This window comes from Typopeltis vanoorti, chromosome 15 (genome assembly GCF_054136105.1).
Source record: "Typopeltis vanoorti isolate ZY-2024b chromosome 15, IOZ_Tvanoo_1.0, whole genome shotgun sequence".
NCBI lineage: Eukaryota > Metazoa > Arthropoda > Arachnida > Uropygi > Thelyphonidae > Typopeltis > Typopeltis vanoorti.
This window is the reverse complement of record NC_143563.1, coordinates 78,217,802-78,332,687: the sequence shown is the minus strand read 5'-3', so window position 1 is coordinate 78,332,687 and position 114,886 is coordinate 78,217,802. Positions and strand designations below refer to the sequence as shown.

At 35.1% G+C, this 114,886-nt stretch overlaps 1 protein-coding gene across 1 annotated transcript; it reads left to right on the top strand.

The window, feature by feature from the left end:
• Positions 1-1,413: 1,413 nt before the first annotated feature.
• Positions 1,414-114,508, top strand: LOC150098916 (alanyl-tRNA editing protein Aarsd1). Its single transcript, XM_090405029.1, has 11 exons — positions 1,414-1,714; positions 9,930-10,058; positions 17,559-17,718; positions 22,498-22,712; positions 24,887-25,006; positions 25,494-25,624; positions 45,155-45,221; positions 57,763-57,854; positions 82,440-82,494; positions 90,036-90,130; positions 114,308-114,508. Exons 1-11 carry the CDS (start codon positions 1,676-1,678, stop codon positions 114,462-114,464), a joined length of 1,260 nt encoding a protein of 419 aa, XP_090261155.1. The 5' UTR covers positions 1,414-1,675; the 3' UTR covers positions 114,465-114,508.
• Positions 114,509-114,886: the final 378 nt, after the last annotated feature.

Below are 114,886 nucleotides of genomic sequence, written 5' to 3'. Positions count from 1 at the left end.
AGTAAATGGGTAAGAATTAAATTGTAGGAATGCAATGCCTGAGAGGATGGTGAAAGTGTGTGTGCAAATTGTGAATGAGTTTAAGGAGTGATATGATATGAGTCTTGCGACTCCCTGGAGTCAATAAAAAAATAATAAACGCTACTATGAAAAACTTACTTCATACTTTTCTGCATACTGCACAGTTTGCAGCACTATATAATATGCAACTCAACATTTGATGAAGAAAACACTGAGCAATATAAAACAAGCAATGTTTCTTATTGTTTAGTCTTTTAGTCAAGTTCATAAATTACTCTTGGTCACTAAATGTAATAATATTTAGTGAAATTTATAAATGCTCATTATCATCTCAAATATTAATTCAAATCCTCAAAGAGAATATATGAATTAATGAACACCAAAATTTGGATGGTATTAGTAAGTGGGTAAGAAAAGTGCTAAAAACTGACAAATTTATTATGATACTTATATAAGGAAAAGCAAGTAGCAAGACAAACATAAATTTTGTTAGCTTATCAAATGTTGTTTAAAAAAAAAAAAAAAAAGAAAGAAAAAAGAAATGTGCACTGACTTCAAAAAAATTATACATACATATATCTAAAATTATTGCAAGAGGAAAGGCCTGCAATATGTAAGACACACTTGTTAAGACATAAATGATATAAAGGTCTTTGATATATTTAAAAAAATTTACAGAAAAGAGAGACATTCAGAAGGTATATTAGTTCAGCTTCCCCCCCCCACACACACACATCGATTTGTATAATAATAGTAATAATTATCCCCTACTACTTAACTATATACATATATATATATATATATATATATATATATATATACATAAATGACATAAATGATATAAAGGTCTTTGATATATTTAAAAAAAAATTTACAGAAAAGAGACATTCAGAAGGTATATTAGTTCAGCTCCCCTCCCCCCCCACACACACACACGCATCGATTTGTATAATAGTAATAATTATCCCCTACTACTTAACTGCACCCACTTAAGACCAATATCATGGAATCCGGCAACAAGTTAAAACAGAATTATATTTATAATATATATATATATATATAATTTCAATGTATTAGTATTTGTTTGCTCTGAGAAAAAAAAAATCATAATGGTCAAATATCAACTGTAGTCTAACTTGAAATTAATACAGCATTTATTATATACATGCGTAAAATACACATAAAACAATAAAATTCAAAAAAAAAAATCATTTATTGTACAGCTGAACGCAAATTACACTACCTCTCAACGGAAAAGAAAACCATGTGCTTGAAGATACCACGTGTTTCAAGTTAAATAGAAATTACAGGAAAGAGGTTTACTAAAATTTTCGTTAACATTTACTTAGTTTTTAATATTTACTGTACTACATCTCAAACGACCAGTGGCGAAGTACTGCATGTATTAAATCAAGAAAATGCTAGTTAAAAATCTCGCAAAATGTATTATATAGTTAATGAAATATGTTGCGAAATCTTTGTACAAGTGCTACTGTAACATCTTTAAGGACTAACTACAATACATATATTATGATATATAATTGTGTACATTTTCTCTTGGAGAGTGGCGTTATAACTTGCGTCTCAGGAGAAAGCTAGCATCTATTAAAATAGTTCCAAATTATAATTTATTAAACGTCAAATTTGAGAGAAAATGGTATTTGCTTGTCAGAAAAACAGTTATTTGAAAGAAGTAAGTATAATTTAGGTGATTGTTTCAAATATCGACTTCTATGTAAATTTTTTTTTTTTTTTTTAATTGTATAGTAATAGCTGGCGACAGCGTAGGCCTAATAAGAAATCATTTTAAAATCCTATGAGTGAGGCATTTACAAAATAATATAGAGAAATAAATGACTTTGCCGACCTCATGATTTTTAGTTAGTGGTTTTTATTCCCACCAAACAAACAAGACTTTATGGGATCACACTTAATTAAAAAAGAAAAATAAGTTTTTAGGAGGATTTGAAAGAGTTGCTATGTAGAGTAGCATAACTTACGTTAGGCATAATGGGCTTCATTGACAAGTGCTTTTTCTAATAATAATAAGAAGAAAAATCCTAAGATCCTCACCCCTTCCCCATAGAGTAGATTACAGAATTTTCTCCATGATAAAGGGGTAATCAAAAAACATCCCTAACTTGGTGTGATTAATTAGAGAATACAGCTGGATTTTATTTCAGAATCAAGTTTCTTTATTTATTTAAACAAGAAACTTGTTTCTGTGGTGTTGTGAAGATTTTTTTTTTTAGTTTTGCAGCTTAGAGATGACAGTCATTCCTAGTGGTTACTGTCATCTCTCTTTCTCCCATTGCCTGCAAAATAAGAACAGCCACACATTAGCAAGTTGGTGTCCATATTTCACTGTTAATACTCATAGGAACCATATTGAAATTGTACAACAATAATGCCAAAGGCACAAAGCATTGCCTCTAGCCACTGGCATCTATCAGTTTTTAATAATCATGTTGTATTTGCTCTTTGTTTAGTAAAACAACCGCAAATTCCACCTAGAAAATGCTAAAATTTTATAGCAGTACTTCAACTGAAGGTGAGATAATTGATCTCAGATGGAGATGAGATTTTCTTTTGCAAATGAGACCATCCAGGTAGAAAATACACACAATTACAAGCATAATATTCTGGCCTAATGGTATTAATCAACTCTTTCATTATTCCCAGTTCAGTCTTGTGTAGGTGGTACTTAAATATAATATAAGAAGAAAGTACCACCTTCATATGCTGTAAACTAATATTTTCATATTTTTTATAGTATCAAAATGCCAGCAGATGACCAAATAGATAAAACTTCTAGCCATTAAATACCACTGTGGCTTTTGTTCAAGTTCTACTGTAGCAAAAGTGTTTTGAGAAAATCTTTTATTAGTAAAATGGGTGCATTACCATCTATGATTACTGCTATGATGCTAATGCTCCCACCTTACTTACTGAAGATGATGAAGATGAAAAACTTGTTTTTTTTTTAATTTTTGAAGCTTCCTCATCTCCTCAGCTATGGTACACCCACACTTTGTAGAGCCGACCTTGGCTTTGTGCCAAGTCAATTCATGCTGAAGGGAAGAAAGAAATAAAGGATGTATGAATTGGCCACTAACACGCTAAGTCATGTGCTTTATACATAAAATTTTCCAACTGTTGTACAAGCAAAATAGTCCACTTTAAGAACTAGAATTGTCATAACAGAAAGCTAATTTTCCGACTTACAATAATAAACACTCATCCCACAAAATGCATTGATTATCCTAATATCAGAATGGATTCTCCTTCTTTTGACGTGCAGAAATGTCGAAGGGTCTCGCATTTGTGAGCATACAGTATGTGACTCATCTCTGACAATTGCTGATGTGAAACTTATACTGCTACCAGCATATTGGAGGCATAAAGCAACATGAATTTGTATTGTTGTTGTTTTTCTTTGTTTTGGAGCTTGCCACTTCTCAGTGATTGTCAGTATGGACTCTGTCACAGAGAGCCACTCCATAGACAGTCTTCTCTTCTAGCTTATGTGACATCATAAATTTAGTTTAATCCTTTATCCAAGTGTAAGCAAACAAAGTTTGCACCTGAAAATATCTTCAGGACTGAAGTAAGGTAGTGCATCACAAGGAGTGATGAGAGCTTGGTCCACCTTTGCTCAGAGTTGCCTGGTGTTGCACTACCTTACCTGAGTCCTGAAGATATTTTCAGGCGCAAACTTTGTTTGTTTGCACTTGAATAAAGGATTAAACTAAATTTATTATAGTCTAACCAAGTGAAAAATAAACTTCCAACATCTTTCTCTAAATCCAGAGTAATTTCAATAATAAGGTGGTATACCTGTTGGCAACTCCTATAGGTAAATATGACCTCTCCTATTGCTTCTGCCGTAGTATCTCCACGTTTGGGTCTGCCTCCTACTGATGAGACCTCAATAAAGATTGAAACCGGGCTCTGGGTAGTGGCCCTTTCCTTAATGCATAGCAGTATACATGTCCGCAAGGAGATGTGCTTTGCATTATGGGAGATACTGAGACAAAGAGTGATGAGAGCTTGGTCCACCTTTGCTCGGAGTTGCCTGGTGTTGCACTACCTTACCTGAGTCCTGAAGATATTTTCAGGTGCAAACTTTGTTTGCTTATGCTTGGATAAAGGATTAAACTAAATTTATTATAGTCTAACCAAGTGAAAAATAAACTTCCAACATCTTTCTCTAAATCCAGAGTAATTTCAATAATAAGGTGGTATACCTGTTGGCAACTCCTATAGGTAAATATGACCTCTCCTATTGCTTCTGCCTTAGTATCTCCACGTTTGGGTCTGCCTCCCACTGATGAGACCTCAATAAAGGTTGAAACCAGGCTCCGGGCAGTGGCCCTTTCCTTAATGCATAGCAGTATACATGTCCGCAAGGAGATGTGCTTTGCATTATGGGAGATACTGAGACAAAGAGTGATAAGAGCTTGCTCCACCTTTGCTCGGAGTTGCCTAGTGTTGCACTACCTTACCTGAGTCCTGAAGATATTTTCAGGCGCAAACTTTGTTTGTTTATGCTTGGATAAAGGATTAAACTAAATTTATTATAGTCTAACCAAGTGAAAAATAAACTTCCAACAAACTTCCAAAATATGTGACATCACTGACAACTACTGTAGAAAGGATTGTAAAAACCCTCTCTGTTCATGTGCAGTGTGCAAGAAATGGATAGTGCTTTTTATCCTGCAATGTTCCACTGTTATCGTTACAGATGACAGTACTTGGATCTTTCCTTCATTGCCAGAGCCTTGTGACTAACAGATGAAAAGGAAAATGTTTACAGTGAACTCCCTAACTGCTGATCTTAGTACCATTTCCCTCAAATACCTAGATTTCTGACAGTAATTACTGATTTATTCTAGTATAAAAAAAAAAAAATTAGGTATTTTATGGCCTCTTCCTCTCCTTCATGCAACATAAGTGACATTCATGCTTCTAGAACATATACACAACTAGAAGACCAACACCTTCTCTATTCAAAGGTACAAAATAGTAAAACAGTTCAGAGCTTGCTGCTAGATAGTACATGAGGCTGAACCTAATGCCTCATGAGGCTTCCTGACCAGCTAGCAACTCCTCTCCATCTTAGAAGAAGGTCAAGCATCTCCTCTACATCAATATTGCAAAAATTGTAAAAAAACACACTAAGTACATCAGAAGATGGGAAGTTTCCCTGTTTTTATCCCTCCAAAAATAAGCTGAGCAACTCTGATCCTCAAGCAACTATGAAAATGACCAAAGAACTTGAACTAGTAAAACTTACTCTCTCTCATAGGGAATTCCCCAAAGATGTGGCACTGTTCGACACTGTTTAACAAACTGCGATTTCATAGATATGGGTGTTTTATTTTTTTAACAGGCCACCAAAGAAAACACTTCTTTCATTCGAACGTTTTGTTATAAATTTCAAGTTTTTTTTTATTAAAATGTTATGGAAAGTTGTGTTTTGCTTTTTGAGTATTTACATTTTTTAAAATATTTTTGAAGTATTTTTTCTAAATTAAAGTATAATATACAGTTGTGTTTATTTTAACAAACTTGAAAGAGAAAGGTCACAGAAGCATTTTTTTACATATGCTTCATTAGAACGGACTGACAGAGAGAGAGATAAGCTGAAAGAGCAGGTGGAATGTCTGGGGAATGAGATGAGGTGTGAAAGATGAGATTAGGCGAATGGAAGAGACGAATGCAAGGCAAATCATAGGATGAGTGAGAGAGAGTTATGGGAATGAGAGAAGAGGAGAGAATAGGAACAATAGTAGAAGAGAGGGAATGAGAGAGTTATGGGAATGGTAGAAGAAGAGAGAATAGGAACAGTAGAAGAGATGGGATTAGAGAGAGAGAGAGAGAGTTATGGGAATAGTAGAAGAGGAGAGAATGGGATAAGTGGAAGAGAGGAAATGACTGGCAGATATAGGAATGATAGAAGAGAAAAGAATAGAAACAGCAGGAGAGAGGGAATGAGAGGAATGCAAGAGAGCACTGGGACTAGGGATAGAGTGATGTTAGGAAGACAAGTAAGTAGGGAAGAACAGAGAGAAAGTGTGAGAGATGCATGTGAGCAATCGAGGAATAGGGTGGTAAGAGGTGTAATGTATGGGGACTCAATGATCTGTGGTGTTCAAGATAGGATGCGTGAGGAGTGTTTGCCATTGAAGTTGTATGAAAGAAGACACAGAGAGGAAAAATAGTGTGTGTGTTGCCTAGGTATGATAGTGACGAGCTGAGCAGAAGAGCGGTGATATTGAATGGCATGATAGCGAGTATGTGTCGGAAGAGAGGATTGGAATATGTGGATGCTTGGAGTACATTTGAGAACCGAGAGGAATTATATGTGAGAGACCGCTTGTATTTGAATGAGGAAGGACGTAGGCATCTGGAGAGATTGCCGTTCTGACCCAGTCAGTGTGTCCCAGTGTGGATGGTAGCAGGGGTGGCCTCTTGTGGGAATGGGTACTTGGGAGAAGGGAGACAACATGAGGTAACACTGAGCCCAGTGGAGTCTAGAGGGGATAATGCTGGATATAGAAACAGTGGCATTTTTATGCTTTATACTAATGCTGGGAGTGTTCGGAATAAGGGATTGGTAATAAGTATTTAGAATTGGTGGCACTGATAGTATCAGCCTGGCCAAAGGTTATTGGGATCACCGAGACATGGTTGACAGAAGAGGATGTAATAACAGGAATAGAAGTCGCTGGGTACAGCTTTTTCGGCAGGATATGAAGGGAAAGCATGGTGGTGGAGTACTGCTTATGATAAGTGACGACCTATGTCCTCTAAGATTGGAGCTTTGGAAGGCAGTGACACTAATGATTTTAAAAGCACATGGTGTGAGGTGGAGGTGGGCAAGACAGGTTATTTAGTGATGTTGCTACAGACCAAGGAGCACAGAGGGTGGGGACCAGGAGCTGTTGAAAGACAGTTAAGTTTGGCAAGTGCAAGAAGAATGATTATTATGGGAGATTTTAACTACAGCAGTATAAATTGGAGAGAGGAAGTTGCATGTAGCAATAAGGGAATGGAATTTCTAGAATTCTTGAGGGACAAATGTCTTAGGCAACATGTAGAGGGAACAAGAGGTTCAAGAGTTTTGGATTTGGTTATAGCATCAGAAGAGTTGATAATAAGTGAGATGATATCTCTCCCACCAGAGAGTGACCATATGGTTTTGACTTGGAAAATGAATAGACATGCTGGAGTATCAAAGAGATGGAAACGTATGTGGAATTATAAAGCAGGTGATTATAATAGTCTTAGACATCAACTTTGGGAAGTTTCGTGGAGAGAGGAATTGGAAGGCCAGGATATCATTAGTGCTTGGGAAATTGTGAAGAAATATTTGTTAGCAGCAATGGTAAGCTGTATTCCATGAGTGAAGAAGAGGACACAATTTGGAGTAAAGTGGATGACAAACATTATTAAACAGGAACTGCATGCAAAAAAGAGGCTATGGAAGAGATATAAGGAGACAGGTGAAGAGAAGATGCATGAAGAATATAAGACACAGGCCAGGAGAGTGACTAGTATGGTAAAGAAGGTGAAACTGCAATATGAGAAAAGATTGGCCCTTAGATCCAAAGAAAATCCTAGGGAATTTTTTAGTTATGTGGCCAGTAGGAGGAGAAATGACTGTGGAAGAATGACATTGTGAGATAAAAATGGGAATAGAGTGACTGATGCAGAGGACATAGTGGAATTGTTCAATGAACACTTTATTGGAGTATTTCATCCTGGAGGAGTAAATTTTAATACTGGAGGGATAGGGCAGGTTCGAGGTTTAGAGGTGCAGGAGGAGAATGTGTTCCAAATACTGAGTGCTCTGGATGTCAATAAAGCTGTGGGACTGGGTGGTATTTCACCACAAGTTTTGAGAGGATGTGCTAAGGAACTGACAGTGCCTTTGGCCTGGCTTTTCAATGAAAGTCTGGCTGCGGGAAAGGTGCCCAGGGAATGGAAGGAAGGTAAGATAGTGTCATTGCATAAGAGTGGTAGCAGACTGGAAGTGTCTAATTATAGGCCAGTTTGTGTGTCATCAGTAGTTGGTAAGATCTTGGAAAAAGTAGTGAGGGACCATATACAACATTGGGCAGATGAGGGTAATGTTATCTATGAGAGTCAACATGGATTTGTGAAGGGCCGCTCTTGTTTTAGCAATATGCTAGCCTTTTATAATAAAGTTATAAGAGCATTAGATGAGGGAAAGGCATATACTGCCATTTTCCTAGATTTAGCAAAGGCATTTGACATTTTGCCACAAGAAAAGTTGATATTCAAGTTGCAGCACATAGGTCTGGATGTCAGATTGGTCAACTGGATTCAGGATTGGCTGTCCGATAGGTATCAGAGAGTTGTGTATGCTGGGGCAGTTTCAAGTAGGCAGAAGGTTACAAGTGGGGTTCCACAGGGCTCAGTATTGGGACTCATCATGGGAGGTCATTCCTAAGAAACACAAAGTCTATCAAGACTCATCGAGGGAGGTCCCTCCTAGGAAACACAAAGTCTATTATAAATATCTTTTGACTCCATGGAGGCCTGAATAATAATAGAACATCATCTGTATACTATATCAGTATTATTATTATTATTTTCTGGATCCCACAAGGAGCCACAAGACTCATCATGAGAGGTCAGTACCATTTAAACTGAGTCTTGTACCACTCCTTAAACTCATCCACCATTTACACTTTCACCAACCTCTCAGGAATGCATTCCATGTTCCTACTATTCTCCATGCGAAAAACTTCTTACCCTTTTATTTACACCTTCCTTTTCTTCCCAGTGTTAATCCAATAATAACCCTTTAACAGCTTAAATGTTTTAATCATATCCCTCTTTGTCTTTTATCCACCAAACTGCAGTACATGCCCTCAGTCATCCTCCTAATAAACATTGTACAGTCCTGATATTATTTTTGTTATGTCTCTGTACCCTCTCCAAGCTTTATACAATGGGGCCACCACCCCTTTTTACCTCTTGTGGTTAGTGTCCTCCTCAATATTGCAGCATTCTCTGATATATCTTCACAACCTTTGCAATAAATCCTCCGAACTTCAAATTTCTGTCTACAAGATCACTTGTTTCCTTGACTTCTAGCATAACTCTACCAGCTGAAAATGAAGCATCCATCTGTGAATCCCAAATTTTAAAACTTTACATTATTGTATTAAACTGACATCCTCATTCATTTGCCCACCTTTCCAGCTTATTCAAACTCTCAAAAAGTCAAAACATTAGCACCATTACTAATAACCCTCCCAATCTTCACATTATATCTGCAAAAAATATCTCTGTCGTGCACTATCATATCATTGACATAAAGATTGAAAAGTAACAGTCCAGTATTGTATAATTCTCCTGTAACCATCCTACTCCCTGTGCAACTCTGATAGATATCAAAGAGTTGCACAGGGAGTAGGATATCTATCAGAAAGCCAGTTTAACAATCCGATCCACTAACCTGACATCCCACATGTTATTATAGAAGCAACATTTAGATAATGTTATGCAGGGAGAGCATCCTGATCCAGGAATTTGCTCATCACAACATAATTAAGTTCCCTTATTACCATATGTTGTTTCCTCAGTCTAGTCTATATTATTGTAGGTGAAATCTCCAATAATAATTACCAATCATCAAACTCGTCACCCTCTTTATTCTTCAGTCTTTTGCAACATGCTTCTAAATATCCTGTCCTGCTCACCTCTACCTTGCACCATGCACTCTCTCAAAGCTTCAGATGCTTTGAGAGAGTGCATGGTGCATTATTATTCTCATTATTATTCCAAATTTAAAGATACATTAGTCTACATCCATATGTGTTTTCTTTGAACTGTTTTTTTTTTTTTTTTTTTTTTTTTTTTTTTTTCTAAAGTTCACCACAACAGTAGTTTCCTGTACTCCCTCAACACTGCATATTGTTAAAGATGGTCAGTCATATAAGTTGGAGGGTTATGATGTAGTTCTGGCAGATACACTGCTTTTTCCAGAAGGTGGAGGACAGGTAAGTTGATTTAATGGAAATATTGTAGGTAACATTGTTTGCATTAGGTCACTGATTCTCTGAGCTTGATAATAATAGGCAGGGATTTTTTTATTTATTAATTATGATATATTAACAATTCATCTTGCCATGTTTATTTTTCTAAATTAAAGAAAAAAGCAAATCACCAAAAGAAGTTGGAAAAAAACAAATATTATTTTGCCTATAATGTTCATTAATTTTGGAATAATTCTGATATTTTATTTTAAAAGTCTTATTTTAAAAAAAAATTCCTATTTTTAGAAGTTAGTCAAATAGGTATACCAGTACAGTACTTTTTTTAACTCCTGATAATAAACGATCTGTAAAAATTCCACAAAATTAAAACTGTTACTCATTTACATGTTTATTATTATTATTATTTATTTTTAAAACTAAAAGAGATAGAATGTACTTAATAGGCAACACGAAATAACAGATGTGGGGGGGGGATGTTCAGAAGATACAAAAATATTAGAAATTTTTGTTTCCTTTAATTTCATTCTTAATTTTTCCAGAATCTTCAGAAGTGTAAGATTGAGGGATAGAAAATAAAATTGAAAATATGATAAGGAAAGAAAGGCAACAGTATAAAAGAAGAATGACAATCAGGCTGCCTAAGTAAATCAAAGGGAATTCTTTCGAAATGTCACAATCAAAAAGAAGAAGAAGAAGAAGAAGAATGATTATAGAGGGTAATCCTTGTAAACAGTGATGATGGGAAAAGTTAATACTGCTGCAAAGGATATAGTGAAATTATCTATGAGAACGCTGAGACTTTTTTTTTTATTGATGAGAGTGATGTGTAGAACTTGGAGAGACTAGAACTGAGTGAACCAGAGTAGTCTATGAGATGTTGAGTAGTTTTATTGTTAATAAGGTTGTGCAGATGAATGATATACAGCCATACACACACACACACATATATTGCTGCACACAGAAGAAGGTTGGTGTAAAAATTGAGAAAGATGGATGGAAAATGGATAGCAAATTGGTAATATGAGTAGGCAATTGGCTGATATATACCACTAAGTTGGCACCGGGGACAGAGTGTTCCCAAAAATATTATTTTCTTGAGCTACCACTGTTCAACATATTTGCTGATAATACAAAGTTGGAAAGACATCATGTTGGAGGCTTAATGGATTGTATACAGTACTCAGAAAGGATTAAAACAGATTTTAATACTTAGCATATTTCATCTGTCACTGAGACATGTCAGGAATTACAAAAAAACTAATTTAACATATACACAAATGCCACAAACAATACGAAGCTGACCATGTGGGTGACTCTGAAGTCCCATCTAGGTGGTGCACCCTCTATGGTCCTAGGTGGGATTTCTGATGATTAATGGTTCCCAAATCTTCGGAAGTTTAATGCAACCATATTTATTTTGATTTGGTTGATTTCTGAGAGCTGCTGCAGATTCTAAAAATAATCTCTCTTTTTTGAATTTACTGTGATGGAGCATGGTGGTTTTTTTTCCCTATAGATCCTGTGGGTTGTATCCAAAACATGGTCAGCCAGGCCTGACTGACCATAATCGTGGTTGCAGATGTATGGCTTGTGTAAGCGGATGGTTGCTGATCTACCTTTCTGTCCGAAGTACACCAGCTTACAGGGACAGGGTACTTTATAAACTCCAGGCACTGAGAGAGGAGGGAGCTGATCTTTTGTAAGCCTCAACACACAAAGTTAGAAAGAGTTGTTAAGAAGTGTCATTGATATCGATATTACAGTTCTCCCTTCTGAAGATCATGCAGCATACTGTTGTGTGATCTTTACTCAAATCTGCCTTGATTATTATGCACAGATTTGGTCACCTGTGTTGAGGCTTAAGCGCTGTGAAGAATTCATGTTGGAGGTTTAATGGAATATTATCAGCACTGAGAAAGGATTAAAACTCATTTTAATGCTTCAAATATTTCATCTCAGTCACAGAGACATCTTCGGGAATTACAAAAAACGTTTTGTAACAGCACACACAAATACAATACAACAGTGAGTGAAACTAAAGTCCTATCTAGGTAGTGCGCCCTCTATGGCATTTGCAGGTAGCCTAGGATGTAAAGAGGGATCTCTGATAATTAATGTTTCCCAAATTTTGGGAAGTTTTATGCAACTGTATTTGTTTAAATTAGGTTGATTCCTGAGTGCAGATGCAGATTCAAAGAACAGTCTTTCTTTTTTGTTACTATGATGGAGCACGGTGGTTTTTTTTCCCCAGGAGATCCTGTGGGTTGTATCCAAACCATGATCTCCAAGGCCAGATTGACCATAATTGTGATTACAGATGTATGACTTGTGTTTTTCTAACTGGATGGTTGCTGATCTGCCTGTCTGTCCAAAGTAAGCCAGTTTACAGGAATAAGGTACGCTATATACTCCAGGCACTGAGAGAGGAGAGGGAGCTGATCTTTAGTGGAATGGATAAGGGTAGCAAGTTTATGGTTGGGCTTAAAAGCTGTATGGTGGTTGTACTTTTTTAACTATCTGGCTATGTGCCGTGGATGTAAGGTAAGGTGATGGCATTTCTGAAGTCCTTCTGAAGAGATGGTTGGGGAATGAGGAAGGACTTGATTATTTTTTTAATTCCATAATCATTGTAGCCATTGAAAAGGAAGGTGTTGTGTATGTGTTTGAGTTCGGTTGAAAGGGCAGTTTCACTGGAACAAAGATTGTGGGCTCTGTTGGTCAGAGTTTTAATAATGCCATTTTGCTGATTGGAGTGGTGGTGGTGGGAGAGTTTGTGAATGTATCTGCCTGTATGAGTAGGTTTTCTATATACAGAGAAAGAAAGGTTACCATTAGGAAGGCGTGTGACTAAGGTGTCTAGGAAGGGTAAACTATTGTTATTTTCCTTTTCTATCGTAAACTGAATTCTTGGATGTAGACTATTGAGGTGACTAAGGAAGGAGTCTAATGTGTCTAGGCCATGAGGCCAAATAGGGAACACATCATCTACATATCTTAGCCAGATAGGATTTAGAGGGGAAGAGTCTATGGCTCATTTTTTAAAATCTTTCATGTAAAAATTGGCAAGAGGGGGGGGGGGACCCCTGGCAGTTACCTCTATCTGTTTGTAGATTTTGTTCTTCCAAGAAAAATAACCAGAATTGATGACAAAGGAAAAGAGCTCTAAGATATCAGAAGAAAAAACGTTTTTTTAAGAGTGTTGAGGTATCAATTAGGGGAATATTGGTAAACAGTGAGATGATGTCAAAGCTGACCAATATGTCTGTATTATTTAAAGTAAGATTTTCAATTAAGTTTTTAAAGTGGGTAGATTTTTTTACATAAGATGTGGTAAGACCAATGCCTGCATGCACATTTTTTTTTTTTTTGTGATCCCTGATGTTGGCAACGTCACATTGCTGAAATACAGGAAAGTATTAATTAACCCCCACCCCACCCCACCCCCAACCTGCCATGACGTATATAGACATCCAGCTAAATCTGGATATGATTCTGTAACATCCGTTGAATAGCATGGATAAAAAGTAACTGATAAATAGAGCCAAAAGGCTTCACTTCAGTGATGCAAAGTTATTCAAATTAAGTGGATATTGAATCCAACATTATTTCCTAGCCAAATACAGAAACTACAAGAGTTGCATGCCGAATATAGATAGAGACTATAAAATTTCGGCGGATATAAGCGTAAGCTGACCTTACATGACAGGGCAACTCGTAGTAAAGGTGGATTATGCTCCGATCGCTGTCCTTAGTATTTTCCCATAATGTAAAACATCTCCTAGGAGATGTATTATGTTATACATTATGGGGGGGGGAGGTTACTACCCAGACCGATTTCGACCTTTTTTGAGGTCTCAATAGTGTGGGAGCCAGACCAAGAATACTTAGGATGAAATGATGTGGAACTTATAATTTACTATACGAGTTGCTAAAAATGGTGTCACATTACAAAAGGCACCAAAAATTACTGAAAAATAGAGCCAAACGGCTTCACTTCGGCAATGCAAAATTATTCAAATTAAGTGGATATTGAATCCAACATTATTTCTTAGCTGAATACAGAAACTACAAGAGTTTCATGCAGAATATAGATAGAGAAAATGCATAAGCTGACCTTACATGACAAGGCAACTCTAAATAACACAGCGTAAAGTAATTTGCAGTTGGGGAAATCCTACTTAAAAACATTTAAATTTTTAATGGGACTATATTGATCACGTACATATAATAAACAACTATTATACCAACTAGTTTCACCAACTAAGGCTGTTGGCATCTTCAGGGTACATAACTGATGTAAGGCACTAAAAAGTAAAAAACTGTTACAAATTATAATCAACTGATTCCAATTATATTAAACAATTAATATAATTGGAATTATATTAATTGTTATATTAATATAACAATTAATATTAATGTGATTCTATCCAGCTCTATTCATAGAGGGATAGAATCCCATGATCTGGAAGACCCTTATTAGGGTCTTCCAGATCACGGTCTAAAGGATCGTTCCCCAAAGGAATGATCCTTTAGGGCCTTACATCAGTTATGTACCCTGAAGATGCCAACAGCCTTAGTTGATATAACATAGTTGTTTATTATATGTACTTGATCAATATAGTCCCATTAGAAGTCATTCCAGAGCTTTTATGGTCAAGAAAATTAAACGTTTTTTAACATTTAAATTTTTAGTTTAGATGTAGTAGTTCTGAGTACTTGGTTCTTCGTGCACTATTTGAATGATGGCGTCAGCTGCAGTTCAGTCTACCAATGGCTTGTCAGAATTTTGCATAGCATACTACTGGATTTCGTAGTATGCTGTGCTTGTGGCATGTAAGGATCCTGGCAATTGGATATGTGGCAGTTGAGAGATTGGGGAGTGCATATATGTGGAAAATGTAGAAAATGGGAAGAACTTTGTGAGTTGGAGATTACTACAACAGACCTTGGCAGTGTTGCATCAGAGGCAGTAGAATACTGACCTAGAGAGACAAATAGTGTGATAGAGGATAACGAGGAGTGTGGAAAGTTTGAATCATTATGAAGTTTTCAGATGGTCTTAGTCGGGAGGATGAATGGCAAGCAAAAGTGGGTAGCTTGTAGAGAGAGAGAGAGAGAGAGAGAGATACGTGCACTGAAAGAGGAGGTGGAATGTCTCAGGAATGAGTTGAGAAGCGTGAAAGAAAAGATTAAGCTAATGGAAGCAATGAATGCAAACCGAATTATACTCGGAGTGAGAGAGAGTTATGGAATGATAGAAAGAGAGAATAGAAACAGCAGAATAGGAAATGAGAAAAATGCGAGAGAGTGCTGGAACCAGGGATAGAGAGAGATGCCAGGACAGCATGTAAATAGGAAACAAAGAAAGTGTTAGAGAGGAGAGAGAATGTGAGGGATGCAGGTGAGCAAGGAAGGAACAGAGTAGTAAGAGGTGTGATGTATGGAGATTTGATGATCCATGGTGTGTGCAAGATTGAACACCTGAGGAGTGTTTGCTTGGAGAAACGATAGAAAGTGTGGCTATGGCAAATTAGTGGGGTAAAAGGGTGGATGAGATGAGATGAGATGATTGTGATGGTGGCACGAATGACTTGAGAGGCAGTGTGAATCAGGTGGCAAGAGATCTGAGGTTCATGCTTGAGGTTGTATGGAAGAAAACTCAGAAAGGGAAGAATAGTGTGTGTGTGTGTGTGTGTGTGTGTGTGTGTGTGTGTGTGTGTGTGTGTGTGTGTGTGTTTGTGTGTGTGTGTGTGTTGCCCAGGTATAATAAAGAGCTGAGGAAAAGAGCATTAATAATGAATAGTATGATAGCCAGAATGTATCAAAAGAGAGGCTTGGAATACATGGATGCTTAGAGGGCATTTGAAGACAGAAAAGAACAATGCAAGAAACAGCTTGCATTTGAATGAGGAAGGACAATAGGCATCAGGAGAGAATGCTATTCTTTGATCAAGTAAGTGTGCCAATGGAGGGAAACTAGAATTATCAGGATGGATGGTAGAAGGGGTGGCCTCTTGTGGGAATAGGTGCTTGGGAGAAGGGGGTGGGGGGAATATATCGGTTAATGCTGAATCCAGTGGAGACTGGAGGGATAATGATAGATATAGAAACAGTGACATTTTTTATTCTTTATACATGCCAGGAGTATCTGGAATAAAGGAAATGAATTGGTGGCACCGATAGCATCAGCCTGTCCAAGGATTATTGGGATCTCTGAAACGTGGTTGACAGAATATGATATACTAGCAGGGTACATCATTTTTTGACAGGATAGGAAGGGAAAACAGTGGTGGAATACTGCTTATGTCCTCTCAGAGTGGAGGATTTGGAGTGCAGTCGCACTAATGGTTTTGGAAGCATATTGTGTGAAGCAGAGATGGGCAAAACAGGAAATTTAGTGGGGTGTTGCTACAAGCCAGGGAGCATAGAAGGTGAGGAGCAGGAGATGTTTAGGCAGTGGAGGTTGACAAATACAAGAAGAAAAAAGATTGTTATGGGAGATTTTAACTACAGCAATTACAAATTGGGAAGAGGAAACTGCATGTAGCAGTAGGAAAAGGAATTTCTAGAATTCTTGATGGACAAATGTCTTAGGCAACATGTAGTATAACGAACACGAGGTTCAAGAGTTTTGGATTTGGTCATAGCATCAGAAAAGCTGATTATAACTGAGATGGCATCTCCATCTCTAGTTGGAGAAAGTGGCCATGTGGTTTTGACTGGAAAGATAAACAGACATGCAGGAGTATCATAGAGAAATGAATGTATGTGGAATCATAAAGCAGGTGATTATAATAGTCTTACAATATCAACTTGGGGCAGTTCCATGAAGAAGGAATTGGATAGGTGAGATATCATTTGTGCTTAGGAAATTGTGAGGGAATATTTATTAGCAGCAATAGTAAGCTGTATACAGCAAGTGAAGAAGAGGACACAATTTAATGTAAAGTTGAACAAACAATATCAAACAGGAACTGCAGGTTAAAAAGAGGTTATGGAAGAGATATAAGGAGAGGGGTGGAAAGCAGATGCATGAAGAATATAAGACTCAGGCTAGGAGAGTGACTAGTATGGTAAGTAAGGCAAAACTGGAATATGAGAAGAGATTGGCCCTGATATCCAGAGAAATTACTATGGACTTTGTTTGCTGTGTGGCCAGTAATAGGAGAAATGATTGTGGAAGAATTTTTTTTTTATATATATAATTTGTTTCATTAATTTTTGTTACTAGAATGGCCTGACTCTTTATATTATGGATATTATTCTCTGTTTTCTTGAAGTTAAAAAAAGATTTTTATAGGTAGTTATTTTTTTTTTATTAAATAAAAAAATATTCTATTGGTCTCCAGTTTGCAACTATTTGCTAACTAGTAAAACATACTTGCCTTGAGTAAGGTGCATTTGTGAACCCTAATGATAATAATAATAACAATCACTGTAAAAAAAAAAAAAATATGGATAAAAGCACTAAAAAGCTTTGTTTTTATTTTTATTGTTGTTTAGCCAGATGACAGAGGAACCATTAATGGAATACCTGTTTTAAAAGTCTTCAGGAAAGGAGATGTGGCTTTTCATTTCATAGAAACATCTGTGGCAGTTGGTGATAATGCAGAAGTAAAAGTAGACTGGACTAGGCGATTCGATCATATGCAACAACACACAGGTAATATTTTAATTAAATCTGATGTTTTCTCTACCATAAGGTGCAGCTGATAATTTCAAAAATGTTTTATGGCAGGTTACTAAATATAAGCTGGGAAATATTCTAATGTGATATGTCTGATTTCCTGAAAATTACTTGTGCGATAGTTCATTTTCTATGCCTTGTCAAAGAGAAATCTGGAATAGTTGCATAGAAAACATACATGCATATCTCACAGAAATAGCCTGAGACCAACAGATTTGGAAACAGATAGAAAGTGCTTCCAGAAAGTTATGCATCATTAAAATTGCTGAATTAACTATTTCCAAAACTGTACTGATACTTGGCTATTTTGTCATAATAGCCATAACATAATCACATTCCTTCATGGTTACACAGTGATCAGCATTCATTATTAAAAATTATGGAAACAACTACCATGTTATATTAAAACTTCAGTTTAATATAAACCAAAATAATCACTCACTGTTTCAACCTTCATATCAAGGTCTCATCGTCGTCCAGTATCATCCTCTAGAAGGAGGGTTGCAGCAGATGAACAGCTCCTCCATTTCTCTTGGTCTGTCACCTCCATCATTCTTAAACTAGTCCCTATGATATCATTGATATATCGTGGGGACCCGAAGGTGTCCCGAAGAACCTCTCAGAAGATGTCCTGCAAATCTGGTCTTTCTTTGCATAATATTCTTGAGCAGTGTTCTTTCCATCCAACTCTTCTTAAAACTTCTTGATTTGATATTCTAATAGCTAATCTTTTCCATCTTTCTATAACACCACATTTCCAACCCATTAATTCTTTCCATATCTCTTTCTGAGTGTCCATGACTCACTTCCATAACTTGCAATACTCCAAACTGTTGCTTTAACTATTCCAATACATTGCAATATATATGGTATGCTAAAGTCACAGTAATTTGGTCAACCATTAAAATTACTAGAATGACCTCTGGTTAAAAAAAAATACTTACTCCATCAAAGCCAGAGTCCTGTTGTTATTATTATTATTTATCAAATCATTAAGAGATATATTAAGCTAGAGAGTAACATGCTCTCACATAGTTACTGATATAAATTAGACACAGTATAGATTGTGGCCAGCCCTGTCCTGTCAGGTGTCTTCTCCCTCCAGGAGATTGACTACCATGTGTCCCCCACCATGTCCTATTCTGCACCTCTGATGCATTCCTCATATGAAAGATAGGTCCAGTCTTCTATATTTTTCATCCATTCCAGTTTTGTCTTTTTCTCTTTCCCTCAATAGTTCCTTCGGGAAGTGTCTCCTTTGTAAGCAGTCATGTCTCAGAATATGTCCAAAATAGCTGACTTTTCTCTTTTTAATTTCTTTCATCAGGCTCCTATTTACACCTCCCATCTCTAGTACCTCTTCATTTGTCTTTTCATGATATCCTCATAATTCTTTGCAGCATCCACATTTCAAAAGCATCCAGTTTTTTCACACTCAGATTGGAGAGTGTCCATGTCTCTACTCCATATAATAATGTAGACCATATGTAGCATTTAGAGATTCTTAGTCTTGTTTTCAGATTTAATTCTCTAGATGTTAGTAGTTTTTCATACTGTCGAAAGTTGACCTTGCAATTTCAATCCTTTTTCTAATTTCATCTTCTGTCCTGCCATTCTCTGTGATCAAGTGTCCAAGGTATATGTATGTTTGCACCTGTTCTAATTTATTTCCTTTTATATTGATGCATATTTTTGGTATTTCCTTTTCTCTTGAAATTATCATGATTTTTGTCTTTTTAAAGTTGAAACTGAGATTCGCTGTACTTGAGGGCTTCATCTATAAGAGTTTTGAGGTGTTATTTGTTTTCAGCTAGAAGAACTGTGTCATCTACATATCCTCAAAGGAATCACCTACAGTGATTCCTTTGAGGTTACTAATTTTATTAAATATTTCTTCTGTGTACAGGTTAAAGAGAATCGGAGAAAAGAACAGCCTTGTCTCACACCTTTCTGAACTGGGAATTCTTCTGAGGTCTCTCTATTTATTCTCAAAGATGCAGTCTGTTCCCAGTAAAGATTAGTTATTAGCCTAATGTCTTTTCCATCCATGCCTATTTTTGAAAGGAATTTCAATTAATTGTTCATGTTGAACATTGTCGAATGCCTTTTTGTAATCTATGAAGCAGAGGTGCACATCTTTTTGTTTTTCTGGATATCTTTCTATGAGGGTTCTGACGTTGAAAATACCTTCTCTTGTACTTACGTTTTCCTTGAAGCCACTTTGTGTATCATTTATTTCTATGTTTATTTTTTTTTTATTTCTTTCAAGAATAACGTATAGGAGGACTTTTGATACTTGACTGATGACGCTGATTGTCCTGAACTCTTCACATCTTGTAGCTTCTGTTTTTTTGAGAATTAGAACGAAAATTGAGTGATTAATATCTTTGGGTAAAAATCCAGTCTTGTATATTTTATTGCATCATTTTGTTAGAAATCTCAGTCCTCCTTCATCAAGAGCCCTCAACTATTCTGCCAAGATATTATCTATTCCTGCAGCTTTATGTGGTTTTAGTTTTCTGATGGCATTTTCAACTTCACAGAGTAAAAAATGTATGGTCCTTCTAAATCAGTCTGTTCAGGAATATCATTTCTTTGTTGTTCATATAATTTCCTTATGTATTCACTCCATCTTTCCATGATTTCTTTTTTATCCATTTTAGTATGGTCTCTTGAGTCTCTAATGACACTTGCATGATTTACTGTATTTGTCCTGCTTGTCATTTCTCTGATCTTTTCATACATTTCTCTGCTTCTGTGTTTTCTATCAAGGTTTTCTATATCTATACATTTATTCTTAATCCATTCCTCTTTGGCTTTCCTGCATTCTTTTTTTATTTCTTTATTCTATTCAGGTTTGTTCTTTAACTTTTTTCTTTGTTCCATCAACATTTTTTTTTCATTCATCCAAGGTTTTTTCCTTTTTAATTGTGGGAGTGTATTTCTGGCTGCTTAGTTGATGCTATTTTTGAATGTTTGCCAGTTCATGTTAATTTCATCAATTGGCATTCTATTTTCTGTGTGAGTTGTGGTGTCAGACTTGTTAAGAGATTTTGTGAAAGCAGTCTTTAACTTCTTGGTTGTTAAGTTAGTCTGAATTATAAGTTTCTCTTATGAATGGTTAGCTTGGTATCTTAAGTTTTATTTTGATTTTTGCAATCACTGGGTTATGGTCCGATCTTATGTCTGCTCCAGGATATGTTTTTGTTTGTGTTATTGCATTTTGGAATCTTTTGCTTATTATTATATAGTCAATTTGGTTTCTATAGATGTCCCCAGGGCTTTTAAACAGTGTGTTGGCAATTATTAGGTCATTGGTTTTACAGAATTGGATTAATCTTTCACCTCTTTCATTTCTGATTCCAAGCCCTTGGTTTCCCATGTAAAATTAGATTTTTTCTGATCCCACTTTTGAATTTAGGTCGCCAATCATTATAATAATATCATCTGACTTAGCACTAGAGATTGCAGTTTGGATGTCTTCATAAAAATGTTGGCTGTTATGATTCTGTCATTTATGGGCTAATATCCCTGTAGAGATTTTGCACTTCTATTACTTAGAACAAGCACTACTCCATTAAGGTGTAAGTCATTGCCAGAGTAGATTATAGTGTGATTTTTTCTTATTATTATGCCTGTATCTGTCCACCTCACTTCACTGATACCTGCAATATCAGCCTTCATCACTTCTTATTCCTGAAGTAGGTTATCAAATTTGCCTGCCTCATAGTGTTCTGACATTTCATGTTACTATTTTTAAGAGATTGCTCCTGGTTTTCAGACAAGGGACATCTGAGACTATCCTTCCTTGGAGGGTTTGGGATATTATCTTGATACACCTTAGTAGTTCTTGTCTTACAATTCCTGGTTTCAAGCTCCTCTTCCCTGTAGCTATAAGAGCTGATGGTTGCAGGGGTCTCAACCACATCTCTAACTTCATATTGTGACATGGTGTGTTTCATGGTTGACAATGGATAAATACGTGGTGAGGCGCCAATCTCTTCCATGATGGCTGGCCACAAGTCCCTTAGATGTCAGGAGTGTGACCACGATGTGCCGCACATCTTGCTGTCATGCCCTTAATGCCATTGATCAGTCAATGTTGATTCTTCTGCCATCTTAGCCATTCCAGACTTCGTGCACATAAAGGTTGACGTTCCCTATTTACAGCATTCTTTATTGCTGATACCCTCGCTTAGTTTAGTCCGCCAGCTGAGGCAGTTTACCGGGGTGTGGCCGCTGGTGTGCACTGCCAACTTCTTGGAGCCATAAGTGAAAGTTGAGCGTATGTGAGGACCAGAGCTCAACATCCTGACCCTGAGATCAGTGGCTGACATCGATACTAAGGTGCTACCTCTCCGTACACTTTCAGTAAGAGCTGAAATTACCTTCTTAAAGGCCTAAAATAAGATTTGCTGGAAAACTTGAAGAACTTAAGTAGGCTGAATGTGTCCAATCCAAATTCTTGGGATTTTTATGCTACCATTATTGTTAAATTTAGAATTGTTGATCAAATTTGCATTCATATCAGGTTTTGGTATGATGTAAGGCAATTTTCTAATCAATCATGGCACTAAAGAACTGTAACTCTGAAGCAAGTGATGTAACTTTGGGGTAAGTGGCAATTCAAAAATGTTTGTAAGTGCAGAGCACAGTAAGTTAGGGTATGCCTGTATGTAGTTTTATATTTATATTTATTTATTTATTTAGATAAGGTTTTTTATTAGTGGATTAATGAAATCTTTCATTTCATAGGTCAACATCTTATCACAGCAATTGCTGAAGATGAATTTAATTTTTCTACTACTTCCTGGAATCTTGGTGATGAAGTGAGTTACATAGAACTAGATATTCCTTCGATGAAGCCTGAAAAAATGAAAGCACTAGAGGAAACAGTGAATCAGAAAATTCAGGAGAGTATACCAGTCAAAATAAGCATGTTTGAAAAAAGTGATCCAGCATTAAAACAGGCATGTATGTGATATCAACAATATAGGTGTGATGTTGATATGGTGTATATGTGTATTCTTACATATTCCTCATATCAGCATTATATGAATTCTTTCTATACTTTGTTGATATAATTATCTTTTTGGCAATAGCTATCAGAAATGATTAATTGAAATTAGATTCATGAATATAATAAATTTTTATTTTACATGAAAAGTTGCAAAACCTGTAGTAAATATGCAACAAGAGAGAGAATATGAAAGAGTTGTTAGAAGAAGCAAAAATGAAGAGTAAGAAAGTAAAGATTGTGATAGGACAGAATTGCAAAGAAGGGCCATGATTATCAGTGAGAAGATTGTGTAGGAGGAATGGTGCAGTTTATAAATGTATGGAATGAATTTGATGGACAAAAGGACCTGTATATGCCTAATGGACTGCATTTGAATGGTTTTTGGAGTTAGATGCTTGGAGAAAGTGTTGTTCAGTGTGAATTTGGAAGTGCAAAACCAGGAAAACCAAAGATATTAGGGGGAAAGCAATCAAGCATGTGTCTAGCCACCCCTGGGACAAATGAACTTGACTGCATGAATGATTGTGAAGAGCTGGGTACAATTTCCCGGGTTTCCAATCTGAATGGGAAGATAATGGCATTATATAAAGGTAACTGTGGGACCTGTTAAATTGCATGTTAAAGGAGATGTAAATTGCATGTACACAAATGCCCAAAGTATCAGAAATAAAGGAGAGGAGTTTTTGGCATTGGTCAACTTGGCCAAAAATTATTGGCATCAGCAAGACCTTGTTGTCAGAGAATGATCTAGTTATAGGAATAGAATGTCATGGATATTGTATTTTCAGAGGAAATAAGGTAGGAGAAGGGGTATTATTAATGAAGCTGAAGACCTTCAACCAATAAAAATAGTAGTTAAGGAAGATTGTAGATCTGAAAGAAATGGTTCATTAGAGGCCGTCTGGTGTGAGATAGAGGCCAATAGAACAAAATATATTGTTGGTTGCTGCTATGGACCTGGGGGGTCCAGAAGAAGATGTGGATGACATGCATCAGCAGATTAGCACAATGAGTGCAAGCCAAGCAATTATCATGGGAGACGTCAACAGGTTCTTAACTCTACATTTTAACTGTAAAAGGATGTTGGGCAGCTGTGCAGACATAACTGAACATCCTTGAAAGGAAAATTGATAATCATTCTGCCATCTAATTTAACTTCTGGTACTGAAACTATAATTAGACCAAAAATCAGTATAAAAATGAAATATATGAAAGGATAAAGATATAAATTAGAAACAGAACAATATGAATATAATCAGATTAAATGTTTAATTTGATTATATTTGCATCCATATTGTTCTATGTTTCTGATTTAAGATTATAGACTGAATGCGAATATAAAAATATATAAAAAGACTTATTAAAAAAAAACTTGTAAAATACTTGACATGCTAGCAGGATTCAGTGAGTGTCCCAGTCACACAGTTATTAACTAGTTTATATGTTTAATTAGTTTTATTAGTAGGTCTCTTATACAAAGAACCATTGTTTATAGCAGATAGTTTTAATGTTATATCTGAATTTTTAATTATTTATTCTACACTAAAGACAGTTTGTTATGCACAAACTGAAATATCTATATTTTATATATATATAAAATGATAATCATAACCACAGTAATGATATCATAATATTATTACTATTGTTATGTGTTTTCATATTTAAATTATTGTGGTAAATGTTTTTGGAGATTTATAATTGATAGTGGAAACAACTTTGTAATTTGGATGCTTAAAGAAATATTTGATACTCTATTTATGAATGTTATGAATATATGGGACTTTTATGATCATAAAAATTTTTTTCTGTTATTTCAAGTAAACTATAAGTTCAATAGCAAAAAAAATCTTTCACAAATTAAATTAGATTTCCTGCATAATGATTACATCCTTCAGTGATGTTCAGGTATGCCTCCATACTAATATACCATTTTATAAATCTCAAAAGGCTAATAAATCTACTATGATTTATTAGCCTTATGAAGTGGTAATAATATGGGAAAATATGTATGTTCCATGCTTTGCTAATCAAATTTAGTATCTTAAAAAAAGGAACAACATGAATATTATGTTGAATATCAATGCACAGTGAATAATAGCATTTTATATATATATATGTATATAGGTACGAACTAGACTTGAACTTCCAGATGATCATGTTGGCTTGGTGAGAGTAGTAAACATAGATGGAATAGATTCAAATACTTGCTGTGGCACTCATTTGTCAAACCTGTCCCATTTACAGGTAAATAATTATTTAAATGCACTCATCTCTTGACTATGTAAACATTATTATAGCAAATATATTATTACAAATTATCAGAAGGTCCCCCAACTTATTTTTATCAGTTCTCTTCTAAAAGAAAGTAACAAACATATAATTTTTTGATTCCTATGGGTTAACTGTAGTAAAATTAAGTTACTCTTGTTTATCTGGGTTCTGTGTGATTTTAGGATTGCCTGATAATCAGTAATTCTGATGTACCCTAACTATAACAAACTCACTCACTATACAAAAAGTGTATAGTGAATAAGTACAATATGTAGTACAATATTACATTCTTCATTCTAAACATTCTGTGTATGATAGAATTTATTTTAAAAAATGATATAAGGTTTAAAAATTAAAAAGATCATTTAATATATGGCATGTTTGCTGTTTTTTTAAATTTAAGTTAAAATTGTGCTTTGTAAATGATCTCTTAATTATATAATTTATTTTATATTAACAGGCCATTAAACTACTTTATGCAGAAAAAGGAAAGAAAAACAAGATTAATCTTTTTTTTGTTGCCGGTGAAAGACTTCTTCGGTATATGTCTAAATGCATTTCTAGAGAGAAAGCTCTAAGTAAACTCTTGACGTAAGTAGAATAGGAAATAGTAAGTTATAATTGTAACATTTAACAAATTTGTTTATAGTTCATTCCTTCGTGCAGGTTTATTAGCTTCTGTCTGTTTATTGAAAATATTTTTTAAACAGAAATACTGTTAATTTAATTTTGAATGAACAATTTATTTGATTTTTAACCTTTTTTTTCAGTTTCAATTTATTTTAGAGACTTTTGACCAAATATTATTTACCATCTAAAAACTTCAATATGTTTCAGCGTCTGTTTTAATAATCTCTTTGATAATAATAACATGCTATTGTTGTATCATTATTCTATGTTTATTATAGATTTAAAGCCATAGTACAAATATAAAATGGAAATAAGATATTATTTTCAGCAGCTCTAGAAAGCATATGGCAAATGAACTTAAAATATGCTTTGTTTATTATTATTATTCATGTCTCCATGGAGTCACATGGGAAGTTCATCTTAAACAGCACAAAGTTTATCATATCATTCTTTAAACTCATTCACCATCTGCATTTTCACTACCCTATCAATACATTCCACAGCCCCAACCTTCCTCCAGATATGTGACTCCTTACCCTCTTCCTTACCACTTCTTTTTTGCAACTTCCAGGGATTGGTACTTGTCCTTTCCCATTGTTCTACAGCATGAAAAATTGTCCCATTGTCAATCCTGTAAATCTCTCTCTCTCTCAATTTAAATGTATCATATCACCCCTATCAGACTGCTCTGACAATATGCCTGCAGTTTTCCTCTGCTTACTTTTGTTAGTTTTCAACAGTAACAACTATCAAGAAGAGAGAAATGTTGTCCATTGAAGAAGAAGAGGAATAGTGTATATGTGACTTTATCCATATTTAGACCACAAATTAGTAACTTGAAGAAGCATCAAGCACAAGTGTCACACAGACAGTTATTACTACAAATATATTTTTATATGTAATATAATAATAAAAGTTTTACGTTTTTTGTCTGAAAAGTAAATTATTTTATTATTATTACCAGAGACATCCAGGAAGTCAAGAACTCATTGAGAGGGGGGGGGCTACCTATTATCTATACCAGCCATACCTTTTCTTGAATTCATTCACAATACCTGCACTCACCACCTCTAAAGCCAAGCCATTTCAATCATGACCACACTGTGAGAAAAAAAGTTTATCTCTCACCCCTTTCATCACTGCACTCAGTCTCAGCTTCCATGAATGTTCCCTTAGCATCTTCCCACCCTCCATAAAATGAAAAATTCTATCTACTGGTATCCTATATGAACCTTTCAGAAGTCTGAAGATCCCTATCATATCACTCTTTCTCCTGTTTGCTGTCTGCAGTCTGCAAATTCTCAATCTGGCCTCATAATCTACATTCCACAGTATTGTTTTTAACACACTTCTTTGCATTCTCTCCATCTGTATCTGCATCACCTTGGAAGAAACCAGGAGACCAGATCTATGCACAGTAGGCCAGATGAGGTCATATCAAAACTCTTCCTATCTACTAAACTCGATTGGTTTCTTCTAGTGTTATCCCACAAATATAATATGCCATTGGATACCTCATCGCACAAAACTGCACAACTTTTGGCTTATTTTCCACATATAATATTCAAATAGCAGCTCATTCATACACATTACCACTCTTCAAAAAAAGAAAGAAAAAAAAACTTTTCATAGTTCATGTGGAAAAGTGTATAACCAATGTTCATCCTGAACTGATATAAATTATGCATAAACAGCCACTAATGCTGCATGATGTACTTTTTTTCTCCTACCCATTGCAGTTACTTCACCTTTGCATGCTCTAGAACAGTGGTGTCCAACATTTTTAGACAGTTTTGGAGTAATCTTGAAAAGGCCTTCATCCATCAGTGGGTCGACAATGTCTGATAATGATGATGATATATATATATATATATATTCAGTTTCTGGCATAAATAGAATGGCCAATCCAACATCCAATGACAATCCATTCCACTCACGTATCTGTGAGAGAAAAATCTAACTCATACCCCCCCCCCCTTCTTGACAGCATTCATTCTCCAGAAAAGGAATAATTCTATTTACTGAAATTCTGTATAACTCTTTCAGAAGTCTGTAAGTCTCAATCATATCATCTCTCATTCTCTTGTTTGCTAGTGGGCATGAATGTAGTGTCTGCAGCCTACAAATTCACAATCTGTCTTCATAATCAGTATTCCACAATCCTGGTATCATTCTCTCCATGGTATCAGAATCACCATGGAAACCAGAAGACAAGACCTGCACACAATAGTCTAAGTGAAGTCTTATTAAGGGCTTGTAAAAAGGAAAAATGACTTCCTTAACTTTACATGTCAAGGTTCATGTCAGCATTGTAATTATTCATTGAGTTGTATTAACAATTTTTGCAGTATGAACCTTAAACTTCAACTTCCTCTCTACTAAAACTCCAAGTTCCCTAGCCTGATCTGTTTCTTTTAACATAATCCCACCAATATAATACAACATTGGAAATCTAATCACACCAAAGTGCAATTACATTTATTACCTTACATTTGTTAACATTGAATCGATAGTTATTTTCACATGCCCACAATTCCAGCCTATTTAAATCATTCTTCAAGTATTGCAAATCAGCAGCATTCCTGATTACCCTACTTATCTTTTACATCATTATCAAATAGCTGTATGTCACATGTGAAAGCCTATCCAGTATCATTAATGTACAGATTGAATAACAGTGGACCAAGCACTGATCCTTTTGGCACACTACTGGTTACCTTTAATCTTGCAGATTCACCCCCCCCCCACTGCACAACTTTTTGATATCTGTCAGTCAGTCATCCTTTATCCATGCCAATAGTCCATAATCCAATCCCATATTGACAAATTTATGCAACAATGTTCCATTGTATTCTGTCAAAAGCCTTAGCAAAATCCAAAAGTATCATGATGTATCCATTCCCTTTGTCTAACTCAGTGGTAACATTATTATAGAATGTGAGCAACTTGCTAAAACATGACCTTCCTTTAGTAAACCCATGCTGTTCATGCAAAGTAGAGATTCACTGTCAACCCATTTCAGAATGCAAGCCCCAACCAACTTTTCTAAAATCTTCCCCACCACTCCTGAGATACTGATTTTTAAGAGTTGTATATGTCGGTCTTTGCACCACCCTTGTGCAATGGGATTACCATACAGTCTTTCCACTCATGTGGAATCTTCCCTGTTCTAAGACTCAAATTATATAGTCTGGTCAAAGGTTCAGCTGAACATTTTTTTTTAGCATCTGTGTTGATATCCCATCAATTCCTATTGCAGAATTCTTGTTCAGTTTGTGCAACAGCTCTAGTACTTCAACTAATGAGTAGCAAAATGGCTACTCATTAGTTGAACTGTCACTTCTGTATCAGTCATCTGCATTCAGTAGAGTTATTCTTTCAAATTCATTCTTTCTTTTACTTGCAGAGCCAGTTTCATTTCATGCTCAGACTTAGCTTTCTGTACAAAACTTGTGACTCTTCTGGCATGCTGCTTATAATTATGATAGCTGACATCATCCTTGTGTACACAGTATTCTTCCTCACACATAATCTTTTTCTTATGAATATCTTGCTTAATTAGATTACACATTCATTTCACTCCTACTCTATTTATTCTTTAAACTCTATGACATATTGTGATATCGCATTATTTAAATATTTTTAAGCACTTCTCATGCACTGTTGATATCCTTCCAATACAACAACGTACACTATGGTGCAGAACTTAGCATACTCATCAGATATATATATATATATATATATATCTGATACATGATACATATGTATTTATTATGTATATTTATAAATGGGGTGCTTAATGGTCAAAGCTGTATAACTGAGAAGAGACCTCCATATAGCCTTTAAAGGAATGCGGAGAACTGACCTAGGCTTCTGACCTAATGTCCAATCCTCACCTTCTCGTGGTGCATCCTGTTGGGTATCTACCTAGATACTGAACGAGCAAGGATGGGCTGGCAATTTGGGATTTAGCCAACCTAATTGTATTCTTATTGGCTTAAACCAATATAAAAAATGATGGTACAACATGACAAAATTTTATCATCAGAGTTAAAGATCGGTACTATCAACATAAGAAGCCTGAATGGCAAAGAAATGGAGTTAGCTGATAAATTAGATAAGTACCAGATCGATATAATAGGGGTGACTGAAACAAAAAAGACAAAAACTGGTGAGATCTTTCTGACCAATAAAAACAAAATGTTATATTCAGGCAATTACAATCAAGGAAAAGAAGGAGTAGCCATAGTACTCAACACTAAATACAAGGCTAATCTTCTTGAATGGCAGGCAGTCTCAAGTAGATATGAGAATGTGGAACTGGACAATGAGACTTATTTGTGCCTATGGTCCCACAGAAGACTCTACTAAGGTAGAAGTGGAGGAATTTTTTGAGGCTCTAGAGAAAGCTACTGACACAATGAAAAAGAAAAAGTTGGTCCTTGTTAGGGATCTAAATAGCAGAGTAGGAAGTGATTGTCAGACATACAAAAATATTTTGGGAAAATTTAGAGAAAAGAGCAAAGCTAATAATAATGGCAAATACCTGTTGAATTTCTGCTCAGGACAAGGACTGGTTATTACTAACACCATGTTCCAACATACAAATGTGCACAAATTCACATGGAGAGAAGAGGCAAGGAATAAGAAAAGTCTCATTGACTATGTTATTGTTGATAGTGATGTTTTCTCTCTGGTGCAGGACACCAGAGTGTAGAGAGGATTTGAAATTGGAAGCGATCACTATTTAGTCTTGAGCAGGATAAAATTGAATTTCATATTAAAAGAATAACATGTAAGAAAATTTTAAAGCGAATAAAAGTTGAGCAGCTCTCAGATGTGAACTGTAGACTAAAATATACAAATATGGTTGAAGAAAAAATGAAAGAGTTTGAGAACAGGAACCAAACCTTGAAGATTCAGTGGCAAGCCTTGAAGAAAACACAGATTGATTCTGTCAGAGAGGCATGTGGTAAGGTTGTTTGCAAGGATAGAAAAATCAGAACTCCTTGGTGGACACAGGAAGTTAAAGAGGCAGTGAAGGAAAAGAAGAAAGCATATCAAAAGTGCCTGTCAAATAAGTCAGCTTGTACTCTTAGAGAATACAGAGACAAATGTAAGAAAGCTAAACACTGTGTAAAACTAGCTAAACAAAAGTTATTGGAAACTTTGGCAAGAACATAGAAAATGGATTTCAAGAAGGTGGCAAAATATTCTGGAGGTTGTTAAAGAAGCTTAAAACAACCTCCATTACAATGGAGGTTGTTTTAAAACAACATTTTTTTACAATGCTGTAAAAGGAGTTAGAGATGATAAAGGTGACATGAAAACATGAGAAAAAGATATCCCTTGAAGTATGGAGTAATTACTTCGAAAAATTGCCAAATGAAATAAGCAGTGATAGCACAGTGGTAAAAAAAACACTCAACAGGCATATAGTCACGAATACATATCCATACTTGAAGTAGAAAAAGCCATCAAAGGCTTGAAATGTGGAAAGGCTGCAGAAGTAGATGATATTTGACCAGAAATGGTGAAGTATGGTGGTATAAAAGTCTTACAGTGGCTGCACTGCATAGTTCAGAAGGCCTGGACAGAGGGACGAATTCCTGATGATTTTAGTAGAGCTCTAATAGTACCCATATATAAAAAGGGAAATAAAACTGAATGTGAGAATTACAGAGGTATTTCCCTACTGAGTATTCCAGGCAAGATTTATGCCACTATACTTAAGAAACGGTTGAGATATATCTTCAAATCTCCTTTGGAATTGATTCAAAACACTTTGACACTCATCAACGTACTCACTTGTTGATTTTGGATTGTGTTCTCTTAATTTTGGAAAATGTGTAAAGCGGTTTTTTTCAGTTGGGTAAGAAATAATTGAAATAATCTTGTCTAAACGTTCTGATCCTTTTAAATTTTCATATTTCTTATGCTGATTCAAATAATGTCGTTCAAGATTATATTTTTTGTAAACCGCAACATGTTTGTTACAAATAAGAGAAATGCACTTGCCATTAATTTCAATAAAGAAGTATAGTTCTGTCCATTTTATACAAAACAGAGCACATTCACCACTTTTATGCTTTTCACTACAATTTGTCATTTAAAAAAATAAATTGAATAAAGTTGTCAACTGGCTAATTACAAGGCACTCGCAGTTGGGAAGCAACCAGTCAGAGAAAGTCTGAACTTTGCCTGCGAGAAATGCTCCTGATTTCTTTTTATTTTAATGGTTGGTCTCGATTTGATGGTTGCCAGACATATGGCGATCATATTTTATGTAATATAGTTATTTTTGATTTTGTATATTTAATTATTTAAATTTAAATAAATTTAATTATACTAAATTTAAATTATTATAAAATTTTATTTACATTTACATACAAGTACATCAGCAAAGGGGCAAATTGAAATAGACTCTTGGGCGAAAGATTCCCCACTCCTGCTCTAGAACATGACTGGAAAGGTCAAACTTACATGGAAAAGTGTATGGTGCTGTTTGTTTTTTTCCTTTGTAATATCAATAATATGCAGTCTATTTCCTCAGGATGGCAGTGCACTTAATCCAGTAGACATTGGTTTAGTTTTGAGTAGGGTATTTGGAATAGCTAAGTGAATGTTTCAATTTAATTGGAAGTTGCATGTGGCTCTGAAGTAATTTTTATAATGTATTCTGTCCTCCTCAAAGACTCCTTTGGAGTAAGGATAATATTTACCTTTCTTTTTTGTGGTCAGAGGGTTCCTTTAATTCACAAGGAAAAGGCACTGATATTTTTCAGTGCTTTTTCCTTGTGAATCCATTGACAGTTAATTTTTTTTATGGATTCTCTTTCAGCACATATCAGAAGACCAAAAGGAACCTTATCCCACGAGCTAAGTATAATATAATTTTTTTTGCATTAGTCCACATGTGCTAATAGTTAATGTAGTCCTGGCTAGGTATGATTGATATTATGGTTCGTAGTGAGTAAGATTTCCAACACTCACTCCAGAAGGCCTTGAAATAACACTAAAATAGTTTTTCTAATTTAATAGTAAACTCAAACTTAAGTAAGCAAGCACGTAAGCAAGGTTTATGGGCTATATAATTAAATCTTTATGATTTAATTATATAGCCCATGATTTTAAGAACAAACTTAAAATCTTAAGAGCCAACTGAGTCAGAACTGCCCAAAGTTGAGAGTAGTTAACTATAATACATGTTTCTTCTCAGTCAAAGAGAAATCATCAGGAGTACACTATAATCCAAGGGACATAGTTGAAAATTAAAAGATTATCAGTGTTCCCATTGAAGAATGTTTGTAAATGAGTATTTAGGCTTAGGGGCTGATTTACATTAATGTTGCACTTTAACGAAATAATTTATAACACAAAGAGAACCAATCTGACCAATATATGATAATTTGAAAGCACAAGGAACCTTGCAAACACCTGGAATAGAGAAGGGAGGAAGCAGATCCTTAGGAGAGCAAAGAAGGGAAGCCAGCTTCAAAGGTTTGAAAGCTATGCAGAGATTATATTATCATATTATGGTCATACTGGGAGATCTGATAACATCCACCTAGAACTACACAAAAAATACATCTGCTGCTACAACTATGGTCAATCAGATCTAGCAAACCATGCCTTGGATACCTTATACAGAATCAGATCGAAGAAAATCACCATGCTTCATTGCATCAAATACAAACTTGAAAGACTTTTTAGAATTTGTAGCAGAATTAAAAAACCAGTCTAATCTTAATAAATATGGTTGCATTAAACTTCCCAAAATTTGGGAAATTAATTCTTAGGCATCCTGCCCACCATCTAATTCTAGCCATAGAGGGTGTCCCTCATAGGACTTTAGTCTTTATTTATTCTATCTCATTTCTTCCACTTATTGTTTCTTGTGTGTTATTACAATTTTAACACTATACTCCTGATGATTTCTCTTTGATGCAGAAGAAATATTGAAATCGATTAAACTTGTTTAATTATTTCTCTTGTGCTGTAAATTATTCCATTAAACTGAAACATGAAGAAAGGTTTGGAGATCCAAGTTTAGGGTGGTAGAAGTTGATATTCTGAAAATTTTGGTGATTTATGCAAGCAAGGTTTGTCAAATGAGAATGAAGAGTGCCATGTACTCATTACCAAAACTTATTAGATTTGCAGTCAATTGCAGGTCATTGATTTATAGAAATAGAGAAAAAATAGTAAAGTTCAAGGGAAAAAGATCCATCCAGCTTTCTGTGTGGACACACACATAATGTGTGTCCGAATCTAGTAGGGTTTTTTACTACTGAAAAACTCAAACTTTTCATCTCACAAAACTGCAGATCAGCCAGATAACACACACACACATAATGTGTGTGTGTCCATACAGAAAGCTGGTAATCTACTTGCATAGACCATATAATGGAAAATCACTTCATATACCTTTGTACCAAATCTAATCAAATGCCATAGAGATATCAAGAGCAACTTGAAATTCCCAAAAATTTTCCATGGCATAATTTCTTCCAACTGTGCAGAGGAATTATGCCATGGAAAATTTTTTTTCCATGGCATAATTCATGGCATCATTATATGATGGGACATGCACCTTTGATTGGAAAAGACCTGGATGAAAACAGCTGAAATTGACCTTTGCTGATCTCATACAAAGGTAGCAGGGTTTTTTTTCTCCTGAAAACTCAAGCTTTTCATCACATGTCACAGCAGATCATAACACACAATTCATAGACAAAAATACAGTGTAGTTTGTTTATTATTATTATCATTATGTGGCTTCCACCCATGGAAAGTTATTTGCAAGCCTATAATACATTTGTACTGTGGGCTGTCTAAGTCTTTCTTTTTTCATTTTTCATCAATTTTTATATATTTATTTTTTTTTATACATAGTCTGGAAATCTCTAGAGTCCTGCTCTAGAGATCAAACATGGAACTTTTTCAAGCCACTTCAGGCATTTAATAAGCACGACAGTTGTCTCACACTGGACAATGAAATTCATCTCCAATCTAAAGACAGTCACAAACATCCATGGGCATGCCAGGTCGATAAATAGATTTTTATTATTATTATTTGGGAACCCATCCATGAGAGGTTGGTCAACCTATAGTACACTAGTACTGTGGATGGGAAAGAAGGAACTTGTTCACATTTATCAAAAGCTATGGGTTGTATTAATTTGGAAACACAACATGGTAAACTGTTCTGAGGGCAGCACTGGAAGGGATGAATGAAGAGGAGGAGAAATTTGTTCTGTGCGTTTTCAGATGCACTGTGGAGTGTTGGTTAGTTACTGCACACATTTGAACTGATTTGACAAAGAACGAAGGTATTATTGATGCTAATTTTGATGAACAGCTGCCATAGAAGTATTTGTAGAAGATAAAAGCAGTGGAAACTGAGCACCTGTATGAAAGTGAGTGGGGGGGGGGGGATCATTGATCAATCTGACTGCCCTTTTCTGTACAGAGTCCAGTATCTTTAGGGAGCTCTTAGAGACACCAATCCTGATATGGAAGCAATATTCAATGGTCAAATGGATTTGTGATTTGTATAAAATTAGAGTTAAAGCTAACTTTTTGGAGGCAGAGGAGGTAATATTTGTAATATGTTTGTGCCAAGAGAGATTTGAGGTTAGTGTTACCCCAAGAAGACAAATTCTCATCATGCATGGGGGATTTGGATGTTGTCAAAAGTAAGACTGGAAGAGAAGGGTTCTTTGTGTGTGTGTGTGTGTGTGTGTGTGTGTGTGTGTGTGTGTGTGTGTGTGTGTGTGTGTGTGTGTGTGTGTGTGATATAAGACAGAGTTGTGTTTTTCTTGCATTGAAATTAACCAGATTACCTAAACCCCACTGATGAATGTTTTAGAGATCTGTTTTTAAGGTGGTAGTGGTTAGGGCTCTGGTGATTTGTGAATTGCTTGGTTTGTCAAATGAAAGGGAGGAATGCAGTGTGCTGTCATCAGCAAAACTATGTATTGGGTTGGTAGCCTGCTATAGTAAGTTATTTATATAGAGAAGGAAATGGGTGAATGTGAAACAAATCCTTTTAGACCACCACTGCATTGGTTGTATATCCAGAAGATAAATAACTGTCCACCATCACCCTAAGTGAGCATCCAGTCAGAAAGCTGGCAGTCCAGGTGCAGAAGTCAGGATGATAGGAGTTTGCTTAACAGGCCTTTGTACCAGACCCAGTCAAAGGCCTTGGAGATATCAAGGACACTTGGGACTTGCCAAACTTTTCCATGGTATTTGTTTAGATGTGGGTGACATAAGTGAGTAGATCAGCTGTTGGCTGATGGTGATGAAACTCATAATAGTGGTCATTTATTAGCTGAGAGTCTTCAAAATAACACAACAATTGAATGTTGATAGCTCTTTCCATTACTTTGGAAAGAACTGAAGTAAGAGAAATTGGACAGTAGTTTGAGGGTATTAATTTTTCTCTCCTTTTTTTTAGATGTGAGCTAATTTTCATACTGCAGGGTAGATACTGGTGGAATAAGAGAGTGTAAAAAGATAACACAGAATGAGAGTCATCTCTGGAGCACAGACCTTTTGGACAATTGGAGGAATGCCATTGGGGACAGGAGACTTTTTGGTATCCAATTTGAGCAAAATTCTCCTGATCTCGTTTTTTTTTTTTTTTTTTTTTTTTTTTTTGTGAAAGGACACACTGGGCATTGAGTGTAAAGTGTGTGGGATTGTTGGGAAACATTTACTAAAATCAGCAGTATGAGAATTAGAAGAGAAGTAGGAAGTCAGGAAATTAGCTTTTTTCTGTGAGTGATGATGCTACCAGGATGCAGCAGTGTTGGGAAAAAGTTGCGACCAATGACTTTGACTAGAGACCAGAATGCATGGCTGCCATTTGGGCAGGATGCAATTTTCCTGCCTTTAGTTCTTCCAGGGTCATTTTTTGACATGTTGATAGTTTTCTTACAACTATTTCAGGCTTTGCTATAGGCAATATAAGTGAATGGACTTTTGAACTAGTTGTACGAAAACTGTCAACATATCAAAAAATGACTCTGTTCATGCTCAATTCTTCTCTTGTACAGTTTTGGTACACTGTGGGAGTACCAAGGCTTAGATAGAGGACAGGGACTTGGATAAGTTTTAAAAGAGGTATACCGTGAGTAGACATATCGATACAAAATTAATAACAGAAAAAACTCACGTACAAAGATTATTTAATAGTATAATTTTCACCTGTGTACAGGCATCTTCAGTACATTAAGCTAAAATTAAACAATAACTGACAATTCCAAAAAGCGCCACCTAAGTAGCTGTTGTAAGATAACTAAAAAGGTCAATAACTTTCCTAAAAAAAATAATAAATTAATTAAAAAAATAAAATAAAATAAAAAAATAATAATTTAAAAAAAAATCAATACAATAACAATAAAATGTTAGGAAAGATTAGCTGATTTGTAAAGTACTATCTCCCATAAAGGGGATAGATCTTCCAGATCTATATCGTAAGCCGTCGGATCATAAACAGATCCGACGGCTTACATCTATCCCCTTTATGGGAGATAGTACTTTGCAAATCAGCTAATCTTTCCTAACTTTTTATTGTATTTATTTTTATTTTTATTTTTTTTTATTTATTTTTATTTTTATTTTTTTTTTATTTATTTATTTTATTTTTTTGGAAAGTTATTGACCTTTTTAGTTATCTTACAACAGCTACTTAGGTGGCGCTTTTTGGAATTGTCAGTTATTGTTTAATTTTAGCTTAATGTACTGAAGATGCCTGTGACACACAGGCGAAAATTATACTATTAAATAATCTTTGTATGTGAGTTTTTTCCGTTATTAATTTTGTATCGATAGGAACTTAGGATGGAATGGGGAATAAATGTTTCCATGCTGATAAGAATTATTTTGGTGATATGTTCAGCGCATAGGTTTTAAAAGAGGTATACTGTGAGTAGACATATCGATACAAAATTAATAACGGCAAACTCACATATGAAGATTCAATAGGTATGAGTCAGATAGCAGGAAACAATAATCGATCCAATGAAATGTGGCATAGTAGATGCATTGATAATCCCACTTGGCTTTCTTGTAATACCATGCGATGTGCAGATGTGAGTGATTGTGGTCAGAGCAACCTAGTGGACAGACTATGTTAACAGTGTACTTGGATGGATCACTAGTGGTGAAGAAGAGGTCTAAGGTATTTTGAGAGTGGTTGAGATTGCTGGTATTCAGGTAGGCACATGGTGTAAGGTCGTTGTAAGGACCTTACACCATGTTGTAAGGACATTTGCCATCACTAATACTGATGGCAAATGACTCAGCCTCTCTCTACCTGCTTGTTCTGTGTAATTGGAGTAGAAAAGCCAAATAGTGTTTTGAACATTAATTAGTCTCCAGGTAAATGACCTTACTGTTAGGAAAGTTGGATTGAAGAATATAAACTTTTCAGGAAAGGCAATCAAAAAGTTCAGAATGGTTTGTGGCATTAGTGAAGTTGATGTAATGGGGTAGTACAGAGATTTTCAGCCAGAAAAGGTAAAAATCAGGAGATACCAGGTTGGCATTCTTTGACATGGTATTGCGGAGCAAACATATGCACAGACATCACCTTTCGGATGAAATGAGTTAAAAAGTGTGTATAACTGGGAAAGTTGAGGTGAGTAATGCTTGGACTTTCTGGGAAGTAGAAATTTGGGTTTCTGTCAGGAAAAGTAAGTAGGGTATTGTAGACTGAAGATGGAAATGGACATCATTCAGGTTTGAACAGAGGCCATGTATATTAGTGTTGTGTATTAGAAAAATTATGTAAGATTTATTGTTGACTGCATCAGTCACTCACATTCCCTATGCAGTGATAGAGTTTGAGTTTTCAAGCTGGCTAGTAATAGGACTAGATTTGCATTAGTACTCTTTTTTTATAGTTAATTGTCCATGCTGCGTCTCCACTCTGTTGCATTTCTTATAGTTGTTGCTGTAATTTTCTGTTTTGTGCCCACTGTGCATAGATGAGATATGGCTCGTCTTGTATATGTGACATGGCAGTGCCACCTAAGATGTTGTTCATCATCATCAAATTCCTGACATGTACCCTCAAGGGGTGTACAGGATATGATAGTACTACATGAAAAATTTACATCATTACTAACTTCCCATCTACAATTTTCCTCCAAATCAGTCTATTACTTGTCAAGACTCCAATATTATCATTATCAGATCTTATATTTCTATCGTCTAAGGTACATTGTACCGTATCAATCCACTTATATCTTGGTCTTCCTCTGGGTCGTTTTCCTGCCAACCTGGCAGAGAACACTTGTTTTGCTAATCTTTCCTAGCCCATTCTATTTAAGTGACCATATGACCTGAGATTAGCTCAGCTAATGCATTCCTGCATGCGAACAATGTCAAGTTCTTTCCTAATATCCTCGTTTTTAATATGATATTGCCATTGATGCCATCTGTTCACGCCTCTAATCTTTCTCAGGACTCTCATATCTGCGGTCTCTAGTCTTTGGTCAAGTGTTTTACTTCTGACCCAGCTCTCAGATCCATAAGTTAAAATTGTTTTGAACACTGTCTTGTAAACAGCTAATTTAGTGTTCCGACTAATTTCTCTCTTATTCCATATGAATTTATTCAATTGACTTCCTACCACACCAGCCTTGTTGATTCTGTTGTCTATTTCCATATTTAATTTACCATCTTCAGTAAAAATCGTGCCTAAGTAGCTGAATTGTTTTACTTGTTCCACAGGTTCCCCGTTCACAACACAATTGACATTTTCAACAATTCTACCTATTTTCATTGTCTTTGTCTTTTTAATGCTGTCCTTCATACCATATCTCTTACAACAGCTATTCAATTTAGTCAGAGAATCTTGCAGACTTGTAGCGGATTTATTTAGAAGTATAACATCGTCCGCATAAAGCAAAGAGCTGACATTAACATCTCCAATTTTGATATCATGTTTAATACCACTTTCTTTCATAATGGGATCCATATAGACAATGAATAACAGAGGGGATAATGTACATCCTTGTCTCACACCAGATTTAACATTAAACCATCTTCCTGTACTTCCTTCAATTCTTACTGCTGACTTGCAACTCAAATAAAGACTAAGTATTGCTTGATATAATGCCCCATTGACACCATATAACTGTAGCATATTGGATAGCTTCTCTCTTGGCACCTTGTCATATGCCTTTTCCAGATCGACAAAACTTAAATACAGATCTTTGTTATATTCCCATGCTTTCTCGACTATTTGTCGTAAAGTGAAGATCTGATCCTGACAGCCTCTATTTGGCCTGAATCCAGCTTGTTCTTCACCAAGCTTTTCTTCCACAATTCTTCTCAACCATTTCTCAAGTATGCTGGCATAGATCTGGCCAGGAACTCTCAGTAGGGAAATACCTCTGTAATTCTCACATTCAGTTTTATTTCTCTTTTTATATATGGGTACCATTAGAGCTCTACTCCAATCATCGGGAATTTGTCCCTCTGTCCAGGCTTTCTGAACTATGCAGTGCGGCCACTGTAAGACTTTTATACCACCATATTTCAGCATTTCTGGTCGAATATCATCTACTCCTGCTGCCTTTCCACATTTCAACCCTTTGATGGCTTTTTCTACTTCAAGTATGGATATGTATTCCTGACTGCATGCCTGGTCAATGTTTTTTATCACTGTGCTGTCGTCACTGCTTGTTTCATTTAGCAGTTTTTCAAAGTAATTACTCCATACTTCAAGGATATCTTTTTCTCCTGTTTTCATGTCACCTTTATCATCTCTAACTTTCAGAATACTTTTACAGCATTCTTTCATCCATTTCTAAGCTTCTTCAACAACTTCCTTCCAGAATATTTTGTTGCCTTCTTGATATTTATTTTCTATGTTCTTGCCAAAGTCCTCCCATGACTTTTGTTTGCTAGTTTTAGCTTTCTTTGCATAGTGTTTAGCTTTCTTACATTTGTCTCTGTATTGTCTAAGAACACAATCTGACTTATTTGACAGTAACTTTTGATATGCTTTCTTCTTTTCCTTAACTGCCTCTTTAACTTCCTATGTCCACCATGGAGTTCTGATTTTTCTATCCTTGCAGACAACCTCACCACATGCCTCTCTGACTGAATCAATCAGGGTTTTCTTCAAGGCTTGCCACTGAATATCCAAGGTTTGGTTTCTGTTCTCAAACTCTTTCATTTTTCTTCAATAATCTTTGTGTATTTTAGTCTACAGTTCACATCTGAGAGCTGCTCAACTTTTATTTGCTTTAAAACTTTCTTACATGTTATTCTTTTCAATACGAAATTCACTTTTATCCTGCTCAAGACTAAATAGTGATCGCTTCCAATTTCAAATCCTCTCTACACTCTGGTGTCCTGCACCAGAGAGAAAACATCACTATCAACAATAACATAGTCAATGAGACTTTTCTTATTCCTTGCCTCTTCTCTCCATGTGAATTTGTGCACATTTTTATGTTGGAACATGGTATTAGTAATAACCAGTCCATGTCCTGAGCAGAAATCCAACAGGTATTTGCCATTATTATTAGCTTTGCTCTTTTCTCCAAATTTTCCCAAAATATTTTGTATGTCTGACAATCATTTCCTACTCTGCTATTTAGATCCCCAACAAGGACCAACTTTTCCTTTTTCATTGTGTCAGTTGCTCTTTCTAAAGCATCAAAAAATTCCTCCACTTCTACCTTAGTAGAACCTTCTGTGGGACCATGGGCACAAATAAGTCTCATTGTCCAATTCCCCATTCTGATATTTGCCCACATCACTCTACTTGTGATCGCCTGCCATTCAAGAAGATTAGCCTCGTATTTTGTGTTGAATAATATGGCTACTCCTTCTTTTCCTTGATTGTCATTGCCTGAATATAACATTTTGTATTTATTGTTCAGAAAGGTCTCACCAGTTTTTGTCTTTTTTGTTTCAGTCACCCCTATTATGTTGATCTGGTACTTATCTAATTCATCAGCTAGCTCCATTTCTTTGCCATTCAGGCTTCTTATGTGGATAGTACTGATCTTTAACTCTGTTGATGTTGAGTTGGAGTGTGCTTTCAGATTTGTTCCAGTAGCTGACTTTTCTCTGTTCACCATGGTTCCATGGCGAAAACAACGGCGGCCTTGTTTAACCTTGTTTAAGCCTGCATGAAATTTTGTCATGTTGTACCATCATTTTCTATATTGGTTTAAGCTAATAAGAATACAATTTGGTTGGCTAAATCCCAAATTGCCAGCCCATCCTTGTTTGTTCAGTATCCAGGTAGATACCCAACAGGGTGCACTGCGAGAAGGTGAGGATTGGACATTAGGTCAGAAGCCCTGGTCAGCTCTCTGCATTCCTTTAAAGGCTATGTGGAGGTCTCCTCTCAGTTATACAGCTTTGACCCTTAAGCACTCCCTGAGATGTTGTTTAGTGCAGATATTGGATTGTACAGCATAAATTGTGCAGTGCAGGAAGTAGATTGTGTAGTGTTATGTTGTGTAGAGTAGTCGCATGCAGTGAGTCCATCAGACTCCATGGAAGTGTCATGGGATAATACTGATTGGTCCAAAGGTATCTAAGCAAGAGAGCCCTGATGTTCAATAATTTTTACGGAATCCATACTGGCAATTATTTATTACTTGGTAGGCTTTAAGGTAGTGTAGAAGTTGTGTATTAATAGTTTTTTTTTTGCCTTACTTTAGAAAGAACTGAAGTGGATGAAATTATACAGTAAATAGATGACAAAGATTTATTGGCTTTCTTTGTAATGGGTTGATATGGTAATTTCCAGGATACATGATAGACAAATAACAGTGGAATGAGAGAGTATTAAAAAAAAAGTATAAAAAATGAGAGGGTATAAAAAAAAAGGCAACTATAGTTGCTCTTATAAATTAAAGCAGCTGTAGAACTGGAGTCAACTCTGAAGGACAAAGCATCAGAACAATCAGAAATACTATCAGGAGACCAAGAGGAACCTTATCCAGTTTGGATAAGGTTTCTGATCTCCTTCTAGTGAAAAATCAAAGGGAATGTTGAATGTTTATGTGGAATGATGGTAGGAAAATATTTGCTCATGACTGTCTATAGAATTTGAAGGAGATAAGAAGACAGAAGGTTGAATTTTTCTGTGGGTAACATTGCAATAGAACAATTAGTACGCAAAAACAGTGTAGTTTTTGCATACTAATACATGAAACAAACTTCCTAATTTTAGCCCTTTCAAGATCAATTTTGGGTATTTTGATAATTTACGTTTGGCTATTTTGTGCTTTGGTATAAACATATCGGTAAGAATTGCTTCAGTGATGTATTCAGTGCAAGCGTTTGGATTAAAGGACTGAAAACTATAATCCAACTAAGGAAATGTCCCATAAAAGTCAAAAAGATCATCCCCCCTTTACATTCTTATTAATGCCAAGTGAGGAGGGTGTGTGTGTGTGTGTGATTGTTGCTCCACAGGAGGAGGAAAAATCAACACTAGATTGCGGTCTGAATTGCCTACATTCAGAAAGTCACTAGTGAGGAAGAGATCTAAAGTATTCAGACAGTACTTTGGATTCTGGTAAGCATATGAACAATTTATTTATAATCATTAGTGATAGCAAATGTCTCAGAATCTCTGTCTGCTTGATCTGTGCATTTGAAAAAGGAAAGCTGGTAGGAATTATGAATATTAAAATGTCCAATGGTGATGACCTCACTATAAGAAAAGTTGGACTGGAGAAAAGCAATTTTTATAGAAAGGAAATCAATAAGCTCAGAATAGTTGGTGGCATTAAAAGAGCAATAGTGGCAACAGATAAATGGTAAAATGGGGACTAAGAGATTTTTAGCTCTGATATGGTATGTCTGAGCACATATAGTCACTAATATCACCTTTGAGGCAGAAAGAATCATGTATAACTGGGAAAAACAGGTGAGCAGAACTGAAATCTGCATTCCATTTGTGAATAGTAGATGTTTTTCATACTGTAAATATATATAAGCATCGTTGAGTAACTCAAATGAATCGGAAGGTTTTGGGAGGCCTGTTATTTGTTATATAACCAGTGGAATATGGAATATACAGTAATTGATTCTTCACTGAATCAAACACACAAACTTCATCCACCCCCTCTACAAATTGTGGGCCTCAGCAATGCTTCCCCCCCTCACATATCACTACCAAACTCCATCCAGGCATACCTCTTAGAACAGCGGCAGTCGGATTAATCACCAGCACTAAACTGGAAGCCTCCTAAATCATTATTAGAGTGTCTGGTATAATATCTAGTAATTGGTCTGTAGAATAAATGTTCTAAACCTATACCCTCAAAAAGAAAAAATATTGTGTCTTCCATAATTCTAAAAAGATCATTCATGGTCTGGAATGCAAACATAGATTCTGGTCACTCCCAGCTTCCAGTAAGTGAAGTGGTGGTGTTACATGGATTAATGAAACTCATCTACCACCAAGTTGTGCCTAGTAGAACAGAGGTTTGGCCTTTTCTCTTAGTAATCCGATAACACCTCAGCCTATGTTTGTGTGTTAGTTCATGCCTAGATAGTTTCCTCTAGTCCAACAGTCTAATGCCAGTTGGCTAGGATATATTCAAATCCACTAACAAGCCCATTTGGATGCTGTTCTGCTCATTCCAGATTGTGGTGGCTAGAACAGTTCTATCAGCATTTTAGACTTCTGAGATTAATCCCTAGATATTGCAATTGTGCAAGCATCTTTGCCATTTCCAAGAAGTTTCTTCAATCCTTTTTTAGATCTTTACAGTCTTTTAATATTATAATTACAGCATTTTAATATGTAAGAGCATTTTCATCTTTAAAAAACCAAAAGATTACATAATTAGAAGAAGGAGAATATTAAAACTGCAATAACAATTAACATCGAACACCCAACCAAATTTATAGCAAAATTTCACATGAATATTCATATGTTTTAGCAGAATTTTTTAATTTAATGTTTGTATGATTTTTCATTTTATCATTATTAGCTTAAAATATATGGATGGGCTTACTTGATATTATAAAAAAAAGTAACTTTTAAAAGCAATTAAAATAAATCATTTAAAAAAACTGAAGAGATGCAATTATTATTTTTAAGCAGCCACAAGCATTAAATAATATGTCAATAACTTTAAAAAAAAAAGAAAAACTTTAAATGTAACCCATTGTCTATCATTGGAGAACAGACACAGAAGTTTTCTGTCATAGATGTTTTGAAGACAATTTCTTTAGGACTAAAACTATGACTTGATTCTTTCACTCATAACTTAATAATCAGTATTCCCACATGGCTAGTATTTTTGGATATTAATTTTGAATATTAAGTAAGGGCACTTGCTGGATTAATGCCACAGGTCTTTATGGAGTCAAAAAACTCATTTGGTCTTAAAGGTATTGTTTTAAGAAGTGTTCTATCAGATTTTTTTGCTTAATTTAGAAGTTACTTGATAATCTAGTTACTTAATAATTTTGGCTTTTTCATAGGTGCAGTCCAGAAGAACAACTTCAAAATGTTGAAAAACTTCAAAAATCCATGAAATTGGCAAATAAGGTAATTTATTGTTCAAAGTATATAACCAATATGAACTTTTTGTTAATACAGTAAAACCCCGAAGTTACGTGGTAGGTGGGACCAACAAAAAGCGGGTAAGTCGAATTCAAGTAACTCGGGGTAAAATTTTGCATGTAATTTATATATACAAACATACAATTGGGACCAAAGGTTTACAAAAAACACCTATATTTTTTAAGAAATATAATCATAATTGTAGTTTTTCGTACATAAAAAAAAGAAAGTTATTTTGATGTCGATGGTTTCATAAAATCTAATAGATTCATCTGACGGCATAATGTCTTTTTCTTGTCATGCAAAATTTCTTCATAGCAAGCTAATGATTTTTTTATTCCTTGCTTTGTGGCTACAATTCGTTCCTCGTTAGAATCTATGTCCTCCAAAATCTGTAAACCTTTCTTTTATGATTGTTTCTTACTGTGGATTCCTGTAGATCGAACTTCTTTGCTAGCTCACAAATTTTCATTCCGCCTTCAAAATCTTTAATAATGTTGAGTTTTGTTTCCAAAGGCAATGTTTTTCGTTTCTTGCTAGCAGTTAGAAGAATCGGACTTGCTTCTTTTGGATGGCATTATTATTTTTTATGTGATAAAATTTTTATTATGAACATAACATTAAACAATCGCAAGGTTTGTAGACTATAAAAACCGTGTATGAATGGAGACCGTGCGAAACACATCAGTGCTTATTCACAGCATGTGCGACAATGGCGAATGCAGCTGGCACCTGAAAGATACGACTAGTGGTGAAGCGGGACAGGAATACATATAAGAAACTGCGTATAACTCTGGATTCACATAAGTTGGGGTATGACTGTATTTAATTAAATTTATTTAATTCAGTACATTGTGAATAAAAATTACTGCAGTGGTATCGTTTAGCTTTTTTTTTTTTTTTTTCAAATGCATGTTAATCATTCTGAAACCATTTATTGTGTAGATAATTTCCAAATGTTCTTGTTATATTTAATCTAATTTAATTCAGTCTCTGATAAGTTAATGTGTATTGTTTAATCCCAATTACCCATTGCCCCACTAACTGAATATAGTTTTAAAAGAATATCTGTACATTAGTTTTTATTCCATATAAAAATCTGTTTTTATTAGATTGATTGACCACCATTTAGATTTAAGCTAGATAAAACTGAATATCATATTGAACACAAACATGTGTAAAGAAGTTTTAAAACAAATCATAGTAGAACTGCTTTCAGAGGTGAACTGTAGACTCTAGTATACAAATATTGTTCAAGAAAAAATGGACAAGTTCAAAAATCAAGCCTGGGAGACCCATTTGCAAACTCTGATGGATTGATTACTGGGGTGAGACCTAATGCAAAGAGTCAGGGAAAGTAGATTATAATGGGAGGAATGTTGAAAATGAGGGTATGTAAGTTCAGCTATAGTATGCAAACATGATAATGATATGAATGGCATTGAGCATGGTTCTGGATCTGGGAAAAGGAGTGGAAATATACTCTCTGGGTTCAGACCTTTTAATATATTTGGCAGAGAGAAAAGAGAATGTTGTCCAACAGGGCCAAACAGACTGTAGATGTGAAAATAAGAAAAAGCCAGGTGGTAATTTTTTATGTATATACACAAATGCCAGGAGCATCCATAACAAAGGGGTTGAGTTTGTTGCTTTATTGAATACATTGTAGCCAACCTGGCTACCGTAATCAGATGTTGTAACTCGGAACAAGTGTAAAAAGTTTTTTTGGAATGACAGAAGAGATGAGTGGGGTGGTGGGGTACTGATTTGAACTACTAATGATGTCAGATGACTTGAGTCCAGTTGGGTAGAAATGCATGAAAGCAATAATGGTAATAATGTCCCATGTAGTAGTACATTTGAGGCTATCTAGTGTGAAGTGAAACCTAACAGGATGAAATATATGGTTTTGTTACAAATATAGTGGTTCAACTGTTGGGGATGGTGAAATGCATTGCCAATTTACCTTGATGGGTACTAAATATGTAATCATTATACGTGATTTAAATTATCCAAACATTGATTGGGTTAAAGAGAAATTTATTTCTTTTTATATCCTGTTATCAATCTCTGGTATGGTGCAACATAAAATCTAGAGATTCTGGAAACTTTTTTTTTATACACTACGAAGGCCTTGTGGTAATATATTGTATGTGCAACAAATGAAAAGTAATTTCTTTATCCACTTCATTATTTTTCTTATGCAAGAATATATTTGAACATTTGATCAGCTCTATCTGCACCTTTCATATGCTTATTGTAATCCATTATAAATGAAGGACTTATCTTTTCTTGTTCATTTCCCTTTTATTTTTTGATCCTCATTTCTATTTCTGATGAATGAGGTTAAATGCATTCATCAGCTGTAAGAAAGACAGAAGAAACCTACTTCTTGAGAAATGCCAACTGTTTTCTGTTGTTCTTCCTTTATTTGTTGTCATAATACATTTTGAAAATTACTTTTACTATTCTCTTGTCTTGTCACATCAGCAAATGCAGTTGGCATTTCTCAAGAAGTAGGTTTCTTCTGTCTTTCTTACAGCTGATTTCATCTGTTTATGTTCCCAATCCCTATACAGAGAAAAAGGTTCCACAAATATAAATGTTCTCCTTTAATGGATCTAGCAATAACTGGACTGTATTGTCATAATTGTTCTTGTATATTTTGTATCCTTTTCCCAGCAGATCTTTTACTGTATCCGTCACTTTTTACAGGCTCATCCATTCATGAGTATATTTGATAATTTAATTCCAAACATAGCAAGAGCACGATTCTGCAAAAATGTGCATTGTAATTCCATATTTATCTGAATTATCAGGTTGCTAAATCTTGATCTTCAAATGTCCTTTCCACTTCAGCATACTCCTTCAAGTGAGAAAGCTTTTCTGGAATGTACATTGTTTTGAATTTCTGCACCAAATAATCAGTCACATCCTATTTTATAAAGTCTGTTTGTTTTGCCTTCTGGAATGGTTAAATTATTACTGAAGTAAAGGAATTTCTGAAGGTGTACAAGATGATTTACTGACACTCAAGTCTGGCTTTAGGTCACTTCAATTAACATTACCAGTCCAAGGAAACTGATGTGTTTCTTCCTTTTGTCACTGGTTTCAAATGTTGAGCAACTCGGAATTATAAGCCATTTTGATGCAAGAACTGTTTGCATAACAGTTTGTTTCAGACACTGCTGTATGTACTGCTATAGCTATTCAGACATGTTACTAGAAGAAACTGCTATTTTTGAGTCACTTGGTGTTCATGGGAATGATGATATATTGGAAAATGTCCAGGGAAGATTGAACATGGTTTCCTGTCTATGGAAAATAGAGTGATAGGGTATAAGGATAGATTGAAGTAGTGCCATTTGCAGAGAGCCTTGTGAATAGGAAGAGGATATGGGATTGTTACTAGATTAAACTGAAATAAAGGGTTGTTATTTATGTTAACACGAAAGAGACTTTTATTCATAGAATGGGGGAAGAAGGGTAGAACAAGAGTCCATCCCTAGAAACTGTGTAAAGAGGTGAAGAGAGCAGGTTCTTTCCATGGAGAGTGGTTAGTGAGTGGAATGCTTTGCTTGAGAGTGTGACGAGTGCAGAAATGTTGAATGAGTTTAATCCCCTTACTGGCCTTGATGTGCTTACACATCAGTAACATGAATTCAAAGTGCCTGTTGAAATTGAAATAACATATCCATTTAAATATTATGGATATGAAGCATAAAATAATTATATTTCATCCATGTAGCTGTTTGGGATGGTTAAGAAATATAATTAATTTATGCTTCATATCCATGAGTTTGATGAACTTATGTCAGTGGGGACATCCGACTAAGTAGTCGGATGTCCCCACTGACATGTCTCCATGGAAGACTGTTGCTAATAATAAAGTCTTTCATTCATCTTTTAACTCTCCCATTGCAATCTCTCTCTCTCTCTTGAACAACCTCTTCAGATAACTCGTACCAAATCCATTCGAGTGCAAATCATTGCTTTTTTACAGTTCTATCCATCCGTCAGATTCATCTCCCCCACACACACACAGTATAGTTTTACAGCCTTTCATAGGTGGGTTGACATTTTAAAAAAGCATTCTTTGTGAAAGAGATTAACAAGCAGCACACAAAATAGTAACTGTTGACTACTTTCATTTCCAAATGACTACATTCATGTCACACCAAATCTGACAGGCAGACAGAAATCTGAAATAGCAAAGAAATTCTATATCTGTTTGTGTTGTTTGGTGAAGAGAAGGTCATAAAGGTCTTTCCTTGTGAATCCAAGGATGTTAATCACATGCACATCCTTGTGAGTGGGACATCATGGAGAGTTTGACAGCTGTGGATGAGGAGGAGAGACTAACTGTGAGTGAGCAAGAGGTATGTGGGGAATTGAGCAAACTTGATGTTAATAAGGCTGTGAGACATCATCATCATCATCAAATTCCTGCCATGTACCCTCAAGGGGTTTACAGGATATCATAGCACTATATGAAAAAAATTACATCATTACTAACTTCCTATCTACAATTTTCCTCCAAATCAGTCTGTTACTTGTCAAGACTCCACATTATCAGATCTTATATTTCTATCGTCTAAGGCACTTTGTACCGTATCAATCCACCTATATCTTGGTCTTCCTCTGGGTTGATTTGCTGCCAACCTGGCAGAGAACACTTGTTTTGCTAATCTTTCCTCTCCCATTCTATTTAAGTGACCATACCACCTGAGATTAGCTCTGCTAACGCATTCCTGGATGCTGACAATGTCAAGTTCTTTCCTAATATCCTCATTTTTAATATGATATTGCCATTGATGCCATCTGTTCACGCCTCTAATCTTTCTCAGGACTCTCATATCTGCGGTCTCTAGTCTTTGGTCAAGTGTTTTACTTCTGACCCAGCTCTCAGATCCATAAGTTAAAACTAGTTTGAACACCGATTTAGTGTTCCGACTAATTTCTCTCTTATTCCATATGAATTTATTAAATTGACTTCCCACCATACCAGCTTTGCTGATTCGGTTGTTTATTTCTATATTTAATTTACCATCTTCAGTAAAAATCTTGCCTAAGTAGCTGAAATGTTTTACTTGTTCCACAGGTTCTCCATTCACAACACAGTTGACGTTTTCAATGATTCTGCCTATTTTCATTGTCTTTGTCTTTTTATTGCTGACCTTCATACCATATCTATTACAACAGCTATTCAATTTAGTCAGAGAATCTTGCAGACTTGTAGCGGATTTATTTAGAAGTATAACATTGTCCGCATAAAGCAAATAGCTGACATTAACATCTCCAATTTTGATATCATGTTTAATACCACTTTCCTTCATAATATGATCCATATAGATAATGAATAACAGAGGGGATAATGTACATCCTTGTCTCAAACCAGATTTAATATTAAACCATCTTCTTGTATTTCCATCAATTCTAACTGCTGACTTACAACTCAAATAAAGATTAAGTATTGCTTGATATAATGCCCCATTGATGCCATATAACTGCAGCGTATTGAATAGCTTTTCTCTTGGCACCTTGTCATATGCCTTTTCCAAATCGACAAAACTTAAATACAGATATTCCCATGCTTTCTCGACTATTTGCCGTAAAGTGAAGATCTGATCATGACAGCCTCTATTTGCCCTGAATTCAGCTTGTTCTTCCACAATTCTTCTCAACCGTTTCTCAAGTACACTTTGCATAGATCTTGCCAGGAACACTCAGTAGGGAAATACCTCTGTAATTCTCACATTCAGTGTTATTTCCCCTTTTATATATGGGTACTATGACAGCTCTACTCATCATCGGGAATTCGTCCCTCTGTCCAGGCTTTCTGAACTATGTGGTGCAGCCACTGTAAGACTCTTATACTATCATACTTCAGCATTTCTATTCGAATATCATCTACTCCTGCTGCCTTTCCACATTTCAAGCCTTTGATGGCTTCAAGTATGGATATGTATTCCTGACTGTATGCCTGGCAGTGTTTTTTACCACTGTGCTGTCATCACTGCTTGTTTCATTTAAGAGTTTTTCAAAGTAATTACTCCATACTTCAAGGATATCTTTTTCTCCCGTTTTCATGTCACCTTTATCGTCTCTAACTCCTTTTACAGCACTCTTTCCTCCATTCCTAAGATTCTTCAACAACCTCCAGAATATTTTGCCACCTTCTTGATATTTATTTTCTATATTCTTGCCAAAGTCCTCCCATGACTTTTGTTTAGCTAGTTTTACACAGTGTTTAGCATTCTTGCATTTGTCTCTATATTCTCTAAGAGCACAAGCTGACTTATTTGACAGTAACTTTTGATATGCTTTCTTCTTTTCCTTCACTGCATCTTTAACTTCCTATGTCCACCAGGGAGTTCTGATTTTTTTATCCTTGCAGACAACCTCACCACATGCCTCTCTGGCAGAATCAATCAATGTTTTCTTCAGAGTTTGCCACTGAATCTGCAAGGTTTGATTCCTGTTCTCAAATTCTTTCATTTTTGATTCAATAATCTTTGTGTATTTTAGTCTACAGTTCACATCTGAGAGCTGCTAACTTTCTTAAAACTTTCTTACATGTTATTCTTTTCAAGATGAAATTCAATTTTATCCTGCTCAAGACTAAATAGTGATCACTTTCAATTTCAAATCCTCTGTACATTCTGGTGTCCTGCACCAGAGAGAAAACATCACTATCAACAATAACATAGTCAATGAGACTTTTCTTATTCCTTGCCTCTTCTCTCCATGTGAATTTGTGCACATTTTTATGTTGGAACATGGTATTAGTAATAACCAGTCCATGTCCTGAGCAGAAATTCAACAGGTATTTGCCAATATTATTAGCTTTGCTCTTTTCTCCAAATTTTCCCAAAATATTTTTTTATGTCTGGCAATCATTTTCTACTCTGCTATTTAGATCCCCAACAAGGACCAACTTTTTCTTTTTCATTGTGTCAGTAGCTTTCTCTAGAGCCGCAGAAAATTCCTCCACTTCTATCTTAGTAGAACCTTCTGTGGGACCATAGGCACAAATAAGTCTCATTGTCCAATTCCCCATTCTCATATTTGCCCACATTACAATACTTGAGACTGATTGCCATTCAAGAAGATGAGCCTCATATTTTGTGTTGAATACTATGGCTACTCCTTCTTTTCCTTGATTGTCATTTCCTGAATATAACATTTTGTATTTATTGCTCAGAAAGATCTCACCAGTTTTTGTCTTTTTTGTTTCAGTCACCCCTATTATGTCAATCTGGTACTTATCTAATTCCCCAGCTACCTCCATTTCTTTGCCATTCAGGCTTCTTACGTTGATAGTAAGAATTTTTAACTCTGGTGATATTGAGTTATGGTTTGTTTTCAGATTTGTTCCAGTAGCTGACTTTTTGCTGTTCACCCTGGTTCCCTGGCAAAAACAACATGAGCCTTGTTTTACCAGGCGACGCCCCAGCCGGCATGAAATTTTGTCATGTTGTACTATCATTTTTTATTTTGGTTTAACCAATAAGAATACAATTTGTCGGCTAAATCCCAAATTGCCAACCCATCCTCGTTCGTTCAGTATCCAAGTAGATACCCAACAGGGTGCACCACGAGAAGGTGAAAATTGGACATTTGGTCAGAAGCCCTAGTTGGTTCTCCGCATTCCTTTAAAGGCTATGTGGAGGTCTCCTCTCAGTTATACAGCTTTGACACTTAAACTGTGAGGCTGTGAGACTTGATAATATATATCACCACTTATTTTGAAAGAATGTGCCAGGGAGTTGACATCTGCCTTGTCATATTTGTTTAATATGAGTCTTACATTGTGTTAAGTTCCAAAGGAGCAGAAGGAAGAGAAGATTGTACTGCTTCATAAGGGAGGTAACAGAACTTAAGTATCAAATTATAGTCCAATCTGTGTGTAAGTTATTTTTATTAAAGTTGAGAGGATAGTGAAAACCAGGATCCAGAATTGAGTTGACAACAATAGTATTATCTTTGATGGACAGCATAGATTTGCTAAAGGTAGGTCATGTTTTAGTAATCTATTTATAATAAAGTGACAGCTGCATTGAATGAAAGAGTTGGATATATAATAGAATACTTAGATTTTGCAAAAGCATTTGATAAATTACCACATGATAAGTTGATAGTCAAACTAGAGCAGATGAGATTAGATATTAGACTAGTGCATTGGATTGGAGATTGGCTATCTGATAGATATCAGCAAGTTGTTTATAGCGGAGCAATATCCCAGAAGTGAAAAGTCACTAGTGGTGTGCCTCGGGGATCTGTTTTAGAACCATTGCTGTTTAACCTCTGTGTCAATAATATTAGGGAAGATTAGAATGGGGATACCTAGTTGTTTGCAGGTCATGCAAAGTTGGGAAGAACTATGAGAAGTAGAGCAGATGTGACTTTACAAGAAGACTTAAATAGAGAGTGGGATGTCAGTTCAATGTTGCAAAATGTAAGATTTAAAATTTTGGAAAACAAAGATGGGATGTAAATACTCTTGTTGGGGATGTATTGTTGGAGGTGGAGGAAATATATCTTGGGATGATGGTGGATAAGGATCTAAAATTTAGAGGAGACATTGTCAAAATTGTCAGGACAACATAACGAATTCTGGCAATGATACAGAAGACACTGACTTGTAGAAGTAACAAGGTTCTCTGGTTCCATTTTTAAGGCCTTCATTAGGCCACACATGGAGTACTGTGCACAGATTTGGTTTTTGCACCAAAAGGGTCCAGAGGTGATTGATGTAATTTCTGGTGTCCCTGGAATGTTGAGTATGAAGAAAGATTGAGAAGATGCAATTTTCAGTCTTTTGGATATGAGTAAGAGAGGTGATATGATAGACATGTACAAGTTGATAAGGGATTCTTATAGAATTAATGTTGATGTTTTTCATAAAATGGAGGAGAACAAAAAGGTCATCCTAGAAGTTTTATAAAGAGGATGTGAGCAAAGAAATAAGAAGCAGGTTTTTTGCATAGAGAGTTGTGAATAATTGGAATGCATATCCAGACAGTGTGGTGTCTGAAGAGAATTTGGTATTTAAGGCATGATATGATGAGCTGTGTGTATGACAAGAAACCTCCCACGATGAGTCTTTGACTCTATGAGGATCTTGAGATAATAATAATAATATATGTAAAGACAATATTGTTTTTAAGTAGAAAGTAATCTGCCAATCAATTAATTTTATGTATGATAAAATAAAATAAAAAAAAAAAACATTTTATCCATTTTGGATAAAATGGCTTTGGTGAAACCTTTATTAACAGCAGCTATATGATTCCTTTCTTGTGAGAAAAGAATCATATAGCTTTTCAGCATTTATGTGGAAAAATATTCAAACTGGAGAATTTGTTAAGTATAGAAAAGCTAATGTTTTAACATTCTAAAAAGGTAATTCAGGCTATAACTAATGTATGTATTTTCATATCAGTCACCTTTAGCAGCATTTGATAGTCATTTTCTAATTCGTTAGACGTCTACAGAGGCAAATTCATTTATCTCAGAATTAGTTTGATTGTTTTCAGTGAGTCTTCATATCCATTAATTTCTTTATATGACTCTATAAAAGAAATTCAAGTAACTTTTAAAAATTTGACTTTAAATAACAATGTAAGTTGACATAATTGTGAAAAATTAAAGAACAGAAAAGAAAAAAAAAGTGGGGGGATTAGCTTTCATCAACCAATTGGCAGTCTTCTTTTCTCGGTACCAAAAATACTCCCATAGGCTGTTACATCCATGCAAAATTGTACTATCATCCTAGTCAAATAACTGGGACTATTAAGACCTCAATACATGTTCTGCAGATGATTTATATTACATCAAGAGTTATATCAAATTAAATCAGCCTTCTTGACAAATGAAATGGTTTTGGTGAAACCCTTATTAACAGCAGCTATATGATTCCTGTCTTGTGAGAAAAGAATCATATAGCTTTTCAGCATTTATGTGGCATTTCATTCTGTTAGAAATCTCCACATTTCTCTCTTCACCAAAAGAGTAGTTTCTCTGCTTAGCTTTCCACATCAAACTTGATTTCTTCCTCTCGTGGTCTGTCTTATTTTGGACACAGGATATTTGCCCTCGATCATGAGAAACTTAAAACTTATATCAAATATCATGAACCTGAACAATTTGCCATTGAACAATACTTATTAAATACTAGATAGTACTTACTAAAGCTGTTGTGGCAATTTTTTTGAATCTTTCTCTTAATTTGTACATTACGTGTTCCATTTTTTACTTGTAATGAAGATGCAGTTGATACATGGGCAACAATTTTGCAATGAAAATATTTCATCTAGTGTAAGTTTTTCTGTTTCTTAATTTTCTAGTTTAAAGTTTTATTTTTTGTGTAGTTACCAGTAAACAAGTATACCTTATGTACACTCTAGGTATACTATAGAAGTCCTCTGGGTTGTTGTCACTACCTTTGCAAAATGCTCTCAAAATATTAATGTCTTGTCTGCTATTACTTCAAGATCTTTTACCTCTTCTACTTCTTGCAGCACACTCTCACCAATATAATATGAAGTTTCCAATCTCTGAATTATCCCATCTCAGAAGAGCTTAAGTGCAAAATCTTACATTTAATTACTTTAACTGTAATCCCCCATGTCAAAAGTTTATTGAAATCCCCTAAGGGCCACATTTCGAATAACTTTTCAAGCTTTGTATCATTAGCAAACAAATTGATATTACTACAACCTTCATAAAACTTTCACAGTATCATTTAACTGGCCTTTTATCCACTCCACTAATCTGCTATTCACATCCAGTTGTTGCAGTTTAAACACTAATCTGTGATGATGCAATGCAAAATGCTTTAGTGAAACATTACCCCATTTTAAAATGCAACTAGATTACTAAAACACGACCATCTCTTAACACACCTATGCTGGTTCTCATTAAAAATCATATTCCTCTTTATCGCATCCTACAACCTAATTTCTCCAAAATCTTAATTACTTCAGAAATGCAAAATCTGTAATTCATTATGTCTGCTTTTGCACCACCCAATATGTATTGACACAATTTTACCTTCCTTCTACTCCACTATTACTCTTCCAACACTAAGAATCATTAAATAAATGAGTTAAGGTGCTCTCATTTCCCTAGCACATTCACTTAAAATATATGGCAAGATCCTGTTCAATCTTATGACATCCATATTGCTCAGTATTCTAAACACTGCACACTCATCACTTTCAAACACATAATTCTCTCTGCCTCTCTGGAAATGCTATCTATTATACCACTTTAAACATTGTAGTCAAGTGTTCAGTAAATTATTCCATTATATGACTTTAAGTTTTCCGTAGCATGAGTCATGAGTCATTCAATGTGGCTTTATCCAGTATGAACCAAAAATAATGGACATCAGTGATGGGGGAAGAGAAAAAATAGTTTGATCAATCTTTTCCTATGACTTACTGCATATATCTTCAAGATTATTATAAATTAAAAAAATAAATAACCTATTAAAGTTTATTTACTTATAAACATAGTTATGTGTTTATAAATTTCACAGTTATGCAACTCTTTGATCTTCGTTGACTGAAGTTGTTAGTTTCAAATGAGACCTTAAATTTTGTTACACTGGTTGGACACATAGCATTTCGGCAGCTTATCAGTACTTGATGTTTTCCTTTGGTGGTATGAAATGCTAATCCTAATTTGTGCCTACTGTTTTTCCACATCTTTGAAATGTTCTTTCATGCAAATCTCTCTAGATCATCCAGTCCGTCTGATGTAGCAGATATTGCATGCACAGAAAATGTCACTACTTTCCTTTCATATTTCTGTCATAGCTGCATTTCTTTTGTAACTTTCGTTCGCATCCTTTGATATCCAGAACTCTTGTCCCTCTATTACATACTTCCTAAGATAATAATCTGTAGAAATTCACTTTTATTATTCTCATTAACTGACTTTTTCTTTCAGTGCATATTGCCATAATTAAAATTCCTTCTTAATGATATATTATTTGATATGAAAAGAGGATGTGAATATAATTCACCATATTTCAATACATGTCTGAAACATAAGAAATAAATATTGGAATTCTAAATCTTTATAAAATAGACATATATAGTGATAGCCTTTAGGGATCCCTTTTAGCCAGTAACAAACAATAACATGCTTGTATATTCACTGTTTGCCATTTGGTTTGGTATATGGTATACATTGTTCTATTTTGGATTTATGTTGTTACCTTCACTCGTAATGGGAATTGCAATTGCCATGCAGAAAAACTTCTAGTTGTAAGATAGATGTTAAGTGACTTACAGTTCACTCAATGGGACGAGAGGAATAGTTTATAACAGGATAGTTTACTATAGTCAGTTTTCTTTATAATAGCATTGTACCAAGATGGGATTTTAGTCAAGACTTCTTTTTGGGTAATTTGTTATGATGAGCAAGTTTGTTGTAATGTGATTGTTATATTTGATGGATGACAATTTATATATATATATATATATATATATTATTTTATTTCTTTTTTTAACAGAATGCTTTAAATACTATTAGAGATTTAGCAGTTTTGGAAGCCAAACTATTTAAACAGATTCAACCTCGACCCCTTTATTTTTCTCTTCATAGGTGAGTTTAACTTTTTACTTCTAAACTTCTAAAAAGTTAACTTTAATCTCTATCTATCTATCCTTCTTGTCTGTCCTAGGACAGATCAGTAACTCCTCCTAATGAGGAGTTACTGATGTATTAATGCAGCCGGTTTGCCACTCCTCTGCTGCATCCCCTAAGGGTGATATTCATGACTGTAATTCTGTGTGTGTTCATGGGACCAGTTTGCCTGCTTGCGGGATGAAAAACCCCAGATAAACTGTGGGGAAAAACCCTGCTGTCCATGCCCAAGACCGGGTAACTTGGCTATGACTGAGGAAGATTCTTAAGCTCCTCACGTCGTTGACGGGAATTGAACCTAGGACATTCCTTCCCAGGCATATGGTTGCAAAGCGCATAGCCACTAAGCTAACTGCATAGACAGCTTTAATAATAGTAATATTTTTTAAATGTGCAGTTCTATTTTATAGACAATAGTTAAAAAAAATAAATGGCATTTGATAATGCATAAATACCTGAGGAAGGAAATTTGACAGAAACAAATAATATGTACTGGCATTTTAAATATAAGTTGATTACAATCAAGTAAAAAGTTTTATTCAGAGTAAAAGCATAATTTGTCTATTCTGTTAAGTTCTTCCTCAGCCCAAAGAAATTCAGATTTTTCTTCTCGTGCATCTATGTTCTCTATCAGTCTTGTTTTTCTTATTTGGACAGAGCTATGGAATTTATTGTAATGATTCATTGTAATCAACAATAATAACTGTGGTAATTATCACTGTTTTAAAAATCTTGGGTGTTTCTTTTGGCATTGCATTGTGCCTCGTTTATATTCCCTTCTGTATATTTTGTAGGTCTTTCATCTCACAAAAATGTTTTATCCCAAGAATTTTTCTTAGATATTTTAAAATCTTAGTAATATTCAGGGAAATGTAATTTTTAATACATATCTCTTATTAATTCTTTCAATTCTATATATTTTTTATTTGTATTATTTTCATTTTATATCTTTACCTGTTAAATATATATATATATATATTTTTTTTTTTTAATTTTTTTTTTTAATTAATTTATAAAAGTATAGTAAACTCTTGTTCATCCAGCCTTTTATTATTCCTGTTGTGCATCTAATATGCACAATAGCAAATAAGTCTCCCATGAGGAGTCTTTAAAATCCATGAAGGTACAATTCTACTAATAATGAATATGTTGTTGTAAAATTACACCAGTTAATGCCAGTTTTGTAAGTGTATTATGTCACATGTGTATGTTCATGTTTCCTGAATTTCTGGAAAGAAAAGCTCACCTATACTTGTTTTTAATGTATTTCTGAAATCAGATCAGAAGCAGAGAAGAATTTCTGTATATCTGATCTGCATTATGTTGTGAAGAATTATTCTCTTAGTTTATGTGAAGTGTTGTATTAACTTAACATAGTAACCTTGACATAATAGTTAAATTATCAAAAATGTTAGCAGAAATATTTTATTGAAGATGCACACTGTCACTGCTTCCAGTCTGATATTGGATTCAAAAAAAGGAACAGTTACTGGAGCTTAATGAATCTTCGAAAACAAGAACAAAAAAAGTGGCATACACTTTATAAACTTCGCTTGTCAAAGTGAGTTAAGATTAAACAAATTGGTTTATGTGGTTAAGTTCAAAACACTTGGAAGTAACTTCGGTTTTTGAACTATTGCTAAAAAGCAAAGGATTTATTAGCAGACCTCTGTCGAGTCCAAATTCATTGGGAAGGTGGTCACTGTTACACACACACATATACTGTTAAATTGTGAATGAAGAATTTTATGATTTATTAATACTTCATTCATGATTTAACATATATTGTATTTCCTGAGCTAAGTTTGCTCCTATGTAAATTGTAAATTAAACACTTACTGTTAAATTTTTATTGAAATAATAATTGTAATTTTTTTTAGTTATTTATTCTGTATAAATTCTTTATATAACTTGTAAATATATCCTAAATGAACTGTGATATATGTTTTTTATTATTGTAAATGAAATAGAAATAGAAAATAAATTTAAGCAATTCTGCTAATGAGATTTGATTGGTCACTGTCAAAGAAACGGAGATATTTTTAGATAGAGCGTGAGTACTGTATACAAAGGGGAGAAGCGAGCTGTTATGAGCTGAACTGGCCAGAACTGGATTTTGGCAGGAAAGAGGAGAACAGAGTTAATTCGAAAACAAAAGTAGGATATAGAGGAAGAAGCCCTAGAGAGAGCATAGAGTGCAGTAGCAAGTGGCAAAGGGGAAATTTATATATGCTGTAAATTGACTAGGAAGGACCGGTAATTAATGGACATTTCGAATTATTTCTATGGAAGTTCTGATACTATGATAAATTCCAAATGGTTACTGGAAGAATAGTGCAGAACTGAAGTTAATACATAGAAGAAAATAAGGAATTAATAGATAACTTAAACCAAGTGCATCAAGACTTGTGTATTTCTGTGTCTATAATTCAGTTATTATAGTGGAAGATCTCTTTGAATTGTGTTGCCATAAAGTAAAAGTCAACCAGAATTTCAAATGTGTCTATGTGAATTCGATGTGTAGAAGCAGTAATCTGGTAAGAGTTGTCCTTTCTATAACCTGTGTGAAGCAATAACAGTTAACTCCTTTGGATATATTTTGACCTTAGCTCTGATGTTATGTCAATTAATGGTCAGATGTTAGATGTACTGAAGTACTTTCTCCTCGAAATAATAAGTGTTATGTTGATTTCTTAAGTGTTAGCTGACTGAGCAAGAATATAGTGTAGCCTGTCATAAGATTAGTTATTGTAACATTTGGAAGGTTAAACTTTTAAGAACTATTCTCAACTTGATTGACTGAGCATAAAGAACTGAAAAATGAATGTTTGATAGTTAATGGATTGTAATTATTCTGAATACTTTAAACTAAGCTAATATATTTATGATTTAATTCATCTAATTGGGTAGAGAGAACAATGTGAAAGAAGTACTAAAGCTTTAGAATTAAGAAGTGTCAACATTAGCCATAATCCTCAAACCTAAATAAGAAGTTACTAATAGCTGAATATGAATTTTTGTAATTGTTCAATTGGATAACCTTTTGCAGATAGTTACACTTGAATGTATATATTGCACTGTTCCACATTAAATGTTTTCTTTTGTTGAGTTAAATTTGGTGTTTGCCTGATTTTCTTTCATTGCACTGCTCATAAAATTAATCGGACCTTTGAGGAAGCCTTAAAAGCTATTAATAACCTCAGCCTGAAGATAAAGTGATAATATAAGTATAGTTGATGATTGATTCCTCTATATTATTTAGACTAATCTGAATATAGAGTGGCATAGTATAATATAAATTTCTTTATATTCAGATAAGCATCAATCAACAACTAATGAATAGAAACGGAATTTAAAGAGGTAAAGATAAGATTAATAAACCAACAAAAAAAGAACAGTCAGTTAAATGGGACGTTCCAACACAGTGCTCATCAAACCATGTCTTAAACTCATTCAGTGTTTCTATGTTAATCACACCTCCAAGCAATGTATTCCACTCATCAACCACTTCTCCATAAAAAAAAAAAAAACCTGTTCTTCACTCATCTGTTAACAACATTTGACGGCCCCATCGAAGAAATAAATCGTAATACAGACATATATTATTATAATATTTATTGTATTTATATTCAATACAAAACATATACAGCAAAAATGTGAATATTACATTTTTATCATCTTACAAACACATTTGACATGGCACATTATCTTATATTTTTATACAGATAAATATATTGTTATGGTACATTTGCAGTACAAGCACATGAAACATAAAATGATTAGTAAATAAACAAAGTAAGAATTAAAAACATAAAAGAAGTTTAATAACAATTTACTGTGATGGATGTGTTTGAATACTGCTACATAAAAAGTCAATATCATCATTCAAATTGCAATTCTTAGATTTCTTTTCAATGCTTCCATTGATAAGCAGGACCTGTGTTTATTTTTAATTACCAATAATGATGAAAATGCTGTTTCACAAAGGTATGTTGATGCGAAAGGAATTAGCATATTTAAGGCTGCGTTTGCTAACAGGACATTCTTTTTGTCGTCGAATCCAAAATTCAGATAAATCACTGTTAACAAATTCTGATTCGAGGGTTGAATCTGCTCTCATATCAATTAGTTCTTCTTGGAATGACCATGGAAGATTGCTAAATTGTAGAGAAGGACCAAATAGTGTTCTTATTCAATCACTTTATCTTCATTCAAATTAGGAAAATATTTTTCTAAAAAAACCATAGAATTTGTATTTCTTTTCCATGCATCACCTGAACCTGTGTACACTAGCAATGAAACATTAATTTAAAGTGCGAAAAACTTGGCTGTTTTAAATAAGCACAAGATTTTATGTTTGTAAGCTTTTTTGTACTCCTTATCAATACCTTTGAAATGAAACTTATATGAATAGGCATATATTTACTAATGTTCATTAAGCGCCAAAATACGCAGGAAGCAAAATTTGTGAACTAACAACATGTGATTTTTTCCCATTAAAATATAAAATATAATAAAAATTAAATATGTTTCTTTTAAGATAAAAAATACCTACTTAGTCTTAAAACATTTTAAATTTGTTTTCATTATTTCACGGCCCCCAAGGGGACTGCAGCCCACAGTTTGGGAAGGCTGTCCTATTCTATGAAATATCTTCTCCACATTAATCTGATAAAACCTCTCCACCAATTTATGTGCCATATCATTGTTACTCTTCCAAGGACAACCTTCTAAATATCTTTATCCCCTTGAAAACCAGGTGACTAAAATCTGTGTACAGTAATCCAGTAGACAGTTGAACCATAATTTCTGCATGTCATCCTCTCACCAATCCCATAATCTGGTTGGCTGAGAGGTTAGTGTATCTGCTCTCCAGCCAAAAGGCTGCGGGTTGTTCGAATCCCACCATGGGCATGGATGTTTGTGATTGTCTGTGGAAATACTAGTGATGGTGGTAGATGGCGTTGGTGTAGGTACAGTTAGTTTAGTTGGTGGAGATAGAGAGATATGGAGTAGGTGTCCTCCCTCAATGAGTCTTTGGACTCCCTGGAGGTGTCGCATAATAATAATAATCTGTTGTGTCATCATCACAATTCTCATAACATATCCCCTAAATTTCAGGTCATTTTCTGCCTCCTTGGCAAGTTTCTTATCTCCTCCATCTGCTTCAAGATATAAAATTGGTGGGACCAATTTTATACACTGCATTTCACCCCAAGCCATCCTTTCATTCCCAGATTTAAAACCCACATTTGGAACATTGAATTCTCTCTGTTCGTGTGCTCACACTCAGAGTCTATTTAAATCCTCTTATAGATGTGCAGCATCTGCTTCATTTGTCATAGTCATCTAAGCTTTCATTATCTGTAAACAACTGCATATTCTTTATTAAAGTTCTCCTATTATCGTTACATTTAAAGTGAACAATAAGGATGAACAGACCCTGTTGTATATCACTAGTAACTTTCTCTTCTGTAATACTCCCTTTATGCAAAAACAGTTATAGTCACAGAGAAAATGATGGATAAAAACCTAAATATGACGAAAAATGTGAACAAGAAAAAAAAATAAATACAAATACCCAGAACAGCCTTTCTTTAACATGAAACAAATACTTATTAACAGAAAAACCGATATTATTATTATCTGAGACCTTCAGAGGGTCAAGGATTCACTATACATCACCCAAACCTGCTGTTATACCTTCCCTTAAACACTTCTCTTAGTTTATGCACTTACCACTTCAAGAAGCCAACTATTCCATTCACTCGCCACTCTGTGGGAGAAAAATTTAGCACTTATCCCTTTCTTAACTGCAAACAAACTTAACTTTCAGGGATACCCCGTGTCCTTTTCCCATTTCCATGTAACAAAACATTTTCATCAGACGATATCCTATATACATGAGAAAGAAGTTTATCCTTTATCATATCATCCTTCTTTCTCATGTTAACCAGAGTCTGTAGTCCACATACTCTCAATCTTGCCTCTTAACCTACAGTCCATAATCCTGATATATATTCTTTTGCAGCTCTTTTTTGCACTCTTTCCACAGCTTCTTTATCCCCTTGGAACCCTGGAGACCAAATCTGTATATGTATATTCTACATTAACATGCACCTCAGAAACATAGACTGTTGGTAAAGAAATAGAAAAACTACTGATGGCTCTGGAGAACAGTGATGTAGGTTAACATGATAGAAAATGTTACAGACAAACAAGTTCTTTTAAAGAAAGAGCAAACCAAAAAATGAGCTTACAGAATGAGATCAGAAGAGGAAACTCTTAGGACATAGACTAAGAGTAAAAGACTGACCAAATGCAATCATCACAGGTAAACTACAGGGGTGAAAAGGTTGATCATGACATCACTATGAAGGACATGGAAAACTGAATAGGCAGAAGTTAGGAAATCATGGCTGCCATCCTCCAGATCAGAGGCAGCACCTGAATACATAACTTGCTGATACCTATAATTGACTAGTCTCCTATCCAACTTACTAATCTATTTTCTAATGCCATCCATCTCAGTCGCAACTACCAACTTGTCATAAGGTAGTCTATCAAGGGCCTTGCAGAATCAAAATATACTACTGTATATGCTTTCTTTTGTGTAGTACATTTGTCACCTTGTTGTAAGTAGATTGCAAAAAAAAACACATGTCCATAGCACACTCCCCATTAACAATTTTACTTATCTTATCATTACAGAAAATTTTGCCATTAAACCAGTTCTTGAATTTCTAGTTCCCTACCAGCCTCCTGAGCATATTAACTTCAACTCCAGATATAAAATTGACCTATCTGAAGTCTCAATCTTATGCCTCTCATTTTGTAAAGTGGAATTTTATCTTCTTTGTATTGCAAGTTGTTTAACAAGTGAGTCAAGCCAACCATTAACTCTCTGGAACATTTGCTTAAAACATGCAGTAATCAAGCCCAGTGTCATCAAGAGGTCTACTACCTTATTTACATCACCACTGGTTCCTCCTCATCTATTCACTCAAGTATGATATGCATGATATCGCTCTATATGAGGGTGTAACACCTTTGATGAACTCTTCTTTAAATACTTCAATCATATTCTCTGCAGTTATCAGTCTTCCATTTTCATTAACTGATATCATTTCCCCCATAATCATTCTTTTTTCTGCCAGCCATGTGTCAAAAGAGTTCTGCAGGTCTTTTTTTGGTCTGACTGTATGATTCCTCTTTATACTGAACTTTCACTTTTCCATCATCATCAAATTCCTGATATGTGTTGCCTTCAAGGAGTTTGTACAGGATAGTATGATAGTACAGCATACAAGATTACATTATTATTAATTTCATACTAACAATCTTCCTCCAAATTAGTCTGACATCTGCCAGGACTCCAATAGTTTAAATTATATATTTCAATCTTTTAAAGCACTTCTAACCATCAATTCACCTAGATCTTGATCTTCTCTGACAAGCAAGACAAAAAATAATTACAGAAGGGTGAAAATTATGGATGATTATGGTAGCAAAGCAATTATAGCAAGAATGTATTGGAATTATTTAATGAGCACTATGTCAGTGTATATCATGATGGTGCAAATAAGGCTATATAAAACTTTCAGGGAAGCAATTGCAATAGGAACTAGAAATAATAGAACACTAGATTTCTACAGTGTTGAATAAGTTAGGTGTTAATAAGGCTGTAGGAATGGATAACATATCACCATCAGTTTGTAGGAAATATGCAAAAGAGTTATCTGTGTTATTGACATGTTCATTTAAGGAAGTTTTGCAATTGGGGAGAGTCTCTAAAGAGTAGAAAGAAGTAAAAATAGTACTCACTACTACACAGAAATGGCTAAGACAGAAAAGTTTCTAATTATAGACCAGCCTGTTTATCTGCAGTTGTAGTTTAGGTATTGGAGAGATTGGTTAGGAATAGAATACAGGATGGTTGATAGACATAGGATCTTCTGTAATGGTCAACAGACATTTGTGAAGGAATGGCCTTACTTGACAATCTACTTGCTTTTTTATGATAAAATGATGAATGCCTTAGATAAGGGAAATTAATGTACAGTGATACTCTTGGACTTTGCAGAGGCATATGATTGCCACATAATAAGGTAGTGTATAAGCAGGAGGAGTGAGGATGGAAATGGACTGGTCAGATAGATGCAGTGGTGCACCCAGGGAGGATCTGGCTTCCCCCAAAGAAAAAGGAAAAAACACTAGAAAATTTTCCAAAAATCTTTTCCTAATTAAATTTTTTTATTATTATTTATGTTGTGTCGTGTCGTCTATTTCTATACTACTTATGAATTAGCGATCATTGCAGATGCTCAGTCATAGGTCGTATGCGATGCACAGTGCATATTCTCAACTCCCCCCCCCCCCCCCAAGATTAAACCCTGAGTGTGCTACTGGTGATGTGATGAGGCAAAAAGATGAGGAGAAAAAAGAAACATGTTAAAATTGGATTTGAAGACCTGTAGATTGTGAACCCTAAAGAAATACATAAGAAGGAAGACCAAAATACACCAGTGGAAGGAATGAGTGAAGATATAAAAAAAAATTATTATTTAAATTAAGGGAATATTAAATCCCACATTGTTTCAAAACAATAAGAAACTCAAAGATCAGAATTAAAGAGTTTAATGCTGAATATAGTAAACTATAAAAGTATCGGCAGATACTAGCGTAAGCCAAAGCACATAGTACAAACTAGGGCAACTCGTAGCAAAGGTGGGTAAAGTTCTGATCACTATTCTTAGTATTTCCCATAATGTAAAAACACATCTCCTAGAAGATGTATGATGTTATACAGTATGGTGGAAGGTCACTACCCAGTATACTATATAGTTTACTATATTCGGCATGAAACTCTTTGATTCCGATCTTTGAGTTTCTTATTCGGTTTTGAAACAACGTGGGATTTAATATCTTCTTAATTTAAATAATAATGTTACATCGCCGAAATGAAGCCTATTGGCTCTTTATTTAAGTAATTTAATGGGTGCACCTGTTTGACAACTCGTATAGCAGAGTATATTTCTGCTTTTCGCTTTACCCTCAGTATTAATTTGGTCTACCTACTCACTGATGAGACCTCAATAAAGGTCGAAACCAGTCTGGGTAGTGACCTTCCACCATAATGTATAACATCATACATCTCCTAGGGGATGTGTTTTTACATAATGGGAAATACTAAAAATAGCGATCAGAGCTTTACCTACCTTTGCTATGAGTTGCCCTAGTTTGTACTACGTACTTTGGCTTATGCTAGTATCCGCCGATACTTTTATAGTTTACTATATTCGGCATGAAACTCTTTGATTCCGATCTTTGAGTTTCTTATTCGGTTTTGAAACAATGTGGGATTTAATATCCCCCTTAATTTAAATAATAATGTTACATCGCCAAAATGAAGCCTATTGGCTCTTTATCATCATCATCATCAAATTCCTGCCATGTACCCTCAAGTGGTGTACAGGATATGACAGTACTACATGAAAAAATTACATCATTACTAACTTCCTATCTACAATTTTCCTCCAAATCAGTCTGTTACTTGTCAAGACTCCAACATTATCAGATCTTATATTTCTATCGTCTAAGGCACTTTGTACCATATCAATCACCTATATCTTGGTCTTCCTCTGGGTCGTTCTCCTGCCAACCTGGTAGAGAACACTTGTTTTGACAATCTTTCCTCTCCCATTCTATTTAAGTGACCATACCACCTGAGATTAGCTCTGCTAACGCATTCCTGGATGCTGACAATGTCAAGTTCTTTCCTAATATCCTTATTTTTAATATGATATTGCCATTGATGCCATCTGTTCACGCCTCTAATCTTTCTCAGGACTCTCATATCTGTGGTCTCCAGTCTTTGGTCAAGTGTTTTACTTCTGACCCAGCTCTCAGATCCATAAGTTAAAACTGGTTTGAACACTGTCTTGTATACAGCTAATTTAGTGTTCCAACTAATTTCTTTCTTATTCCATATGAATTTATTCAATTGACTTCCCACCATACCAGCTTTGCTGATTCTGTTGTCTATTTCTATATTTAATTTACCATCTTCAGTAAAAATCATGCCTAAGTAGCTGAAATGTTTTACTTGTTCCACAGGTTCTCCATTCACAACACAGTTGACATTTTCAATGATTCTGCCTATTTTCATTGTCTTTGTCTTTTTATTGCTGACCTTCATACCATATCTATTACAACAGCTATTCAGTTTAGTCAGAGAATCTTGTAGCGGATTTATTTAGAAGTATAACATCATCTGCATAAAGCAAAGAGCTGACATTAACATCTCCAATTTTGATATCAGGTTTAATACCACATTCCTTCATAGTGTGATCCATATAGATAATGAATAACAGAGGGGATAATGTACATCCTTGTCTCACACCAGATTTAACATTAAACCATCTTCCTGTACTTCCTTCAATTCTAACTGCTGACTTACAACTCAAATAAAGACTAAGTATTGCTTGATATAATGCCCCATTGACACCATAAAACTGCAGCATATTGAATAGCTTCTCTCTTTGCACCTTGTCATATGCCTTTTCCAAATCGACAAAACTTAAATACAGATCTTTGTTGTATTCCCATGCTTTCTCGACTATTTATCGTAAAGTGAATATCTGATCCTGACAGCCTCTATTTGGCCTGAATCCAGCTTGTTCTTCACCAAGCTTTTCTTCCACAATTCTTCTCAACCGTTTCTCGAGTATACTTGCATAGATCTTGCCAGGAACACTCAGTAGGGAAATACCTCTGTAATTCTCACATTCAGTTTTATTTCCCTTTTTATATATATGGGTACTATGAGAGCTCTACTCCAATCATCGGGAATTCGTCCCTCTGTCCAGGCTTTCTGAACTATGCAGTGCAGCCGCTGTAAGACTCTTATACCACCATTTTTCAGCATTTCTGGTCGAATATCATCTACTCCTGCTGCCTTTCCACATTTCAAGACTTTGATGGCTTTTTCTACTTCAAGTATGGATATGTATTCCTGACTGCATGCCTGGTCAGTGTTTTTTATCACTGTGCTGTCATCACTGCTTGTTTCATTTAAGAGTTTTTCAAAGTAATTACTCCATACTTCAAGGATATCTTTTTCTCCTGTTTTCATGTCACCTTTATCATCTCTAACTCCTTTTACAGCACTCTTTCCTCCATTCCTAAGCTTCTTCAACAATCTCCAGAATATTTTGCCACCTTCTTGATATTTATTTTCTATATTCTTGCCAAAGTCCTCCCATGACTTTTGTTTAGCTAGTTTTACACACTGTTTAGCTTTCTTACATTTGTCTCTGTATTCTCTAAGAGCACAAGCTGACTTATTTTCCAGGAACTTTTGATATGCTTTCTTCTTTTCCTTCACTGCCTCTTTAACTTCCTGTGTCCACCAGGGAGTTCTGATGTTTTATCCTTACAGACAACCTCACCACATGCCTCTCTGGCAGAATCAATCAATGTTTTCTTCAGAGTTTGCCACTGAATCTGCAAGGTTTGATTCCTGTTCTCAAATTCTTTCATTTTTTCTTCAATAATCTTTGTGTATTTTAGTCTACGTTCACATCTGAGAGCTGCTAACTTTCTTAAAACTTTCTTACATGTTATTCTTTTCAATATGAAATTCAATTTTATCCTGCTCAAGACTAAATAGTGATCACTTCCAATTTCAAATCCTCTGTACACTCTGGTGTCCTGCACCAGGGAGAAAACATCACTATCAACAATAACATAGTCAATGAGACTTTTCTTATTCCTAGCCTCTTCTCTCCATGTGAATTTGTGCACATTTTTATGTTGGAACATGGTGTTAGTAATAACCAGTCCATGTCCTGAGCAGAAATTCAACAGATATTTGCCATTATTATTAGCTTTGCTCTTTTCTCCAAATTTTCCCAAAATATTTTTGTATGTCTCACAATCATTTCCTACTCTGCTATTTAGATCCCCAACAAGGACCAACTTTTCCTTTTTCATTGTGTCAGTTGCTTTTTCTAAAGCATCAAAAAATTCCTCCACTTCTACCTTAGTAGAACCTTCTGTGGGACCATAGGCACAAATAAGTCTCATCGTCCAGTTCTCCATTCTCATATTTGCCCACATTACTCTACTTGAGACTGACTGCCATTCAAGAAGATTAGCCTCGTATTTTGTGTTGAATACTATGGCTACTCCTTCTTTTCCTTGATTGTCATTGCCTGAATATAACATTTTGTATTTATTGCTCAGAAAGATCTCACCAGTTTTGGTCTTTTTTGTTTCAGTCACCCCTATTATGTCGATCTGGTACTTATCTAATTCCTCAGCTACCTCCATTTCTTTGCCATTCAGGCTTCTTACGTTGATAGTACCGATCTTTAACTCTGGTGATGTTGATTTGTGGTTTGTTTTCAGATTTGTTCCAGTAACTGACTTTTCGCTGTTCGCCCTAGTTCCCTGGCGAAAACAACGGGGGCCTTGTTTAACCGGGCGACGCCCCAGCTGGCATGAAATTTTGTCATGTTGTACCATCATTTTTTATTTTGGTAATCACTCTTTATTTAAGTAAAAAAAAAATTTGGGGTAAGAGTTTGGAGTTGAACTATGAAGGGATGTTGAATAGGTACTGCATGTGTTTTAACAAATTTAGAATTTGTAGAAAATGCACACAACAGAATTGAATGACTATATGAAAATGGAGTGAATTTATTTTTTTTTTTATATATTGGTTCCATACACGAGAAGTTGAGGGACCTATAAGCACATCAGTGCTATATGTGCAGTTCAGATGAGGTAGAAGTTTACTGGTTTTTGTCTGGGGAATACTTCTTGAGAAAGGCTGGTCCAGATTTGAGGACAGAAGTGGGCAGAATAAAAAAGAATGAATAGAAGCAGGTTCAGTGTGTTTGCAGCTGCATAGTAAAGTTGTACATGTATTGTATACAGCTATTTGCTGATGATGCAAAGATAGGAAAGATAATTAGGAATGCTGCTGATATGCAGTACTTGCAGAATGATTTGAATAGGCTAGAATTGTGAGCATAGGAAAATGGATGTCAGTTCAATGTCATCAAATGTAAAGTCATTCACTTTGGCATGATTAGATATCCAGTATGGTATTATATTGGTGTGGATTATGCTAGAATAAACTGATGAGGCTAGGGATCTTGGACTGTTAGCAGATAGGAAGCTGAAGTTGGGGACATGTAGCAAAGATTGCAAATAGAACTCAAAAGATAATTGCAATGCTGAAACGAATGTTCACATGTAAAGATAAGGATATCATTTTGCCTCTTTACAAGGCCTTGATAACACCTCACTTGGACTATTGTGTACAGGTCTGGTCTCCTGGTTTCCGTTGTGATTCTGATATATTGGAGAGAGTGCAAAGGAGAGTGTTAAAAATGATATCAGGATTGTAGAATACTGATTATGAAGGCAGATTAAGAATTTGTAGACTGCAGACACTTGCAAACAGGAGAAAGAGGGGTGATATGATTGAGACTTAAAAACTTCTGAAAGGGTCATACAGGATTTCAGTTGATGGAATTTTTCAATTTATGAAGACTGGGGGAAAGGGCAAGAGGGCAGCCTTGCAAGCTGAGAATGAATACTGCTAAGAAGAGGATGAGGACTAAATTTTTCTCTCATAGGGTGATGTGTGATTGGAATGGATTGCCATTGGATGTTGTGAGTGCAAGCAGTGCGAATGAATTCAAGAATAAATATGATAGCTGGTGCATGTAGTATGTGGCTTCCCTCGATGAGTCCCTGACTACTTGGAGGTCTCACTTAATAATAATAATAATTAATAGGTGCAACAGAAAGTGGAAGAATGATTGTTGCCAATTCACTGGAGCAGTGTCATGGAAGTACCTGCAGAATATACACTGTGCCTGTGAGGAAGAGACTGAAGCGAGTCTGCAAGAGAGAGCATCTATAAGCCTAATTGCTAACCTCTGGACAACATTAAGGATTTTAAAGGAAATTTTAGGTGCACCTCCTCAAACCTGTGAACTATATTCTAAACATGGGCAGATTTGGGATTTGTATCTAGTGAAGAGTTAGTTGGGGTGTAAAATAGGCTCTTGAAAAATGAAGAGAATGCCAAGTTACTTGGATGCTGAGGAGGCTGTTGATGTGACATTGTTATGCCAGGAAAGACTGGAGGTAAACATTAGTCGAAGCAAAGAGATCTGATCTTGTCTGGTGATTTGCGTATTACTGAGGGTAAGGTTAGGTGAGCTGGGATTTCTTTTGCATGAGAAAAGGCAAGACTGTGTTCTGGTGGCATTGAAAACAAGGTTGTCTTTGCCCCATTAAAGGATAGTATGATTTGGGGTGTAAAATAGGTCACTAGTTGTAGATGATCTTGTAGCCTGGGATATCAGAGTACTGCATAGTTTGTCAAATGAATAGGATGAGTGGAGAATACTGTCATCTGCAAAGCTGTAGATAGGATTAGTGGTTATTGTGAGTAAGCCATTTCTGTACAGGAAAAAGAGAGTAGGTGATAGGACAGAGCCTTAAAGCACTCTATTGGTGATGGAGCTCAAAGATAGATTGTCATCTACCATGACTAAGAGAATGACCAGAAAGAGCTGACTACTAATTACAGAGTGGCAGGGAGACCAAAGGATGGCAATTTGTTTGGTTTGGACTATCTGAATGTCAAGGACAACAGCACAAGTTTCTCTGAGCCTTTCCATTGTACATATCCAGTGGTGGTTGATGTAAGTTATGAGGTCAGCTGTGTGGATCTTGAATGGCAGAATCCGTACTGGTGGGTGTTGGCTTTGTCTTTCATCCAACCTTATATTTGCCAGCTGTTGGTTGACCCCACTTTCAGACATAAAGAAAATTTTTATTATACTGCGCCGCTCTATGTTTGAAATTACACAGTCATTGTGAAGGAATCAAGCATCAAATAGCACAACAGCAACGTGAACTTACTACAGGCCGAAATTTTCTTACTTATACATAGGGTTTCCCACAAGATTCGTATTTTAATGAGCAGTGCAATGAAACTGAAATTAGGCAAGCACAGGAATCAAGTTAAACAAGATAATTTAATTCTCTCACAAAATTATTCTTACATAAGAAACAAGAACTCTATTAATATCAATACAATAAGAAAATAATTTATGCATTCAATAAAGTATTAAGATTCTACTCAGCTGAGTGCATCATTTACTGCTAGAACTTACATATAATAAGGCTTTCACAATTCTCATCCGTTAGGATTTCAACTTAGTTTTACTTTAAAAAACATCAATATTCAGCAAGACACTTAAAAATTAATTCTTTTTGGTCTCATAGAATAATCATAAACTTCAATTTTATCAAACACTTAGCTTACATCATCAATATCTATCAGAGGATTAAAATAGTTCTTAAAAGGCTCAGTCTTGAATTTACATATACATTGTGAGATAACTCATTCAAACATGAACTAATTCTTCAGTGAAGTTTCTCACATTGGTTTCACAAGGAAATGTTTTATAATATCACTCATTCAAGCTTGACTAGCTGGCTCCAGCAACACAAAATTTGACCAAGTTCTCCAGACACAAGTAACACTGTCACACGTTAGTTATAGAAGACCTATTCTTACCGTATGATCATACCAGGGTAAGAATAGGTATTCTTACCGGTATGATCTGGAAATATGGAAAACTCTTATAACACTTCTAGGCACTCGATAATCTTCCGCTATAGGCAACACAAAACTTATGGTATTCCTGAGTTCAATAACTTATTTGTTAAGACTGGAAAATGTATTTTCTTGCTCGCAATAACTTATCTTATGATAAATCTCGATCATATTATTATCCTTTCACTCGGGTAAATTCCTTTACAAGGTGACAGGAAACTATAAATAAATATGAGTTCAAAGTAAGATTTAATAAAATTGGAGCAAATTTCCAAATCTTTGTTACGTCATACGATCCCAGGTTAGATCACATCTTACGACCTTCCTACACTCTCTCCATTTTCCTTCCTCTATCTCATAAATCCTCTCTCTTTTATCTGCCCAAACTTGTTCTTTTCTGCTCTTTCAGTTTACAACGAAATTCCATGTGATCATTGTACAGTTCCCAACGCTAAGGCACGTGCTATCTCAAAATAACTTAGTTTTTTGAAGCAGCCAATCAAATCACATTAGCAGAGTCCCTTAGAAATACTTTCACTTTCAGTAACAACAAATAAAATACATATATTACAGTTCACTTAGGATACATTTACAAGTTAATATAAAGAATTTATATAAGATAAATAACTAAAAAAAATTACAATTATTATTTCAATGAACAAAAAACAGTAAGTGTTTAAATTACAATTTAGGAGCAAACTTAGCTCAGGAAATGCAATTTATGTTAAATCATGAATGAAGTATTAATAATCATAAAACTCTTCATTCACAATTTAACAAACTAATTACAGAGTGGCAGGGAGACCATACGTTGCAATTTGTTTGGTTTGGGCTACCTGAATGTCAAGGACAACAGCACAAGTTTCTCTGAGCCTTTCCATTGTACATATCCAGTGTGGCTGATGTAAGTTATGAGGTCAGCTGTGTGGATCTTGAATGGCAGAATCTGTACTGGTGGGCCTCTAATAGTGAAGGAATTGGCTATTGATGACTTTCTCCATTACTTTAGAGAGGGCAGTGGTGATGGCAATTTGTCAGTAGTTTGATGGTGAACTCCTATCACTCCTTTTTGAAATAGGATGAATATGAGATTACTTCCATGCATTGGGATAACTACCAGATATGCTTTGTCTCTATAATAAATTATAGCGACAATGGCAGGATGAGTGTTAGCTCTGGAGCACAATGCTTGAAAACAATTGTACAGATGCCATCAAGACCAGAATACTTTTTAGTATCCAAGTTATTTAGTAGTTTTCTGATGACTTTTTGCAGAAAAACTATAGGAGGTATACAGTGCTTTGATTCCAGTATGGTAGGAGGTAATTTCCATTGGTCACGTATGCAGGAGTTTGAAGAAAATAGTGATGTCATGGGTGAAGTAACAGTAGTGCTATTAGGATGAGAGAGAGAGAGCAGTGGAGGTGCAGAAGTTTCATCCAATGGCTTTAGCAACCAGAAGATACAGCTTCCATTTCAACAGGAGATGATTTTCTGCTGGTGGCCTTTATGAAACCAGATTTAGATCTGTTGATAACTGATATGCATATGTTGCATGCTTTGGTATAGCAGAGTATGAAGCTGGAGTTCTTGTTGCAAGCCACATGCAGTCAGCTGAATTTTTTTTTTCTTTGACTGTGTTGACACATTTTTGGCTTGGTATTTTACTACAAGCCGGATAAGGATTATGGGTTGAACGGGAGGATGAAGGCCTTCACATCAGTGAGAATAATTTCTGTGATTCATTTCTGTAGGTGTTAGAGTCAAGTGAGTGGAAACAATAGTCAGACCAAGGAAAGGAGAGTAGAAATTCTGGAGGTCATCCCAACTGACTTCTTTGTAGTGGCAGAGGATGCAGGTCATGAGTGGTTGGAGGAATGGCATTCTGAGAGAGGAGAAGTGACAGTGTATCTGGAAGGAGAACAGAACATAAAAAGATCCAGAGTATTTGGAGAGAGTGAAGTGGATTGTCAGGGATTTAAGTGGTAGATGTACAATTGTGTTAGGTCATTACTTATAGCAAAGGCTTTTGCTTCTCTTCCTGTATGGTTGGTGGTGTGGAGTAGGGGAGCCAGTTGGAATTGTAGATGTTGAAGTTGCCCAGGAAGATGACCTCACTATTTGGAGACATAAATGCAACAAATGAAAGTCAATAAATTGGGCAAGAAAACCTTGAGTCAGAGAAGGTCAAAAGTGGGGGATTCTAAATTAGCCATTCTCTGGCAGGTGATGTCAGATTTCACAAAGGTACAGGTGTCATGCTTGTGGTGAAAAGAATCATTAGTTTGGGCACCGGAGATGGACAGTAGTAGATGTTACTGCAATCTGGATTTCTGTCAGGAATAAGATGTGTGGTCTGAAAACTGCAAGTGATGGTAGATATCATTTATGTTTGTCTTAATGCCATGGATGTGAAAGTGAGTTTTTAGTGAAGAGATTCTGGCATAGTTTGCATGTTGTGGCCAGCTGTGATGAGACTTTTTTTGATAGAATTAATTTATGAGGGATATTTGCTTTTGTCACAGTGTCACTGTTATTGTTTGTGAGAGTCTTCATGAGTTTGATTAAACAAAAGGATATAGTGGCAACATGCAGTGAGAGAAGATAGACTCTTGGACATGACATCCATACAAAGGGAAACCAGTCTCCATGCCATGACATGGCCTCGACAGTACCCCCCCCTCCACTACTTGGGCTTCCTCTCCAGGTGTGACCTGGCAGAGTATGTGGCAGATTTTGCCAGTTGATTGGGAAGCCTCCTGGCTTGTTACTGACAGGTTCTGACCCATGGATTAACTGGCAGCAGGTATACATCACCACTGTTTTAACTTATGTACCCTCAAAATGGAAAAGTTTGTGTGTTACCAAGTATGTCTGTCATGGCCTTGAAGGCTATCATTCACTGCATGGAGAAGAAACAGGAGGACAGAAACCAGAATTCCTGCTCTGGAGACTCAACATAGCATTTGCCACTTCAGATCTCCAGTAAGCCAGGCACTCTACCACCTAGTGTCCAGTTGGCATTTCTCCAACTATGAAGGTATCCCTTTGTAACATGCTTCTGATTTGCTGGTTTTGCCAGAGCCCCTTTTGTCCATTAGTGAGAATTAGTAAGAGATGGGTCATTAATCAACTAATTTCCCTCATATATTGAGCTAAATATTTTTAAAGAGTGTTTAGGGTCACCATTAGAAATGTCAGAACAGTATTCGATGGTTGAATGGATTTGTATAAAGTTAATAGCTGTTCAGAGGTAAAGTAGTAAAAAAAAAACTGATTTTTTCATTGTTGAGCATTATTTGTTTTGTGCTAATGCCAAGAGGGAGAGATTCTAGTTAGAATCAATCCCAAGAAGAGAAATTTTATGTTGTGTAGAAATTAGTGAAAGGCTTGTCATTGAGACAGAGGAGTGAAGTGTATGGTATCAGCAAAAGTGTGTAGATTTACAGTCATATGGAGAATGTCATAGAAAGAAGAGAATAGGCAAAAGAACAGAGCCTTGTAAAACACTAGCATTAGTTGCATAATTTGATTTTGATGGATAATAATCCATCCACCATCACACATGATGGACATCCAGACAAAAAAAAAATTGTGAAATCAGTTGGAGAAGTCAGAAGACATAATGGAAGCTTACTTAATAGGACTGTGCTGAAAACACAATTAAAGGTTTTAAAAATATCAAGAGCAACCACTTGAGATTTCCAAACTTTTCCATGGCAGTTGTCTAAAGATGGTAAACAGGCAGATCCCCTGTTGATCATCGGTAATGGAATCTATCCAATTGATCACTTATTGCATGAGAGGCTTCAAAGTAGTGCAGAAGTTGAGTGTTAATAGTTTTCTCTGTTATTTTAAAAAATAACTTAAGTGAATGAAATTGAATGATAATTACATGGGAAAGATTTGTTATCCTGTTTAGGAAAAGGTTGAATATTGACCAATTGTCACACTATGGGATAGATACCAGTGGAATAGGAGAGTAGAAAAGTGATGCAGAAAAAGAGCAGCTCTGTAAAATTTCATCAATACCAACAGAGTTTTTTTATATATCCAGTTTGGACAAGATTCTGCTGATCTCTTTTTGACAAAAAATCAAGGCAGCATTGAATGTTATGTGGTTGAAATGATAAAAGGACATTTATGCAAGAATTAGAGGGAAGAATAAGAAGCCAGGAAATTGTCATTTTCTGTGGGTAACTATGCGGTCAACCCATCCAAATGCAAAAGAGGGAAGAAGAGTTGGACAGAAGTTATGGCCAGTAGTTGTTTTATAAGCGACACAAAAGATTGGCTGCCATTTGGATGTAATGCAAGTTTCCTTGTTTTGATCCTTTCAGAATTGATTTTGTGTATACTGATTTGCTTGCAGCAATTTCAGACTTTGATGTAAACAGAAAAGGAAGATAGAGATTTCAGTAAATGCCAATTCCAGTATGCCTGATTCTATTTTTGTACAGCTTTGGCACACTTCTTGGAGAACCAAGGCTTAGATAACGGATAAGAGTTTAAGGTGAAATGGGAATAAATTTTTCCATGCCAATAAGAATAGATTCAGCAATGCATTCAGCTCATATGTTTGGATCAAAAGATGAAAATAATAATCTCACTAGGAAATTGAAATAGGACATAACAGTCATGAAGATCATTATGCTTAATATTCTTATAACGCCAGATAGCACGTGGATGTTATTCCATGGGAGGAGAAATCAAGACTAGTTTAGTGTGAATTGCCTAGAAGACAAACAACATACTTATATGGAACACTAGTGAGGAAAAGATCTAGAACATATTTGGAGAGTGGTTAAGAATATGTATTATTTTGGCATGTGAGCAACTTGTGTAAGATCATTGATGATACATCTTAAGGCAATAGGACAGATATGTCCAAATATGGATTTTGCCATACTACATATATGCAATAGTATGAGGCCATTTTGAGAATTTGTTACACCACGTATAGATAGAGGAGAGATTTTGTAGTTCATGGCAGGTGTATTGGGTAGAACTTGGGGGTCATCCCTGGATGCTAATTAAGGGTATGGTGTGAAATAATGTGAAGTCCAGATTCATAGTGTATAGTGAATGAATGGAATAAGTTGCCAGTGGATATTATAATTGCACCGTTGGTGAATCTATTTAAGAGAGATATGATAGGTAACAAGGTATTACACACTCCTCCCTCAATGAGTTACTGATTTTATTAACAATAATATAATTCATAAATTCAGGAACTCTTTGAAGGAGGAGTGTGTAATATCTCTGATTTCTTGCTTAACATGGTTTCTCTCCATATAAATTTAGAAACATATTTGGAACCTGAAATCTGGTATGTACTTGCCATTATTATTTGACCTTCTCCTTTCTCCAAATTTTCCCAAAATATATCTGTGTGTCTGAGATTTATTTCCTGCTCTCTCCACTCAAAAACTTCCTCTACTTCTTTCTTCTTAAAACCTTCATTGGGAAGCACAAGTAAGTCTCATTGTCCAACTCCTCCATTTTGTAATTGTCCCCATTCAAGAAGTTTAAGAACTAAACTTCTTGAATCAGTTATGTTGACATGGGACTTCTCTAAGGCCTCTGCTGACTTCACTTCTTTTTATTGATGGTACCTGTTTTCAGTTCTTCTGAGGTTATATCAGTGGCCAACTTTTCACCATTTGACCTGGTTCAGTGTTTAAAAACAGCAGGATCCTTATATGAATGGACAACACTCCCGGCATCATACATGATTACGTTGTAACAGCACAAAATATATGTACTTTCATCCAATACAGAAATGCATAAATTAAATCCCAGCTGTCATTCCCATCTTTGTTCAGCATCCAATGAAAACATAGTAAGCTGACCACATTTCCTTGAGACAAAAACAGGTCATTGGGATGGCATTGGGGTTATATAATATTCTGCATTCATAAAAAAAGTTTTATTACATAAACATATTGAGCTTACCATTATTCTTCGGTGACAGAACCCATACAAAATTTAGTAGACGTAGAAGGGAGAGGGCTGTATTTCACCATGATTGTACCATGAATATTTCTCTGATGAAGTGATCTTACACAGCAAATTTTGTTCTTTCAACACCTTATCATAAAACTTCTCACACTCCACGACACAAATTTGTTCCTACAACTAACATAGCCCTCATTGTCTCAACACTTAATCTAGATTTCTCCTTTGACCACATACTGTTCATAACAGAAAATATTCTCTCAACAGGTGTTGTACTTCCTGGAAGACAAAGAATAAACTCTACAATATTACACAAGTCTTGAAAATCTAAGCATTTTTTCGCACATTTCAGAAAAAATCTGTACCCATCTATCAGATACAGGAATGTTTTTATCCAACTGCCTCACAATTATAAATTTTATGAGGGTCTACTGATCGAATGCACGAGTTTCTTCTGTTTCAGTGCATGTGATGAGTTCTCGTTCAGGCTATCTTGTATCTCTTTCCATTCAGGTGTCTTCCTTAGTAGTACCCACTTAAACTTCTCAGTGTTTCCTAAACTGCACTTCCACTTGTTGACATATTCTAAGCTAGTTTCATAGAAATTCTCAACTGCCTTAAAAAATTTGGTCTCATTAATTTATCCTGAATCTACTAACATTTTCAGTTGTTTTTTAACATCAGTAGTTACAAACACTTCACTTTTTCTGGACTCAAAATTGTTTACAAGATTTTCAATAAGCTTTAAAAGAGGTATACCGTGAGTAGACATATCGATACAAAATTAATAACGGAAAAAACTCGATTATAAATTTTATGAGGGTCTACTGATCGAATACACGAGTTTCTTCTGTTTCAGTGCATGTGATGATGTGATTAATAATGGAAAATAATCTTTGTACGTGAGTTTTTTCTGTTATTAAGATTTTCATTTAAGCTAATGTATGTTTGGAACGTAGACACTTGATCTCTTGCAAATGACAACCACAATTTCAAACAATTTTCACAACATAACAGGGCAATTTTCTTGAGAAAGAAAATAAGAACGAAGCCCATCAAACATGCTTAAAATTCTGTCAGTTGATGGATCCAAGGACAAAAATATTGTATTTCCATGCTCTAACAATTTAGCGTAATTGTTTCCTGCAAAGTCACAAAAGTTTTTTCAGTTCTTCAACTCTGGCTGTATATATATGGAAGTATTTGTATGCTTTCACTGCAAAACATTCAATATCAATTGGTAAACAGTCAACAGCACACTCGAGACAACAATAGTGTATAATGTGTGCCCCACAACCATTACCGATAATCTGCCTCTTCAGTTTCAGTTTCAAGTTTTTGCCACACATTATTTTTGCCAAGTCTTTTGCAACCACCAAAATTGGTGTTCATTTTATCTGCACACAAAGCAACAATTTTGTTTTGTAAAGCAAAGTTGTCGCTTCCTTCAACATAGCACACTGTAAGTTGGATGTTTCACCAGGTAAGGAAATAGTCTATAATTTTGTCTTGAAAACACCACAATTTGGCAAAAAGTACCACACACTGATTGGAAAAAGTTTGATGTCTTTTTTGTTTGATGCATCTAAACTGACTGTAATGCTTTTTGTTTTATTCAAATCCTCTATTACTTCACCCAATATGTATGCTGATAACATTGGTAATTATTGCTTTTGATTTGGTACATGCTGAGGAAAATTTTGGTTCATAAATTTTATTTATCAATGTTGAGAAGCAGTCATTTGCACGAAAACTTTGGCCATGACGCATAGTATGATAAGCAACAAGAGCTTCACTTGCTGCAGTTTTATTGCTTTCACTATCACCATCATGTCTTCTCACCATAAACGAGCTGATGTTTTTAACTGAAGCAAGTGTCTTTTCAGCATCCTTATGTTTCTGGTTATGTAGATGTTGGTGGATGTTTCTTCTGCCTCCTTGAGCAACGGAAAAATGGACATTACAATGTTGGCATACCACTTTTGTTCCATCATTACACAGCTTGTCAAGTTTGAATTCTTTCTGGAGATTGTCATTAAAACTATAGTTTTGCCTCTTTGGCATTGCAAGGATAGACTTAAAGTTTTAAAAATGAGACTTAAAACTTTAAAAAATATGAAATTTAAACCACCGCTATTGAATAACAAAACCATCGGTTAGCATATGGGCAAAACAAAAACTAACACTACAGCAGAACAGATGCCGCATCTGAGACACACAAGTGTTGCCAACATGTTTTTTTTTTTTTTCTCTGAATAAATCACTGCAGATATTGATATTTAGTATCGAACAATACAACTCCATTGGTTATACAAATTATTAGTATCCATGATATTGATATATGATTATAGGTTATGAATAATAATTTATGAATAACCAATATTAAAGTATATGTATAGTTTTTATTAAAAAACAGGACAAAATTGACATTTTTATTAAAACAATGGGACAGCCAGGAAATATGAAAAAAAATGGTACTGTCCCGTTCAAAACGGTACATATGATCAGCCTACTTATAATCAATTTGGAGGTCTCCTCTGTCATTTAGCTTTGTGTCTTAAGCAGCTGCTATGGGTGCATAGTTAAGGACATTGTTAATTATTTGAATCAGTCATGTAATCTCAAGTCTGCCAACTGGGAATTAGATCTTTGAAGGACTCAGTTTATAATGGGAACCATATTTCACCTGTCATTAGTGTGTGTGTGTGTGTGAGTTTTTTTAATTTATTTTTTTATTTTTAAGATCATCAGAAAGAAGCCCCTTCCCCCACCTCACTAACATATTATTTATGTTAATAATAGTTATAACTGTTTTTGTTTTAATTTAATTAAAATTTTAGTTAAAAGCAAATTATAGTTTACAATTTTGATTTTTATATATAATTTTCAAAATATCCATAAATCTGTTTGCCAACAGAAATTATTTTATTTAATAGACGAGAAGCAGTTGCAGAATTCATGACAATTTTTGCAAATGAAGTAAAAGATGAAGTAAGTTTAAAATATTGTGTTCAATTATTTGTTGAAAATTGAAAGATCTTTTAGCTTGTCTGTCCTCAAAAACATCTTTGCAACATCTCAGCAAACAAATTCTTAGTTATGAGGCCCAGATCTTCAACCATCTGTTGTCTGGGCTGTTGGCATTGGTTATTTGTCCTCCCTAACCAGCATTAGAAACAAAATAATTTTCTAGCAATTTAAGAAGTAATCTCCTTTTAACAAAATAAATTCCACATAATCTGTAAAATAATTCATTTTGCAAAGAAAACAATTTACTTAAGACAATATCATAATTGTGCTTTGATTTGTACTTTGTACAATAGCAATTATCTGTGATTGTAATGTTTAATTTTTTTTATCTGTCTACATCTGAAATCACTGTTACACTTAGTACTTTGGTGCATAAAGTATATCATACCTGACAAGAGATTATATTCGTGTTATCTATGTTTAACTCAGGTATAAACAATTTTTGAAACACTAATTAACCAAGATTTTATTGTTGTTACATATTGCAAATAGAATATTAATTTTAAGAATACTAATACTAATATATTATGTATATTAGAATGCTGGTATTGTTGTTAGACTATCAACAATACCAGCATTCTATTGAATAAAATAAGAAACAAGGATTTTGGTTAAATTTTTTTTTAAATACCACATAAACAGAGAACATATATTGCATGAATGTTAAGTTTAATATAGAGTTATAGTACATAAGCTGTTGTTAACAATGGAATGGTTTAAATACAAAGTACTGCAGAATCTAATTTCCTCATATCATGTACATTTAGACTTCAATTTGTATTAGGGATGCCTTAGGAGCATGTAACCTTACTATTTTTTTTTAGCAATATGCAAAGAAAATTTCTTCTAAGTAAAACATAGTTCTGTACAGAACAGTTGATACATACGATATGCACAATTAATCTTGATTTTTTTTTTTTCTCTGTTATAAGTCAAAAGTATAACATTCACTTTCTCAGATTTCACAACTTTGTTCTTTCTAAGGACAACAGCGAGTTTTCATATGTAAGAGTTGTAGGAAAAGTAGATTTTCTAAATGACTAGATATTTTTGTGAATTTTTAGATTTCAGATGATTCTAATTTTTGGAATGGTTTATAAGCAGTCCTTAATATTTAGTTATTTTAAGAAAAAAAGAAACTGATGTAACTGGAAATTCTACTTATGAATGGTAAAGAGAGAATCCTTATATCCAGTATCTGTGTTCTGATATGGCAATTTAAATCATAACTAAACATTTTGAGTTATGGTTTAAGCCAATAAGAATACAATTTGGTCAGCTAAATTACAAATTGTGAGCCCATCCTTGTTTATTCAGTATCCAGGTAGATACCCAATAGGGTGCACCACAAGAAGATAAGGATTGAACGTCATGTCAGAAGCCCCTGGTTGGTTCTCCACAGTCTCCCAAAAGGCCATGTGGAAGTCTCCTCCCAGTTATCCAGCCTTGACCCTTAAGCACTCCAAACCAATTTTAACCTATGGATCTGAGAGCTGAGTTAGAAATAAAACTCTTGATCAAAGACTACAGACAACAGATATGAGAGTCCTGAGAAAGACTAGAGGATTGAACAGCAGTATCATATTATAAACAAGGATATTAGGAAAGAACTTCACATTGTTAGCAATCAGAAATGTGTTAGCAGAGCTAATTTAAAATGATATATTCACTTAAACAGAACAGGAGAGGAAAGATTAACTGAACAAGTGTTCTTTGCCAGGTTAGTAGGAAAAAGATCCAGAGAAAGACCAAGATGTAGGTGGATTGATACAGTAAAATGTGCCTTAGAAGAAAGAAATATAAGATCTGATAATATTGGAATGTTAACAAATAACAGACTAATCTGGAGAAAAATTGTTGATAGGAAGATAGCAATGATATAACTTTTCGTGTAGTACTATCACATGATCTGTACACCTGAGGATATATATATATGTGTGTGTGTGTGTGTGTGTGTGTCAAGAATGTGATGATGATGATGATTTTCAGCCTGTTATAGCAAGTTTATAGGGACGAAAGAAATATTTTGTTATGGTGAAATTTCTCTCCATAGCATTTGTATGGATTTTTGCTGGAACAGTTAATTTTGTGTGTTTTATCATTATCAAATTTTGAAATATACTCCCAATGAGAGTACATTTCAAGAATGTACTCTCATTGGGTGTACAGGATATTATGATAGTAATACATGAAGAGATACATCATTACTAACTTTCTGTTGACAATTTTTCCCTTCAAATTAATCTATTAAACATCAAGACTTCGATATTATTAAATCTTATATTTCTCTTTTCTTTGGCACTTTTTATTATATCATTCCACCTAAATCTTGGTCTTCTTTCTCTAGGTCTTTTTTTTCCTGTTATCCTGGCAAAAAAAGACTCTTATTTTGTTAACCTTTCCTCTTCCATTCTGTTAAGTGACCATACAACTTGAGAGTAGCTCTGCTAACACATCATTTTCATCATCATTGTTCATTTCCCTAATCTTCCTTGAAACTTTCATATCTGTGGTCTCCAGGCTTTGATCAATTGTTTTATTTCTAACCCATCTCTCAGCTCCATAAGTTAAAACTGGTCAAGACATTGTCTTGTATACATCTAATTTAGTGTTTTGACTAGGTGTGTTTTTATCAGGAACATTCAATTAGGAAATTCTTCTGTAATTCTCGCATTCAGTTTTATTTTCCTTTTTTATAGATAGGTATTATGAGAGCTCTACTTCAGTCATCTAGAATTTGATCCTCTGACTATGCCTTCTGAATTATGCTGTGTATCCACCATAAAGAGAGTCTCTGTAGCTCAGTTGGTATAGACAAAGTCCTTTGGTCAGAAAGATCTGGGTTCGATTCCTGTCCATGATGTGAGGAACTTTTATCTGGTCCCTTTCGACTAAAGGTAAATTAGCCATATTCTTGTATGGAGGTAGAGGATTTTTTTCACCTAAACAGATTTACAGTAAAAAAAATACATACTTGAAAATTCCTCATTGGAGGGCTCAACCGCTCCTAAGGGAGATGGGGAAAATTGGGTGAACCCCCACATGACAACAATGACATCCACTGTAAAAACGTTTGCTAAATGAAATTTGCAAAAGTCTGTCTACCTTTCAGCTTTTCTTCTTCAAGTATTGATATGTATTTTTCATTACATTCCTGGTGTGTGTTTTTTACCATCATACTGTCACTACTTTTTTCATTTAACATTCTTTCCAAGTAATTACCCCATACATCCAGAATATCTTTATCTTCAGTTTTCATGTCACCTTTATCATCTGATTCCTTTTACAGAACTTACTCTTTCTTCCATTTCTAAGTGTTTTTCAGTAGCCTCCAGATTATTATGCCACCTTCCTGATACTTGTTTTCTGTGTTCTTACCAAAATCTTCTTATGACTTTTGTTTAGCTAGTTTTACACAGCTTCACTTTCTGGCATTTTTTTTCTGTATTCTCTAAGGTTATTTACTTGCCAATAACTTTCAGTAATTTTTGTTTCTTTAATGTCAATCCTACCGATGTAAGGCTGAAAACCTATAACACATTTTAATACTGTTGAAGGGCTAAGGCTTAAATAATCTGGAAACCTTTCTAGAAATCAAACATGGAACTTTTCAAGCCACTTTGCTCCTCTAATAAGAAGGGTAGTGGTTTCCACAAAAGTGACAGAAACTGTTGATTTTCATCCTATATTTATTATTTCAAGATTTTCACAAACATCCATGTGCCACTGTGATATAGAGTTGGCTGCAGTGAGGACCTTTTACATAATGTATGCAACATTATGTAAAAATACCAAATACAACTGAACATTGTAATGTACAATTGAAATTTGTACATCACAATGGAACTCTTTTAGACATGCAGTGGCATGGATAAAACAACTATTGGGATATTAAAAAAATCAATACAGTTGAAGATAACAATTTCCCAAGCTTTTGAAATCAAAAGGCAACCATTACAATTCAACCTTTCCATTGCTGAAAAAAAAATAAAATAAAATAAATATATATATATATATATAGAGAGAGAGAGAGAGAGGGAGCCTGTGTAGCTCAGTGGATGTGGTGTTTGCACACCACAGTGCACATTGGTAAAAATACCAAATACAACTGAACATTGTAATGTACAATTGAAATTTGTACATCACAATGGAACTCTTTTAGACATGCAGTGGCATGGATAAAACAACTATTGGGATATTAAAAAAATCAATACAGTTGAAGATAACAATTTCCCAAGCTTTTGAAATCAAAAGGCAACCATTACAATTCAACCTTTCCATTGCTGAAAAAAAAGTAAAATAAAATAAATATATATATATAGAGAGAGAGAGAGAGAGGGAGCCTGTGTAGCTCAGTGGATGTGGTGTTTGCACACCACAGTGCTCGACCTCATGAAGGAAGACTTCTTGGTTTCGAATCTGGTCGGCGACTAGAGGAAATTTTTCTAAGCTTTTTTTCGACCGGTTCCCGAGTTAGTCGATCTCTGGCATGGGCAAGCGGGTTTTTTCTCCTAGAAACTCTGATTTTTTTGTCCTGTAAACTCAAGAAAATCGACCGTGGAACCCACACCATTTCAGACATTAAAATATATATGTTAGAGACCACGAGATGGTGGCACTTGTTGAGCCGTCTCTCTTCACTGTGTGCCGCTTAATTAGTGATAGCCTTGAGCCAGCTATCTCTGATTGGATACCAATGGAGATTGAACTGCCCACTCAGTCTCCAAAATTCCAAAAGTTAGATAGGGCTAAAACGACCTCGCCTACTCCCTATACAGGAATAAAAAGTGTTAGCTGATTTTTGATATATATATAAGCCATCAAAGCTCTCCTGGCTGACTTATTTTCAAAATTTTCTTTTACAATTTAAATTTAAAAAATGACTTGTAAAACTTTCAGCTATTTTCAAATCAAGAATAAACCAAAATTATAACTTTTATCAATTATGTTTTAATGAATTTTCCTCAATATAATACAATAGTAATTTTTTTTTTCCTGAAAAGACACAGACCATGTGCCATGTTGGGTCAATGTGGTACATGACCAAAGATTTTTTCTGCACCATTTCCTCAAAACAGGGGTATACACACATGTAAGGTAATGCAACATCTCTCACACTATATATATCTGCTCTCCATCATTTTCTTCTTTTCACATGAAGCATTCGAACACATGACAAAACCCAGTGTTTTCTTATAGGTCTGGGAACAACTAGGGATGAAAGCATCTTCTTCTCAATCCAAGGAGTTGGTTTACATCCATGATTATGTACATCCCATTTTAGTGGTGATTGCTCTTGGTGTATGGAAGTTTTGAAAAATTTCTCTTGCAAGAATTAATTAAAAATCTGCAAGAGTATGTTTTTCCTTGGTTTTACTTTGTACATTTTCTGAGAATTTAGAACTGTTATGTACAGGAGGTGAAAAAAAAAAAAAAACTTTCTGTACCAACTCAAGTCTTTACACAAACATTCAGCAGAACTTACTATCATCTCTGACCTGTCATCTGTTGTATTATTGTATTCTGTTGCATAATTGTGCTTCACTATTAGTTTTTTGTTCTTTACTCATGATTTCCTCATGCAATTTTCATAACTTGTGGTCAGCGTACATATTTCTGCTATTTTTATTATTCCTGAGAAGACACAGACCATGTGACACATTGGGCTAATATGTCACATGGTCAAAGATTTCTTCTGCTATGTGTACAGTACAAATATTTTCTTCTGCACAACAGAGAGGTGCTCGAGTTGAGCTGAATTGTATTCATACTAGATATCATCACATGCCCACAAAATTCAAGCATCTTTGAAAGTAGTTTTCATAGAGATTTTCTAGTGCAAAAGCATACTCAAGAATATTCAAGTTCAGCACTGACACCATTTTTAAACTGCTTGATCTTAGCAATGAAAAAATTAAGTTAGGCTGATCTAATTAGCAATTTATTTGAATAAATTTGACTTGATACAGAAGAGAGCAATTAGGTTTATGGCTGAACAATCTCTCTCTTGGTCAAAATTATCATAGAAAATATCAGCATAGAAGCTTATCCATCATATTTTCAGAGACCACAAAAAAAAATACAATGTATTTTTTTTTGTGGTTCATGTATCTTTTTAATATAACGCTGAGGCAACTTAAGTCAAAGGTGGGAATCTGTCACACTGTTATACGGCTGCTACTGTTCATATCACTACATTGAGTTTTACATAGTAATGTGCTGTGCTAACATTACAATGATGCAAATAAGAAGTTAATCGGGTGACATACAAATTAATAAAAAATTGCAAGATGTTCATCAATTAAGCTAACCAGTGCCGTTATATTAAAAAGATATGACCCAAACCAGAATTGTATTTTTTTCTATTTTTTCGTGGCCTCCGAAAAGACTATGGATAATGTTCTATGCCGATATTTTCTATGATAATCTCGATCAAGAGAGGTTGTTCAGCCATAAACCTAATTGCTCTCTTCTGCATTGAGTCAAGTATCTTAAAAGCACCAAAGACACATCTCAAATGTAAGAACAGAAATCATAATTATTCAGAGGTAATAACATTCCATGGAATCCCATAGGTAGTGTTGTCAGTTGAGCCAGACACCAGATTTATGAGCTTTGTTAACAAGTCCTTCCATCTATCAGATTCACTTTAAATAGCTAAAAATTCCACACTCCTTATCCTGAAAAATCTGTACATTGATTCATTTGCAATCATGCCCCTATTCTCATTTTGGTCTTATTATTCTCTAGTTTGCCATACCTTTCACTTCTAAATTGGTCATTAATTACAGCTAAAATTATCAACTCTTTTACTTAACCTTTTTGCATGTTTAAGTAATTTTAGTTATTTGCACTTTAATGAGCCTTACATCAGCATAGAGAATTGCTGAATATCGTACAGATCTGATCACCTGGTTTTCATGGGATGAGGAAACTATAAAGGGTACAAAAGCAGATAACAAAGATAATATCAGGACTTTGGAATGTCAACAATGAGAACATGTAAACTACAAAGTTGGTTAGATAGGAAGAGACATGACATGAATAAGACCAAAATGAGAATAGGGGCATGATTGCAGAATAAGACCAAAAGTGACAAATTATTAAATGATCCCTAGAAATTAAAACTAAGGAGATTTTCTAAGCATTAGAACGAAGGAAAGTACAAGGGGACCAATCCTGGAAGTTGCACAAAGGAGTGAGAAATATGTTCTTATGCAGAGTGGTGGGTATAAAGAATGCATTTGCCTAAAAGGATGGTGAGGTGCAGACAATGAATGATTTTAAGAATTACTTTGATATAATGGTCAAAATATTGAGTATACTATCAAGTTCAATTTGTTATCTAAAATAGTGCAATACCCATTAAATATCAATCCAGAAAATGTTTGGCCAGTTAATATTTGAATTTTAAAGAGCTTAACCATTTGTCACTTAAAGATAATTTTATATATAATATACATCATTATCTAAGTTTCTTTTTTCTCTTCACATCATTTCAGACTGTGTTATTGTTTCTGACTGTTGGAGAAGAAAAAGGAATAGGTCATATGCTGCTTACGGGTCCTGAAGATATGGTTTCAGATCTCGGACCACAGTAAGTATGGTATTATTTTTACTATTTGTTAATAACCATAACTGGGCAGGAGTTTATTTTATATCTAAAAATTAATGTAATTGATACAAATATGGATGGGAAAAGCAGAATTATTTTTTTTATATCGAGATACTTTATATGCCACAAAGATGTATCCCAAAAAATGGTTCACTATCTAAATATCAAATATCAGAAAAGTTTTTATACAAATAAAACAGTATTTCTACTATTCATGTAATTTGATAGCCCTTTACATAGAATAGCTCAATCCAGAAAATGTTTGGCTAGTTAATTTCTGAATTTTAAAAATTTATAAAAGTGATGTTCCCTGCCCTAAAAAAAAAAATAATATTCTCTCCTAATTTTATCCTAAAGTCATTCAAAATAGATTTAGAAGATCCATGAAAATATGTGAAGCTGGGGAAAAATCTTCGAGCTTTTTTGTTATTAATAAAAATAAATAATTTTTATTCTGTGAAGAGATAATTTGTGTTACTTAGGATAAAATATGCATAAAAAAATAAGCTTCGTCAAGTAGGCAAACTTGTGGATTAAATCATGTACACTCCGATAAACCATCCTGATGCCATCACCCAGAAGCTTTGGTTCATTGATTCATTTAAAGAAAATGCAATGCAAGTGCTGACTGTTGTCATGATTAACGATAACTCTAAATTGCTTCAGGAAATGAAAAGGTTGCTGGAATGATTGAAGTAATGATAAAGTTACAAGAGCATTAGATGAGGGAAAGGCATATACTGCCATTTTCTTAGACTTAGCGAAGGCATTTGACAGGGTGCCACATGATAAGCTGATATTTAAGTGCAGCACATGGGTCTGGATGTCAAATTGGTCAACTAGATTTAGGATTGGCTGTCCGATAGGTATCAGAGAGTTGTGTATGGTGGGGCAGATTCAAGGAAGCAGAGGGTTACAAGTGGGGTCCCACAGGGCTCAGTGCTGTGACCTATATTGTTTAACCTTTATATCAATGACATTGTCAGTGGATTGCAGGGGGATGTTCAGTTTTTAGATGATGCAAAGCTGGGAAGGATTATTAGTAATAGTGTAGATGCGGCAGCCATGCAAGAGGATTTGAATAAGCTAGATATATGGGCAAATGAATGGGGCTATCGGTTTAATGCAGCAAAATGTAAGGTCTTGAGGTTTGGGAAACATCGATGAGACAATGCATACTCTATGGTAGAAGTTATACTGGAGGAAGTAGGGGAGACAAGAGATCTGGGATTGATGGTTGATAGAAACCTGAAATTTAGGGGACATATTGCAAAGGTGGTGAAGGTAACACAGAGGATTGCTGCAATAATTAGAAGAACAGTGACCTGCATAGATAAAACAGTTATCATTCCGTTGTATAAGACCCTGATCAGACTACACTTGGACTATTGTTCTCAGATTTGGTCCCCAGAATTTGAAGGGGATAAATTAACTGTGGAAAGGGTACAAAGGCGGATAACAAAGATGGTTTCAGGACTGTACAATGATAGTTATGAGGATCGGGTGAGGGAATGTGGACTGCAGAGTTTGGTGGATAGAAGAAAGAGAGGTGATATGATTGAGACTTTTAAACTGTTGAGTTCGCGTGGTTGAACAATGGGAAGGAGTGATGACAAGAGGCCATCCCTGGAAGTTACGAAAGGAAACTGTGAGCAAGAGGGTGAGGAGTGGTTTCTTTGCATGGAGGGTGTTTGAACCATGCATTGCCTGATGGAGTGGTGAGGGCGAGAACGGTCAATGAGTTCATACGATAGACTTTGCGTTTTTCAGGAAGGACCTCCCACGATGAGTCTTTTGACTCCATGGAGGCCTGAATAATAATAATAATTTCCTTGGAAATCAAGATTTAAATTTAAACAGTGCTGTGCACTGCATGTGGAATATATATATATATAAATTAACATATCCACTTTCCACTTATTAGGCTTTTAAGTTTGAATCCTACTGTGGGCATGGTGTTTGTGATTATCTTTAGGTGAGAGATCAATTTCATTATCTGGTAAGACATCACCACTCAGCTTACTGGAAGCCTGAAATGGCTTGGAAGAGTACCATATTTGTTCTCTTAGAGCAGTATTTGTAGATTAAGTAAAATATATTAAAAACGTAAATAAATAATAATCATAAAAAATCCACACCTAAGGTACTTATGTGTTATAGGTTTACAACCTTTCATGGGTAGGAATCATATGCCATGGATGAGGAATCAACTAATAGTATGGAATAAGAGAGAAATTAATCAAAACACTAAAATCATCTGTATGCTAGACAGTGTTCAAACCAATTTTAACTTATGGATCTGAGAGTTAGGTTAGAAATAAAACAGTTGATTAATGACTAGAGGACACAGATAAGAGAGTTTTGTAAAGAGGTAGGGTAGGGAATATATGGCATCAATGGCAAAATCATATTAAAAATGAAATATTAGGAAGGAACTTAAGCTTGATTAATTAACATTGTTAGCATTCAAGACTTGTGAGCAGGGCTGATCTTGGACATTATGGTCACTTAATCAGAATATGAGAGGAAAAATGAGAAAAACAGGTATTTGACCACAATGGCAAGCAAAAATAGAAAAACAGAAGACCAAGATCTAGGTGAATTTATGCATTTAGAAATCTTAGTTATTTTTGCGTTTTGTAGAGCTTTCTCTTCTTTGTAGAGAGAGCTCTGGTACGAATGTATCGCGAAAGGTTCCCGAACAGATGTGTACCACATCACCAAATGTTTGCATATTTCCATCAGATTATGTAACTATGGATCAATCAGGAATCGCAGGCATGATAGAGTGGCCACAATTGATGTGAATCCCGCCATGGAAGAGGTGTTCCATGTGATGGACAATAATCCTGAGACAAACACACGTGCAGTTGCCTCTGCTATAGGGGTATCTTGATCCAGTGTATTGCACGTTTTGCACTCTGAGTCCTTACATCCATTTCATCTGCAACAGATCCAGTTACTGATGGCTGAAGATTATCCTTGACGTGTGAAATTTGCGCAGTGTTTTCTGCATAAAAGCGCCATAGACCCGGATTTTCCAACTTGTGTTTTGTTCACGGATGAATTCACATTTCTGTGCGTCAGTACTTGGACAGGTCCTTTGGGGCTTGATGGATTGGGCATGGTGGACCCATCACATGGCCCCACGCTCACCTGATTTATCGAGCATTGATTTCTTTCTGTGGAGGACCCTTAAAGCCATGGTGTACGAAATGCCTGTTGCCTCTGACATGGAATTCGTGGCAAGAATCGCCATCGGAGCTGCTAATACCCGGGAAACTCCAGGTATTTTTGAAAATGTTCTGCAATCAATGCATCATCAGTGTCAGGCATGCATCACTGCTGATGGTCATAACTTTGAGCACCTGATGTGAAACCATGTTATGTATCCAACTACTATTGAACTGTTCAGTTAGGCGTAATAAAGTTTTTTACACTTCTTACTGCCTTGTGTTATTTCTGTATCTGTGTCCCTGTTAGTACCTGCTGGTGGCATTTCCGGTCATGCTTTCCAATGTGAATATGGTTGTTTTTGATGTTCTCTACCTTCCCTCAAAGTTTGTACGTGGAATTTTGAGCCATCCTGTATAGCTGGTAAGAATATATTGAAACAGTGGAAAAGATGTGGTACCTAGGAGCAGAGGGAGGGGGGAAAGAACAGTTGTTCTTTTTATTATTATTAATATAAGATCTCGTAGAGTCAAAAGACTCATTGCAAGAGGTGCCCACTGTCACACACAAAGATTATCAACTGTGCCTTAAACTCATTCACAGTTTCTGCACTCACCACACTTTGGCAAAGTAGAGGAATTGTGAGTGTATTCCAGAAGTGATTAGTGAGTATATTCCACTCACTAATCAATTTCCACACACACAGAAAAAATAAAACAAAACTTCACCTATTGTTTTTTTCATACTCTCAAATATCTCTTCTAAATTAATCTGATAACACCTCCCCCACCACCAGAACTCAATCATATCTTTCCTTCCTATACACAAGGCTCTACAAATGGGATTCTCTCAATCTACAAGATACTCATTTTGAAAAATGTGTCACCAGGTATATGTAGTCAGTGTGGTCTAATCAAGGCCTTATAGAGCCATAACCTCTTTGCTTCTACATGTTAAGATCCTCCTCCTCATTACAGTCTGTTACAATGTCATCACAGGTTTAGCAATGTAACCTCTGAATTTGAGCTCCCTATCCACCACCACCCATGGCCTATAATTCATAGCATTAGTCTTATTACTGGGGTGCTTCAGGGTCAAAGCTGTATAACTGAGAGGAGACCTCCACACAGCCTTTAAAGGAATGCGGAGAACCGACCAGGGCTTCTGACCTAATGCCTAATGTCCAATCCTCACCTTCTCGTGGTGCACCCTGTTGGGTATCTACTTGGATACTGAACGAACGATGATGGGCTGGCAATTTGGGATTTAGCTGACCAAATTGTATTCTTATTGGTACAACATGACAAAATTTCATGCCGGCTGGGGCGTCGCACAGTTAAACAAGGCCCCCGTTGTTTTCGCCAGGGAACCATGGTGAATAGCGAAAAGTCAGCTACTGGAACAAATCTGAAAACACACCCCAACTCAACATCACCAGAGTTAAAGATCGGTACTATCAATATAAGAAGCCTGAATGGCAAAGAAATGGAGCTAGCTGAGGAATTAGATAAGTACAAGATTGACATAATAGGGGTGACTGAAACAAAAAAAAAGACAAAAACTGGTGAGAGCTTTCTGAGCAATAAATACAAAATGTTATATTCAGGCAATGACAATCAAGGAAAAGAAGAAGTAGCCATAGTATTCAACACAAAATACGAGGCTAATCTTCTTGAATTGCAATCAGTCTCAAGTAGACTGACTGCAATTCTGTGGGACCATTTGTGCCTATGGTCCCACAGAATGTTCTACTAAGGTAGAAGTGGAGGAATTTTTTGAGGCTTTAGAAAAAGCAACTGACACAATGAAAAAGGAAAAGTTGGTCCTTGTTGGGGATCTAAATAGGAAATGATTATGAGACATACAAAAATATTTTGGGAAAATTTGGAGAAAAGAGCAAAGCTAATAATAATGGCAAATATCTGTTGGATTTCTGCTCAGGACATGGACTGGTTATTACTAACACCATGTTCCAACATAAAAATGTGCACAAATTCACATGGAGAGAAGAGGCTAGGAATAAGAAAAGTCTCATTGACTATGTTATTGTTGATAGTGATGTTTTCTCCCTGGTGCAGGACACCAGAATGTAGAGAGGATTTGAAATTGGAAGCGATCACTATTTAGTCTTGAGCAGGATAAAATTGAATTTCATATTGAAAAGAATGGCATGTAAGAAAGTTTTAAAACGAATAAAAGTTGAGCAGCTGTCAGATGTGAACTGTAGACTAAAATACACAAAGATTATTGAAGAAAAAATGAAAGAGTTTGAGAACAAGAATCAAACCTTGGAGATTCAGTGGCAAGACTTGAAGAAAGCCCTGATTGATTCAGCTAGAGAGGCATGTGGTGAAGTTGTCTGCAAGTATAGAAAAATTAGAACTCCGTGGTGGACACAGGAAGTTAAAGAGGCAGTGAAGGAAAAGAAGAAACCATATCAAAAGTTCCTGACAAATAAGTCAGCTTGTGCTCTTAGAGAATACAGAGACAAATGCAAGAATGCTAAACACTGTGTAAAACTAGCTAAACAAAAGTCATGGGAGGAGTTTGGCAAGAATATAGAAAATAAATATCAAGCAGGTGGCAAAATATTCTGCAGGTTGTTGAAAAAGCTTAGGAATTCAGGAAAGAGTGCTGTAAAAGGAGTTAGAGATGATAAAGGTGACATGAAAATGGGAGAAAAAGATGTCCTTGAAGTATGGAGTAATTACTTTGAAAAACTGCTAAATGAAACAAGCAGTGATGACAGCACAGTGGTAAAAAACACTGACCAGACATACAGTCAGGAATACATATCCATACTTGAAGTAGAAAAAGCCATCAAAGGCTTGAAATGTGGAAAGGCAGCAAGAGTAGATGATATTCGACCAGAAATGCTGAAGTATGGTGGTATAAGAGTCTTACAGTGGCTGCACTGCATAGTTCAGAAAGCCTGAACAGAGGGACGAACGAATTCCCGATGATTGGAGTAGAGCTCTAATAGTACCCATATATAAAAAGGGAAATAAAACTGAATGTGAGAATTACAGAGGTATTTCCCTACTGAGTGTTCCTGGCAAGATCTATGCAAGTATACTTGAGAAACGGTTGAGAAGAATTGTGGAAGAAAAGCTTGGTGAAGAACAAGCTGGATTCAGGCCAAATAGAGGCTGTCAGGATCAGATCTTCACTTTACGACAAATAGTCGAGAAAGCATGGGAATATAACAAAGATCTGTATTTAAGTTTTGTCGATTTGGAAAAGGCATATGACAAGGTGCCAAGAGAGAAGCTATTCAATATGTGGTGTTACAGTTATATGGTGTCAATGGGAATTGATACTTAGTCTTTATTTGAGTTGTAAATCAGCAGTTAGAATTGAAGGAAGTAGATGAAAATGGTTTAATGTTAAATCTGGGGTGAGACAAGGATGTACATTATCCCCTCTGTTATTCATTATCTATATGGATCACATTATGAAGGAAAGTGGTATTAAACATGATATCAAAATTGGAGATGTTAATGTCAGCTCTTTGCTTTATGCGGATGATGTTATACTTCTAAATAAATCTGCTACAAGTCTGCAAGATTCTCTGACTAAATTGAATAACTGTTGTAATAGATATGGTATGAAGGTCAGCAATAAAAAGACAAAGACAATGAAAATAGGCAGAATCATTGAAAATGTCAACTGTGTTGTGAATGGAGAACCTGTGGAACAAGTAAAACATTTCAGCTACTTAGGCATGATTTTTAGTGAAGATGGTAAATTGAATATAGAAATAGACAACAGAATCAGCAAAGCTGGTATGGTGGGAAGTCAAATGAATAAATTCATATGAAATAAGAGAGAAATTAGACAGAACACTAAATTAGCTGTATACAAGACAGTATTCAAACCAGTTTTAACTTATGGATCTGAGAGCTGGGTCAAAAATAAAACACTTGACCAAAGACTAGAGACCGCAGATATGAGAGTCCTGAGAAAGATTATAGGCGTGAGCAGATGGCATTAATGGCAATATCATTAAAAACGCGAATATAAGGAAAGAACTTGACATTGTCAGCATCCAGGAATGCGTTAGCAGAGCTAATCTCAGGTGGTATGGTCGCTTAAACATTATGAGCGAAGAAAGAATAGCAAAACAACCGAGAGGAAGACCAAGATATAGGTGGATTGATACGGTACAAAGTGCCTTAGACGATAGACATATAAGATATGATAATGTTGGAGTCTTGACAAGTAACAGACTGATTTGGAGGAAAATTGTAGATAGGAAGGAAGTTAGTAATGATGTAATTTTTTTGTCATGTAGTACTATCATATCCTGTACACCCCTTGAGGGTACATGGCAGGAATTTGATGATGAGTCTTATTGCTCCGCTTTGAAGTGGAATGGAACTTATCTCTGCTCTGGGACTTACCCTATTTCAAGAATCTTGTTACAACAGATATGCCAAGGCTGCTGCTGTTAACTCCCTGTAAACATTTCCTTAAAATGTACCATACTGTGAGAGTGGTACTTAAGGAAATGAAATTTTAAGGAAAATCAAGAACTACTGCCTTGTTAACATCAAGTTCACTTAATTCCTCATATACATTTTACTCACTCACTATCAGTCCCTCTGTCATACACTCAAGCTCCTATGATGTTGCATGTATAAGGATGAAATAGCTTGATTAATTGCTAATTGAATACCATGATTACATCTTTGCAGCAGTTACCCATTATTTTCATCCACTTAACATCATCTTCATATAAAATTTCTTCTTCCAGATGGCAAAAGTCATATCTGTTGGACACTCTCACCAAATGAAAGAAGATCCAATACTCCATTCATAATCACATCCTTTGATATGATCAGATCTAAGATTCTTGATCCTTATATGCCTTTTGTTACATCATGGTATATGAAATTTAGGGACCTCATTGCTAGAATTGTGAGGACATTAAAATGTAAAAATAAAGAAATAAAGTTTTGTTCAGACAGCATATTGAATAGATTTGGCATCTGGTTTTAGAGGAGTTGAATATCTCCTTGGAGATATTCATGGAGATGAATATTCAGGAGATGAATTTTGGATACAAACCAGAGAAGAATGATTAAGATAGTGTCAGATCTCCATAATATAGGATACGAAGACAGAGTGAGGGATTGCCATTTGTATAACTTAGTGGATAGCAGAAGGAGGAGAGGTAATATAATTCTTAATATAATATTCTATATATAATATATATAATTCTTCTGATGTGTACAAGTATGTGAGGATTTGTATCAGACTAATATAGAAGGGATATTTCATAAAGAATATAAGTTATATAAGGAAGACATGAGTACCAGATAGTTTGTATGGATAATGGTTGACGAGTGGAATGCACTGTCCGAGTTTAGAAACAGTTGATTAGAATTCTGTTTTGGTGAGGAATTGAGTACAGATCTATAGAGGATTATCGAAGATTATTATTGAATGAATTATAATTCTTATGAAATAGTCATAAGATATATCATAAAATGTCAAGATTTTTTAATTTTTTCATTAACAATTTATTATTTGTTAATATTTTCTGCTACATTTCTGTTTCTGGATTTCTGTGCAGGCATGGTTTAATCATTACTGATACCATGTATGCAGCATAAAGATGTGTACAAATTCACATGGGCAGAAAACACAAGAAATAACAAAGTTTTATTAGCTATGTTATTGTTGAAAGTGATATCTTCATGCTGATTCAGAACACAAAGATAAACAGGAGATTTGAAATGGAATAAAATTGAATATGGTATTAAAAAGAAAATGTGTAAGAAAGTCTTTAAAAGAATCAAAGCAGAACACCTTTCAGACATGAACTGTAGACTCAAATTATACAAATATCATTCAAGAAAAAAATGAAAGAGTTTGAAATTAAGAATCAAACCTTGGAGACTCAGTGGTGCACTCTAAATAAAGCATTGACTAATTCATCCAGAGAGGTGTTTGGTGAAGATGGATGCAATAACAAAAAAATTCAAACTTCATAGCATACTCAAGAAGATTAGAGGCAGCCTTGGAAAATAAGAAATATATCAAATTCCAGGGCTTCCTCTTAAGTATTCTCTCAGAGCAAATGCTGACTTACTTATGTCGCTATTTGCTCTGAGAGAATACAGAAAAGAAAAGAAAAAATCAATGTAAGAAAGCACAGTAAATGTGTACAAGTAGCGATACAAAAGTCACAAGAAAACTTTGGTAAGAATATTATTATTATTGCACAGGCACTTCCATGAAGTCTGAAGACTCTCTTAACAGGAGATCAGCACTATCCACAAAATATCTGTCATACTTCTTTTTGAATGTACTGATCCAGAGGTCGGCAAACTTTTCACTAAAAAGGGCACCCCAAATGGCTAGCTTATGGCAAAGGGCACTTGGCATTAATTTTGCTGGAGGGGAAGTTGTAAGCTTAAAGTACATTCAGTACATATTTATTTTGAATGAATTTATTAATACAGTCATCCCTCGACTTACGTCAGGGTTCTGTTCCATCTAGCAGGGTGTAAGTTGGTTGGACTGAGTTGATACATTAAATCAACAGAGTTATAGGGGTTAGGGACGTAACCATAATAAGTATATATATATATACCTAAACCTCTTTTTACGTGATAGATGCGTTCCTAAAAATTACGCGTAAAAAGAACTACTGACTCCATAGAAAAAGTGAAGATTGGTCCCAAACCTGAAATATAAGCAAAATAATGAAAAAAACAAACATTAAATTCATTAGGATCATAAGATTTTTATTTATATTTCATGGAGAACACACATACATGTAATGAATTTTAATAACTTTAAAAAAAACGTATTCATTTCAGTTGTTTGCTAAGGATTCTATAAAAAAAATTATGTTATTCGCAATCAGTTTCTGACAATAAACGTGAAAGCTTTTGTTTTCATGAGACTAATATCACTAGCACTACTAGATATGGTATTATCGTCATCAACTTCCGCCTCAGCTTGTGGAATTCTTCTTGTCATGTCTTGAACAAAAGTACAACTGGTTGTTAATCGCTGTGTTGATGCTTTAGATAAGTCACGATATAATTCTCTGTATGAAGACATTAGCAACTTAAGCTCACATGAAAACTTCCCAGCACGTTCTTCATTTGGATCATGTCGGGCAAAATAATTGCCTAAATTATTAAAAGTAGGATTATCTTGATCATTATAATTAGCTTCTTCGCTTTCAGGAGTCTCAGAAACAATCTCCACTATTTTGTCTTTGCTAAGAGGTTTATCAATTAACAATTCTTCGATATCTGCTGACGTAAGATCATCGAATCCTTCTCCACCAATTTCACATGCCAAACTTATTATATTGGGGAATTCTGCAGTATGATTGAAGGGAACAGGAGCATTCTCTTTAACACATGTGGCCCAAATAGCTTTCCAGCATGTATTCATAGTTTCTGGTCTCAATTCAGATAATGATAATCGAACCTGATCAATTACAATCCATAATTGAAAATTTTTTCTACACCTCCATAACTGACAGTGTTTCATCATCAATTAGCTTGTTCAAAATGTAATGAAATGTTTGTCTGACATAATATGTTTTAAAAGTCACAATTATACCCTGATCTAGAGGTTGTAGCAATGATGTGGTATTGGGTGGCAGAAAAAAAAATTGCACATTTGGGTATTCTATGGCAGGATGACCGGGTGCATTATCAAGAATCAAAAGCACTTTAAATTTTAGACGCTTGTCATTCAAATAGCATCTAACTTCTGGCACAAAATGTTTGTGGAACCACTCAGTGAAAATATCAAAGGTCACCCAAGTTTTTCTGTTGGCCATCCAGTGAACTGGCAATTTTTGAAAATCTACGCCTTTCATTGGCCATGGTCATAGTGATCGATTTATGAGCAGTGGTTTTAACATCTGATCTTCTAAAGTGTTTGAACAAAATAGGAATGTTATGCGATCCTTTGCTGCTTTGAACCCACCAACAGTTTTTTGCATTTTTGATACGTAAGTTCTGTTTGGCATTTTTTTCCCAGAAAAGGACAGTTTCATCCATGTTCCAAACTTATTCACGAGTGTAACCTCCATCTTCAATTATTTTAGCAAGTTTTTGTGGAAATGCTTTAGTAGTTGTTTCATCAGCAGAAGCTGTTTCACTTTTAATTTTTATATTATGAAGAGCATGTCTTTTAATAAACTTAGCCAGCCAACCATTGCTTGCATGAAATTCATATTTTTTCCTTGATCGAGATGAAGTATCTGGCTGTAGTTTTTTAATCTGTTCATAAAATCTCAATGCTGATTGCTTGATGGAATTTCTGTCAGCTGGCATTCTTTTTTGTACATTATCTTCTATCCACATCACTAAAGCTTTTTTGGCCTTTTCTAGAACAACATCTTTTGTTGATGATAATTTCGCACTTGATTTTGTACCAGAACATACTGCTTTTCTAATAGCCTCTTAATTTTTCTTTATAGATCTGACAGTCGATTCACAGACTCCAAAATGCTTACCTACAGCCGTTGCACGTTCCCCAGTTTGAAGACAATCTAAAATTTGAATTTTTATATCAAAGGAAACGGCTTTCCTTTTTTTTTTTTTTTTTTTGGTTATCGGCAACATCATGTGAGGGCTGGATTAAAATCTTCGGTTAATGAAATCAAAATTACATATAGCTTACCATTTATTATTTCTTGGCAAAATTATTAATTTTATAACGGGATTTTTATTTTGATTTCACTTAAAAAAATGCAAAAAATTTGGTAACTGTGTTGTCTACTCAAACACCAAATTCAAACTACTAAGAACTGCTTTTTTATGTGCAGTCAGTTATGTAATTTGGGGAATTCCCAATAAATGAAATTCGTAAGAATTTAGAATTTTCTTAATTGAAACGAGAATGGAATTCTACAAAATCCTCAGAATTTTCTTGAATTACGGATTTTTTTCCTAACTTAGACTTTAGGTTGGTCGCATAAAAGCGAATAAAAATTGCTTTAAAAAAAGTTATTTTTGATATCCCAATTCACGTAACTCCGAATTCGCATAAAAAAAAAATTTGCATAAAAAGAGGTCTAGGTGTACTGTCATTTTAATTTTTAAACCTTATAAAGCTATACTGTACATTACTGCCACTATAAAACAGGAGAATAATCACCCAAATCTTCCTCTACCTCTCAGGGGACCCTGTAACCCCTAGAGAACGTGTCCCCTGGGTGGCGGATAGAGGAGCCCACCATGTGTGTTTGTGCGTGTGTACATGTGCATGTGTATATATATATATATATGGTGGGGTGGTCCGAATATACTGAATAAGGACTCGTGGACCAACAGGGCCATAAGGGGCAATCATCTTGATTGTAAGGGAAGCGGCACTCCCATAGACCCCTAGCTGGATCTATCCTCTCCTTCTACTTTGAGGAAGATCCACTTACTTTAATCTTTCCTATAAGGCCTTATCAGCCAACTCTTCTTACTTTATGACCCTTATGCTATTAGAGTACTCGAGGGCCATGGGGTCTTTTCATTTCTGGCCTTACAACTATGCCCTCTCTATAAACCTTACTATATTTCTTCTATAATCTACTCTTTCACCTTCAATATACCCTATTCCTCCTATGGGTTTAAATTCGGAAGAAGGCTAGTTCAGAAGCCTTAAGGTAGCAGCCCTACCACTGAACTATTCCATCGTCAGGCTAGTCCCCTGACATGGAGAACATAATCCTACTTGTAAGCTGACAGAAAAAGATACTCGGATTGAATCTATGGGAAACGACCCTGGAATGGAAAAGGGAAAACGAAAATGGAAACGACAAAATATAATACACATAGCAAACTGGAATGTAAGAGAAATAGCATATAAAGAAATAGAATTAGACCAGTTATTAAATGAAAGAAATTTTAAAATAGCAGTAATCACTGAAACAAAAAAGAAATTAAAAGGAACTATGAGAACTGAAAATTTTAATGTGATATACAGTGGAGTCAACAGAGACCAAAGAGCACAAGCAGGAGTCATGATTTGGATTCATAACTACCTTTCAAAACAGTTAAAACATTATAAATTATGGAATGAAAGAATAATAGAAGCTAGAATAAAAATAGATAGAGGCTATTTAACAATAATTGGTTTATATGCCCCAGAAGAAGGAAGAGAACAGGATAATATTGATTTTTATAATCAGCTTCAAAACATATATAATAAAATAAATAAAAATTATTACATAATTTTAGCAGGAGACTTAAATGCAAGAATAGGAAACACGAAAATTAATAATAATATAGGAATACATGGAGAACATACTCTAAACAGAAATGGTAAAAAATTGATTGACTTTGTAGTTTATAATAACCTAAAAATAATGAATTCCTTCTATAAACATAAAGACATACATAAATATACTTGGGCAGCAAGAGGATGGAAATCAGTATTAGATTACTTCATATTAAATGAAAAGACATCAAAATTTTCACTAGATGTTAGAGTTCACAGAGGATATGAAATAAGCAGTGACCACTTCCTTGTTAAAATAAAATTAAGATTACCACCTAAATGGCTACAAGTAACAAGAACAGAAAGAAAAATTGAAACCTTTGTTTATAAAACTAGACTATTGAATGACACAAATGTACAATGGCTATATGAACAAAGAATTGACCAATATCTAGATAAAATAAAACAAAATGAAGAAATAGAAATAGAATGGCTTAATATAAAAATGATACTAAATTCAGCAGCAAATGAAAGCTTAGGAAAGACCAAAAAATTCAATAAAAGAAAAAAACTGAAGATCTGGGATGATACAATCAAAGAAATAATCAAAAAGAAAAAAGAAGCCTATCACAAATGGTTAAGCAGTAAAAGATTAGAAGATGAAATAGAAAATAAAAGAATAAGAGCCATAGCTAAAAGAGAAGTCAGAAAAATACATAGAGAATCATGGAATAAATTTGTTTCTAACTTAGAACATGATTTATATAAAATAAGACCCAATGTATATAAGATTTTGAAACACCTAAATGCAGATACCAAAGAAAACATAAAATTAAACACTGAATAAATTAGAAGAATTTCTAAATTACTACACAGAACTGTGGACAGACAAATATTTTAAAAAAAAAACTGGCAAACAATTAATGAAAATGAAAAGGAAATAACTGAAGAAGAATTAGAAATCAGCCTGAAAGAAACAAGAAACGGAAAATCACCTGGAGAAGATAAGCTAGGTTCAGAACTATATAAATACGCAGGAACAAGATTCAAAGAAAGACTTATTATTTTTAAATAAAATTTACTCAACTGGTATCCTCCCAATAGAATGGAAAAAAACAATTGTGATTCCTATCTTTAAGAAAGGTAATAGAGATGACCCTAAAAACTATACAGGTATTAGTATACTCAATTCCTGTTACAAAATATATAGCAAAATCTTAAATAACAAACTAATGAAATATTCCGAAAACTTTATTCTAGAGGTACAGAATGGATTTAGAAAAAGATGATCATGTATAGACCCAGCCTTTTGCCTAAAATAAATAATAGAGAAAAGAAGAGAATATAATTTAGAAACACATATTGCATTTATTGACTTTGAAAAAGCATTTGACAAAGTTAAAAGAAACATATTATTTAACATATTAAAAGAAAGACAAATACCAAATAATATCCTAAAGGCTATCACAAGTATATATGAAAATAATCAAATACAAATAAGATTAAATCACGAGCTATCATATACAAGAGAGATAAACCAAGGGGTCCGACAGGGATGTCCCCTCTCAGCAACTCTTTTTAATATCTACTTAAATGAAATAATAATAAAATGGAGTAAAAATTTACATCAAGGAATTAAACTTTCAACTACAGTTAACTTAAACACTCTCCTCTTTGCAGACGACCAAATAATAATTACAAATTCTGAAGATAACTTACAGAAAGCTATTTTAAATCTAAATGAGATATCCAAAGATTATGGTATGATAATATCAACGGAAAAATCAAGAACTATGGCCTTTAAAGGAAAAGATCTAGCAAGAACTAAAATAGTAATAGATAACAAGATCTTAGAACAGGTGAATTCATTTAACTACCTAGGATGTATGATCACATATGAAAATGAGAAAGATATAAATGTAAAAATTGCAAAATATTTAAAAATAACAGATGTAATTAACTCTATATTTAAACTAAACCTAGTTTAAAAACAAACCAGACTAAAAGTATACAATACATTAGCTTACCGGTCTTAATGTATGGAAGCGAAATCTGGACAATAAAACAAAAAGACAAACAAAGATTAACAACAGCAGAAATGAAGTTTATGAGAAAAACTGCAAAGTATACCCTATTGGATCACAAAAGAAACGAAAATATTATGAAAGAATTAAACCTAGAACCAGTAATAGAAAAAATTAAAAAATATAAACATAAATGGATGAAACACGTTCAAAGGATGAAAACAGAAAGATTACCAAAACATGTGGACAGACTTATGTGTTCGTCGAACATTTTGTTTATTATTTTAATGGTATAATAGAACACAGAAACTAAGTAAATAATTAATTTATTAACTTGATGCTGATATTTCGCTGGTATTATAACCAGCATCTTCAGAGCACAAAAACACTGTTTGTCACAATACGCGAGACTAAAACAACATGGTGTACTTAAACAAAATTGTAGCAGCAACACAAAGACTAAAGTCCTGATTTTGGCGCCCTCTATCTGAAAAAAAAAAAAAAAAAAAACTATCATATATTACTAGAGTCCTAGAAAAGTGCTAGTTTTTTCTTAATATGACTGTCTCCCAGATCTTCGGCAAGTTAATACAGCCATATTTGTTGAGATTTGGAGTGTGTTTTAGGGCTTCTGTCGCCTCTAAGAACAATCTCTCTGATTTATACGGGTTTCTGTGTAGTACTTTTGTGTTTTTCCAGTTGATCCTGTGTGCAGGGGTATCCAGAGCATGGTCTGCTAGGCCTGACTTCCCATAATGATAATTCTGGACGTATCGTTTATGTTCGCTGATGCGGATATTCACAGTTCTTCCTGTTTGACCGTAGTAGGCTTGATTTCATGAGCAGGGTACTTGGTAGACTCCTGGATGTGATAAAGGAGGAATGCTGTCCTTGGGTGAGCGGATGAGGGTGACTAATTTGCTACATGGTCTGAATGTAGTGCGTAGTTTATGTTTATTGAGAATTCTTGAGATCTTTTCTGATGTGCCTTTAACGTAAGGGATGGTGACTGTTTTGTTGTAGTTCTCTGTGGTGGATGGTGGGAGGGGTTTCTTAGGAGTGTTTAGTATTTTGTTTATTTTATGTGGATTGTAGCTGTTGGCCAAGAAGGTGTGGCGTAAGTGAGTCAGTTCAGCAGTAAGAGCCTTGTCATTGGAACAGATTGCTCTCGCTCTATGGGTTAGCGTTTTTAATATGCCATATTGTTGAGAAGGATGATGGTGTGATTGTTTGTGTAAGTATCTGCCTGTATGTGTGGGTTTTCTAAAAACTGAAAATGATAAGGAACCATCTGGGAGACGTGTGATGAGTGTATCCAGGAAGGGCAGACAGTTGTTGGCTTCCAGTTCCATAGTAAAGTGGATTTTTGGATGTTGGCTATTTAAATGTGCTAAGAATGTTTTCAATGTCTCAGGGCCATGTGGCCAAATAGCAAGCACATCATCAACATAGCATAGCCAAAGTGTTGGTTTGAGAATGGCTGTATTGATTGCTTGTTTTTCCAGGTGTTCTATGTAAAAGTTGGCTGGGGGGGGGGGAGCCCATGGCTGTCCCATCAATTTGTTTGTATATTTTCCCTTTCCATGTGAAATATCCTGCATGTATTGTGAATTTGAATAGTTCAAATATATCAGGGGGGAAGTGTGACTTCAGTAGATTGAGGGTTTCTATTAGTGGTACATTTGTGAATAGTGAAGTGATGTCAAAGCTTACTATTAAGTCTGAGTTTTTTAGGGTAAGGTGTTGTAAGATGCTTTTTAGGTGTGCTGAATTTTTGACAAAGGAGGGAGAATTGTTAGTGAGAGTGGCTAGTAGCTTCGCTAAATGTCTAGCCAGTTTGTATGTGGGACTATTTATAGGGATTTTTTAAGGATTCTTCACGGAGACGATATCGTACGCAGGACACGACAATATGGTAAGTGGAAGTTGAAATTGATGCGGCAACTTAACAGGTTAGCCTTCTTAAAGAGGTGCCGAGACACCAAATTAATACCGAACTGTTTTAAAATCAAAAACAAGTTCCACTCGGCCAAAGCCCAATGCATCTGTAAACGAGCGAGTGTAGCGCTGTTACGGGAAGAGATTAACACCACTCGCCGGGAATTAGCACAAGCAAATACAACCATCAGCGCTTTACGAGAATCACTGCATAATATTCTAAATACGGAACTTTGGCAGATCTTAGAGAACATCACCGACACATCGGCAAAAAAAGAATTCGACAGAGTCAAAAACCGGCACCAAAATAAGTTTGAAAATCTACAACAACGGAGCACCGTACAACGACCGCAATTACAACAAGACCTCGTCGTCGTGAATCTATCGTCACTCACCTTAAGCAAAGAGGCCACAACGGCTTTAAGTCGAGGGCACAACTTTGCCATAACTCCCAAGCAAGTTCGAAAAGCCGAAATAATGGCGTCCATCGAACGAGGAATATACGACCTGCCTCCAACAATAGCTAACAACATACGTTTAGATGTGGCCAACATCCTAATCAAGTCCAAGCCTCCCAAAAATAATATCCCACATAAGGAATTCATTGCTATAAAAGAGCTACACAACAACAGCCAGATTACCATAACAAAAGCAGACAAAGGAAATGCAACCGTGGTGATGGACACAACTGAATATGAAAACAAAATGCACACACTATTACAAGATCAGTCAACATACAAAATTATAGATCGCAATCCCACCAACACACAAAAGAATAAGGCATGAAAATTATTAAAAAAAGTCACTTTCTAGCCCAAAGACACAGTTAACAAACTCAAACCCTTCCATGTTAAAACACCGAGGATCTATGGATCACCAAAAATTCACAAACCAGGTACACCTCTACGCCCAATTGTGGACAGTATAAATAGTCCCACATACAAACTGATTAGACATTTAGCGAAGCTACTAGCCACTCTCACTAACAATTCTCCCTCCTTTGTCAAAAATTCAGCACACCTAAAAAGCATCTTACAACACCTTACCCTAAAAAACTCAGACTTAATAGTAAGCTTTGACATCACTTCACTATTCACAAATGTACCACTAATAGAAACCCTCAATCTACTGAAGTCACACTTCCCCCCTGATATATTTGAACTATTCAAATTCACAATACATGCAGGATATTTCACATGGAAAGGGAAAATATACAAACAAATTGATGGGACAGCCATGGGCTCCCCCCCTCCCCCCCCCCAGCCAACTTTTACATAGAACACCTGGAAAAACAAGCAATCAATACAGCCACTCTCAAACCAACACTTTGGCTACGCTATGTTGATGATCTGCTTGCTATTTGGCCACATGGCCCTGAGACATTGAAAACATTCTTAGCACATTTAAATAGCCAACATCCAAAAATCCACTTTACTATGGAACTGGAAGCCAACAACTGTCTGCCCTTCCTGGATACACTCATCACACGTCTCCCAGATGGTTCCTTATCATTTTCAGTTTTTAGAAAACCCACACATACAGGCAGATACTTACACAAACAATCACACCATCATCCTTCTCAACAATATGGCATATTAAAAACGCTAACCCATAGAGCGAGAGCAATCTGTTCCAATGACAAGGCTCTTATTGCTGAACTGACTCACTTACGCCACACCTTCTTGGCCAACGGCTACAATCCACATAAAATAAACAAAATACTAAACACTCCTAAGAAACCCCTCCCACCATCCACCACAGAGAACTACAACAAAACAGTCACCATCCCTTACATTAAAGGCACATCTGAAAAGATCTCAAGAATTCTCAATAAACATAAACTACGCACTACATTCAGACCATGTAGCAAATTAGCCACCCTCATCCGCTCACCCAAGGACAGCATTCCTCCTTTATCACATCCAGGAGTCTACCAAGTACCCTGCTCATGAAATCAAGCCTACTACGGTCAAACAGGAAGAACTGTGAATATCCACATCAGCGAACATAAACGATACGTCCAGAATTATCATTATGGGAAGTCAGGCCTAGCAGACCATGCTCTGGATACCCCTGCACACAGGATCAACTGGAAAAACACAAAAGTACTACACAGAAACCCGTATAAATCAGAGAGATTGTTCTTAGAGGCAACAGAAGCCCTAAAACACACTCCAAATCTCAACAAATATGGCTGTATTAACTTGCCGAAGATCTGGGAGACAGTCATATTAAGAAAAAACTAGCACTTTTCTAGGACTCTAGTAATATATGATAGTTTTTTTTTTTTTTTTTTTTTCAGATAGAGGGCGCCAAAATCAGGACTTTAGTCTTTGTGTTGCTGTTACAATTTTGTTTAAGTACACCATGTTGTTTTAGTCTCGCGTATTGTGACAAACAGTGTTTTTGTGCTCTGAAGATGCTGGTTATAATACCAGCGAAATATCAGCATCAAGTTAATAAATTAATTATTTACTTAGTTTCTGTGTTCTATTATACCGTTAAAATAATAAACAACATTACCAAAACAAGCCTTAAAGTACAAGCCATTAGGAAAAAGAAAACCAGGACGTCCTCTTAAACGATGACTTCTAAGGCCGGAACAGGCCATGCTAGGCCTAAATCCTTGATACGTATGATGATGACGATGATGATCTTCCTCTACAACCACATCTTCATTACCTTCTCTATTGTAAGGATTAGGCTGTGGTTCTTCTAGTGTAACCATTGTTTTTTTTAATGAAAATGTCCAATATACTTGCTTATTCCTCTTCTTATTTTCATCATAAATTTATTTATAGCAAGCAAAAGCATCATGTACTTTCCATTCTACTAGTAAGTAGCGTTCAACATTAGGGTTCAGTCTTCGGCCATTTTGAGAAAATTGCTAGCTCCAGAGAACATTTCTGCAAGATCCTTCACTGTGAATTGTTTAACTACCTCTTCTTGTTTCTCTTTTCCCTTTTCCTTTTCTTGTTCTGCCTCTTCTGCAACACATTGTTCCTCCAGTTCGAACCAATTCTTCGTTGGTCAATTTTTGAGTTATGTCATCATCATTCACTTCAAGATACAGATTATTTGTTAGGCACACTATTTCTTCACTCAATTTACAAAGGTCTTCATTTTTTTTTCATAACTTCCAAAATCGTGCAGAAACCATTTTAATGTCTTTTTCCATACGCCACTCATACATTGAGAGTGAGAGGTCACTTCATCTCAAGCCACAGCAATATTTTTAATAGCATGATAAATATTGAATGCTTTCCAGAATTGCATGAGAGTCTGATCATTTCCTTCAGTGGCAGAAATGGCTTGTGAAAGTTCTCCGTAAATAATAAGCCTTAAACACTGCAAGAACTCTATCCATCGGTTGGATTGGTGAAGTATTGTTTGGAGGGAGAAACATGACCTTGATCTTGGGGTGAAGATCACCGATGTAAGGTGCATGACCTGGAGCATTATACAGAATTAATAAAATTTTAAACTCTACATTTACTTTCACACAATAGCTTTCCATTTAACTTGCATAACAGTTGATTAAGGCATCCTCTAACAATTTTTGAGCCATCCACAACTTATTACTCTGATAATGAACTGGAAAAGTATGCTTCCTATGATTCTCACTGTGCTACAAAACCATATCACAAATGGTTTCAGTTTATATCCAGCCACCTTACCCCCTAATAGAATCGTAATACGGTTTATGCCTGTATTATGTTAAGCTGAATGCTATGCCTGGTTTCAAAGCTCTGAATGAGCTTTGAAACCAGGCATAGCATTCAGCTTTTTGTGGATGAATGTCCACTCAGACATTTTTTTTTCTAAAACACTGTGCGGTGTCATCCATATTAAATATTTGCTGTGACAAATAATTTTCCTCCGTAATAATTTTATCCAGTTTTTCTACAAACTCCTTGGCAGCCTTCTCATTGGCACTTGCAGATTCATACATTATGCAGAAGCATTGAATTCGTAGTAGTAATCAAGTCCTGTTTCCTCCTTCAACATGTTGAAGAGACTTAGTGCTTTAGCGTTTATGGCCATAGTGCTAAAGGGGCATGCGCTTTTGGTTAAGGTCTATCCATGATGCAAGTAGCTTTTCCATATCATTGATAGGACCTTGTCATTGTTTCGTCACTATCGTCGATTTAATGGAAGCAAATCCTTTTACAGCCTCCAATTTTATCTTTATTTTTCGAAATGGTCGTCACTATAGAATGAGGCCATCTGAAGTCATGTGCGATCACATTGAGGGGCTTACCAGCTTCATGTTGCTTTATAACTTGCAACTTCGTTTCAAGATCAATCTTGAAACGAAGAATCACAGAAAAAGAGACGAGAAACTTCGCCTCTTTTTCTGTGATTCTTCACTAGGATTTTTGATTGGGCGTGTAGGGACCATGTTGCACAAAAATCATGAATTATTTAATGATAAATACACAAATAACCTATTTTTCAAACCCAAAATCAACAGAGGAACTGTTGAAGACACGTGCCAATTGCTGAGGGAGGTTGGTGCTGAATGCACTGTTGCCACTGCACGATGCATTGTTGCTAAATAGAAACATTTTTACTTCACGCTCTTGTTCAAAGTATAGTCAAAAATGTCATTTATTCCCTTATGGGATCATGGACATATCTTTGTATGGATGTAAGTCGAGGGATGACTGTACAAAATTCTACTTACAAACTTAAGTATGTACTTCAAAAAAAAAAAAAAATGTTAATGTGATACTTGGCATTGCAGATATTCAGCTAACTTGTCACATAACTGCAATTTCCAGTTCTTAGGCAGTGGTCTAAATGAGTATCGTTGAGTCGTGATCGATACGATACACTTCTGTCACATTTAAGTGTGACAGAAGTGGAAGTGCATAATCTGTAAATGGTGATTTGCAGATTATGCAAATCATTAAAAATATGTGCACTAAAAAAATTTGAAGGTTGTTCAATGCTTCAATATCTAACAAAGTGGTGGGAACTTTAAAAATGCTTTATGGGCACTTGGATGCCTGCACGCCCCGTGTTGCCAACCCCTGCACTTATTAATAGAGCACTCATAATGGACTCCGGCAACCCATTCCACTTATTCAACTCTCCAAACAAAATATGTATTCCTCTCACTTCTAGGGCTGATGCCTTGTTTTGTCCCCACTAGTTAATTGTTGAAATATTTCCTCTGCATTGTGCCTATATAAAACTTGTTTAATAACTTAAATGTTTCTTTCATATTCCCTCTTTTCCCAGATATGAACCAATTTTGCAACCCACAACCCCCTCAATGTATCTGGAATGCATTCCAGAGGTCACTCACCTGTAGATCCTCTCCACCACTTCCTCATTCCCAAGAAACCCAGATAACTAGACCTGAACACAGTAATCCAAATTTTTAAGGTCATATCAAAGGCAAATGACAACCTTCTTATTTCTGCAATATGCCCTCTGAATTTCAATTCTCTGTCAACCATCATCTCCACTCCCTAGCTGCATCAGGTTCCTGGAGTACAGTTCCATCAGTCTGGTGCATAGCTTATTATCTTTTCATCCCAAAATGAATAACTTTATGCTTTTTTTTTTCACATTAAACTGCTATCCATTATCTTTTGCCCATACTATCAGCCTATTTAAATCATCCTACTCTATTTTAATTATTTAAATATTACTCTATTGCCCCTTCAAATCATTTATGTACAAATTAAGTAGTTGTCCAAGCACAGAGGATTGGGGTACACTACTGGCCCCCTTTTTTTTCCTGGATTCTGCATCTCCATATACAACACTTTGGTATCTGTTCATCAGCTTGTATTCATATCATCCATTCATATATATCCCCGTTTCTTTCACTTTGCATATGAAAACTCCATGTGGTATCCGAGTTAAACTTTGCAAAATCCAGCAGTCATCATATAGTTAATTCATTTATCCAACTCAGCTGTTACAGTTATAAAAACAGTAAATTTCCTAAGCCATTATCCCACATGACCCCATCACCTTTTTCCACCCTGTTAACTCTAGTTTCCCTACCCTATGTTCTCACTTACCAAAGAACAACAGTCTTTCTAAATGCCTTCATTTCTGTCATCAAGCACACTCCACACACACCTGTAAAATTCCTGACCTGTGTTTTGATATATACTGACTGTTTTTGTCATTCATTATTGCTGCTCTTCTCAACTCTTCATTATCAAATCTGGGATTTACACTCGCTATCTTCCTTTCATACTTTTTTTTACTGCACAAGCTATAACTATTGATCTCAAATCTCTAGCAACCTGATTCACACAGCATCTCTGGTCATTCATACCAGTCATCATTATCATCTAATCCACATTCTCATTTATTTTCATTACCATAGTTACACACTTTCTTTCCTCCAGGAAAGCACTCTAACATTCTGACACCGTACATGAGTCATCAAATCCCTATACATCACATTCCTCATAGCTCCATTTATTCTTCTCTCAGTGGCATCCCTCACTTTATCCCACTCGCTCCCCCCTCCTTGTTCTCTCCTTTCCTGTCTCTCTCTCTTCCCCCCCCTAATTCTCTCACTTTTCTCTCATTTCCTCTCCTTCCCTGGTTTTCTTTCATTTTCTCTCTCTCCTCTCATCCCTCATAACTTTTCTTGCACTTCTACCTCATTTCAGCTTTTACAGCTTATTATAACTCAGCTTTATGTAGTGCATTTTATAAATTGATATGTGGTTAATATTATGTCATATTTAGTGTTAAAAATGCAATATAATAAAAAGGTAATTTGTTATAATATTTTATGTCTGTTCTCTTTCACTAGTATATTTTAATAATAAGCATTCATATATCTTTTCAGAATTTGTGCTATTCTTGGTGGTAAAGGAATTGCAAAATGTGGGAGGTACACAGCAAAAGTAACTGATTTAAGTAAACGAAAAAATGCAGAAGAAATCTTGAAAAACTCTCTAAGTCATATTTTTGAAAGAGAAACAGAAAAAGATATACTAATGTAATGTGAATTCTATATATGCAAGTAATAAATTCTTTATGCATCCCTTTTTTCATTTAATATCATTAGTATTTTAATTCCATCACAAAATTTGGTGCTTAAAATATTTATTAAAATTTGACTGTATATGTTGGTGTACAAGATAACTGAGTGTATAAGATGACCCCCAAAATTTCTTTTCAAAATTTTTATTTTGTGCTATACTCACCATATAAGATGACTACAAATTTTACATTGACAGCTTCTTACTATTACTTTTACTTTAATATAAGTACGAGCAATGTTTAAATATAAATATAAAACATATTTTCTTTATTGTAATTTATGAGTGATGTCTTCCTATACAAACAGTTGGTAAAATTATGATATGTTTATACCAATCTTCAGTTTTGTACAGTGTAATTCATGTGATCACTCCAGTAAGGT

Excerpts from the sequence above, each read along its gene's own strand:
- LOC150098916 (XM_090405029.1), top strand. The coding sequence starts at position 1,676 with ATGGTATTTGCTTGTCAGAAAAACAGTTATTTGAAAGAA. Across the intron at positions 57,855-82,439 it reads CTTTATTTTTCTCTTCATAG|ACGAGAAGCAGTTGCAGAAT; the intron begins GTGAGTTTAACT and ends TTTATTTAATAG. Across the intron at positions 82,495-90,035 it reads CAAATGAAGTAAAAGATGAA|ACTGTGTTATTGTTTCTGAC; the intron begins GTAAGTTTAAAA and ends ACATCATTTCAG.